This window comes from Quercus lobata, chromosome 11 (assembly GCF_001633185.2).
Source record: "Quercus lobata isolate SW786 chromosome 11, ValleyOak3.0 Primary Assembly, whole genome shotgun sequence".
Classification (NCBI taxonomy): Eukaryota; Viridiplantae; Streptophyta; class Magnoliopsida; order Fagales; family Fagaceae; genus Quercus; species Quercus lobata.
In genome coordinates, this window is record NC_044914.1 from 9313873 (window position 1) to 9441486 (window position 127614).

At 34.5% G+C, this 127614-nt stretch overlaps 5 protein-coding genes, 1 long non-coding RNA gene, 2 other non-coding genes and 3 pseudogenes across 9 annotated transcripts; 5 read left to right on the plus strand and 6 right to left on the minus strand.

Moving 5' to 3' along the window:
- The first annotated feature begins 18388 nt into the window (after positions 1–18388).
- Positions 18389–18471, plus strand: LOC115969663. The gene has a single exon (XR_004087027.1). It is a non-coding gene; the product is annotated as a small nucleolar RNA snoR118 (small nucleolar RNA).
- Positions 18472–21296: 2825 nt separating this feature from the next.
- LOC115969664 lies at positions 21297–21381 on the plus strand. Its single transcript, XR_004087028.1, has one exon. It is a non-coding gene; the product is annotated as a small nucleolar RNA snoR118 (small nucleolar RNA).
- Positions 21382–27501: 6120 nt separating this feature from the next.
- LOC115967895 lies at positions 27502–28891 on the minus strand (annotated as a pseudogene).
- A 4183-nt stretch (positions 28892–33074) lies between these two features.
- LOC115969617 (serine carboxypeptidase-like 13) lies at positions 33075–39036 on the minus strand. 2 transcript variants are annotated; one of them, XM_031089305.1, is made up of 14 exons: positions 38756–39036; positions 37664–37809; positions 37090–37166; positions 36862–36984; positions 36646–36748; positions 35760–35797; positions 35500–35601; positions 35092–35178; positions 34875–35006; positions 34698–34769; positions 34501–34619; positions 33711–33824; positions 33543–33597; positions 33075–33451 (listed from the first exon to the last, which is right to left on the minus strand). In XM_031089305.1, exons 1-14 carry the CDS (start codon positions 38950–38952, stop codon positions 33368–33370), a joined length of 1449 nt encoding a protein of 482 aa, XP_030945165.1. In that variant the 5' UTR covers positions 38953–39036; the 3' UTR covers positions 33075–33367. The 2 variants fall into 2 exon arrangements, with proteins under 2 accessions (XP_030945165.1, XP_030945166.1); XM_031089306.1 differs by having other exon boundaries at positions 38784–38867.
- A 679-nt stretch (positions 39037–39715) lies between these two features.
- Positions 39716–49578, plus strand: LOC115966357 (annotated as a pseudogene).
- Positions 49579–59543: 9965 nt separating this feature from the next.
- LOC115967901 (F-box protein CPR1-like) lies at positions 59544–66719 on the plus strand. The gene is made up of 3 exons (XM_031087058.1): positions 59544–59661; positions 61268–62435; positions 65812–66719. The coding sequence occupies exon 2, from the start codon at positions 61286–61288 to the stop codon at positions 62408–62410; it is 1125 nt and encodes a 374-aa protein (XP_030942918.1). The 5' UTR covers positions 59544–59661; positions 61268–61285; the 3' UTR covers positions 62411–62435; positions 65812–66719.
- Positions 66720–72826: 6107 nt separating this feature from the next.
- Positions 72827–74361, plus strand: LOC115968267 (F-box protein At5g07610). The gene has a single exon (XM_031087605.1). The coding sequence runs from the start codon at positions 72925–72927 to the stop codon at positions 74167–74169; it is 1245 nt and encodes a 414-aa protein (XP_030943465.1). The 5' UTR covers positions 72827–72924; the 3' UTR covers positions 74170–74361.
- A 475-nt stretch (positions 74362–74836) lies between these two features.
- On the minus strand, positions 74837–83107 carry LOC115968266 (serine carboxypeptidase-like 18). The gene is made up of 14 exons (XM_031087603.1): positions 82776–83107; positions 81452–81597; positions 79303–79379; positions 79075–79197; positions 78868–78970; positions 77500–77537; positions 77227–77328; positions 76700–76786; positions 76452–76607; positions 76268–76339; positions 76061–76179; positions 75443–75556; positions 75215–75269; positions 74837–75130 (listed from the first exon to the last, which is right to left on the minus strand). The coding sequence occupies exons 1-14, from the start codon at positions 82916–82918 to the stop codon at positions 75047–75049; spliced, it is 1419 nt and encodes a 472-aa protein (XP_030943463.1). The 5' UTR covers positions 82919–83107; the 3' UTR covers positions 74837–75046.
- A 15216-nt stretch (positions 83108–98323) lies between these two features.
- On the minus strand, positions 98324–99589 carry LOC115966358. The gene has a single exon (XM_031085604.1). It carries the CDS (start codon positions 99587–99589, stop codon positions 98324–98326), a length of 1266 nt encoding a protein of 421 aa, XP_030941464.1.
- A 5779-nt stretch (positions 99590–105368) lies between these two features.
- LOC115967398 lies at positions 105369–111573 on the minus strand (annotated as a pseudogene).
- An 11743-nt stretch (positions 111574–123316) lies between these two features.
- Positions 123317–124577, minus strand: LOC115969438. Its single transcript, XR_004086967.1, has 2 exons — positions 124371–124577; positions 123317–123682 (listed from the first exon to the last, which is right to left on the minus strand). It is a non-coding gene; the product is annotated as an uncharacterized LOC115969438 (long non-coding RNA).
- Between the last annotated feature and the right edge of the window lie 3037 nt (positions 124578–127614).

Consider the following 127614-nt stretch of genomic DNA (forward strand, 5'->3'; position numbering starts at 1 on the left):
AAATGGTACTCCTTAAAGCACCTGGACCAGATGGTATGCTGCCGCTCTTTTATCAACATTTTTGGAGCACGGTAAATCATGATGTCACTTCATCCATATTGTCATGGTTGAACTTAGGTACCAGACCAACTCCCTTAAATCATACTTTTATTACACTTGTCCCAAAAATAAACTCTTCTGAATATGCTCACCAATTTCGTCCCATCAGTTTATGTAATCTGCTTTACAAAATATATTCCAAAGTCCTTGCAAATCGCCTTAAAAAATTACTCCCATCCATTATGACTGAACACCAATCGGCTTTCACTAAGGATAAATTAATTTCGGACAACATTTTGGTGGCTTTTGAGACCTTACATAGTATGCAGAATTATAAGGGGGGGTTCCTATGGATATATGGCTTTAAAATTGGATATGAGTAAGACGTATGACCGGGTGGAGTGTTATTATTTAGAGGGGATAATGAGGAAGATGGGTTTTAGGGAGAGGTGGATAAATCTTGTAATGGGTTGTGTGAAAACAGTTTCATATTCTGTTTTGGTAAATGGAGAACCATGTGGGATGATTTTCCCTACAAGGGGGATTAGGCAGGGAGATCCACTTTCCCCTTTCCAATTCCTCCTTTGTACAGAAGGGCTGAATGGTTTAATTAAAAAAGCGGGTTTACAAGGTGACATCCATGGATACTCCCTTTGTAGGACAGGCCCAAAACTAACACATCTGCTTTTTGCAGTTGATAGTCTTATTTTTTGCAGGGCAACAATGGAGGAGTGTAATAAGGTGATGGACATACTAAAAGTGTATAAGGAAGCATCGGGACAAAAAATAAATAGAAGTAAAACCTTCTTATTCTTTAGCAAGTCTATATCGGAAGATGTGAAGCATGGAATTAAGGTGTGATGGTGTCATAAATAATCCCAAGTCCATAACTCGTCCATATGTCTCGTCCAACGAAAGAAGCTACAATAGGCGGTGAAAATTGCAAGTGTACTGGCGAACCTCGTCCATACATGGACGAGCAATACCTTGTGAGATCTACTTATCACTTATGAACGTCAAGCCTTCCAAGATGATCTCGTCCATCTTCCACTAAAAATGGACGAGATCATCCTAGAGGTCTCGTCCATCCTTACTATGGATGGACGAGTTCATCGGCCCGTCCGACCTAGGTAACTTCCAAAGCGGTTATGGAAGTTACTCCCAATTCTCCGGACTCCTCAACATTGGGAACGGTTACTAAATAGATAACCGTTCCACACACACTATATAAGGCTTCTTCGATGAAGGGTAAGGGGATTCAGACATTTTCACTTTTGAGAGAACATTTCTTCGTTACAGAGAGTTCAGAGTAACTAACTTGATCATCGGAGGATTTTTGGCCGGTCTCCACCGGTCCCCTCTGATTCTGTGTCTTTTGTATTACAGGAGATAGCCCAAAGATCAACGTTTCGAGTCCTGTCAACCCACTGATAAAGAAGGAATCATCAGTTGGCGCCGTCTGTGGGAAGAGAAATTATTTCACAGTTTACTTCTCCGTGACAAAGGGTTGATGGTTCGGACTAGATTAAGGGCAACCAGCCCAGGCCATCAGGGAAGCAGCAACCCGCATCGTGATCGCCAGTCTGCACCGGTCATGCAGTCATCTGCCCAACATGCACAATCTATGGCGGACGCTATGGCGGAGTTGACTCGCCAAAACCAAGAATTACGGATGGAGATCAATATGAGGAGACAAACGCATGAAGAGCGTGAAGGTGGACAAACACAGAGTCATGGCGGAAGAGAGAGGACCGAAGTTGGAAGTCATTTTAGAGGCACCACTTCACGAACGGTACCACACTTGAAGGAAGAAATGGACCAAATGAAGAGAGTTATGGAAGAAATGAAGGAAAATATGAAAAGGGCGAATCCAATAGAAGATTTGGTTCACAGGACTGACTCTCCTTTCACGGCTTCCATCAACGGTCACCCCCTACCATCAAAGTTCAAGTTGCCTTCTCTGGATTCATATGATGGAACACGTGACCAGTTTGATCACATAGCCACTTTCAAGACCACCATGCATCTTCAAGGGGTGCCTGACGAGATAATGTGTAGAGCCTTCCCTACCACCCTTAAGGGTTCAGCGCGAGTTTGGTTTAGCAAAATACCACCAAATTCGGTAAGTTCTTTTGAAGAGTTGAGTAAGTTATTTGTTAACAATTTCATTGGAGGACAAAGGCACAAGCGTTCCTCGTCCAGTTTGTTGACGATAGAGCAGGGAGAGAACGAGAGCCTTCGGTCGTTTATCACCCGTTTTAACAGAGAAGCTCTCAGTGTGGATGAAGCAGATGATAAGCTTCTACTGGCAGCCTTCCACAACGGGGTGAATTCGGATCTGTTTATACACAAGCTCTATGAAAAAGAGCCCCAGTCAATGGCCGAACTCGTCCATTCGGCTCAGAATTTTATGAATGCAGAAGATGCAATCATCGCTAAGAAGAGGAAGAGGTCCGAGAGAATGGACGCAAATCCCAGTCGTCAGCACGAGCAAGGCACTCGTCCAAAGAAGGGACGGACGGAGGAAAGGAGAGATCGAGAAAGTAAGAAGCCAGGCCCTCCAATACGGAACCAGCAGTATACCCCTTTAAACGCCCCACTTGAGCAAGTCCTAATGCAAATCAAGGATGATCCTTCCCTGAAGTGGCCGGAGAAAATGAAGGGTGATCCCAACAAGCGCAACAGGAATAAGTATTGTTGCTTCCATAGGGATCATGGTCATGACACGGACGAGTGTTTTGACTTGAAGCAACAAATTGAAAACCTCATAAGGCAAGGGAAGTTGAGGGGTTTCCTTGGACGAGACCAGAGGGACGAGAAACAGAAGGGAAAGATGGAAGATTCATCGCGACCACCACTCGGGGAGATAAGAGTCATCATTGGGGGAAGTTCAACTGGCCAGTCGTCCAAGTCCAAGAAAGCATACTTGAAGGTAGTACAGAGCGTCCAGCTTTCTAGACGATCACCAAGAGCAAGGTCTACGGACGAGCGGGCGATCACTTTCACGGACGAAGATGCTGACAGAATTCATCACCCTCATGATGATGCCCTCGTCATCTCCCTACTAATTGCAAACTACACAACCAGAAGAGTGCTTGTGGACAATGGAAGCTCAGCAGACATTTTATACTATCCAGCTTTTCAGCAGATGAGATTAGGACGAGACCAGCTCCGTCTAGTGAACTCCCCCCTAGTAGGTTTTGGTGGGATGAAGGTGCAACCAGTAGGTACCATTTCCTTATCTGTGGTAGTGGGGGCATATCCACGACAAATTACCAAGGACGTGAACTTCCTTGTGGTAGATTGTCCATCCTCCTACAATGCCATCATTGGGAGACCAACTTTGAATAGCTGGAAAGCTGTTACCTCCACTTACCATTTATCAGTCAAGTTTCCAACAGAACACGGGGTAGGACAGGTACAAGGTGACCAACTGGCAGCAAGAGAATGTTACTTAGCCATGCTGGCCATGGATGAACAAGTTCAAGCAATGAATATTGAAGAAAAGAAGGTTGTAGCAGAGCCTACTGAAGCATTGGAAGATATTTCCTTGGATGAAGATAACCCTAAGAGGTGTACCAGGGTTGGAGCAGATTTAGAAGAGAATATTAAAAAGGACCTCGTCCAATTTTTGAAGAAAAACATCGATGTGTTTGCGTGGAGTCACGAGGATATGCCGGGTATAGACCCTAGTGTCATTACCCACCGTTTGAATGTATGTCCTTCCTCTAAGCCTGTGCGGCAAAAGAAGAGGGTGTTTGCCCTTGAGAGAGATAGTGCAATCAAGGACGAGGTCCAAAAGCTGATGGTAGCAAAATTCATTCGGGAAGTGTACTACCCGGATTGGTTGGCCAATGTAGTAATGGTCAAAAAAGCGAATGGCAAGTGGAGAATGTGCGTGGACTTCACTGGTCTGAACAAAGCTTGCCCCAAGGATAGCTACCCGCTACCGTGCATTGACAAGTTAGTAGACTCAACTGCAGGACACAAATTGCTTAGCTTCATGGATGCCTTTTCAGGGTACAATCAGATAAGAATGGACGAGGCTGACCAAGAGAAGACATCTTTTGTCACCAGTCAAGGCTTATTCTGCTATAAGGTGATGTTGTTTGGCTTAAAGAATGCAGGGGCGACATATCAGAGGTTGGTCAACCACATGTTTCGTCCGCAGATTGGGCGAAATGTGGAAGTCTATGTGGATGACATGCTGGTGAAAAGTCAAGACGAAGGAAAACATCTAGACGACCTGCAGGAGACATTCGAGACATTGAGGCAGTATCACATGAAGCTGAATCCTAGCAAATGTGCCTTTGGAGTATCATCAGGGAAATTCCTTGGCTTTATGGTATCCCACAGGGGAATCGAAGCGAATCCAGATAAAATTCAAGCAATATTGGACATGAAGCCACCGCAAAACACCAAGGAAATCCAATCCCTCACTGGACGAGTTGCTGCGCTTAACAGGTTTGTCTCTAAAGCTACAGATAAATGTTTGCCATTTTTCAAGGTTCTCAAAAAAGCATTCGAATGGACCGACGAGTGTCAGAGAGCTTTTGAAGATTTGAAGGTATACCTTACCATGGCACCGCTGCTAAGTCCATCAGTGGAAGGGGAGGAACTCTATTTGTACCTAGTAGTAACCCCGCATGCCGTGAGCTCAGCATTGATAAGAGAGGAAGATAAAGTGCAAAGACCTGTGTACTATACAAGCAAGGCATTGAAAGGAGCGGAAGGACGGTATCCACAAATGGAGAAGTTGGCCTTCGCACTAATCACAGCTTCAAGGAAGCTGAGGCATTATTTCCAAGCACATGTCATCAATGTTATGACAGATCATCCTCTCAAAAAGGCAATGAATAGGCCGGAAGCTGCAGGACGATTAATCCAGTGGGCTGTGGAGCTAAGTGAGTTCGATATCAAGTATCAACCAAGGCATGCCATAAAAGCTCAAGCCCTAGCAGATTTTATTGCGGAGTTTACCCCAAGTCATAACGAGACAGAGAACAGTAAGAGATGGATCGTCCATGTGGATGGTTCGTCTACACGGCATGCAGGAGGAATCGGTGTGGTCCTGTAGTCCTTAGAGGGAGATAAACTGAAACACAAAGTCCGTCTACAGTACCAAGCGACAAACAATGAAGTCGAATATGAAGCCCTCCTCAAAGGGCTAGAATTGGCCAAGTCCGTGGAAGCAAAGTCCATATGTGTCATGGGGGATTCCCAACTGATCATGGGGTAAGTGAATGGGATGTATGAGGCGAAGGAAGAACGAATGAAGAAATACCTTGGTAGGGTGATGCGCCTTGTGAAAAGGTTTGAAAAAGCTGACTTCGTTCAAATCCCAAGGGAGGAGAACGTGGAAGCTGATACTATAGCAAAAGAGGCCTCAGCAGATGAATCATTAGAGAAGTCAGATGAAGTTCAATATATGCCAAGTATAGATGCCCAGGAAGTACAGCAGGTGGATAACAGAGAAAATTGGATGACTCCCATTATATCATACTTGAAAGACGGACGACTGCCAGAAGAGAAGGACGAGGCCAGAAAGGTGAGGGTGAGGTCAGCTAGATACGTCCTTATGAATGAAGTTCTATACAAGAGAGGTTTCTCTCAACCTTACCTTAGATGTTTAGCTCCGGACGAAGCAAACTACGTGCTGAGAGAAGTTCATGAAGGGGCATGTGGCAATCATTCAGGAGCAAGATCACTTGTCCACAAGGTCGTCCGTGCAGGGTATTACTGGCCTAACATGCAAGCTGATGCTAAAGCATATGTTAAGGTCTGCGACCAGTGCTAACGATTTAGCAACGTCCCCAGGCAACCATCGGAATACCTCACCCCAATGGTGGCACCGTGGCCCTTCACACAATGGGGACTGGACATTTTGGGTCCCTTCCCTTTGGGAGTAAGGCAGATGAAGTTTCTAGTGGTAGGCATCGATTACTTCACCAAATGGGTGGAGGCAGAACTGTTGGCAAATATCACACAGCAGAATGTGAAAAATTTCGTGTGGAAGAACATTGTATGCAGATTTGGAGTGCCGAAGGTATTGGTGTCTGACAACGGACGACAATTTGACAATGCACTCTTCAAGGACTTCTGCTTACATTTTGGAATTCAGAACCATTACTCCTCGCCTGCACACCCCCAAGCCAACGGCCAGGCTGAAGTTGCAAACCGATCCTTGTTGAAAATCATCAAGACTCGGCTTGAGGGGGCAAAGGGAGTATGGCCAGATGAATTACCAGGAGTTTTATGGGCATATAGGACCACAGTGAGGACACCTACAGGAGAGACTCCTTTCAAGCTAGCCTATGGAAGTGATGCAGTCATACCTGCAGAAGTACATATGGCTAATCACAGGGTGATGATGTATCAAGACAAGGATAATGAGGATCAGCTTCGTCTGAACCTCGATCTAATAGACGAGGTAAGGACAAACGCAGAAAACAGGGCAGCAAAGTATAAAAACCTCATGGCTAGGCAGTATGATGCGATGGTGAAGCCTAGGCGTTTCAACATAGGAGATCTCGTCCTGAGAAATGTCTCTTTGTCAACCAAGAACCCAGCACATGGGAAGTTGGGCCCAAACTGGGAAGGACCATATAGAGTTATCAACTGTAAGAGGCAAGGATCCTACCACCTGGAGGCCCTGGACGGGAGAAAGTTGGAACATCCTTGGAATGTGGAGCACCTGAGGAGGTACTACCAGTAAGAGTGAATCCATGAACGAGACTGGGTCTTATCTGTCTATTAACGTACTACTATGTATGATGCTGTTTGTGTTTGATACTATTATGTTTGGTGTTGCTTATGTGTGGAGTTTGAAACTATGATCTTATTACTTATTATAGTTGTGTTATGGTTATGGACGAAGTCATGAAGTATGTATTTATTAAATAAAAAGGCATCAGTGTGCATATGCCTTGTCTGTAAACAATATTTATGTTATGTACTAAATGTTGTGTGAAATTTCTCCATGATATTGTCGTCCAAGTCAATCCTCAAGAGGGTTGAAAGATTCAAGACGAACAAAATCTCTGGACGCAGAGATGTAACGTCTAAATTTTCTAAGGAAAAAACCACATCCACACTCGTCCAACTCATGGACAAAGTGGAGCCAACTAAACAATCCAAACTCTGGACGAGGGAAAAAGTTGGCAAAATAAGTAAGATGGTAAGTAAAGTTAGTTTGCAAGTCCTAAGACGAATCAAGCTAATTAAAAATACTACCTGCTAAGACGAGTTAGATTAAATGAAAAATATATATTCTCGACATGGACGAACTAAAGCTAGAATTAAAAATAGCTTAGCAGCATTCGTCCATGCAAAGAAAATGAAATCACTTGTCCATGCAAAGAAAATAAAGCTTCATTCAAAGGGTGGACATCCTACGTCCAAAAACCCTTGATTAAGTTTGAAAAGCAGAAATAGTATACTTAAAAAACCCGTCCTAAAACCATGGACGAGTATAATGTATTCTTGTTACATAAAGGTCCAAAAACAAAGGACCAAATATAAAAAAAAAAAAAAAGGAAAGAAAGCCACTAAGGTAAAAAGTCTCGTCCTAAGAAGGGGGAGCATTCACAACTGGTCCGTCCTGAGGCTGGGTACTAGCGTCGTCTTCCACGTTGACGTCATCAGAGCCAGTCTGGAGAAGAGAACTTGTGGCGGCAGCAAGGTTAAGCTTGATTGCGCTAAAGTCAACTTCAGGGAAGTTCTCAATAGCGTCCATTCTGAAATCTTCAAAACCAGCTGCATAATTGCGATCCAAAGTGTCTGTATATGCTTTGGACGACTTGAACTCAGCCACAGCGTCCTCTTTTGCCTTGGAGAGACGTGCATTCAATTCATCGTTCATCTTCTGTAGGTGATCAATGCGCGTATCCTTCTCCACTGCATCCGTCTTTAGCTCCTCAATCAGCTTGTTACGCTCCTTGACCTCGTCCTTAGCTTTTTCAGCAGCCCCAGCCCATTTTTTACAATCAGCATTCACCTGCTGAATCCTCGTCTCCAACAAGACTCTCGTCTTGTCCAGCTCTGTTGCCTGTCTAGACGCTGCTATAAACTTTGACATGGCCTATGAATAGACAAAGCAACATAGAGTGATTAAATAAGGAAAAGTGGCTAAACTGAACAAGGACGAGAGATACTAACATACCTTGAAGAGGTCATGGACGCCTGAATGCTCAAATTCCTTCAAGCCCATGTTATAGCACATGTTTATGTCCTCGTCCTTGACGGCTAACTAGAAACGTTCCCAAGCCAGGTCTTCGTTCTTAACAATGTTCGTAGAAGGCTGGGACGAGCCAGGCGTGGTAGACTTGGCCAAAGGAGTTCTGGGCGGAGTCTTGGACGGAGTGGACTCAACTGGAGTGGACGAGTCCACATCGACTATCTGGACGGCAGGCTGGGACTGGGGAGGTTTGGACTTGACCACCTTGGACGAGCTTTGTTTAACCCTTTTGTCTCTACGATTGGGGAGCCCTTCCAAGTCAATATTCTTTGGCAAGAACTTCCTTTTGTCCCCAGCCGTTGGGCGTGTCTGACCCTCAGGACGATCCTGGGTTTGACCCTCAGGACGTTTCCCCTCTCCTGCAATCTCCTTCCCTCTGTTCTCTTTCATTGTTGACATTCCTAAGACGAGATGAACAAGTTAGGAACGTATACATAAAAAAGAAAAAGAAAAGGAGGTTTAGCGAAAAACTTACTTTTTCGCACAGTAACTTCGTGGGCGATAGCATCGTCTGAAGGCTCAGGACCTAAACCCCACTTGGCTAGACGTCTAAGCGTGACAAGAGAACGAAAGCTCCTGTCTGTATGTAGACGAGCCTTGTGGACGCGGTCACGGTGAAATTTGCTCAAGGACGGACGTTTGGCAGCTACAGCACAATGAACAAACAAAGGTTAGAAATTGTAAATATACCAAATAGAAGCGAGAATAAAAATAAACAAGGGGAAGGGACATACCTTCTGGACGAAGGTTCCCTAGGTCCCCAGTGTAAAGGGGAAAGGGATCCCTGCCAACGTCCACAGGGTTCCCTGCCCAGAAGCCTGAAACGAAAATGAACTCCGTCTTCCATTTCCTATCAGACGAAGCTAGGGACTTGATCAACCTACAATCATTCCCTCTAGCAGTAAATTGATAAAAACCTTCAGATTGACTTATGGCAGAAGGTTTATAACAATAAAGGAACTCGCCCACTGTAAGAGGACGGTCCCCACCAAAAACTTCCCTCCACAAAATTTGCATGGAGATAATTAGTCTCCATGCGTTAGGATTGAATTGACAAACACCTAAACCTAACTTAGCTAATAACTCTCTAGCGAAGGCATTTAAAGGAAACCTAAGGCCACCTAAGAAGTAAGATTCGTAGACGCCTATACCAAAACAGGGCTCACAACACCACTCTCCATGGATGGGCAGCCTAGGGTTAAACTCGTCTGGGATTCGATACCAGGATTTAAGGCTATTTAACCTCTGTTCGTCCGTCTTAGAATGGACGCCTACAGCGCAACTGTAGACGGTTTCTACCTCGTCCGTAGGATTGGACGGAGAACCAGCTTGAGAGCCAGAAGCTCTCCTAAGCTGTTCTTGGACGACCTCAATAGGGAGCCCAGGGGCCCCAGAAGAGTAGTTCTCGTCCGTGCTTCCTCCACTCTCATCACTAGCGCTGCTAGAGTTAGACCTCTCACTAGTATCCTCACAGTACTCGTCTATAGCCTTATTAAGGCTATCAGTAGACGAGGAAGCAGCAGACATCTCTAACAAGAAACTTAAAACCTAAAGACGAGGAGAAGAAGAGTACCTGGCTCTAGACGGAAGAAGACTCTAGACGCAGAGGAACTCCTAGACGAGGCTCTAGACAACGGATGTCAAGGAAGAAAATCTCTGGAATGAAAAGGGTTAAGGGAGGCATTCCACTATTTATAGGATGCTGACCTGGGTAATCGAAACGACCCAACCAATACAAAAGCGACACGTGGCATCTACCTCGGAAATATAAATTGACGGAATCAGTCGCCAATAAAAAAATGACACGTGGTGCAAATAATTAATAACCAATTACACCAGTCCAAGGACGTTCAACCATTTGGACGACTCACATGGACAAGGGGGCAACTGATGGTGTCATAAATAATCCCAAGTCCATAACTCGTCCATATGTCTCGTCCAACGAAAGAAGCTACAATAGGCGGTGAAAATTGCAAGTGTACTGGCGAACCTCGTCCATACATGGACGAGCAATACCTTGTGAGATCTACTTATCACTTATGAACGTCAAGCCTTCCAAGATGATCTCGTCCATCTTCCACTAAAAATGGACGAGATCATCCTAGAGGTCTCGTCCATCCTTACTATGGATGGACGAGTTCATCGGCCCGTCCGACCTAGGTAACTTCCAAAGCGGTTATGGAAGTTACTCCCAATTCTCCGGACTCCTCAACATTGGGAACGGTTACTAAACAGATAACCGTTCCACACACACTATATAAGGCTTCTTCGATGAAGGGTAAGGGGATTCAGACATTTTCACTTTTGAGAGAACATTTCTTCGTTACAGAGAGTTCTGAGTAACTAACTTGATCATCGGAGGATTTTTGGCCGGTCTCCACCGGTCCCCTCTGATTCTGTGTCTTTTGTATTACAGGAGATAGCCCAAAGATCAACATTTCGAGTCCTGTCAACCCACTGATAAAGAAGGAATCATTAAGGTGACCCTTGGTGTTCTATAAATCATGCAATATGAGAAGTATCTTGGGCTGTCCTCTTTTGTGGGCAAAGGAAAAAAAGAAAGCTTCAACTACATAAAGGAGAAGGTATGGCGGAAGCTTCAAGGATTGGAAGCCAAATTACTTTCTCAAGCCGGAAGGGAAGTGCTCTTAAAGGCAGTTATATAAGCTATCCCAACTTACATGATGGGATGCTTCAAATTACCGGTAGGTTTGTGCAATGAGATTGAAACCCAAATTAAGAAGTTTTAGTGGGGGCAAAGGGGTGACCATAGGAAAATCCATTGGGTTAAATAGGAGGAGATGACAAAATCCAAGACTATTGGAGGTATGGGTTTTTGAGATCTTGCCATGTTCAACGATGCTCTCTTAGCAAAGCAAGCATGGCGACTATTGCATAATACATCCTCACTTTTCTATAAAGTATTTAAAGCACATTTTTTTATCCAAATTCTTCACTTATGGAGGCTGCCGATTCAAGGATGGTCTTATGCATGGAAGAGTATCCCTAGAGGGAGAAACATTATTCAAAGGGGAGCAATATAGATGATTGGAAGTGGAGAAAAAATTAGCATTTGGCAGCAACATTGGCTGCCAAGAAAACACCCTTCATGGCAGCTGACTTGTCCTCTAGAGAGTTTTAAGAATCACATCATGGTTACACTTATTGATCCGGTCACAAGAAGATGGAATGAGGAGTTGGTGGACGGTCTATTTGTGGTAGAGGATGTAGAGATGATTAAGAAAATTCCCTTTAGTCGAAGTGTAGCTGAGGACACCCTTTATTGGCCTTATTCCTCCTCCGGTCACTATACGTGCAGGTTTGGTTATAGATTCCTATTAATGGCTATTTCGGAAGCCCAAGTAGAAGGGAGAAGCCCAGCAACACGGACAGAAAGGAGTTGGCAAATGGATGGAAAACGCATTAAGCCCGAGTGGCAGGAATAATGGATCACAGGCCTAGGAGACAAACAAATGGGTCTTGAAGAGATAAATGGGCTTAAAGGAGTCCGGAAAGAGAGAAAAAGCAAACCATGGGCAGTATATGATGTGGAAAAGTGAGAATGGGCCGTGGCAGGCTCAAAGTAATGAAAACAAAGAAAGTAAGGGGTTGATGGCAAGCCCATGAACCCCAAGGATAAGGAATAACGTAATTGGGCCGGGGAAGCCCAAAGAATTCAGTAAAAGCCCATGGTGATGCAAAGTTAGGAAAAGGGCCGAGGAAGCCCAAGGAAAGCAAACGGGCCCAAGACGCCCAAAGGAAAACAGATGGGACACAAGAGCCCACTAGTAATGTAACATAAAGAACCAATGGTCTTGCTGGGCCATTAGGGGAAGAATAAACGGTAGGCCCGAAGGGGTCTAGTCAGATTGAAACAAAACAAGCTCTACAGTAGGAATGATAGAGTGATATGGTAGGAGACAGTAGTAGGAAGAAGGGTAGGCTGAGGAAAAAAAGAAAAGTCCACCATCAAGCAAGGCCCAGCCCCAAATAGGGCAAGCCATAAAGGAAAGGAAAGCCAGAAAATGGTCAAGAACGGATGGCAGACTATGCAGACCAACCACGGTAAATGCGGTAGATGCATGAGCAGCAGACAGATTTTGGACATACATAAAAGAGAGGCACGTGCAAGGCCCAGACCTCACCAGCCTGTACCCAGCCAATACAAGACATGGTGAGTTCATGGGTCAGAGGTAAGAGGGTATGGTTTGGTGGTGGGGAGAGGGGAAAACCTATTTTGGGGTTCTTGCTAGGGCTCTTTTGGGGGAAGTGTTTTACTGGGATGACACACCACCCAAACGGGCAAGGCTAAGCTGGAACCACTAGGTGCATGCCATGAAGGATAAGGAGAGAGGGGGTACCCACACCATAGCAGGAAAAAGTGTCATGGCAGACAATCAAACAAAATAACTTTCTTTTGTCTGGCGATGGGGAGTGGCTCACAGTCGGACCAGTGGTGGTCGACAGGTACACCCAGACTAGACAAAGGTGGTTAAGGGCTAAAATAGTAAAATCTGGTCACGGTAGGCACTACAAAAGGGCCCTTGCCGTGTACAGGAAGGGGGACGAAAACAACACAACAACAATAGTAAGTACTACGGTATTTTGAAAACTTGAAAACCAGGAAATAGAAAACAAGGATTAAGAAAAAAAAAATGAATATTAGAAAGGAAGGAGAGAAAAAGATAGAGAGTGAGAATGGCAGACATGCACCAATAGGTTCATTTCCTTCTCTCCCTCTCAAAATCCTACCCTTTGCCAAAAACGAAAGGTGTTCTTAGGTGCCAACCACTCAGGTCCACTTCCCTCAAAGTGATTAATTTCTATGACAGGATCTCTCTGATATTATTCACTTTGAGAAGAGATGTTCTTCCTTTTTGGTTTCGGTCCTGCGGATCAGACTCAATCTAATTTATTTACTTTCTCAGCAAGTTCACATACCATCCACTAATTCCCTTTCACTTTTCTTATAAAACTATTATTGTTAAAACTGTAGTTATCTTTTTCTTAAAAATGAGGTTTATTTGTTCACCTTAATAAAGATCTCAAAGTATTTGATTTTATTATTATTATCATATTTGCTTGCCGCAATTCACTTGAAACAGTTCTGCCCACCGTAAGCGTATTCCTGGCAGACGAGGCATAGTTTGTGCACAAGCCGGACCAAGTTGAGTTTCAGTTGGACCAGTCTCAACTCCCACACTCAGAACACTCGGGCCCTATACTACAGGAGGCAGCCTAGCCCACCTTAATCAAAAAGGCCCACTACAATTCCTTAAAGAGGAATCAGAGTTGCTAGCTCATCCACAAGCTCCACCAATCTGTGATAAAAAAAGGTTTGGAAAGCAATATGGAAGATGCAAGTCCCACTGAAGGTAAAAAATTTTATTTGGCGAGCTTGTCGTAATGTTTTGCCAACCAAACAAGCTATAATGCGTAGGAAGATAGTTGTGGACCCAATCTGTGAAAGATGTAAGTTGGCTATGGAAGATGCAGAGCATGCTCTATGGTCATATCCGGAGTTGGATGTGGTGTGGGCTGATTGGGTAGCATGGGGTTTCAGGCATGAAATTGGTTTTTCAGGTGTGAAGGAGATGCTGTCATGGATGGTTGAGAAAGGAATGTCCTTGGAGCTGTTTGCATTTATAGCTTAGAGTGTTTGGAATTAGCGGAATAAGGTCAGGTTGCACCTTTAGTTCAGTCCGCTTCATCAAGTGGCAGAATAAGCAATAGCCATGTTGGTGCAATACCAAGAAACCACATGGACTACAGAATTGTAGGTTGTGAGCAGCGGCATTGAAGGAACAAGGTGGAGACCTTCGCAATCTGGTTTTGTCAAGGTTAATTTTGATGGCGCCGTGTTCGATAATTCAAACTCTTCAGGTGTTGGAGCTATAATACGGAACCATAGTGGAGCTGTTATGGCCTCTTGTGCAGAAAAATTAAATCAAGCTTACAAGGCAGAGGAGATAGAAGCTTTGGCATCTTAAAGCATTACAGTTTGCGTACAACCTGGGTTTCCAAAATGCCATACTCAAAGGGGACTCGCTTGGTCGAATCCAAGCTTTGAAGGCAGAAGACCATAATCTGTCACCACTAGGTTTATTGGTAGAGGATGTCATTTGCAAATAATTTTGTAAGTTTGTCGTATTCTCACATTAAGAGAAGCGGAAATAGTGTAGCTCATAATATGGCGAAACATGTTATATGCATACCAGATTTTCAAGTATGGATGGAAGATGTCCCATCACATGTTGTTTCGTTTTTATATTCAGATGTAGTTGATTTACCTTAATAAAATCACACAAGTTCATTCTCAAAAAAAAAAAAAAAAAGATTAAATAAGGATTAGATGGATTATATGAAAAATTTGGATTGTAATCAAATTAAGATTTTTATCAAATTAGAGATTATAGGAGAAGAAAAATTATATATATATATATATATATATATTTAAAAAAATCTAAAAATCTAAAAAAAATTCTGCAATTTGGTGAAGTCACTTGGTGCAACCACGACGTCTAAGTCCAACTTTTATTATATAGTATATGATATATATAAGGTTCTTTGTTCTAGTTCAATTTTTTATGGATCAGCTAATTTTTTTTGGGTTGTATGTACTGCTTCAACTCTTTTATTGGGTTTTTGCTTTTTTGGCTAGAATAAATCATGAATTTAAAGGATTATCTTAAGGTCTAAATTCTAAATTTTGTTCGTTCAAAAAAACTTTCTAAAATTTGAGAGCAGTCCAATAAGGAAACTTTTGTCTAATTTATAAATTTGCTTCTATATTTAATAGGAAATATCAAAAGTTAGGGGGCCACCTTAGATTTGCCTCTACATTCTTTATGTATCGATTTTTTATTTTTTATTTTTTTATTTATTAAAGATAAAAGATAGAATATTTTTGTATCGATAACACTATTTGACTATATTCAATTTTCTAGAAGCCCCCAATGACAGAAATAGGAAGGGCAAAGGAGCTCAAACTTGTCTAAAGATGATTGTAGACTTTAAGGAAGTAGTCTATGCACAAATCCCTTCTCTAGGGTATGAATTCCAAAAGGAGTTCTCAGCCTAGTAAGCCTGATAATTCATGCCAACACCAAGGGAGTTTATTGCCATGCAAGACTCATGGGTGAGGTAGCCATGTTACATTTCAATAAGAAACCTTTTAACTTTAAGGCAGCTTTTTTTTTTTTTTTTTTTTTTTTTTTGGGATGGAAACACCAAAATTTTATTGCATATTTCCAAAGGAAATTACACCATGGAGAAGAGTTTGTTCTAAAAAACAAGGGTTCTCTTCCATCCAAGTAAAAAAATTAACAATGCCTTGGCATGTTTAACTTTTTGATTTATTTATTTATTTTTATCAATCTACTTCCCATGTAAAGAAAAATGTAACTAATGACCATGGAGGCACAATGAATTATAGGTGATTATTGGTTACTCCGAGAGTATACTCTCTCCCTCTCACATAGAGGTGAGTCCCAACCACCATAGGGCCCACCTCCATATGGGAGGGAGAGAGTATACTTCCAGAGTATCTAATAAATTTCGGTGAATTCTTATTCAAGCCTTATAAGAAACTCCTTCACAAAATCATCAAGTTGCCTCATAACCTACAAAGGATGTCCTTCTAGATTTGGGCCTCTACCAATTTATCATTGGTGAGAGTGACTATGTTCCTCTTAAAGTTATGGAATATGATATTAGGAGGGTTCTTCATGCTTCTTGGAATATATAATATTAGGCGGTTTGCTAAAAGATTAAGAGATTTCAGTTCTTATTTTAGTAGGAAATAGTAGAGTCATGTTGCTTATGCTTTGGCAAAGGAGGTGTTAATAGTGATTCCTAGATTTGTGTAGAAGATTGTCCTAACTTCCTTTTGGCTTGTGTACACGTTTACATGATATGAATGAATAATTGTTTAATTTCAAAAACAAAAAACAAATTGGGGAAGAGGATTTGAGTATGGTTCTTTTTACGAGAGATGAAATAATATTACTAAAAACACAAATAACTAACTAAATAAATAAATTTGCAGTTTCATTTTGAGTTTGTCTAAAGCCATAACAAATTTCAAAATGGTTGAAGCGGTGAGTTGTAATTAAAGTATGATAAATATGAATATATAATGTTAAAGATGATTTGTTCCAAGCGAAAATACTACTTTATTATCTATATTTTAGGGTCACAGTCAATTTAGACTATACATTTTGGTCAACGTTATTTTTAAACTGTAACCAATTTAATGGTTAACTCACTAACAAAAAATACTTACATGACAAACGGGACAAAATTGGCCTTTACCCCTTTCTATCAAACAATCCAGCATTTTACTCCCTTTCCCAAATTAATTAGGGAAATGCACCTATTTGAAACTAAATTTTCTCAAAATCGAGTTAAAAAAAAAAAAAAAAATTCTGGAGCCCTATAGTGGCGTTTTAAGGAGCATATAGTGACGTTTTAAGGACCTATAGTGGTGTTTTGGAACTCGAGATCCATGAACTCGAGTTCCATGCAAGGTTTTTATTTATTTATTATTTATTTTTTACTTATAACTCGAGTTCATGGAGCTCGAGTTTGAAAACGTCACTATAGGCTCTTTAAAACGTCACTATAGGCTCCTTAAAATGCCACTATAGGACTTAACTCGATTTTGAGAAAATCGAGTTTCAAAAGAGGGGCATTTCCCTAATTAGTTTGGGAAAAAGGGCAAAATGCTGGCTTGTTTGATAGAAAAGGGTAAAGGCCAATTTTGTCCTGACAAACGGTTTGTACAATTAGCACACTTAAAGCTTATGTGCTTAATAAAATAATAATATAAAAATATAACGTCCAAATTGATTGTAAATTGAAAATAACAATGAACAAATTGAATGTTACCAAAAGGTAATGACCAAATTAACCATACCTTCAAGCTGTAATAACCAAAATAGTATTTTAACATTTAATTTATAAGTGATATTTTTTGACACAATTTATAAGTGATATTATAATTTAGGTTAAAATGCAAAACTGACTTTCTAAGTTTTTTTAGATTTCATTTCAGTTCTCTAACTTCGCTTTTATTCATTTCAGTACTTTAATTTCAAGTTTATCTTCTCTCTCAAGTTTATTTTCGCTCAGTTTCTTATTTGGTAAAATTACAATTTACCCACTTGTGGTTTTCCCGAAATTTAAGTTATGTACCTGTAGTTTGAAATTTGACATTTTACCTACTGAAGTTAGCTCTTTTAGATTTCTATAACCCATCTCTATTAAAAATAGAGCTAAATATGTAATTTTGCTCAACTTTTATGTCTCTCTTTTCTAAAAACACAAAAAACATTAAAATATAAGATTAAATAAGATAAAAAATTATTTATCGAAATGCTTGCATCATAAAATTTCAAAGTAAGCAATTTAAATTTTAGCCAAACCATAAATTGATAAATTGTAATTTACCTTTCTTATTTTGTTACAAACTAAGGAAAACCCAAATCTTCAAACAAAGTTTATAATTTATTTAGTGAGAGATTCCTAGTAATATTGTTTAAGCTTTATAAAAAAACGTGTGATTGAAAATGTAGGTGAAAAAACGCGCTGTTTAAACAGCAATACTTTTGCCAAACGGACGGGCCAAGGGTTTCTTAGTTTTTTTTGGTGTAAAATTATCCGCTCTATAAAATCCAGGAAACACCTTCAAAGTCCACACATGGAACCCTAATTTTAGCTTCTCTCTTCAGTGTTCACCTTGCTTTCATTTCCTCTGTGTCTCTGTGTGTTATAATTATTGTTTGGTAGAGTAGTCCTTAATTTTTTTGCCCAATGATGTACACCAAACTTTTATTGAGCGGTTTGGCATGGTTTTTTAATTCATTATCAGCCCTTTACTCAACACCACTTTTCACCACAACCACAACCACATTCTACTCTTCTTTTATCATTTATATATATATACACACAAATTTTATTTTCTATGGTGGTGGTTTGTAAAGGCTTTTGATGAATGCCCATTGCCTTAAAAAAACAACCGTGGATGATCATTCAAAGCTATGAGATCTGAGGGCTTCTTTTTCTTTATTTTCATTTACATGCATTTCTTGTATTTGGGTTTTTGTTCTTGTTGTGAATGATGATAAATGCACTGGGCTCTGAGCAGTTTTTTTTTTCTTTGATGGAAATGCAGCCTAGAAAGCTGTTTCTGATACTCCATAATTTAGTGCTTTGAAATACCCACATGTACCTAAGTAATTTATCTCTATCTGTATTTGTCCAATGATTAAAAACTCAATTGATTTTCTTCATCAGCCTTTACCATGTTTTCTCTGTTGTCATCATCGTTATTATGAGATATGGCTATAGCTATGACTATGAGATATGGGGGATTTATCTCAATAGTACCCATATCCTGTTTTGTTAGAAAACTATTGTTTGAATTCTTGAACTGCTAGATGGTGATTAGAAGTACACTATTTGACTCAATCAATTCTAAGTTATAAGTTTGTAACACCTTTAATTGTTGTTTCTTTTAAACTGTGGCATGTTATTATGGTAAACAGAGAATTTTGACAATATACTTTGGTCACAGTCACACACCTGTCTTTAAGATTAACATTAATTTTAGGCATTTTGGTTCCTTTTCTAAAATGCATGTGGCCCTTGCTTGGCTATGGTTATAGTAGGTGATTCCTGATTCCTTTTCAATTTCTACTAGTTTGCTAGATATTTTTAGGCTACTTTTTTTCTCTCCTAGTATTCTTCAGTTGATGAGGTCACTTATTTGATTTCTTTAATCCTTAATTACATTGAAAGAGCATTGAAGCCATTTTCATCTGCCCAATGATGAATTCAAATTGCATTGTGACAGTTATTTTGATTTTCATTTTGAACCCCCATTGATGCATCCAGTGAGCCCACTGGCAGTGTTCTAGGCTACTAGTTGCTGTTGGCTGTTGGCTGCTGGTTGTGGTTGAGGTGGTGGTGGTGGTGGTATTTGTTGTTGTTTGTTGTTGTTGTTGTTTTTGTTTTATAATGTCAATGTGGGAAGGCTCTTAATGGAAATCATAAGCTTCACTGTTCACGAAAACATGATCTGAGGGCTGCAGCAGCTTCTTCCCCCATAACCCACTTGTTTCCTTGTTAAAATTGGTCTATTTTTGTCTTTATTAATTTCTTATCCCTCCATTTAGCATTAAAAATTTAAACTTGTGTTTTGCATAGAGGTCTCTGATGGTTAATTGGAGTCTTAGGCATGGTCATATTATCTTTGTTCAATGGGTTTTTATTTTGACAAGGTTCTATGTTAAGCTTATCTTTGTTCAATGGGTTTTCAAACTCAAAAGTTTTAGTCAAGATTCTTTAATAAGTCTCCATGTGAAATTTGTCTCTGGCTGTCATATAATTATGTATTCTATAAACTTGGGAAATATTATTTGCTAGACTTTAACAATTGAGTAAGCTGTTTGTTCACAAACTGCCTAGTCTGACTCTCATTACTCTATTGTGCCTGAATTAAACAATGGATAACAGAAGTTTTTGGGTGCTATATTCTGGGGGTGTCAGCCAGATGGAGATGCTAGATTTTCTTAAGTAAAAGAAGTGACTATATTTGGTGTAAAACATTCTTACAAGGCAAGTCTTTGTTTTCCATTATGCTTTTTCCTTGATTATTTGCATCATTTACTTTGGAGAATCAAGATTGTTAATGGAAAGCTCATCCTTCATCTCTTTCATTGTTTTGGTTTTTGTTGATCATGGTTATTTCTTAAGTGGATTTTACACTTGTTGATTTGCTGACTTGCACTTTGGTTTTTGGCATTCTACATTTCTATCCTGCACTATGAGGGACTTCTGAACTATATTGATCAGTTGCATGGTTTCAATTTATCATTAGCCTTTACGCACCACCACCCTGTCTTCTCCGTTATGTAGTTGTGTGTGTATCCTTGGTGGTGTGTGGAGTCTTTTGATGATTGGCATTTGCATTCCATAGGTGATTTTGTCAGAGCTATGAGATCTGAGCTCTTTCATAGAGCTTACATTTTTATGAGGGTCAACTGTATCTAGACCTGGTCTAATGTCAGACACTGTTAAGTTGTATCCCTTCTTGTTGCATAAATTCTTGTTCCAAAAGGAAGCAATTGTCTTGATTACTCAATTTGATCCATGGGATGTTTCAGATCCAAAAGCACTGATTAGGGCCTTTGGCAAGGTTATGGACTTATGGTATCAATAGCCTCTTTTACTGTATAATGTATTGCTTTTATTTATTACATATGTGACTGAATATTTTGGCTGAAGGTGAAAATATTGTATATTACTGTAGTTTTCATTAGATGTTAAGATTTAATTATGTGCTGAATGGTTTATGCACTGGGCTCTGAGAGGTATATTGCTTCTTTAGATGGAGTTAGACCTAGAAAGCTCTATATCTGAACCTACCTGAAACAATTGCTGTATCATGTTTTGATTGTTGGTATTTGGGATATAGATGATCTTCTTATTTTGTTAGAGACCAAGGAACACCTAAATTTTCAAACAAAATTTCAGAAAGGTAGGTTTCTTTTTGGGTAAAATTGTCCACTCTATAAATTCTAGGGACCATCTTGACTGTCCACACATGGAATCCTAATTTTAGCTTCTCTCTTCAGTTTTCACCTTGCTTTCCTCTGTGTCTATTTTTGTTTTAATTATTGTTTGGTCGAATAGTCCTTAATTTTGCCCAATGATGTACAAATCAAAATTTAATTGACCAGTTTGGCATGGTTTTTAATTCATTATCAGCCGTTTACTCACCACCACTTTCACTACCACCACAACCACCATCTACTCTTCTTTTAACATACATACATGCATATACACACAATTTTGTTTTTCTTTGGTGGTGGTTTGTAAACGTTTTTGATGAATGCCCATTGCCTTAAAAAACTGTGGATGATCATTTCAAAGCTATGAGATCTGAGGACTTTTCTTTATTTTCCTTTACATGCATTTCTTATGTTATTTATTTGTTTTGATTTGGGTTTTTGTTGTTGTGAATGATGATAAATGCACTGGGCTCTGAGCAGTTATCACTGCATTATTGATGGAAATGCTGCCTAGAAAGCTGTTTCTGATACTACATAATTTTTTATATGTATATATGGTTCAGCACATTGTAAAATTTGCAAGATTTCTTGTTCTTTGTATTATTCTATCTAATGTTGGGTCATAATATATATTTTTTAAATAGTGAAATAATTTCATATTTACTTGCTTTTTGTTGTTTCTTTTAAACTGTGGAATGTTATAATAGTAAACAAATAATTTTGACTATAAATTTTGGTCACACCTGCCTTAAGATCGACATTAATCTTATGCATTTTGGTTCCTTTTCTAAAATGCATGTGGCCCTTGCTTGGCTATGGTTATAGTTGGTAATTCCTGATTCCTTTTCTATTTCTACTGGTGTGCTAGATATTTCTAGACTACTTTTTTTTTCTTCACTTATTTGATTTCTTTTACCCTAAATTGCATTGAAAGAGAATTGAAACCTTTTTCATCTGCCCAATGATGAATTTAAATTGCATCATCACAGTTATTTTGATTTTCATTTTGAACCCCCATAGACACATCCAGTGAGCCCACCGGCATGTGTTCTAGACTACTAGTTGCTGCTGGCTGTTGGCTGCTGGTTGTGGTGGTGGTGGTGGTGGTGGTGATGATGATGATGATGATGATTGTTGTTGTTTTTCTTGTTTCAAAATGTGGGAAGGTTCTTAATGAAAATCATAAGCTTCACTGTTCTTGATTACATGATCTGAGGGCTGCAGCAGCTTCTTCCCCCATAACCAGCCTTTTTCCTCCTTTAAATTGGTGCATTTTTGTCTTTTTAAAGTTCTTAGCCTGCGTGTTTAGCATTAACAATTGAGTAAGCCGATTGTTCACAGCATGCCTCGTCTGGCTTTCATTACTCTATTGTGCCTGAATTAAACAATGGATAAACAGAAGTTTTCAGGTGCTATATTCTAGGGGTGTCAGCCAGATGGAGATACGCCAGATATTTCTTAGGTAAAATAAGTGGCTTTTTTTGGATTTAAACTTTCTTACAAGGCAAGTCTTTGTTTTCCATTATGCTTGTTCCTTGTGTATTTGCGTCATTTACTTTCAAGATTGTAAATGGAACGCTCATCTGTAATCTCTTTCATTATTTTGGTTTTTATTGATCATGGTTATCTCTTAAGTTGATTTTACAATTATTGATTTGCTGACTTGCACTTTGGTTTTTGGCATACTACATTCCTATCATGCCCTATGATGGACATTTGAACTATATTGATTGGTTGCATGGTTTCAATTATCGCTAGCCTTTGCGCACCACCACTGTCTTCTCCATCATGTAGTTGTGTGTGTGTGTGTGTGTGTGTATTTATGTATCCTAGGTGGTGTGCAGAGTCTTTTGATGATTGCCATTTGCATGCTGTAGATGATTTTTTCAGATCTATGAGATCTGTGGTCTTTCAGAGCATACATGTTTATGTGGGTCAACTGTATCTAGACCTGGTCTAATGTCAGAAACTGTTAAATTGTAGCCTTTTTTGTTGCATAAATTCTTGTTCCAAAAGGAAGCAGTTGTCTTGATTACTCAATTTTACCCATGCACGTGCAGTTGGTTGGATGTTTCAGATTCAAAAGCACTGATTAGGGTCTTTGGCAAGGTTATGGTCTCAATTGCCTCTTTGATTGTATATTATATAGCTTTTATTTATTACATATGTGACTGAATATTTTTTCTGAAGTTGAAATATTCTATATTGCTGTAGTTTGCACTAGATGTTAAGAATTAATTATGTGCTGAATGGTTTATGCACTGGGCTGTGAGAGATATATTGCTTCTTTAGATGGAATTAGATCTAGAAAGCTCTATATCTGGATCTACCTGAAACAATTGCTGTATCATGTTTTGATTGATGGTATTTGCGATATAGATGATCTCCTGTTTTGACTAACGGACTTAAATTGTGGAGAGATTTTTTATTTTAAAAATGATGTTGCTTTGTCCACATTATGCCTTCTGTATGATTGAAGACTTTGAGCTTTACAGTATTTACATCTGCCCTATGATGAAAAATAGTTATGTTGAGCGGTGCTTTTGTTTTCTCGTTTTTAGCCTCCATCTCTACTGCCACACTCACCATCATCAATATGCTGCTGCTGCTACTGCTACTGCTACTGCTTCTTCTTCTTTATTGTTATTATTATTATTATTATTATTTGTTTATTGGTTTTGGTAGAGGTGGTAGTGGTTGGTATTCTTATTGCCGTAAAAGATGTTGAATGGCTTTTAAAGAGAATCATAAGTTTCACCGTTGGTGAATCATTATAGCTATGAGAGATCTGAGGGCTGAAGCTTAGTTAATTTTTTTCCCTTGAAGCATTTTCTTTTACGAGTTTTGGTTACTGAAGTGTTATATATTATCTGGATACCTTTCAGTCTTACTTTATTTCATTCCCTTACACTTGTTTTATTTAAAATCTCAGATTATGATTTCTAAGTATGTAGTAAAAGTTATGGTTACAATTTGTATGTTTGCATAGCTGCTATTTGCCTACTCCCTGAGTACTTTCAGTTGATCTTAGCTTTGTGAAGTAGCTTTGAATATGGTGCTGTAGGTTTATCATTAAGTATGATATCACCCACCATCCATTTTGCCCGATGATGTACAACTCAGAAGTATTGAACGATTGCATTGTTTTCATCCATGGTTGCACTTTTTGCGCCACCAAATGGTCTTTGTGTGTGTGTGTTTGTGTTGACTATTTGGTGGTGTGAAATGGCCTATGGAGAAGCCAGTGGCATTAATTGGAGATGATCTGTTTTAAGCTATGAGATCTGAGGGCCTTGCTTTTAGCATATTCCTTTTTGGTGGTTTTGTGTCATTTCTCTGTAATCTGTAAACCTTGGATGATGTGTTTTGAGATAGAGATCTAAGGTCTTTTCTTTTCTTTTCTTTTTTAATTGTATTTCTTTTCTAAATGTTATTTTATGTGTGTTGGGGTGTGTTTCACATTATGATTTCCTTTGGTAAATGAAACAAGGATTGGTTAGAAATATTTAGTTTAACTTTACGGTTTTCTTTTTTCTTTTTTCTTTTTTTTCCTGGGTTATTTACCCTGTAATTTGAATTTATGGATTCCAGTGTTGTTTTTTGTTTATTGATTTTCATTCTCTATTTTGTTTTCATTTTTTGATTTGAAGTATGGTTTTGTTAAAATACACAAAGGATGATGTTGAATGGCAAGTTTATGGTTTGCAGAGGTGGTCTCTTGTCCTTTTTGTTCTTTTAAGTCCAGAATCAGTGGAGCATATATTTTTCTTATGTCAAATCAAGCTACTAATGTGGACAAAACCCTCTTCCGCATGCTTAATTTCTTCATGCCTGGTTTCCATCGGTGATTATGTTAAATAACTGTTATACTTGTACCTAATAATTTTGTGGTCACTCCATAGGACTCAGAGACTTTTATTTGTGGCTATTCTACGTGACCAAACATGGATGCTACAATCTAGTTTTTGACAATGAATGGATCCTTGTGAGCTGCTCCTCTCCATCAACAGAGTCTTTCCTACTCCACAAACATGCTCGGTCTTCCTTGGTTCCAAGTTCTCGTAAACAATAACTCTCACAAACACAAACTCAGTCTCAAAGCCCCAATACACCCAATAACTCTATACACCCAATAACTCTTCCACACTAGCAAAAAAAAAAAACAATCTCTCAACCCATCAAAACGGGTAATGTCTCGACCTTCCCAAAAATCTACCAAATTACTCTTAAAAGAAACTTGCTCATATTCTTCTAGGAGTTTTCTCCTCTTTTGATGTTGGAGGAACCTAGATTAAAAGCCGCCAAACCCCTTGAAAGGTCTGTTCCAGTAGACAACATGAATCCTAGACACTTGTGGAGCCTATATATTGTGAAAGGTCTGTTCCATAGAGCAGACATGGGAGATACCCCTCTACCCCAGGGACCAATTGTGGGATCTATATATTGTAATAGACTCACTTTATGGAACGAGCACAAGAGATATCTCTTGGCTCATGGGCCATGGGTCCATCACACAACAGATTGACTCTTAAGAGGATTCATATTGGTAGTGCTAAAATAGCTAAAATATTATTTTAGCACCCAAAATACTAATCGGCATGCTACATTGATGGTGGTATATTTATAAAATTTTACAAACTGTGATCGGTAAATTGCTATCTTTGCAAGTTTGCTATAGCTACGAAGGGATAAAAAAATTATTGTTTATTCTGTGGTGACTTTTTTCTCATTAAAAAAAATGTCTTTTCTCTCTTTTTTATCTCTCATTAAAGAAAGAATAAAGAAAAAATATTTAAATAAAGTGGTAAAAAAAATAGAATTTTTGATGTTTGGTGTATAGTCAAGTGGAGTGTTAAAATAAATAAAAATAGCTTTTTGAGTTGTTAATTAAAGCTAAATTTTTTAACATCACAATTATGAATACTCTTTGTAAGGACCTGAACTTGAGACCTTGCCCAGCACGTGGACGGACTTTGGCCCAAGAGGCTCAAAACAATAAATTTGTAGAGAAATGGGTTAAAATACTAGACTTTAGTTAATCAAACAACGTTATAGATAGGCTTGATGACAAAAAAATAAACATGGACTATTATGAAATGAAGAAAGGACGTCCTTGGCGAAATTCGAGGACAAGAGTTCTAATATATTGTTCTTAGAAAGAGTTACAGATTTGATTGCGAATTGCTATAGTATTTTTTCTCTCCAATTTCTGATCCCATTCATTGTTCTTTTTCCTCTTCTTTTATATACTCCTCCCCTTTCACCTCAACCGTCCACCTGTATGCTAGATGGTTTGGGCTGATACTTGTCCCATCAGTCCTTCTCATAAGGTTTCAAGTAATAGCTGTAAGGTTGAAATACACTATTCAGGTATCACTTCTACACTAATGCAGTCAAGAGATTAGTTACAGTGCATTTAATGCGGAGGCAGCAGTTTTCTCTCTAGATATTTTGGGGTTCATCCTTATCTCATATTTTTGCAGTGTTTATCCACCCCAAACGAATTTCAGGGATTGTCATCTTTGTTGTCAATCTATTTTCCAGGACCTCAGCCAAGTTCGGCTAAGGAAGTTTTCATCCTGGCACACTTTCTGGAGCCTTTAGGACCAAACCCCACCTTTTATTCATCAGTGCAATCTCCTCTAACGAAGATATCTCATCCTTAGGCGGATCTTTGTCCTTGGCATGGGCCACAAGCCTAACATATGAATAAATAATGCACTTCTGGGCCCAAGGACCCTACACTCTTATTTCTCTCTCTCCAAATGTAGAAAAAACTAAGATATCTTCTAATGATTCCTTGATATGTAGGAAATTTGGATTAGGGATTAGGGATTAGGGCCATAATCCCTAATCCAAACAGGCCATAATCCCTAATCCAAATTCCCTACTTGCCAGTGTTCTCATGAAGAGCACAGACTGCATTTCAATCTCAATTCAGTAACACTTCAGAAATATTTTTGGTCTCTATCAAACCTTCAAATACACACACACAACAAATACTGATTACATCCCTGGGCACAGACTGCATTTCAATCTCAATTCAGTAACACTTCAGAAATATTTTTGGTCTCTATCAAACCTTTAGATACACACACACAACAAATACTGATTACATCCCTGGGAAGGATCTAAAACTTGATAGGACGAACATCATTCTAAAAAGAAAAAGAGAAAGCTTTCATAGCCTACATTTCATAGGTTTGTGAATAAATCAACCGAGAGAGTATAGTTGAAGTTGTGAATTTGGAGCCGAGGATATCATATGCTTACTTAAAGTTGAAACAATGACAGATGCATCAGCTGACATGAGTAAAACAACTCAAAAAAACTTGTACCCCTTCCTAAAAAACTGATAAGTTCAAACTAGTGTGCCATAAACTTAGTGCTAAGTTTCCTTTTTTAGCACACATATAAAAAGAATAGATTTCGGAATCAATATGAAACATTATTACTAATTAGAAATTACAATTAACAGTTTTATTAATAAATCATGCGCTTCCCAAGAAATTCATGAGAAATTCCATAGGACCATTATATATCCAAGTAAAATACATGATCATTATTAAGAGCAAATTGAAAGATTTTGGAGCTTATGTGAAGTTAACAATGGCGGAAGTGTATAACAGAATAGAGAGAGAGGAAAAAAGAGAAAATGATCTTTACTCAGAAATTGGGAAAAATCATTAAACAAGTTCAAGAATACAGAGTATAACTTAGTTCTTATTTATAGGACATGGACTAGACCACTTCTAGAACCTTCAACCTATAGATTTATAACCACTCCTGTAACAGATTCTCTGTGATTCCAGGATTGGCAGTTACCAGGATAGTTGTGGAACTCTGGCTTTGGCTCATCTTCAAGAGGAAGCACTCAGTGATGAACAATACGTACACAGAGGAGGGAAGAGTTAGTACCTAAATACTAACATTGAAGAAGCTTTAAATGGCAGCATTCTACTAAAGTAAAAACATCACCGTTCTTCTTCCAGTCTCAATCTTTGTTTTCTAGTTTCATTACTCTCTTTAACAAAAATCACAAAGCTCCAAAAACAAAAAAGCACCACATTTAAAATACAAGCAAGGGTCCGCATGAATTGAAAAGTTTTGAACTCCTTAAATGCTCCTGCACAAAACTTTTATTTGGCCACAAATCACAAACCACCTTTAACGCTTATCCTTCAGATTATAAGAAATCACTTTCCCTGGTATTGTTAGCACAAGATTTTCCTCTTGTTTTTCTCCTTCAACTAAGCACAAGGGATGGTACATATAATATTTAACGTTCTGAGTAAATACCATCTTCGTGAATATAAGTGTCACAAAATCAAGATCACCACGGTATTTCACAAACCAATTGAAGTCTCTTTGCATCTCATAAATAGTAAATTGAGTACTTATTTGCATAATGTAATGATACGCAAACAGCCACTGGACTCTCCAAAATACTCTAAATACAACTTCTATGAACCGTCTAAAACATAGTGAGGTATTGGCATTTTATTCATACTCCTTATCTTAATCAAAGTACAAAATTGCAACCCTAGAGTGATCACACTAGTAAATTGCACCATTCCAATAAACCCCTTTATTGCTAAATCCTATGTTTACTTCATTAATGGACTTTCAAGATTGGGTTTCTTATGAATATATATCAATATTGATTAGTTGGTTCGATTGTGTTGAAGGTATATGATGAACAAAAATAGCCTTACAATGAATAGACTTCAAAGGATCAAAAGCAATATTTATAGCTCTCAAATTTGGATGGCTCATCAAACACATGGATTCTCGTGGAATGCCCTGATATAAAAGGACCAACATAATAAGAAGTGAATATAGAGTCATCAAGAATGTGAGACATGGAATAACACAACAAGACCCTGCATGAATGTAAGATTTCAGTATTTGGGTTGTTGAAAAACTGGCTTGGTAAGAGTTCAACAAATATCTTTGATAGACTTCAACACTCTACCATAGTAAGACCCTAGGAGTTTGATTTCCCTCAAAAGAGAGCAATGAATGAAATAACAGAGTTCCAATATGTGGTGCATTTTGTTAGCTAGTTTCCTCCAATATTTTAATAATTTTTCCTATAAAAAATTATAATATTTAGTATTCTACTTTATAGACAAAATAGAAAGACAATAAAACTAGTGTAATAATTTGATCATACTATATGTGTTTAAAATTTTGAATTTGTATGATATTGTGACTGATATAGATAGACTTGTTTTATACCTACTAAAAAAATGCAAATGCCATTTTGACAATAAAAATAAATATAAAAATATCCTTCAATCATTGTTTTTACATTCTTGATCGTGTGTTGTTAAATTTATTTATTTTTCTTTTGTTGGTCTTTATTTCCACCATTACAAAAGTAAGAATATTTTAGCATGAACTAATCAACTGTTTCTCATATAAATCTTATAAAACTAATGTCAAAATTTCATTACACTTAATTAATTAATGCACCACTTAAAATAATTAATATAAATACACACACACACACATATTGTTTTTCATTCTTAATTGTGTGTTATTAATTTTATTTTATTTTTCTTTTGTAGAATTTTGTTTCCATTGTTGCACAAGTAATTAAATTTATGCAAGAATACCATATTTTTAATCAATTTTTTCTCATATAAATCTTAGTAAACTAACATCAAAACTTCATTATATTTAAATAATTGATGAACCACTTAAAATAATTAATATAAAAAATATTTATTTATTTAGCATATTAGTAATATTTTTAATTACATAGAATAAGTAGTACCAAATATATATATATATATATATATAATTTTTGTTATATAAGAATAAACTATTGGGTAAGTACCAAAAAAATGAAGCTTTTAAGAGAATACAAGTGGCATCATGGTATTGAGTAATTAAGGCCTTGTTTGGTTAAAAAAATGGTCACTCATCACTCAGTTTTCATCACCCATCACTCATCACTTAAAACACCCCATCCTGTTTGGCACCATCACTCAATATTTTTCAACTATTTGTGGGCCCCATACATGTACCTTGTGTAGCTTTTACTTTATTTTTTTTTCCTTCAACCCCCCGTACCCAAACTCACCGAACCAGTGAAAAAAAAAAAAAAAAAAAAAGAAAGAAGAAGAAGGAAGAATTGAAGACCAAATTAGTGAAAAAAAAAAAAGAAAAAAAAAAAGAGAAGAAGAAGAAACCCAGAAACCCGAAAAAAAAAAAAAAAAAGAAGGAAGAATTGAAGACCGAACCAGTGATAAAAAAAAAGGAAGAAGAAGAAGAATGAACGCAGGAGAAGAAAGGAATAAAAAAAAAGAGTCAAAGGTCAAAAGTTGCGACTGTGGGTCCCTCCATGTATGTTTAATTACAAAAATGTCATTGAGTTATGAGTTATGGAAACTGAAAACAGCTAAAATGTGTTTTCAGTTTCCATAACTCATAACTCAAAAATAAGAGAATTGAGTGATGAAAACTGAATCATGGATCATGAGTCATGGAGTCCAAACAAGTGCTCTTTCGTGGGCCCCACCAGTTTTGGATAATGAGTTATGAAAACAGGACGATATCACTCAAAACTCTCCTAATCCAAACATCACCTAATTCTTTATCAATTATAAAGTGTGATTGCAGAGTTAGTTTGGAGATGACAAGCGCGCAAGCAGTTATTCAAGTATTCAAACACGTGAAGAGCACATGAGCGTACAAACAGTTCTCTGAGAACTTAAGGGATAGGCAAGTGTGTTAGTAGTTATTTGAGCATGTCACATGAACATGTGAGCAATCATTTTATTAGAGAAGATATTTGTTTCAATTTGTAAGATGATGAAATAACTGCTAATGATGAAGTATAAATAGGAATCAATTACTCTTTCACAAACACACATAATCTAACTAACCAGATTTTACATTTGATCAATGAAATGATAACTTCATGTTTATAAGTGTGTTCCGCCTCGCATGAATTATTTAAGAGTAGTCTTGTAACTTAACTTAGCTTAGGAGTATTGTAACTTAGGAGAATTGTAATTTAATCTTGGTTATAAACTTTTGCAGTCTTGTATTTTGATATTTGTGACTTGTTGCGATATCAATAATACTATTATTTGTTGTCTTGTTCCTCCGTTCTTAGTTGATTTGTACTTTTGAAAGTCCTATTAGTTTAAGCAATAGCAGAGCCCTTCCTTTTGGTGCGAAATCTTGTCTCGCATATGGTGTCTTAGTGCGAACAACCTATTAGAACTAGTTTATGCTCTCAAATAGGATCCTAATTACTTAATCATTCCGAGGGGTTGTTATTTTGCCATTGGGACTATGACAAAGTTGTTCATTGGTTAAAAAAAAAAAAACCATTTTGATCCTTATATTTTGAGGCCACATTTAATTTGGTCAATACATTTTGGTAACAATCAATTTGGTCTCTATTGTAAAGTCACTCATAGAAAACGCCTACGTAGTAAATGGTGTCCACTAATAGCACATTTGAAGTTTCCATTACTTATAAAATAATATTAAAATTTCTTAATTAACATTAAAAATATGTCACATTAGCTAAAAAAATTAGTCCATTTTTTATACAATATTTTGGAGAGTGATGTTGTGTATATATCTGTGGTTTACTCCCCAAAAGAGGCTCCAAAGGCCTTGCCTCAGTGAGGTTCTGTGTTATAAAAATAAATAAATAGTCCATTGCTAGCTACTAGTAATTATCTTTTTAATAATTTTCTTGAAAACCATGAGCTCCCACAGGCCTCGAGTTTAGGTGACTGATTTTGGTTTGAAAATAGTAATTTTAGGGTTACTTGTCACCATGGTATGGTATGTACGCATGCTACTAGCACATGCAAAATGCAAGCATGGTTCTCGTAGAATCGTGGTTTCTAATCTTCTGGATCCTAATTACTTGATCATTCCAAAGGGGTTGTTGTTTCATCATTAGGACTATGACCTAAGTTGTGTATTGAAATATATATATATATATATATATATATATGTGTGTGTGTGTGTGTGTGTGTGTGTGTTTTGGGGGGGGGGGGGGGGAGTGGTTTTCTTCACAAATTAATGTCCAAATCCTGAACATATGGCATGTTTTGTACGACCAATGAGTTAAGGTCCACACACACCAATGAGTTAAGGTCCACAACACACACACACACACCAATCAAACAAATACAAACAAGGGGCATCTATCATACAATTGATTAAATCTGTTTGCCAATTCCTTCATATGCCTTAAACCAGTGGCGGAGTTAGAGTTTTAGTTCAAGAGGGCAAGATTAAAAAAAAAGATTGGAATAAAAATTATTTTTAAAAATATTACTTAAAAAAAATATACATAAATATAATATATAATAATATAATTGTCATACAAAATGTAATGTGTTGATTATTTAATTTATAGCTAATAAAAAAATAATCAATTTATAACTAATAACAATTAGCTCAAGAGATAAATCTAAAACATAAATTTTAAAAATGTAATTTGATTACTAAAAAAAAATCAATGTAAAATTATTAAAAGTATAGCAATATACTTGAAAGTTGTATGCTGCTTTTATTACTTTTAAAAAATTATGTAGAATTTTAATTTCTTTTTCTATTCTAAAAGTTATTTAAAATTTTAGAATTTTTCCTTTCTAATTTTAATTTTAAAATTACGAACCCACTATTTTGACTTTTAGATCAATTTGTTTTGAACTTAGAAGAAAGTGTTGTGATATGGGAAACTTGAGTTTTAATTGTCGTAAAAACCACAAGTTTAATTAGTTTCAAGTTTCAACTATCAAGAAATATTATCGGGACCAAACTAATACTATAAAAAAAAATGGTCTTGTTAATGTATGCTTTTAGGGCACACATTAATCATTCATTTTAGGAAACGTTTTATGAGAAATTAAAAAATCTGTCAAAAAAGTTAATAATTTTTTTGCTTTTTTATAAATTTTTTTTAAAATGGTTTACTAACATATAACTTGAAGGTATTTCTTAGTAAAACCCTAAAAGAATTTATAATAGTCCTATAATATTAAGAATTTTTTTTTTTCCTGCTTTGCCATTATTTTTTAGGACAAAAGTTAAGAATAGTTGCTGTAGAGATTACATGAGCACAGCTACGAAGATGACCCAACTTTGTTGAATAACATTCTTGTTCATTTCAACCAGACAATATCCCACTTAAAACTGTTTTGATCTTGGAGCAGATCAGCTGCCCTCTTACTGTACTACCATTTTCAGACTAAATATTGTGCTTTGAAATTTATAATATTATTATTACACTTATTGGTAATCATAATAGGCATGTGTCCTGGATTGCTGCTTTAGTCCTAAATTGGATCCATAGTGTTGCATGAAACTCAAAAGGGTTTTTCATGGCTATGATCTTGTGAGAGAAAGGAATAATAAATTTGTGATAGAAACTTTTCTCTTTATCCTGCACTAACTTTTGAAGTTCCAAAAATTTCATTGTGAGCAGACATGCCTTTACAATGTTAGATTACCAAAAAATTTCAACCAGTCACACTTAAATAGGGAAATAAGCCATCCACCTATCTATCATGGCAGCACACTCTTTGACCTTGTATTCAGCAGCAATGTGGCCTGCTCCCTGTACAAGGAAAAAGAATATATGAAAGTTTGTTTAGATTTCTACTTGTAGACATTATTTAGAGTTCAATTTAGTGAAGGATATTTCTTGCCTTTACAGTCGCAAAGTTCAAAGTGAAAGTATCACCAATCAACTTCTTTGTGTACCTGCAAGTTCGTGTGAGAGAGAACATGGTTCAGGCTCCTGATTAGAAGATAAAAAAAGAGGGGGGGGGGGGGGGGGGGGAATTGTTAAGAGATTTGCAAACTTTGAAACCCACCCTGCAGTTTGACCATTGAGAGACCATACTCTCCAGCTTTCGTCTGTACTTAAATTGAGAGAATTTATCCATTTTTGTGTGCCAATGTGTGGAACTGACATGTCGTGGTCACCACTGTTGGATTAAAAAGAATGTATTAGTCACCCATTCTATTATTACTCTTACTCAAGCACTCTTAACTCCAGAGTTTTGATGAAATTAGGTGCATTAATCCTGGTATATTACTTATTAGTACTATTGCTAACTAAAGACATATTAGTTTTGCTAGCTGATATTCACTGCACTAAGTCAAATTTCGACAGCAGAAGTAAAAGTAAGCCACGATTTCAATAAAAGAAAATAAATAAAAATAACAAGGTGTTGGAAGTTTTGTTGCCAAAATTTAGGCATCACCTATCTAAACATATTTCAATAATTGATTAAGAAAAAGGTACGTTTATGCATTCCAATACCTTGATGCTATGGTGGCAAAAATGTGGGGGAACAGAGGAAAAAGAAGGTCCTTGATGTGAGTGGAGTCACTAATTATTTGCAAAGAAACACTTTACTTGATGAATGAAATAAGAGGTTTAGACCAAAAACATTTTGAGAATTTTCATGTTCATGAAATTTTTGTGACTACAGCCCAAGATAGAGAGTGACAGAGACAATTAAATGTGCTTAATAACAGCTTTGAATATTGTTGAACAGGTTTTTGCACTTTTTAAGTGAGAAATTTGGGTAAGAAACCTGCATGTCACCACCATGAATAACTGAAATATAAGTGCAAAAGTACCCTGTTAGATTTTACCTGTATATCAAAGCTCGTAGGTCAGCATTGGTGAGATTTTGATGATAGCCAACAACACTGGTGACCTCCTCGGTGTAAGCTAAGGAGGTATTACAGTATTGCCAAAAGGTTTTGGTCCCCTGTTTAGCATCACAAAAATGTTAAAATAATTCTATGTTTGGACTGGTTATTGTGATATATGAATAGATTACATATACCGGTCGAACTCCAAGAGCTTCTTGAACACCTTTATTATTCGCCCAGACGTAGCAGAGCATATGATTATAGCTCTGAATGAAATTAAACCAATATCTTAGATACTTGTTGATATAAAAACACATACAAAAAAAAAACAAAACACAATTTGTTTGAGAGACAGAGAGAAGGGGCTTTACACGGCACCAATGTGCATGACTAGATTTCTCTGAGAGAGATCTTCGAACTGACTCTACATCTTCATTTGGTTCTGGGATTCCATTAGTACAACAAGGTTCCAAAATGTGCAATGAGTTGATACTACTTGTCAGCTGCAAATTCAAATGATCACCAATTCTCAGTGCATATTGAAATTTGATGATGAAATAAGTCTAAATAATATTTTGATCCTCTAACCTCATCGATAGCATCAACATCTGATGAGCATTGATAATTGCTAGCATCTATATCTACATAAATGCTGTTGCAGCTTGATTTGGCTGACTAAAAGCATGAAAAATAAGAGTTTAGAATGTAATTGCATTGAATAGAAGAGATTCATAATTAGTGAGAAAAAAAAAAAAAATACAAGCTAAGGAAGCATTATCAAAAAGACAATAATGAAAAACAACTTAAAATAATACTCATGCTGGTACAGGCTTACATAAGAGTGGATATAGAAGGCTGCTAGAATCAGACACTGTTTAAAGTCATTGACTTATTGTAATAATTAAAAAAAAATGCTTTAAATACAAATAACTCATATAGAATTTTCTTTTCTACCTCTATTTGGAAGAAGAAGAAACTTGTTAAACATCAAATTACCTCATAAAGTTGATCTGATATGAGACTCAGACGATGAGCATAAGGGATTCTTGCATTTGTGTCAATGAATGAATCTGTCGCTGGGTTCTGAAGCACATACCCCTAATGACAATTTAACAATGTTCAATCAACCAAACTTTGATATTCAAAAATACAATGCTTTAAATATTTTTGAAAAAACAATAGAAAGTTATTCTATTGGAAACAATATTCTAAAGCCATTTTCTATTTTATTGATAAAATATAGTTGGATTACATACGCTGAGATTAATCATTGGCACAATTCCAGCTTCATTACCTATAACAACAAAATCCAATGCCAATTTTAGAGAGAGTATTTAGCTTGTTATAAGTGTTTCTTTTCAAAGAGAGAATTTTGGTTCATGTTTATGGGAGGGGTGAAGTTAGGCTTATTTTGTTTGTATCTTGTATTATTTAAAATTTTAAATGATGCAGCATTAGAAACATTTTTATATTTACAATATATGATCCTAACCAACCATAAAACTGATTCCTTTCAAAGGAAGAGGATCCTAACTAAAATTTAGGTTTAAACCAAGTAGCAACTATTAGAAAAATTCAAAACTAAAATATAGTTTCTAAGTTGTTGTACTTTAGTTTCTCCAATTAAATTAAACAATTTGGCTGCATTATTGGGTACCAATGCGCTACATGGTTGAATTTAATTGGAGAATTTAAATTTTAATACCTAAGAAATTGTACCTAAATTTTTTCTATATATATAAAATCCTTCCTGTAGATATCATGGCTCTTTTGTTAGCAAAAATAAAAAATGTAATATGTTTCCTTATTTATCAGTAAGTAGTAGTAATTGTTATTGTTATTGAAAGTTGAGATATTTCACTAAATTGTTTCATTGTAATATAAGAAGAGCCAAGTTATGGTGACTTGGGAATTTAACAAAAGCAAAACATAGAGGATAAGGAAAAAGTTCAGCTCCAAATTGATTTGGAGTTATCTTTCTCCAACCTATTATGTGGCAATTGAAGAGAGTAGATAATCTTATACATTATCACACAATGGGCTAGAAAAGATTACTCCAAACTGGTTTGATTTAAACTTTGTACAAAGGTTGATAGGAAGAGTTTCCAATAAGTTTGGATCCTCCTCATCCACAAATATTACCTAACAGTATCTGTTGCACAAGTATTGGTATAAGTAGGCCAGAATACGATTCACCACCAACATAGAGTTGATTTTCCAAAAATTGAGGGTGCTCATTCAACCACTGCATAAAAATTGAAATTAACTTAGAAAAATTTAAACACCTCAACAAATAAAATTTGAAAAAACAAACACCTTAACTAAGTGTATTCTATTATCATCCATTTTCTCACACACCTTTTGTAGAAATTCATAGGTTTGTGCTACAAATTTGTAATCGCCTGTAATATAGCCATCTAAGCTCTCTGAATAAGAGAATCCAGTCCCAACTGGTCCATCCATATATATGATGTTGAGGCTCTGAAAAACCATCATCACATTTCAATAAGATGGATTAAAATTTTCTTATAATAGAGTTGATATGAAATTTGCATAAAAATCAAACTAGTGCCATTAAATTCATACTTGTGTCCACGCAAATGGGTTATCCTGAAGTGTTGGTAGGCTCCCATTGTAATCTCCAAGTTTGAAGGTTACAGGACCTATATATTTGCGAGATATACATTTAGAAGATTGTTGAAATTTAATTTGTAAATTAGACACAATTCATGTACCTACCAGGACCAAATTTAAAACTTGAATCCTCTATAAATAGTTAGTTGGAAATACTTTGTAAGCTAATTATCTTGCATGTGATGTGGATGAGACCCTTAATATAACATACGACTAACTCAAGAAATTCAACGGTACAATTTAAAAATTCAAAATATATATTCCAATTCTTTTTTGTTTTTTGAGAGAGTTTCAATCTATGTCGTCCGCTCTTAATGATAATTTTTTATCATTAGATCAAGACACCAATCAATTTTTGGTGTAGGTGAGAATTAAATTCCAGATTTTTTATATAATCATCAGAGACTTTATCAGTTGAGCTAACTGGTACCCACATATATATTCCAATTCAATAACATATATATATTTTCCAATTCAATACCTATTATCCCTAAAATGAATGAAAAGATGAGTAAGAGTAGCATACCACTTTCAAAAAAGATACCAGCAAGACCGGAGCAACCAGGCCCTCCACTCATCCATAACATAAGAGGGTCCCTTGAAGGGCTCCTTTGGGACTCAACAAAATAGTAAAACACTTGTACGGTCTCATTATCGCCCACACCAATGTATCTATATGGACCAATATCCAACAAAATAAATCAGTATCTACTGCTATTTACACATTATTAACATTTTTTTTTTGAGTTATAATAAAATTCATTGGGAAAGTCAGGATTCTTGTTTTGGGAACACTCTGTCAGTTTTTGGGTGAGATTATATTAAATACACACAATTTTGTGGGCTCCTACAATACACAATTTTGTGGGTTCCTTCCTATAAGGGTTATTGATGGTGACCCTATTTGCAAAGTACAAAAAGGATTTTTATTTCTTTGAGGAAATTATAATATTTTTCACAAATTTTTGTTACAATTGCGATGTGATAGAGTGTGATTTGAGAATCTAATTTATAAGTGAATAAAACAATTTAAAAATCAACAGTAGGGTGGCTTTATTTTTTAGGCAATGTTTTAATGGAAGTTAGAGTTGTATTTTTACGGAATTGTTCTTTAGCTTTGTCTCTACTTAAACATATAGGTGTAGGGCCATTTTTGAAAAAAAAAAAAAATACCAAATAGAGAAAGTCCTTTAAATAATAATATAGATAATAACAATAAAACAGTACAATAGATCAGTGACCGAAGCAAGTATAAAATATAAGAGCCAACAAAAAACATTAAAAAGTGTGGGTTAATATACCCCTGCAGTCACATCAAAAGGCAATAAACAAAAGCCAAAAACTTTCTAGCTCAACTGTGACATTTTTTGGGTGTTTCCATTTGAAACGTCATACTATCAAATGAAATCCCTCATCCACATTTCAATCATCAAATTATTAACACACTCACAAAAAAGAAAAGAAAAGTAAGAAGCAAATTAAAATGCGTGACATGTATCATAAATTCATAATGCACAACTGTTTATTTCTCAAAATATTTTGTGCCACCAGAAAGAAATCTCCCCGAACTAACATCATGATGGTGATGATGATGATAATAACAATAATTAAAACTTACCCGGTTTCAAGGGTAAAGGGAAGCTCACCGGTATAGCCAGGTAGACTTGTGACAATCTTTGAAGTGTTTGAGCTTGCAGAGGCAACTACTACTAAGAAAACCAGCAGAAGAAGTAGACGCAAACCCATCCAGGAACAACAACAAGGGTTAAGCTGCACAATTCTTAGAGGTTGATGTTTAGTTGCTTTTGGTGCCATACATTTGAAAACAAAAAAAAGCAAGAAATGGAGCCTGTGTTTTGGCTATTTGAAATAGCAGAGAGATTCTAGACAGAATTTTGTTTTATATATATATATATTTTTTTATGTTACATTTAACATCAATTTCAATGCCAACTGTAAGTCTCAAATTAAAAATTCGACCTAACTTTATTGTTAATTTATACCGTAATTTTTATATCTCATCTAACTTTCAAAATTTATATTAAAGTTTGTTTGACCATATATAAATATCACGTGACCCCCAAGAATCCCAAAAAAGACAAAAAGAAACTCTAGTCTCAAAAGTCAGAACTCAAAAGCATATGTATTTGTTTATTATTTTCCCTTACCCATTAGGCCATTACACCTTAACATATTATTATATGACCACTATTATATCGCAACAAAATTTGAGACTTACGTGTGGCATCATAATGATGTTAAATATTGTATTATAGAAAGAAAAGAAGAAAAAAAAAATGTAGCAAGTTTGTCTAGGAACTCTCTTACAATATTTGGCCATTCATTTTGTGTTGAGAATAATACATAAAGTAATAAAGGAAGAACAAAGATAACACAAAAAACAAACAAAAATAATTTAGAGACACAAAATTATTATCCTTAGACAGTATTTGCTCCCACACTCTTGTTGCTAAAGGGTTATTGTAGATTTGTACCCAGAATACAACTAAGTTGTTGGGTTCTACAAAGAGCAATTCTGAAAAATAACCACACGATTTCTTGTGTTTCTCTTTAAAGAATGAGTTTGTGTCTATTTCTTCTGCTGGTTTTGTTAGTAGTCGCTGTCTTAAGCTCAAACACTTCCAAGATTGTCACAACTCTACCTAGCTATTCCGGTGAGCTTCCCTTCACGCTTGAAACCGGGTGTGTTACTATCATTATCATCAACATCATCATCATGCTAGCTCGGTGAGATTTATTTGTAGTGGCGCAAAAGTTTTCAAGAAATGAACTGCTGCACTTTCTAATTTGCTTATTACTTTTTTTTTTTGGGGGGGTGGGGGGGTGGGGAGAGGGGGAGATGACAATGGAGAGCAAAAATTTGATTCTTGATCTTTCAATTAGAAACACTAAAAAAGATCACAGTTGAGCTAGAAAACTCTTAGCTTTTGTTTACTTATTAATGGGACAGTAGATAACCCACTTGTGTGCAAACCAAATGTTTTTTTGTTGGCTGTTAAGTTTTGAATTGGCTTTGTAACTTTCAACAATCTACTTTACCGTTTATTTTTCCAAATCTAATATAGTATTTCCTCCTTTGCATGAAGAAAAGGAAAAACAAAAATAAAAAATAAAGAGAAAGTGAGAAGAGAAATTATACTTTTTCATCATAAATTATTACCTTGATTACATGCACTACACTCTCTTAGATTATTAAAATGCATGATCAACCCCCCTCTTCAATTTCAAAAATATGTTACAGGTTTTCTATTTTCCTGTTAACTCTAATGGAATTTAGCATTGAAAAATCAATTCACCCTCAACTGTATGTTTTGTAGAGATGGATAAATTGGTATTTTAATGCTAAATCATGTTTGACTTAATAACAAACAAAAGGTAAGAGGGACATTAAAATAGAGTTATAACTTGGGGGGGGGGGGGGGGGTTATTTGCGCATTTCGATAATTTAAGGGGGTTAAGTGTGATCAGTGTGATAGTTTATAGTAGAAAAGTGTAATTTGCCTCCCAAAAAAGTTTTAAAGAAATTAAAAGAACTATATATTTTTTTTCAATTTTTATATGAAAGAGAGCTACGTATTGCTCATCACCACCTTCAACGAAATAAAAGTTCCGTTTTGTACTTTACAAATAGGATCACTAATAAGAAGTGTCTATTTGGCTAAACTGTCTGTTTTGTGGAGATTGATAAATTGGTATTTTAATGATAAATCATGTTTGACTTAATAACAAACAAATGGTAAGAGGGACATTGAAATAGAGTTATGACTTTGGGGGTTATTTGTGCGTTTCGATAGTTTAAGAGGGTTAAGTGTAATTAGGGTGATAGTTTATAGTAGAAAAGTATAATTTGCCTCCCCAAAAAAGTTTTAAAGAAATTAAAAGAACTATATTTTTTTCAATTTTTATATGAAAGAAGCTACGTATTGCTCATCACCACCTTCAACGAAATAAAAGTTCCTTTTTATACTTTGCAAATAGGATCACTAAGAGCATCTCCAACAGAATCATCAAATTTTTGTACTGTTTGGAGAATGAACAGTGATTTTTACCTTTATCTACCCACTTTTTCAAATACATTTTCCAACAGACTCTCTATCTCATTCTCTATCTCATTTAAATATTATTTCTTCATTCATTATTTATTCTTTTTTTAACAACTACACATCTTCCAACATTTTTTTATTTAACACTTAATTATTATAATAGAAAAAAAGGATTTGAAGAATGAACAGTAACCCATTAAACCTGATGGGCTACTGTTCATGAGCCAAAAAAAAATCCATATATACCGAACCGGTTGGAGCATGAACAGTGCCCAAATTCTCCAAATTTTAGCTAGCCAACCCAAATACAGCATCTGTTGGAGATGCTCTAATAAGAAGTGTCTATTTGGCTAAAAATCTCCTAGCTTTTAGCTTTTAGTTTTTTGTTTCAGATTTTTTTTATTAAAAAAATCATTTTAACTTTAATAAAACTAACTATTTTGAAAATAAGTTAGCTTTTATCCTTTTGTCACAAATTATTTAACATAAAAGTTATCGAAAACTATATCTTTTAATAAACACAGTGTATCAGGAACTACAAAATTTCCAAAGGTACACCAATTGTTATGGAACCCCCCACACCCCCCCCCCCCCCCCCCCCCCCCCCCCCCAAAACAAAAATTGTGTATCAATATAACCCGTATTTTAAGGATTTATATTCATTAATAATCTTATCGATTGGATATTCGTACATGTAGATACATTGGTGTGAGCGATAAAGAGACCGCACAACTATTTTACTATTTTGTTGAGTCCCCAAGGAGCCCTTCATGAGACCCTCTTTTGTTATGGATTAGTGGAGGTCTTGGTTGCTCTGGTCTAGCTGGGTTCTTCTTTGAAAGTGGCATGATATGCTTACATGGATTTGGCTTATCACTAGTATCTTTTTAATTGGACATGTCATTTTATTTATAAAGTGAAACTATACTATTAGTCCCTAAAGTTTACTGTGTGAATGTAGTTAGTCCCTTAAGTTTCAAATGAGCGATATTGAACCTTTAAGTTTTAAAAATGAGTTGTATTAGTCCTTTTATTAAGTGCCCGTTTGTTTCAGCGTTTGAAGCCCAAAACGCGCATTTTCAAAAAAGCCAGCCCGAAAATAGTGTTTGGTAAGTATAAAACGCAACTTTTTGGAAAAAGTTGCGTTTTATATTTGTGAAGAAACGCGCGTTTGAGTTTATGGAGCTCTGGAGGTCCATAAACAAAAACTCATGCGCGTTTTGATTTTGATCCGTTGGGCTCTTCCAAAAATTACCAAATTATCCTTGATAAATCATCAGTTCTCATCTCATCTCTCTGCCCTCCCAACAAATTTCCAAATCCAAACACAAAAAAATCTATAACAAATTCCCAAATCATCTCTCTGCTCTCCCAACAAATTTCCAAATCCAAAAACCAAAAAAATCTATAACAAATTCCCAAATCAGTTAAGGAAAAAAAAAAATCAATCCCTTGCAAATTAGGATTCCTCAAAATGCAAAATCCAAAAAAAAAAAAAAAAAAAAATCAGAATATAGCAAAATCTTTCAAATGGAGTTTGTACCTATCTTGCGATGGATGAGTTCCGGTGGAGAAGAAGTTGAAGAGTCTCTCCAAGAGGACGGATGAGTTCCGGTGGCTCTTAGAACACGCTGGGAACACAATCATCAAAGCGACCGACACCGAAACAGTCCCCGCCATTGCCGTCTCCGTCGGAGGGACCCTCCAAATGCCAACAACCACTCGCAACTCCACCACGGCAACCGCCACCTCCACAACCACCGCCGCGAAGAAACGTAAATGACCGTCAAATAGCAAATTCGTGGACATTGTAAACAACGGCAGGGAAAAAAATTTAAAAAAAAAAGAAAACAAAAAAGAGGAAGAAGGAGAGCTTGGAGCGTTCTGGAGTTTGGAGGAATGGCAGGGAAAACAAAGGAGGAAAGAAGGATAAAAAAGAAAAGAGTAAGGGTACATGTGTGGAGGAGAAAAAAAGAGGGGAAAAAAAGGAAAAAAAAAAAAAAAGAGAGAGAAAGAAATGCCGTGTGTGGAGGATAACAAAAGAGGGAGGAAAAAAAAAAGAAGGAAATGTTATTACAATATTTTCACTATTTTTTTACAATAAATCTTAAGTGGTAGGTTATTATTAGCTGTGGGTCCGAGAGGTCTACAATCCGGCCCAAACTCTATCTGGGCCCAGGGCCCGTGCCGAGGAGGTATTTTGCCGAGGATGTCAAGGGGAACGGTTGAGAAACTACCCTGTCCTCGGCATTTCAGAGCTTCGATGGGAAGACCAACATCTTGGTGGAGGCTATCCCCAAACAGCCCCCTGAAGGGGATGTGAGTGGAATGAGGCCCATAGGGAAGCAGGGTGTAGGATTGGATCAAGGAAAATGCGTCCCCTCCGCATTAAATGCCTCTGCCAACGCCCAGATCCGATTAATGAGAAAAGACGCTTGGACGGTGTAAACTTCGATCTGCGCAACTAATAGAAGGTAAGAGGGGACGGTTGATGGGATGGATACAGAAATAAGCACCTGCCTGACCAACAAGTGGAGGGCTAGGATCAACCAAGACGGACTATATAATAAAAAGATAGGTGCACCAAGAAGGAGGCTGGGAAAAATGGCCAAAAACCAGAGCCTCCCAGCCCACCTCCAGGAGAAAGAATCCAGGGGTGAAGAAAACTGAACCATGCATGAACACCACGAAAAACCCACTATCTGGTGACTAAGGCCTGGCCTTTCAAACCCACGCTCTACAAATGATATTGTTTGGGCCATTTCACGTGCGAACCCAACACTGTTACGGTTCGTCATGAATCGTGTCCTTACATTAGCTAATATTGGTGAGAACAAAATAATTTTTTTAGAAAGAGAAAAAAATAATTTTAATAGTACGTTAAAATTAAAATTAATATGAATTTTTATCACAATATTTTCACAATACTTTCACAATAAATCTTAAGTGGTAAGTTATTATTAGCTAATATTGGTGAGAAAAAAATAATTTTTTTAGAAAGAGAAAAAAATAATTTTAATAGTACGTTAAAATTAAAATCAATATGAATTTTTATCACAATATTTTCACAATACTTTCACAATAAATTTTAAGTGGTATGTTATTATTAGTTAGTATTGGTGAGAAAAAAATAATTTTTTTAGAAAGAGAAAAAAATAATTTTAATAGTACGTTAAAATTAAAATCAGTATCAATTTTTATCACAATATTTTCACAATAATTTCACAATAAATCTTAAGTGGTAGGTTATTATTAGCTAAAATTGGTGAGAAAAAAATAATTTTTTTAGAAAGAGAAAAATTGATTTTTAAGTATGATGAAGTAATTGATTTAAGTATGAAACAAACTCCTTTATATTTACATTGTCCTTTTTAGTAATTTACCACTCAAACCACCACTTTTATAAGTGCCCGCCAAACACTCAACTTTTTCAAAAAGCACTTTTTAACAGCTTTTACCAAACACTTAGTTTTTTGAAAAATCACTTTTTCATTATGCACTTTTTGAAAACTCCACTTTTTAGAAAAAACCAACTTTCAAAAAGCTGAACCAAACTCACCCTAACTACCGTTAGTAGTATTGTTTACAATTTACATAGCCAACGGAATAATGATTTGGCAATTTTTAAAATGTTGTGGCATATTTTAATGAAAAATTTAAAAAACTATTTTACACGTCAAAACCCTTAATCCCAAAATACTTGACCTGGCCATTCTCCCATTTGATACTGAAAGTCTGAAACGCATGAGAAAGTAAGGTTGCCTGGAGGGGAGATCATTGTTTTTCAATGGCTGTCTCGAGTGTCGCACCAATCCACCATATGGCACCATCCACAATGACGTTGCAATCAATCCATGGGTTTAAAATTGTGGACAAAACCGTATGGATATTGAGATTCAATCATTCAATCATGGCAAACATATATTGTATATCGTGGAGCGAAGAGTGGATTGCAATGGTTGTTTGCATTGCTTGCATTTGTTTTGGGATATATAGATACGCATTGGAGTTGGGGGATGTGTGGGTTTTTTTTGGATCTAAAATAAAACAAATGTGAAGTGTAGAAATCGTTGATCCTTATGTATTGTAGTGGTTCAATGATTGAGTATATCTCATTTGTGAACCTTTGCATTATTATTTGTCAACCGTTTTGAGTTTAAAACTAAATGATTGATTAAATTATGGGTCATTAGCAAAGGGTCTTGCACAGTTTGAAATAAAAAGAAGGTTATGGTGGGAATACAATTCTAGATCGATGGATTGCAGATGGTGCCATTCCGGTGGATCAGTGCGACTCTTGAGACAGCCATGGAAACCAACAATAGTCTCGCTGGCAAATTTTCTCTCTTGTGCGTTTTAGAAACTGACCGGGAAAGGTTAGATGACTCAGATCAAGTATTTTGATATTGGTTTTTGAAATTTATTCATTCAAAAATTCCACATCATTAAACAAAATATGACACGTCATTATTCCGTTAGCCACATAAGCAATACAACTAACTGCAGTTAATAAATAACTAATACTGCTCATTTTTAAAACTTAAGGGACTAATAGCACTCACTTGTAACTTGAGGAATTAATTGCGCTCACAGGGTAAACTTCAAAGACCAATAGTATAGTTTTGTCTATTTTAAATATATATTGGTTAGTGGTAGTGAGTTTTAATCCTCACCTTTTATTTAGTTAGTAGATGATGTGGCAGTCTTTTATTAAAACAAAAATGAGATTTAAAAAAAAAAAACATTGGAGGTAAGTCAAACTCTGTCTACACACTACGCATCTTTTTATTCTTTTTAGGGAAAATGGGTATGAAATTTATAAATATCAATAGTTACAATGGGTGGGGAGGCAGGATTGAATTTTAGACGTCTTTGAACACTAGAAAGTGTCAATTAATCCATAAGCGGCCCTAGAAAAATGGGAATGGAATTGGGATATTTGTTATAGTGACCGTCATAGGGTCACTTAATTTCTTCTATTGTCATAAAAAAATGGGAAAATAAAAATGAAAAAGAAAAAATCATCATACAGCGAGATCTTTATTAGAGGTCAAATGATTCAATTAAAAAAAAAAATAGCAGTCCTAGTTCCTTAATGTACAATGGGAATGTTATTTTGATAATTTGTTTGGCTAAACAATATTTTATAAAATATATCTCCATCTTTCGCATTTTGTAATACATATTGTATTAAAAATTACTCTTACATAAGCTGAATTTCTAGACTTGGGTTGATTTAGGAGTTGGTGGTGTGTGACTTACACATCACATGCAAAATAATTAGCTGACAAATTATTTTTAACTATTTATAGAGGATTCAAATTTTTAATTAGGTCTGGGTGTACCCACGTATAGTGTGTGACTTACAAATGATATTTCCTTTATGAAGAACAACCTTATAATTGTATATCTCACTATTATATAGGTCCTTTAACATTCAAACTTGGAGATTACAATGGGAGCCTACCAACACTTTAGGATAGTCCATTTGCATGGACATAAGTATGAATTTAACTGCGCTAATTTTATTTTTATGCACATTTTATATCAAATTCTATTGTAACAAAATTTTAATCTATCTTGTTGAAATGTGATTATGGCTTTTTAGGGTCTCAACATCATATATATAGATGGACTAGTCGGTATTGGATTCTCTTATTCATGAAGTCTAGATGGCTACATTATGAGTGATTACAAATTTGTAACACAAACCTATGAATTTCTACAAAAGGTGCGTGAGAAAGTGGATGATGATAGAATATACTTGGTTATATGTCTGTTTTTTTCAAATTTTATACAATGGTTGAGGTGTTTAAATTTGTCCAACTTATTCCAATCTGTTCCTCAAAAAAAAAAAAAAAAACCTTATTCCAATCTTTATGTGGTGGTTGAATGAGAACCCTCAATTTTTGGAAAATCAATTCCATGTTGGTGGTGAATCGTATTCTGGCATACCTATTCCAATGCTTGTGCAACAAATAGTGTTAGGTAATATCAGAAGGACCAAACCTTGCTTACCTGAAACTCTTTTAATTAATCTTATGTTTTCCTCTTTGTTAAAGACCCAAGTCACCATAACTTGGGTTTTCTTACCTAATAATTAGGTAAAATTAATGAAAACAATGAAACAATTTAGGGAAATATCTGAACTTTCAATAACAATAAGTCAATAACAATCACTACTACTTACTAATGAATAGGTACACATATATACACTGAAATTTTATTTTGAGTAATAACAATATTTTTATAAACTGTTGATATGACAAATTCTTACTAGTTCTAATATGGGTCCATTACTAACATCACATTTTTACTTATAATAACTATTTGGAAAGTACTAAAGTCACATGAGCAATTTATAAAAATATTGTAAAATAGTTTGTGTCTGTAACATTACTCCTTTATTTTTGCTAAATAAAGAGCAATGATAATTACTAACTATAAAGTCAACATACAAATATTTAAAAATAATATTTGTATATTAATAACAAAAGTTTGGTACAATTTCTTAGGTACTATAATTTAAATTGTCCAATCAATTAATCAATATTTTATATATATATATATATATATATATATTTTTTTTTGATATAAAATAGAATTCTACTCTAGCCTAATCTAAGTATATATGTGTGTGAAGCTCCTTCTTAGAGACTTGAACCCCGACCCTTGCCTCCCATACCCCACAAGTACTTATACTTGTGGAGTGACCATCGCACCAAGGGTGTGCAGTGGTAATATTATTATATTTATTTATATATAAAAAGTATGTATGGGAGAGTATGAGATTCTTCCCCGACATATTCTTTATTTAGGCTTCCACCTCAGCAAAGATTACGTTTATGTCAAAATAATTAATAATTCATTGAATGTATGATGTATCCATCGATTAAGTGCACATATTAATTATTTATAAGAGTGCACTAATTTTATATATATATATATATATATATATATATAATTAGTACAGATGAGAGCTGGAGAGTATGGTCTCTTGACGGTCAAACTGTAGGGTAGGTTTCAAAGATACATAATTGTGGAAGCATGTTTGCTCATAATGAAAGTTTTTAGAACCACAAAAGTTAGTGCAGATTAAAGAAACTTTAGTGTCTCTCAATTCACTTATTCCTTTCTCTCATTGGTAGGGACGAACCCAGGTGGAGGCCTAAGGGGGCCCTGGCCCAAAAAAATAATTTAGTAACTAAAATTTTCAAAAAAAAAAAAAGGACTTAGGCCCCCTTATCAAAATGACTTGGGCCCCCCTATCCCAGCCAGCCAACCCAGTCAAGACTCAAGAGCCCATTTTGGATAACAAGTTCTTAATTCTTAGTGATAGTCTCTGTTTGAACTTTCTTACTCTTTGTTTGGTGACTTTGTGTTGGTAGTTATAAGTTTGCTGTAAGTTGCTTAAGCCTTTGGGCTTAGGAGACTTGTGACAGATGGCTGTCTGTTGTGTTTCTTGCCAATCAAAGCCACAAAAGTTTGGTTGGTTGTGCTTTTAAACCAAACAGGTCTGTGCTAGTACTTGCCACCTTCTATTAGTCATGTTTTTCTTTTTCAGTTTATTTTTTTATTTAATAATTTTTGGTAAATTGGTATGATATATATATATATATATATATTGAAAATTTTGTAGTTTCCAAGTAGCGACTTTTGTTTCCATTTCTAATAAGAGCTGTGGTTTAAGAATTTTTCTATTTATTTAGGTTGATATTTTCTTGTTATTATCCCTCTTATCCAAATTACATCATCCACAACAACTACCCTTTCGGAACCAAAAGTTTCTGTTCATTAGTAGTGATTCACTTGCACCTATTGTTAACTTATAATGTTAAATTAGATAAATTTATAAATTGAAAAAAAGTGAGAAATACTAAATTTATAATTAAATGCATCATGCATATTACCTAGATTCTAGTATTTGTCTTTAGTTAATAACAACAACCGTTTGTGAGATAATATATATGATTCTTATTTTATTTGTAGATCATGAAAAAAAACAACTACAATGTTTGATTTTTTTGAAAGAAAAAATTCAAATTCTTTAGAAGTCAACGTAGGATTGCCAACAACTAATGTTGCTATTCCAATTCCAGAAAATGTGGATGTTCCAATTCTAGAAAATATTCATTCCCTAATTCCAAAAAATGTTGATGTTCCAATCCCAAAAAAATCCATTCCCCAATTCCAGAAAATGCCAATATCCCAATTCCGGAAAATAACCATATCTCTCAAACACAATTTCAAAAAGTTGATCTTGATTCTTTGGATTATGATCCCGGAGCATGCAAACAAATATGGGAATATCATGTTAATCAACGTTATGAAATTCGACGGGCTTACATCAAAAATGGTCCGCACCAACCTCGTCTAGAGAAATACAACCAAAGTGGAAAACACAATCGTAGCTTTCAAGTTTCTTGGTTTGAATATTATTCAACATGGCTTGAATATTCTCCTACGAAAGATATAGCTTATTGTCTACCTTGCTTTGTCTTTCATAAGACAAATGGGGTTGTGGGACAAAATACATTCACTGTTGGTGGATTTAGAAATTTGACGAACTCTTTGATGTTATACATTGAAAAGGATATAGCTTCGAGATTTAGTTTGGATTCAATCATAGATGATTTTGAAGATTTGAAAAAGTGTCGAGTTCCCTTTTCATAGATGATTGTATTCAGAAATAATAGTGTTTTGTGTCTTTTATTTTTGTTGGTAGATGATTGTATCTTAATATATTATGATCCCGGAGCATGCAAACAAATATGAGAATATCATGTTAATTAACGTTATGAAATTCGACGGGCTTACATTAAAATGGTCCGCACCAACCTCGTCTAGAGAAATACAACCAAAGTGGAAAACACAATCGTAGCTTTCAAGTTTCTTGATTTGAATATTATTCGACATGACTTGAATATTCTCCTACGAAAGATACAGCTTATTGTCTACCTTGCTTTGTCTTTCATAAGACAAATGGGATTGTGGGACAAAATACATTCACTATTGGTGGATTTAGAAATTTGACAGACTTTTTGATGTTATACATTGAAAAGGATATAGTTTCAGCATTTAGTTTGGATTCAATCATAGATGATTTTGAAGATTTGAAAAAGCGTCAAATTCCCTTTTCATAGACGATTGTGTGGGGCCCAACAATTCGTGGACCAGGCCCATTTGCCCTTAGAGAGTCCGAGGGCCCAATCCGAGGAGAACTGTGGCCCAAGCTCCATGACGCAGAGCACAGACCAATTTTGGGAGGCAGCCGAGGACAGTCTAGTCCTCGGCAGGCCCATAATCCGCCCAGAATAAAGGGATAAATTCGTAAGGAAATCCAAAATACCTTGGGGCGATTACCCTAAATACCCTTCTGGATAAGGCCTAATGCCTGACAGAACCGTACTCTGCAGCTTTATCAAGTCATCCCCAACAATTCCGGGATTAGACTGATGGGACCAATGTCAGTATTTGTAAAGACTGACCCTACACGTGGACGAAGGACATCGAATGCACGCTAGTATAAAAGGAGAAGTAAGTGAATCCAGCTGGGGGGGAGAAAAAAGGAAGACTTCATGAATAAGATCGCCGGAACGATCCATGCACAGAACAGAGAAGGTCCTCCGTTGGACAGCCGGAAAGGACCATAAGGGTCCTCGGATCAAGTCCGAGGAGCCCATTCTCAGAAGTGGCAGCATGGCGGGGCTTTAAACGTTTAGGCCCAGTCCATTTTCCACAGGGACCTTTCTGAAATCCAGACCGGACCATCGCCCCGTGACCAAGCCCAAGCTTTTCAAGCCCACTCTCTACAAATCGTATTGTGAGGGATCTCTCCTGCGTGAACCCAAAAATGTCACTGGGCCGCGCAGGAATCGTGTCCTTACAGATTGTATTAAGAAACAATAGTGTTTCGTGTCTTTTGTTTTTGTTGGTAGATGATTGTATCTTAATATATTAAGAAACAATAATTTTCGGGTATTTGTCTTGGTTGATAGTTTATTAATACTATATGGATGCGTATTTGAATTATTTTTTTTCCGCTTATCTCCAGCCCCTCTTAACTTGAAATCCTAGGTCCATCCCTGCTCACTGGACCATAACCATGAAAAACCCTTTCAAGTTTCATGCAAGGATGTGGATCTAGTTTAAGACTAAGCAGCAATGCCAACACAACTATATATCTTTCTTGACCACATAATGCCTAAAACAAGAATATGACAACTACATCCCTGTTATTATTATTATTAATAAGTGTAATGATAAAATCTTTAATTTCAAAGCACAATTTTTAATCAGAATATGGAATGCAGTTGTAGTAAGAGGTAAGTTTATTTCCTCCAAGATTAAATTAGCTTTAAGTAGTACGTTGACTGGTTGAAATGAACAAGAATGGTGTTAAGGTACTTTTTTTACACCTAACTTTATTTGAGTACTACCTATTTATATCACTATAAGTTATTGGGTTTTCCCAATATTTTTTTGGCTCTATTATTATGTTAATCACAAATATTTCATATCTCATTATCTAAATTGAGTCACGATATAAACTATCACAAAAGGCCCAAAAACTCCTATTTTATCCAATTTTATTATCATTATTTTGCTAAGCCCAAAACCGGTCTTATGAACTCAATACACACATCTTATTCTATTTAAAGCCCAAGAATACTTATGCTTGGTAATATTTGAAAAGCTCATGATTCAAATCCATGGCAAAAAAATTTTATCAATGGAATTCAAATCCATGATCAAAGCCCACGGTTTGAACCCGTGGCGATTTATTTATCCAAAACCCAATTCACATTGGTAATATCAAAGCCCAATTCTCATTGGCAACATCAAAACCCAATTCTCATCGGCACTATTAAAAGCCCAAGGTTATCAATATTTGGCAAAATACTATATCATAATTATTTCACTTAAAAGTCCAATAATGAACAATATTTTAGATCCTTAAACCTATTACCATAATATTACAAGCTCATAGAATTTATAAATTATCTACTCTTAAAACCCATGACGATCATCTTATAAAAGCCCATGGAAAGATATGATTATTAGACCCATGACATTTATTTATTTCATATTATAAACTCATGTTCACTATCCATCTTACATCACAACATTCATAATATTTATTACCAAAACTCATGGTAATTATTCATCCTACATGTCCATTATGATTATCTATAGAGAAACTCATGAAATCATTACATTATTCCATTATAGTGATTGTTACCATATTTATTTAAAACTCATGATAAATATTATTCTCAAGAAAAATATTGGAGGCCATTATTTAAAAAAGCCTCAAGTATTATGTACAAAGTAATCCATAGTAAAAATTGTGAGAAGTTATTTAAAGCCCATAAGGAGTAAAAAACCCATGGCAAAGCATGTCCTTAATGCCCATTTTGTAGGCCCAAGAATCTCGTGGAGAAGGGAGTTAGCCCAAGCAAAGAAAGGGCCATGTGGCCCAACTAAAGGTGTTGAAATGAAGCAAAGTTCTAGCCCAAAAAGGTCCCAGCAAGAGGCTTGAAAGTGGGCAACCAGACCTTGTTCATCCCTAACCAAAGAAACAACTAGAGCCCCCTACAAGAGGACCAAGCCTTTGAGGATGAACTAGGGGCTGTCCCATCAGTTTTCTGCCACCCTTTACCTAACGTGAACAGTGCCCAAGGGCTGTCATATCAGTTGAAGTCAAAAGGATGAAGGGACTCCATTATTTTCCTTAAGACTGCACCTTCAGCGGAAGGGGAGTTGAAATCAAATTATCCAAACATTAATAAATTGATGCTATAAATGTTAAAAAATGTTCAAGACGTGATTCATGTGCCAAGCCCATGAATCCTAAAGGGGAAAAAATTGGGAACATATGGTTTGGAGGGCATAAAGAGATCTCCAGCAGAACCTTTTGAAGTGAACTTAAACTTTGACACCTGGCTTGGGGTGTTGAATCCTACTTCCTAGGGTCCAAATCTCAGTTGCAGTACTAGGATTCTTTCTTAATACTTGTCTTAATCTCATTGGCTGAACACAATCTCAGCAATCTTAGCATTTAATGCAAGATTACTCCAAATACTACCTTGCCCAAAGAAGCAAAATAGCCCCAAAAGCAAATCTCTCATTTTTAGGCCAAATCCAGGTTATTGATTCAGCTGACCTGCTCCCCTGAATCAGACCTACGTTTTTTTGGATGTTTATTAATTAATGCTTCTCTAAACTCCATTATAAAATCATAAACACCTTAACCCACAAAGGGACAGCCACCCCCCTGAGACTTTGGGGTTCGTTTGCCATTTTTGCAGGTGGTTTAGCTCTCCTTAAACTCACCACTCATCATCTTTAGTCTACACTCATCTAATCCCAGATATTCTTCTCCCCCCTTTACACAATCATAACTCAAAAATGTCATCCAACTAGTCACAAACAGCTCATTACTCACAAAAAGCTTCAATCTCAGTATTAATCCTATCTCACTCATTCAAAACAACCCACATTCACCTCATTCATGCCTTATGCACACATACTCACCAAAATCTTAGTTTAATACTTGATGCATTGAGTTGGAGATCTTTCTCTCTTTTCATTCTATCCTATTTTTTCTCTTTTATTTGTAACTATGGAGCCTTTAATCCTTGTTTATTATTATTATGATGAAGGCCATAATGTTTTGGAAACTATGGAAGTTCTCCCTCATGTTGACTTAATAATAATAAGAAAAAAGTATGATTTTTTACCATGTAAACACACTTATTAACCTGAAATTACCCTACTGCTGGAGATAATACCGTACCACTAGAGGACTGATTTGAACTATCGGAGCAGGACCATTAATGTACTAATTAAGTATTGTAATGTGTTTTTCATTGGGCTTTTGTTGCTATTTTGTCATGTGTAGCCTTTGTTTCTTACTTGGATGGGCTTTGTCATCACACCAAAAGCCTTTAGGTACCATCTCAAAAGCCCATAATCGAGTTTCGGCTTGGCTTCCCAACATCTTAGATAGAGGCATCAATTTCTCTCTCAACAAATGGTTTACAACAAATTTGGGTTATATTCGTAGTTATGTGTTGACACCCCATTTTGCAACCTGCATTTAACCTCACATGGAGGGTAAAATGGTAATTTTGCCTTGAAAATATGCATATTGATTCTGGTCATTAGATCCTTAATCTCATTTCACCAAAATGATCTTGATGTTGTAACGATCAAATCGACTGGTTATAAGCCCTAATTAGACCACTAGATTGAAAGTTATCATCAAATCAAGTTTTAATGGCTGAGATGCACTATCATAAATTGAGTCCGATTATATGTGTTTATGAACAATTGATTCCAATTGGTTATAAGTATAATCAATTTGAGATCGATGATGTGTCATAATTTGATTGGTTAGGACTACATTTTATGGTAGAGTTGCACACACCTAATTAACTAGATAGTTAAATATTAATTATTCAATGAGTAATTCGTACAATTATATTTTAATTAGAGTAAATTTGGAACCAATTAATTCTGAAATGGGAGTGATTGGAGCCATTTAATGTTAATTGGGAGCTAATTTGGGACATATTAATGTTAATTGTGCTGAAACCATTTTCTAACAAATGACCTCTGCTCACCATTTCATCGATATCTCTCAGAATATTTTGAATCTGTGAATGAGGTTAATTTTCCCAGAAACTAGACATCCGAAACTTCAATTTGAGCACAAGAACGAGACAATTCCGATTAGAATTGAGTCAGATATGATTTTTTTCGAAATTGGCTCTACAAGCTATTACAGAAGTTAGGGAAAATCGAATTTTGGCTTGCTCCTCACTGCCACCAATTTCTCTATTTAATGCACCAGATTTCTCCAAGGCTAAAATGAGGTCTAGGTTCATGATTCTTTGTCAACCCTCATTAAATGGCCTTCCATTCATATTTCCTCCACCACTACTATATAAATTCTCCATCTCCTTTATTCCATGACACAAAAAACCCCCATCTCTTCTCTTCTCTTGAGTTCTAGTGAAGTTGAGTAGTCTTGTCATATCTTGGTCTTCTTGAGACTCAAGGTATTGAGTGAGACTCACTCTCCCTCCTAGCTCTTCTTTTCCTCTACCCTTAGGACTTCCATCAAGAGTCCTCTCCTCCACCATATAGATCTTGCATGAATGTATAATCCCTTTCCCTAACTGTTTGTTTATGTTGCCATAATGAGAATTTAAGATTAAAGCATGGTAATTCCCTTAAATATATTTGAATGTTCTTAATTGTTCTTATGTGTTCTTTACATGTTCTTGGTTATTCATTACATGTTCATGCAAATCACTAGATTTAATCTTAAATCCACATCAAAAATATGAAAAACATGTTTGTTTAATAATTTTTTCAAATCCTTGAATCTAGGTTATCACCATCCACACACATTCGCTAGAATTTATTTTTCAATCCAAATGCAATGCTTAATAAATTGAATTAGGGTTTATCACATGCACACACATTAAATTCAACATGTAAATTGATTGACATATTGGATGATATGATATGAATGTTGGCCACCATAGTCTAGGAGACCGGTTTCACTGGGCAAGGTGGGTGCTTAACCTCTTCTCACCTTGTAACATAGCTTCCGAACATAGATCAAGAGTTGATAGACCAATGCTTATCATTGCAATTTTCAATTTCTAAATTGTAACTAGGAAACAAAGTTATGTACTTTATCTTAGATTGTATCTAGGACCAAAACTATGTAATTTTCCTATGATTAATATAAATTCAATTGAAAATTAATAAAATGAGGAATTTTTCAATTTTGGTTTTCTTATTTATCCCAATAATTAAATAAGTGACGACTTCATTGTAAAACTCTTAATTTAGAGAAGAAAATATAACTAGTCGAACATCCATTTTGAGAGGCAATAACACAACTCCACCCATTCACGTGGGTTTGGCCCAACATCCTATAAAATGGGCCGGGGGCGCGGTCTCTCATATTGTGTTCGTGTAATGTTTACATCAATCTGTCCTTAACTTCTGTTATAAATTTTTTTGTAAAGTATAATGGTGATATAGGCAAAAAATAATTTTTTAATTACAAAGTTCCCTAAAATGTACTCAATTGAGGTTTTGAGTGTAATACTCAAGAAACAAACACGTTCTTCACTTTTGTTAGGAATTTTTGTTTTGGCTAATTCTGTGTCAAATTTTCCTTGTGAATGCAAAATTTCCTTGTATTGAATTTCATTTGAGTTTTATTTGCATTATAGACGATAGGATCTCAAGCCAAAATTTTGCTCGAGCAAAATGTTCATGTCAAGTGAATTGGCCAATTTGAAAAAATTTGTTATGCAGAAAATTTCATTTTAAACTTGCTTGATTTTCGGTCAAGTGAGTTTATGTACTTGAGAGAATTCAAATTTTTTTTTTCTCTCTGTATTGTTTCCATCTAATTATCTCTCTTTTATGTCTTATAAAACTTAAGAATTCACACCCTAATTGTAAGAAGTGAGAGAGGGCTACCTATTCCATTTGAGAGAAAACCATAATTGCCTCTATCCTTACCTTGTGAGAGGAGATCAAACAAACACTCCCAATTACCCTCGTTCATCATGGTTTGAGTGATTGGTGCATGTCCCAAAACTTTCAAATGTTCTTCAAGTATCATTAGCTTGGATTTGTGGTTGGTGTCTCAACTTGCAGAATTAGCCTTAGGAAGAGAAAGGGTCAGTGCAGCCAATTGCTAGTGGGAGCGGGGAGTTCAAATACAAGTGCATCTATAAACTAGGAGGGTTTGTAAGTGTATTGTATTGTAACAATCTTTCTAGTGGTTTAATTGCTCTTTGTGATTGTCAATGGAATATGAAAATGGTTATCTAATGAATTGGTCTTAATTGTTCAATCAATTAGAATTTGATAGGAATCAAATTTAGAGGTTTAAAGTGTTAATCCATTAATTCCATACATTGTTTTGTTTGGATTGTGATTTTTCAATTGTCACGACTTGGGACATTGATAAATAAATAAATATGTATATATATATATATATATATACACACACACACAAGGGCATAGCCAGAAAATTTTACTTGGGGGGCTGAATTGTAGTATTGATATATTAACCAAAGTTCATATTGAATACAAAATTATTAACTTTGATATATTGTTATATTCTTGAATATTAATGAACATACAAAAATTATATAGTTTATTATAGACAAATACCAAAAAAAAAAATCCAATAAAAGAACATTTCACATCAAAATTATGCCTGACGATCTTTGATGGAATAAAGATAGCAATACAAAAAAGTTAACAAAAAAAATCTTAAATACCCATATGCATATCAACACACACACACACATCAACACGTACACAATGGCAGAAGAAAGAAATAAAAATAATACTAATGGTAAAATAATAATGATGATTGATAAAAGAGAGAGAAAAGAAAATGCACTTGCATATTCACCTCTTTAAAGAATCAAGAAGATGATGTTGCACTTGGCCAAAGAATGAATTAATAGTTTTGGTTGAGATAAGAGTTTTTGTGTTTTTTAGAATAAATGGCAGAATTTTATTCAATGAAAGAATAAATTTATATAAGAACAAGGCAGCATCAAGGAGAGCCAAAGAAAACTGCACAAGCTATAGAGCTTTCCCACCACCTATCAAAAACAGCAGCTATATGCAAGGTTACATCAAGGAAAGCCAAAGAAAAACAAGACTATCTTACAAACTCAAGACAAGCTTCCATAATTAGCTTCCAAATATTCTATAGCGTAGGCTGCAATAGACCTGGCTAGAAAAGAGGGGTCAGGACGTGGAGTATGATAATAAGTCTCATTCCGCTTATTCCAAATCATCTAGCTGGTTGTGAAAAATATTGCAATCTTTGGGTCATTTTTGTGTTGAGAAGAAAGAAAATGGGGTAATGGATTGGCACTAGTAGCTACAACAAAACTCCGTTGGTACCTAAATATGAAAAAAAAGAAAAGAAAAAGAAATTATGTTGGCAAATGGGTTGTCAATGAGGCTAAATAGTGAGTTATTATCCATTGGATTAATTATAAATTTTTTGGACAATTAAGAAGATCAACTGTTAGTCATTATCCCTTGGACTAACTATAAATCTAAGGAATAATTGGGGTGGACAAGTAATAAGGTTTTGGAAAATTGAGGAGACCATCTAGAAATCCATTGGACTAATTAGAAATCTTAGAAATAATTGGGGAGGCCAGTTCTAATTTTTGGGGAAGGCTATATCCTATTACTAGTATAGTTGTAGGAGAAAAAAAATTTGGGGGGGGGGGGGGGCAAGAATGTAGCTCTGCCCCTATATATATATATTATATATATATAGAGAGAGAGAGAGAGAGAGAAGAGAGGAGAGAGAGAGAGAGAGAGAGAGAGAGAGAGAGAGAGAGAGAGAGAGGGTTCAAATTACATTTAGTGTAATTTTAAACAATGTTACATCATTCAATAACTTGTTATTAAATTCATATTTTGAAAATCCAACTATCAAATTACATGCTCTATATGTTCTTAACATGCATGCCAATTTTCATGGCAATCAGATGTAATTTACCAGTCGATCCATAAACTCATATTTTATGCATTATTTTAAACTACAAAAATTTTAATTTAAATAATTAATTGATGACATGATATTAATTTTTTATTATTTTTAAATTTTGTAAGCATGAAAAATATACGAAGATAATATAATTTAACGGTGAATTTGTCAAAATTCACATCCAATTAAAACATATTGAATAGTGTAATATTGCTCAAAGTTACACTAGTCGTAATTTGAACCTATCCCATATATATATATATATATATATAAATGATTATTTGATACTCCAAAGTCATTTAATGCAAAAATGTGACTTAGATTGAAAAATCATTTGAAAAAAGTTAAATTTTTATTAGGTGTTTTGTTATTATCAGTACCAACTATCATGTGGTTCTTTCCTCTAAAAACAAGACCAAAAAAAAAAAAAAAAAGTATTACTTGGTTCTTCTTAAAGAGAAAAAATATCATCAGATTGAATTCCAAACAAAGTTTAGATATAAAATTGTTATAACTTATAACTTTAGATTATAATCTTATTCAATATTTTTTTATGTTATTAATAAATTGATAAATTGTAAGTTTTTGTAATTTAAAATTATGTATAAAATAAAAATTTATAGATTATATTATAACATCTAATCTATACAAATTTTGACACTTGTTACCAAGGCAGTATATAAAGATTTTTTTTTTTAAGAGAAAAAAGAAAAAAAAGAAAAGAAAGATGGGTTATGGATGAGTTATTCCTTTCGCTCTCCCTAGTAGTAGAAGAATTGAAGAACCCATTCCCGCCTCTCTGGCCTTTGATATTTCTACTAAATCTAATAACCCAAATACCCAACACCTATAATACTGTATCAACTCTTTCGCCCGCATCTGTTGCAGTTGCAGGTATCTCTTTCTCTCTTTCTGTCTCACTTTCATAGGATTTTCTTTTCCCTTAATAAATCAATAATCATGTTTAGCTGTTATGGCCCTCTGTATCATTAATTTATTCTCTCTCTCTCTCTCTCTCTCTCTCTCTCTCTCTCTTTGCATCTACATTGTATACGCTCCTTGCCTCACTTTTTATTTTTGTGGGGGTATTCCTGTAAGTTAAATTCCCCACTTTCCTTGGACTTAATTATGAATAAACTTGAGGGATGGGTTGTCTATTTTAGTAGCATATTTTTGTGAACAATGCCATCATAAAATGTTAAGGTTAAGATTTCTTGAACCGTGAGCTGTGCCACTCTACTTCAAAACAAGTTCACGTTTTTAATGGCATTCGACATCAGATCATGTGGGTCTGTTTTAGAACCAAGATAGTATACCATGTTTCGGGTGTACATGACATCTCTCTCATAGTAAATGAGTCTCACAGAGTCAAATTTTCAAATTGTGGTCCCAAACAAGATAAAATCTGTTAGAATAATTTTTAAGTGATTGTAAATTACAAAAACCACCCTTGAGCTTTGAGCTTTGAGCTTTGAGAGGATGACAATCTCCCACAAAATTTAAGGGAAATGATCTATCCCTTGAGGTTTGGTGGAAATTAACACATTAGTCCTTCCATTAATAATCGTAACGAAATATTTCAAATTTTGAAAAGTTGGTGAAGAGTGTGTAGTACTATAAGAATTGGGTAGGGAAGGAGAGAATTACTAGAGGTAGTTGGATTTGTGGAGCTGCTTGCAGAGTTGGAGTTGCTGCTGGAAGTGTTTTTGGGAAGCTTGGTGACAAGGAACGATAAAATGTAACCAAACCAAAAGAGCATTCATTGACCATGTTTAGATGGTTAGGGCTTAGCCAATGGAATCTTTTTAAAATTTGGAATATTCTGCTACTGTTATTAATGGAATAATGGTGTGTTGATTTCCTCCAAATTGCAAGGGAGGGGAGTGTCATTCCCTATCCAATGATTAAATTCATCATTTTCTAACATCTTAAGTTGTTGGAAAAATTGATAATTTATTATGATATCAGAACAAGTGACCTTAAGTTTGAATCTTGTCACCAAGAGCCTTGTAGCTCAACTAGCACCTCTTGGTGTTTCCAATGAAGATGTCTAAAATTCCAATTCCCCCTCCCCCAACTATTGAAATTTCCACTCAAAAAAAAAAAAAATTTCACGTGTTGGGTCTCACATATTAAGCAGGAGTTTGGGATCACACATGAGGGGGGGGGTGGGTGTTATGCTTGGTAATTTATCAGGATCCACCATCTCAAGGCTCAAGGTGGTACATCAGGATTTGATTCCCCTTGGGTGTGTGAGTAAATTTACCAAAAAAAAAGAAAAATATTAGGGATGTTATGCTCATTGATACATATCCACTAACACTAAACATGCATTGAGTTATTCTAGAATTTCTAGGATAACTTTGTTGTAAAGTTCTTATAATCATAATCATTTATTGATAAATGGATGATTTAGATTTTGCTACATTATTAATAACTTAAATAGATGCTTAATAATCAAATAATCGACTACTCACAGCTTTAGCTGAATTGATTTCAGGATCAGGACTATACAGCAATGGAAAAGAATGAAAAACAAAGGAATAGATCATTGTCAAAGCTTCCGCTGGATCTCATAGGAAGCATACTGTCCAGACTTCCTGTCAAGTGTCTTCTACAATTGAAATGTGTTTGCCGGGCCTGGCATGATCTCATTTCCAATCCCAAATTTGCCAAATATCGCCTCAAACATTTTATCATCCAAGAGAAGCTCATGCTCATGGAGCACTTTCTTTATCCAGTGCAGTATGATGGGCTGAATAGTGTGGTAGAGGAGCTTGATTATCCTGTTACTCCTAGTTCTGTCTATGTCTTTTTTAACATTGTTGGATCTTGTAATGGTTTGTTATTAATAAATCCTAAAAATGATGCCTTGGTTTTGTGGAATCCATCCACTAGAGAGGCAAGGGAGCTGCCAAAATCACCCATCGAGTTCCCCACTCGTTCTCGTAAATGCTTGTCTACTGTATATGGGTTTGGTTATGATTCCTTTGCTGATGACTACAAACTGGTTCGAGTGGTTACATTTGCTACTGAAAGGTTTGAAACAGAAGTGAAACTGTATTCTTTGGGAACCAATTCCTGGAAACGGATTGAAGACTTCCCATACAGTGTTCCCAACAAATCTGATGGGATACTTGTGAATGGAGCTCTTCACTGGTTGGTATATTTGGAGAATGATTTAGTTTGCCCGTATTTTGTCTCTTATCTTGATCTGGCTGAGGAGAAATATGGTTGGCTGGAATTGCCTGATTATGAATCTGGTCAATCATTTTGTGATATTGGGGTTTTGGGAGGATGCCTACATATGTACCGATATGTCAGTGACATTATTTTTGAAGTGTGGTCTATGAGAGAATATGGAACAACTGAGTCATGGACTAAATTTTCCATCATTGTCCCACATATGACAGGACTTGAAAATTTTGTTCATGTGAAGCCTTTGTGTTTAACAGAAAAGGGTCAAATAATATTGAGGGTAGGCAGAAAGAAACTAGTTATGTACAATCCAAAAGAAGAATTGTTCAGGTATTTACGGTCTCATGGCTTGTCAGAGAATTCTGTTGTAGGGACCTATGTGGAGAGCCTTGTTTTACCTTACAATTTCGATGTTCCTGGGGGGCAGTATCATGCAGAATGGTAGCAAGAAAAAAGAATGATTAGAATGGGTAAGATAGACTATCTAGTTTGATCATTTTGCTTATCTATTTACATGTTTATTCACTCTATTTAGTCTCTGCTATTTAAAAATACAGTGAAATCTTGAGGAGGAAAGGATATGAAGGTATCATATCATGCAAATCCTTTATTTTATATATTAAGGGCATAATGGCATATTAACTTTGAATTTGATGAATGAGGCTTGGGTATACGCTATTTAGCCTAGCATATTCCAAACTGAGTCAGTGAGGGTGGATAATAAAGGAAGAAAAGAATGTGCTATCAAAGCTCTAACTATGGAAGCTACCGAGTGTAACTGTTTTTCTATAGTTTTATATTCATTCTAAAAAATGACACTTCAAATTCTATTTATTTCAGTCGTGCAATGTTTTTTGTTGATTTCCTTTCATCCATCTCTCTCTCTGCCTACTTGTCGAAGTTATGTGTGTGCATGTGTTTGTGTTTGTGTAAAGCACTATCATTCATCATCTTTTGTTTAATTCAAATCAAGTTTGCCTCCCAACATTTTGCCATGGCCCATGACCATCTCATTCCCATTATACATAGTTTATCTGATTTGTTCTTCCTGGCCTGTTGGAGTGATACTCTAGATGCTTAGGTATTTGTTTGTAGAAGGTGCTATGATGATACTCCATGGCCATATAGGCTGTGTAATATGATATACAATACGTGGTGCATTTGGTGAGAGAGGAATATTCAGATCTTAGCGGGTGTGAGCTTCCTTAGAACAAGATTCTGGTGGTGTCTTTTTTTATCACTTCTGATTTCATGTCCACAGTGGGATGCAATTATTTTTCTCTTTTCTATGTTCTCTCTAAGTTTATTGAAATTTAACTAGGTGTTTTTCTTAAATGCTTGGTGTTTGCTTCTGTAATTTTTAAATGTAAACATTAAATCCTTGTATACATGTATTGTCAAAATTTGTATTTAAAATTAAAAGTGAAATAAACAGGCCCTTCTGTAGAATCATTAATTACCGGTGCTCACATATCTTAGGGGTAAGCTATAGCTGGTTTTTTCATTGCAAATTGAGAGATAGATCTTTGCAGAAAATGTAACATAATTTTCTAGGATATTTACCTCTATTTAATTTCATAGTTAGCAACTTCTTATCTTAGGATTGCCGCTTCCCTCCACCCTGTCCTCCTAGGGGTCCTCTTCTGTAGTTGACATACGTTATGGTATGTGTGTTTGCACATTTTAATTAATTTTCTTACCTATTGATAAAAAATTTAAAAAGAAAAGAAAAATAGAAGCAATCGATGGCCATAATCTACTTAGTACTTATCAAAAATTTACTTATCATCTGCATTGCAGTTGTAATCCTTACTGTGATTTGTTTAAACATTAAATCCTTGAACTCGTGTATTGTCAAAATCTGAGTATTAATATCTATAAATTGTTGCATTATCATTAAGTACAGATGCTCACATCTCTTGGATCTAAACTTGCACTGGTTTAATCATTGCAATTTGAAGAATATATTGCTGGTCATCATTTCTAGATTTCAAGACTGATCGAAATAACTCTTTCTACTGTCATGCTTAAAGACAATTTACCTTTGAGCTGAAGTGTTTGTTGAGAGGGAGAACATTATCAGTTTCTTGAGCTTCTTTGGGTTGATGCATAGGAACTACCATCACTCCCCTTCTGAATTGGTGGTGGTTGGTTCAGGTTTATTCAAGACACAGGTGAAAAATAGAGATGGGGGAAAAGAATGAGAAAACAAGAAAAATTTTAAGTTTCACCTCCTAGAATTTTCCTTAAATCCTTAGGCTTTGTCACCCAGTGCTTGGAATCATCACTAAGCAAGAGAAACATTCTCTAATAATAATTTTTTTTTTTTTTTTTTTTTGTTGTTGATAAGATCATAAAATTTTTAATTTATATTGAATGCTCAAACCATTACTGGAGCCTCTTCTTATATGGTTTCAGGGATTATATTAAGGCACAATTACATCCCAAGGAATCCCCATTAATAATAGAAGCTAAATTCACTATTCAAAAATAAAATTCGGTATCTAAAAAAATCTTAAATAATAAATCCTGAAATAATTTTGCGTGTACTCTTGCATCATAGGTGGGGGCAAATTGTTACTTGGTAGTATTCAGTACAAAGTTTTCCGCATGTTCTGGATCTTTAAGCACTATATTCTGCCTCAATATCTCATGTACTTTTGGGTGCTCACCTCAATTGCTGTTTGCAAGAGCTCTTCTTACTTCTTCTAGATGTAATGAGATTTTACATGCTAATTTTTTATTTGCAAATAAAGTAATGGGAATCTGCCTGCAAGTCTGCTCAGAGATGTTACTTATTAAAAATAAAAGTCCTGCATAGAGATGATATTGACTAAAGAAGGAAATCTTTGAATGGATCACAAGTTTTTTGGTTCAATGTCAAAAATCAGTTTTTAGATTTGAAATATCTATTCTAAAAGCATCTGCCTAACCAGGATACAATGCACCATCTCAGTTACTTTTTGGCATGCGAGAAAAAAATGGTATTTTTTTTTGGTTGTATTAGTAAACTTTTCGTACTAACAAATCAATTTCCAATTTCTTCTTTTTTGTGCATGACAAGATGTTACCATTATTTTAATTATTATTTTTCAAAGTTTTGTCTCTGTACCAGAATGTGTCTGTTTTTGCATCTTGAGAAGAGGAATAACATTCAGCATTTGTCTAGAAGCTTTATGCATACATACCAAGCTATAGTATAGTGACTGCCACATTAAAAAAATTTATCTAGTTGATTAAATTAATTTTTAAAGTGAATGATGACCATGTTTAATATACTCAATAGTTACTGGTCTTCATGGAGGATGTGTGACAATTTCTGCACTGCACCTTACTGCTGGCACAAGATTAATAACTTGTTGGCGTTGTCAACATCTGGCCAGCAACCCAGTTACTTCAGCTGAATAGTTGGCAGTGGTTGTAGCCCTACAACTATTCAGCTGGTGAGGATTTTGTCTAGATTTCTGTCTAGTGGTATGTTTGGACCCCCCCGATAATGAATTGTGACTTTGTGAGCATTTGAACTTTGGACATATTCTGAGATAGTATTGGGGATATGTGAAATTTTGACCTTACCTATAAAATAGATAAAGATATTTGGCACCATTTCCAGGCTTGCTATTAATGAATCTGGTAGTTCTGTACAAACTCAGTATGTTAAAACTTTCTATGCATATGTTAGAACATGTCTTCAAATTCTGTTTTGAACTTGTGAAATTGTTGTATTCTTGAGATTTCCTCATTAATTCATATTATTAAAGCTTTGCCTCACATTATCAGGCCATAGGTTTGTTACTTATTAGGTATTAGACTGTGAAAATCTCACCCTTATTATCACAATTTCAGAGGAATGGTGATAGGAGTTTGAGGCTAGTGTGGAGCTGAGGTTTCCTATCTAGTTGGACTTTTTGGTTAGAGACTGCATGCCTGTCTAGAAGATATCTTGAGCAGTTTTTGTATTTTTTGAAGGTATAGCCTGTGTAATCTGACCATGATGTAGTATCAACTTTGACATAAGATTTTGAGGTTGGATTTTCTATATATATATATGGATTGTACTTGTGTTGAAGTATGTTTTCATGTTCTGATGACAATGTAACCTTTTTTTAAGCTTGTAGTTATGCTATGAAATTATGAATTGACTTCATAGTATTGTGGAGACATGTAAGAAATTTCTTATGAGATTTAATTTGTTTAAGGAATCTGTCACCATTTGGGATTAGTTTTATCAATGTCCGGACTCCCGGGTCGTGACAGTTGAGAACATGCTTGTTACTGTATGTGACTGAGAGAATTCTATGGTACACGGTACACACTTTTCTAATTTTAACTGTTCAGGTGTGTTGCATAGAATTTTCCATTGTTTATATCTCTTCTGATTATTATGTGCTGAGTGCTGACACATTGCAGCAAGCTATGACTGGCAGAATCGATTTTAAAACTGTATTTATGCCATTTTGTTCATGAGTATCGAGAAGAGGGAGAAAGTTTTACAACATCACAAATAATTGTACTGGCATAGCACAGCTTGTGTTGAAGAACTCTTTGGCCAACATTCTGGGCACCAAAATTCAAGGAATCTTTAGAGGTTCCAAGGGGAAAATCATGAAAGTTACGCATTTGTCTTTATCCTAGGAGTAGGCTTCATTTGTCGGCTTATTTTAACTTAAGATTCCATTGCTCATTTGTACTAAGTTTTGTTGGGGAATGGTCTCAAAATGTTTTTTACATTGAGTCCTTTATTGGATTTTGATCTATATTATTTCAGAATCTGTTGAAACTTTTCTACCGATTAATGCAAGTTCTTGCTTTCTGTTTGAATTTACTTGTTTTCCTTCTCTATCATATTCATTTTTATTTTAGGATTCTCGTGATTGAGTCAGTACTAAATTCCAAATTGACCATCCTTGTGAAAATTTGGTAAACATTATATTTGGGTGTTGTCATAATAAATGCTGGCCATGTCTCGGTGCTATTTCCAATAAATTGCATATTAATGAAGGGATGGTGGCAAAGAAATACTAATGATAAAAAATGCATTAATGATGAACCCGCATTATTTATTTAATGATGTAAGTGTATGATATAAGATACACAACCACATCAGTACTGACCAAATGTAAATTGCGTAAGTAAAGGACAATGAAAAAAAAAAAAGAAAAAAAAAGCTCTCTTTTTTTAATTTTGATTTTGATTTTCAAATGCCTTGTATGGGAGGAGTTCTTGTTCAGATGATGCCTCGTAAGCTGAAATCAGTAAATTGTTCACCAAGTTATCGCACAGCAATTAATGGCTGAGGAACATGAAGAGGTCAAACTTATGTAATATTGTAATGGCAACTGGTTTTGCCTAGCATTTTTTATCTTCTTCTTTTTCTTTTTCTTTTTTGGAGAAACAAACAAACACAAAAGAGGAAATAAGATTCTAATTTTATTTGCCAAGTATATAATTGATTTGCTTAAATGTTAAATGAATAGCGGTTTACACATAAAACAATACAATAAACCGGTTAAGTGCACTCAAAACTTTCAGGAGATTATGTATTTTTAGGAAAAACAACAATGAGTTTTTGGGTATTTTTCTCAAAATAATTATATAGAAATTCATTAAAGAAAAATAAAACAAAAAAGGAAAATCAAATTATAAATGGGTCAGAATGCAATTGCCCCTCTCGAGGCCAAATTTACCTCATTTGCTGGCCAAATGTAGCAAACTTTTCATATGTTATGGGTCTTTCTCACCTATGGGGAAAGGAAAATTATTGAATACTGCGGAAGTATTATAAATGCGTACTTTTCCCTCTCATATGAATTGTAGGTCTCACCATAAATTTAATTAGTAGGACCCACAGTTATATGAGAGAGAAGGGTATATATTTATAATACTCCGGGAGCACTCAATAATTACTCATGAGAAAATAGGTGCTCCCTCAATCCCAATTTGTTTATCTTCTATTCTATTTTGGGATGTCCCAAAATATTGTCCTGTTTCTAAAATTAAAAACCATTAATTTATTAATGCTCCTATTATGCCCCTATTTTATTTTCAAAAATATTTTTGATAAGTTTATTTAAGAGTAATTTTGGAAACTTATACATTTTTATACTGCAGATAAGACAATAAATGATGTTCCCTTAAAAAGTTAGATTTTTGAAACATGACAAATAAATTGAGACAGAGGGAGTATAAAAGATAATTTATTTTACATTGTTACACAAGTATAGCAATAACATTAACTTTAGATCCAAGATTATGGGCTCTTTTTTTACTTGGGACCCTAGGCAGTTGTCTAGGGGTTGAGGTGACACTACACCATGGAACATATAATGTTTGTAGTATTACTCAATTTGCTGTAAACATTTAAACATATAATGTGCTGATTTAATTGTTGTTAAAAAATTTTGTGTCTATAATATTACTCGCTAATTTATAGCGGGTTGTTGTCAATTTTATAGTTGATATCCATTCTATAATTTATTTATATTAAAAAAAAGAGTTTATGGACACAACTTTTGCATTACAAGTCACAACTTTTATCATACCATGACATTTTTTCCCCCTTTTTGATAGGCGTACCCGACATATTAAGTTGTTACAAAAAAATTTAACAAAATGAGTGTGGTTCAAGAAAAATTCAAAAAAAAAATAAAAATAAAAATGAAGTCTTAGTTAACAAGTGCATGTTAGCCAAATGTGAACGATTTCTTAATTATTTATAAGTTTGGTGATTGATGGACTAAAATGTGTTTTGAGTAGGAATTGAGTCAAATACGTGCTCAAGTGAATGGGAGGGAGGTGGTTTGTTCAAGCCATATAACATTGTTGGCCAGGTGTTCAGACCAATTGAAATATTGTCAATTTCTTTTTCTTTCTTTTTTTTTTTTTTTCTTTTGATTTCGTCAATTTCATTTTAGTTTTATTTCAGTTTCTCTTATATTTACTATTTGTACCTTTTCCTATATTTGCACGAAAAACTCATGGGCGACTCCAAAACAAAAGTAATGATTCATAATAAAAATATTCAACGGACAAAAAATAATTACCACCCATAATGTCAGGATCAAATAAAGCAATGGGGTCTTATCAAAAAAATAAAGCAATGGGATCAATTCAGCAAAATAAAATAAAATAAAATAAAGCAATGGGGTGAGATGTTGTTGTCGAATTCTCAAATTTCGATTGAGTGCGATTGCTATTTGCTGTCACGAAAAGAAAGGCAAAAAAGTTACGAATTTTGGGGTGTACCTTTTTTCGCGTGGTAATCCATGTGGAAATTTAATTATCATAGCATTAGCATGGCCCAACAACTCTTATTATTACAATGTGGAAGCACTTTTTTCTAGTTTGTAGGGTTGCTTCTTATCCATTTCTGCTACAGTCTAAAGAATTAGAGCATCCGCACTAGAACTTGTATAATAGAAGAAGAGGTGAATTTTACATATTTAAGTTATAAAACTTTTTGCATCAATTCTCTTTTTTCGTGTGTTAAAATAATTAGTATTCTAAAAAAAACAGTGAGTGTGAGTTAAAGAGGTTTAAAACTTATTTAACTCACATTTCCTTAGGCCAAGTGCTTGTAAGGCAAAGGTGGGAGGTGTCTCTCCCCGATATGGGATTGAACAAATCTGTGAGGGTGGCATCGACTCCTCGACCCATTCCTAAAGCGAACAATATCTGATTGGGGAAAGATTTGTTCCTCCCACAAATTGTACTAAATACTAACTACAATGCCTTCAAAAAAAAAAAAAAAAATACTAACTACAATAGTTTCAACTTTTTTTTTTAATAATGTAATCTAATACTACTAAACAAATTCTCATTAAATTAATTTTGATCTTTGCTAAATAAATCTTAATTAGAAACCTTATTTTTTTAATAATTGATCTAATTTAAGTTTTTATTATTTAATATTTATTAATTAAATAATATCATATCATATACTATATAATAAAAGTTAAGTTTAAAAACCGTGATTACGTCAAGTGGTTTCACCAATTGACTAAGGGGTAAAATTTAACAATAATTTAATTTAGATAAAACTTTATTATCTAAGGTTTAGAAATTTAAATTCTATTCAAACTAAAATTCTATTATCAAAAATTTTTCACACGATCCATGTTTTTGTTTTTTATCTTTTGTTCTTCAAATTGCAGCTTACATTTTATTAATTGTTATTAAATTAGTATTTTATTAGGATATTAAGATTCAAAACTGTGCACACCGGAAATGAGACTGTTGGGCTCAATCTCACTTGGGCTCACAACTTATTTATAGGGTGGGCTTTAGGATTTCCTACTTTGAGTCGTTCTTGGCACAGAAACTCAAAGTAATATCCCTCCTTCCTTCCTCAATTACTGTTTTCTCTCCCTTTTTTCTGAACCCCTTTTTCTTCCTCAACTTCTCCTATTTATAGTTCTAAGTTAGTGGGGAGGTCATGATTACTGTCATTGTTAGTGCAATTGAAGGTCCAATATTATCTGTTATAAGTGGATGTTTAGGTGAGAGTAGAATGCAGTGATTATGGTATTGGAACTTGGTTCCAACTCAAGTGAATATGCTCAGTAGTGATGTTCCCCGAATTGCTGAGCATCCTATGGTACGTTCGGACAAGGTTTCATTGATTGTTCGGGAAATTTATGCCGAGCATAGGTTAGGGCCGAGGCTCAAAACTCGTATTTCGTGAAGATAGTTTTAAGCAGAACTTAAAGTGATGGGACCGTGCCATTGGGCCTGAGCCCAGGGCCCATCTGGGTCTTGGGACCTCAGTACCATACAAAAACTCTTGACTAATGGATAAGATTTGACAATAATTTAGTTTAGATAAAACTTTATTATCTAAGTTTTAGAAATTTAAATTATAAGTCAAAATTTAAATTTAGCCATGACTTTTGACTAAGGGATAAGTCAAAACTTATATATATATATATATATATATATATTCAGCCATGACTTTTAGATCCAATCCTTCTTAGTTAACAAGTCACCCCTATAATTAAATCCCACACAATACACCCCATGTTGTTGAATTTTTTTCATTTTTTTTTCCCAAGATGCAACCTACGCTTATATTTTAATCAAATAAATTCATCTTACTAATTGTTCTTTGATTTTGAATTTGTGCACAAGATATCATGGTAAAGGAAGTTTACTATAAAAAAGTAAAAGAATGGACACCCATTTAAATTCTTGGTTCTTTTTTTTTTTTAGGAAAAGTTTTTGGTTCTTTTATGTAAGTTTTTTATTTTTTATTTTTTTTTAATTTAACTCTTTTGTGTATGTTTTGATTTTGGGTTTTGGTTATTATATTTAATTTGTGAGTGTGTTGATTTTTTAATTAGACTATCACTAGGAAAAATTCAATATTGAGGAATTATTTTGTTTATTATTGTTTATGTTGACTAGAGCATAGATTAAACATAACTCAAATAGAAATGATCAAACTCATCTCATATATCATATTAAGAAATTAACATAAAACACAAAGAGAATTTTTAAATATAAAAATATACAAACACATAAAGTCATCGACATTTATCATCATATAACTTAAAGTAACTTTTTAAATTAAAATTATTTACTTATTTTATAATTTATTATTACTATTTATTTAATAATTTAAAAAAAAATTAGCTTACACATGAATCTTCATCAAGTCGTGCATCGCATGGGAATAATATTAGTGTCTATAAATAATAGGACAAAGTTTGGAAACAAACTTAGATGTAGTACAAGACTATAATTTCCTTCAATATCTTTTTATTAAATGTGAATTTAGACAAATTTACCATTTAATTAAATTTCCTTATATCTTTCATGGTTGTATACATGTATTATACATATTTTTTTATACCTTTTTGTTTATTTAGTGTTGGCTTCACCTAAAACTTTTAGCTTTTATCTTTTTGATTTTTACTTCTTCTTTTTTTTTTGTCTAACTTTTCTTTTAATTTAACAAAATTAGTTTTAAAAAAATAGTTTTTAACTTTTTTGTCACACATTTAGCATAAAACATTTCTAAAAATTATATCTCATAATAAAAACAATACAAATAAGCTACCAAAAAATACAAATACCCAAATGGACTCTTTTTTTTTTTTTTGGGATAAAAATAGACTATTAATCTTAACCATTCATTGATGATTATATCTATACAATAGAATTTTACAAATATTTATATATAATGATTATAGCTTTTTTTTTAATTAATAAAAATCAAATGTGTCCTGTTAATGAGTGTTTAGGGTCATTTATTAATGGGCCATTTAAGAAAGAATCAATTACTTTTTTTTTTTTTTTTTGTCTCCAAGAAGAAGTTTCACACACATATATACTTAGATTAGATTAGATTAGAATTTCTATCTTGTATATATATATATATAATAAAAAAAGTACTACTTTCATGGAATTTATAAAAAGTTGTCAAAAGAATTAGTTTTTTTTTTTTTTTTTTTCACATAATAAAAATTCTAAAAACATCTCCTAAATTAGTAGCTTTGGCCATTGATTAACCAACCTTTCCTTACCATATACTTAGTTATCATGGAGAGTTATTATTGATTCTGTTCCATGGAGAGATAGTAAGAATTTAGTTAGTTTAGTTTATTTTTCTTTTTTTAACTGAGTTCCTAGAAAGGCTAACAAGGTTGCTCATGTGCTCAACCGTTAAATTTTTTGGCTTCTTTAATTCTAATTCTACTCGACCTTTTGTTTTAGATGTAATTAAGGAGGATGCTCAAGTTGTATCTTGCTTCTATTAATAAAAGTTTTTATTCTCAGCCAAAAAAACAAAAAATTATCACAATAAAATGTCAAATACAGCCCTCAACAGAATTAACAAATTATTTTGTTCTTTATCGTATAAATGCTTATGTATCACTCTCTCCACTTTACTCTTTCTCCTCTCTGTCTGTGTCTCTCACAAACAAAGCACGCATTCTCGTTTATGTCGGAAACCCAAAAATGCTCACCACCAACTATGGCTCATCATCGGCTGAAACAATCGCAAACAACGAGGATCTGGTGACCCAGATCCTGATTCGTGTACCCGTCAAGCCTCTCCTTCGTTTCAAATGCGTTTCAAAGCATTGGCTTTCCTTGATCTCCAGCTCTCATTTCTGTCACCACCACAACCAGAACCAGAACCACAACCAAAACCAAAGCCAAAACCAAAACCACCACCCCACTTCTCTCTCCGCCGTCATCCTCCGCCGGAACCCATCACTCTTCCAATTGGTTCCTCTCAAACCCACTAAAACTACCACCACCGCTCCCCCCTTCACTTCTCTCCATTTCATCAACCAAAACAGCCCTTCAAATATCAAGATTCTAAACTCTTGCCACGGCTTGTTCTTGTGCCGTAGTGTCCAAGAAAAAAACAACATCATTCACCAAAACAAACACCATTGTTACCACGTGTGTAATTTCACAACCAAACAATCCACAACGCTTCCTAGTATTAAGAGTTTTAGTCCCAACGAACCCATTTCGATATTTGGGTTTACCTTAGCTTTCGAGCCTTCTAAGTCACCGCACTACCAAGTTGTCTGCGTTCGGAGCACTAATGTTTCTGTGTACTATTACCAAATCGAAGTATATTCCTCCAAGACTCGAACTTGGAGAACTTCTGGGTCTCCCTTTGTTGCTCCATTCGATATAGTGTTCGATAATGGGGTGTATTGTAACGGTGCAGTTCATTGGATTTCTCCATCTGGGTCTGCTTTGTATTTTGATATTGAAAGAGAGAAAGTCGAGAAAATGCCGAGGCTTGTTGAAAGTCGGGGTAAAAGAAGGTCCAGATATTTCGGAGAGTCTAATGGGCATTTGCATCTTGTTGACATATGTGGAGTTCGGACTACCAAATTCAAAGTTTTTGAAATGGAGAGGGACTATTCTAAGTGGTTTGTGAAGTATGAGGTTGATCTTGATGAGATCGTGGCTACATTTCCTGAGATGGTGAAGGACTATCTTGATCCTTGTGACTCTTATTATTATGCATTCGTTATAGTTTTTGTTGTTCGGAATGAGAATGAGGAGGAGTCATCACTCTTGTTGCATATACCTGGTAAGATCATATCTTATAATTTTAGGGACAAGAGTTTTAAGAAGGTTTGTGACTTGACTCGCATTCGCAACGAGAATAAGAGTTCTTTGCAATTTGGGTGGTTGGATGCATATCAATTTGTTGAGACTTTGGCATGTGTTTGATGATTTATATACATGGACAAAACTTATGTACTGCAGCCACATGATTAAATATAATTGGAAATATGAAGTACTATTTCGGAATTCGTGTTCCTTATGTTGTAATTATGCACACTTCACACTTGTATGTTTTGCTATTTGTACCATACTTTCTATGTATCAATAATGATTAAATTTCCACTTGTTTGCTTTTGAGTTTGAAGATCATGTGATGAATTTTGTTATTTTATAGCTGTTACCTTTGAAGTGCTTTTGGGTTTCATCCAATTCCCCATCTTTGCTTCCAGTTCCAGAAAATATTGAATTGCTAAGTTATGGTTATTTATAAACTCAACTTCATGTACTGCATAAGCTTTGATAATGAAGTGTGCTATATGTTTGGAAAGGAGATTTTTAATATGTAGTAATATATAATTAGGGAATCAGACTGTTCATTCTAATTTGTTAAAATGTGTCTAAACATACTGCTTACAACTGATTTGATCTTGGAGCAGATAAGCTTCCCTTTACTGCATTACCATATTCTGATATATATATTCTACTTTAAAATTTAACCTTTTATCGTTACACTTACTAGTGATCATAATGTTACACTTACTAGTGATCATAATAGGAACGTAAGCATCGGATTCTTGGATCAAGAAAGACATCATTGTGTTGGGATTGCTGCTTTAGTCCTAAACTAGATCCATATCATTGCATATAACTTGAAAGGGTCTTTAATGGTTATGATCTAATGAGAGAGGAATAAGTGATTTGAGAGAAAGACTTTTCAAAGTTTCTTTATTCTGCACTAACTTTTGAAGTTCAACAAAATTTCATTGTGAGAAAACATGCTTCCACATTATCAAATAACCAAATCAATTTCAACCAGTCACACTTAAATAGGGAAATAGGCCAGCCACCTATCTATCATGGCAGCACACTCCTTAACCATGTATTCTGCAGCAAAGTGGCCTGCTCCCTGTAAAAAAGGAATGAAACTTTGTTTTAGATTTCTAGTTGCAGACAATATTTAGAGGGCAGTTTAGTAAAGGATATTTCTTGCCTTTACAGTCACGTAATTCAAAGTGAAAGTTGTGTCGATCAACTTCTTTGTGTACCTACAAGTCCATGAGAAAGATAACATATTTTAGGATCATGATATCTCGAGATGGACCAAGTGAGAGAGAGTTTTGGGGAGGATAGAAAAAGAGAGGTTTTTCTATTGTTTGGGGGGGGGGGGGGTGGAATGGGAGGGAGGAATTATAAGAGATTAACAAACTTTGAAACCCACCCTGCAGTTTGACCATTAACAGACCATACTCTCCAGCTCTCATCTGTAGTCAAACCAAGAGACGATATCCATTGTTGCGTGCCAATGTGTGGAATTGACATGTCGTGATCACCACTGTAGGAATTAAAAGATTGTGTTAGTCGGTACTATTTTTGTTATTTAGAGGGTGCAACACAAGGCTTGAGAGGTCACTCATCCTAATGCTAATCTCGCCCACGCATGCTTAGCTGCAGAGATCTAATAGGATCCAGTGCATATTGCTAACTTATATTTTCAGTAGTTTTGCTAATTGAGATTTGCTTTCACTATTATTGTTGTGCACATGCTGGTAGATCAGTCAAATTTAGATGGTAGAAGTAAAGGTATGCCTTAATCCCAATAAAAGAAAATTAATAACAAGGAATTGAACTTTTGTTGCCTAGATAGAATTTCTGAGACTCTAGCCCTTATAAAGAGACAAAGCTAATTAGATGTGCTCAATAACTAATAGATTTTGTTAATTTTGAATATTGTTGAAAAGTTTATTTGCAGTTTTTAAGTGAGGAATTTGGGCAATAAACCTGGAATGTCACTGTGAACAATGAAAACAGAAGAGCAAAAGTATCCAGCTGGATTTACCTGTATACCAGAAGTCGCATGTCGGCATTGGTGAGATTTCGATGATAGCTAACAACATTAGTGACAGACTTGGTGTAAGCTAAGGTGGTATTACAGTATTGCCAAAAGTGTTTCGTCCCCTATTTAGCATCACAAAAATGGTTATAGACTTATAGTGATTCTGTGTTATGACTAGTTATTATGATATATGATTAAGAGTGCACATACCGGTCGAATACCAAGAGCCTCTTGGACACTTTTCTCATTCGCCCAGACGTAGCAGAGCATATGATTATAGCTCTGAAAGCAATTAAACCAATATCTTAGATATTTGCTGATACAAATAAGTAATAACACATACAGGTATATACAACACAATTTGTTTGAGAGAGAGAGAGAGAGAGGGGTTTACACGACACCAATGTGTAGAAGTAGGACTAGAAACTGTTGTAGGACTAGAAACTTTTGTGAGAAATCTTCGAACCGACTCTACATCTTCATTTGGTTCTGGGACTGCATTGCTACAATATGGTTCCAAAATTTGTACCAAATTTATGTCACTTGTCAGCTGCAAATTCAAATGACAACCCAATTCTTAGTGAATATGGAAGTTTTATGATGTAATAAGTCTAAATAAGGACAATGTTTTAATCTTCTAACCGCGTCAATAGCAGCAACATCTGATACGCACTGATAATTGCTAGGATCTATATTTACATAATTGCTGTCGCAACTATTTTTGGCTGACTGTAAAGCATGAAAGATAAAGAGTTTGGATGAAATTGCATTGATTAGAAGAGATTCATTAGTAGTAAGAAACAATACAAGCTAATAGGAAGTACTATCAGAAAGGCAAAAAAATGAAAAACAACTGAAAATAATACACATGTTGGTACAGGCTTACGCCATAGAACCTTAAAATCACAACTTATAAGAGTGAATATAATATAATACTCTGTTAGAACCACTGAACCAGTCAGTGTTCAAACAAATAAAGGTTGCTTGTGACTCTTAACATGTAATATAATGCATAGCATGTGTTTTGCTTTATAAAGTAAATGTTTGCATTATATTATGTTTGAAGAACCATAAAGCAACAATTTTATTGGAAGTAATAACAAAAGAAATCAATCTTTGCTTTGAGCCTGACTGGATAAAGCCCTCATTATTGTTAAACATCAATTTACCTCATAGAGTGCATCTGATATGAGTGACAGACGATGAGCATAAGTGATTCTTGCATTCACGTCCGTGTATCCATCTGTCACTGGGTTCCCAAGCACATATCCCTGATGACATTTTCACATTATTTTTAATCAACTAAACTTCGAAATGCAGAATATTCTTCAAAGAATTTTGAGAAGAAAAATGAAAAAAAGTATATAGTTATTCTAGGAACAACATTTTAAAGTCGTTTTCCTTTTCTTTTCTTTTTTTTGAGAAAATGTTAGATCACTTACTCTGATATTTATTAGTGGCAAGCTTCCAGCTTCATTAGCTGCAACACCATGATGAAATCAAATGTCAATTTTAGAAAGAGTATTAGCAAGTAATAAGTGTTCCATTTCCACCCAAAAAAATAATAATAATAAATAAATCTATGCTACTTGGCTTTTGTTCATGTGATAATAAGGGCGGGTCAAGTTAGGCTATTTTGTACCTCATTAAGTGTGTACATGGTGCCACGCTAATATGGTGAGTATTACCATATTAGTCTTTTAGATATATTTTTAGATTTCTAGTATTTAATTTGAATTATGAAATAGCTTTTTTTTCAAATTTAGAGGATCTTACTTATTTTAAACCAAGTTTTAAAATTATTAAATAAAAGTCCTGTGATGGGGAGGTACCACTCGATCTAAAACAGGGATGGACCGAGGATTTTAAGCTAGCGAGGGCCAGAGAATAAAGAAAAAAAAAACCCGCTCCAAATAAATATCCATATAGCATTAAAAAATTATAAATACTCAAAATCGTTGTTTCTAAATACATTAAGATGCAATCAATTACCTACAAAGACAAAAATAAATACAAAATAATGGCTTTTTTTTTTTTTTTTAATACTAGGCTGGCTAGGATTTTTTTTTTTTTTTTTTGGGAAGTTAGAGCATTCATAGTATTTTATCTATTTTACCACTTCACTTTACAATACATCCGATATCAAATGTTCTATTTTTTTTTTTTATCACTTCATTTAAAATAATATAAACAACTCATTAAAATAATAAAGGAATAGAGAGAATTTGAGTTTTTTAATTGAAGGAAGAGATATAATCTTAATAAAATATTGTATTTTATTTTTAACAACTTGTTATAATCAACTGATATCTATACCAGTTTACTATGGTTGCAAAAATTTTAGATTTAGTTTTTCCAATAACACATGATTTTTTAGTTTTTTGGTGGTAAACTAATTTATTTTGCTAAAATACAACCACCATTGTGAATGTTTTTATTATTTTTGTTAAGTTTTTGGATTGGATAGTTGCTATTTGGGTTAAGCTAGCTAAACTTGTTAAGGAGAATGAGGGCCTAAGGTTTTGGAAGGAGGCCCAACTACAAAAATCAAATATATAATAACTAAAAAAAAAAAATGGGACTAGGGGAGCCTAGGCCCCTTGGGCCCCCACCTGGGTTCGTCCCTGATCTAAAAGGTTCGATGGTAAGAAAAGTTGAGACCTTTCACCAAAATTTTTCATTATTTTCAATAACTTTACCTAATTATTAGGTTAGGAAAGCCAAGTATTGATGACTTGGGTCTTTAACAAAAGAAAGGCATAAGAAGAGTTTGAGTCGAGAAAACTTTGATCCTCTTCCATAGATATTACCTATCACTATATTTTGCACAATTATTGGAATAGGTATGCCAGAATATGAGTCACCACCAATATAGATTTGATTTTCCAAAAATTGAGGGTGCAATTCCAACCACTGCATATTGAATAAATTTTGGAATTAATCACTGGATAAAATTTGATTAAAAAAAGCATCTTTTTAGCTAAATATATTCTATTGGTATCCACTTTCTTACACACCTTTCTTAGAAACTCATGAGTTTGTGCCGCAAATTGGTAATCATCCGAATAATAGGCATCTAAGCTTTCTGAATAAGAGAATCCAGCACCAACTGGTCCATCCATATATATAATATTGAGACTCTGAAAAACCATCATCATATTTCAGTAAGATGGATTAAAATTTTGTTACAATTAGGTTGACATAAAATGTGCATAAAGATCAAATTAACGCAATTAAATTCATACCTGCGTCCATGCCCATGGGTTATCTTTAAGTGTTGGTAGGCTTCCATTGTAATCTCCAAGTGTGAAGGTTATTGGACCTATATAATATGAGATATACATTTAGAAGATTGTTCTTCACAAAGGAAATATCATTTGTAAATCACACACAATATATGTTGCCACAAGGACCTAATTGAAATCTTGAATCCTTTACAAATTGTCCTTTCTCTCTCTCTCTCTCCCCCCCCCCCCCCCCCCAAAAAAAAATGATTGTGTTTGGTTGGCATGAATATGAGGTGAGAATTTAATATTTTTAAGAGTTGTTAAAATTAGGAAGTTTAATCCCAACTAGGCCAACTAGAAAAGTTTATTATCTTCGAATAAAATATTTAGGGTTCAAATCTCGCATACACCATAAATCAATTGGTGTCTTCCAATGATAAAGAGCAATCATCATAAAACGGATCCTATAAATTAAAGTTCAATTGTATTTATAAAAGAAAATTAAAATTTTTGGAATATCGCAATTATCACAGTCCATGGGATTCTAAAGTCTCATTCAAAAGTTAAGAATTTTAATACCATCTACCACACTTAATTAAAATTATAATAAATCATGCCCAAAACTAGTTGACCTTTCTTCTTCAAGTCTCACCTACCGTGGATATATTGTTTTCACCTCATGAAACTAATATAAAATTCATAAGATTTAAAACTAGATTTTTAACCCCTACTAACATTGAGATCTAATTTATTAGGAATTCAAAGACTCGAGTTTAAACTCACATAAATCTTAAGAATAGTTGGAACTTGGAAATACTTATGTTGGCTTTAGAAGTTGGAGATTTATAGGGTTTTAAGAAAAGACTGCTCTGTATGGTTTCGGTCCTGAAATTATTCATGCACTGTGGATGAGGCCCTAAAATAATAAGACAAGCTCAAGCTCAAGCCCAAGCCCAAGCCCAAGCCCAAACCCAACTCCTAAATCAACCCAAGTCTAGAAATTCGACTAAGGGTCCGTTTGGATACAGCTAAAAACTGAAAACTGAAACTGAAAACTGAAAAACACTGTAGCAAAATAATTTTTAAATATGTGAATAGTACCGTGGGACCCATTTTTAATGAAAAAGTTGTTGAAAAGTGTAATTTGTGGGTCCATGAACAGTGCACAGTATGCACTGTTCACGGAAAAAGTCAAATATTGCTGCTGAAAAGTTGCTGAACAGTAACAAAATTGGCCAAAATGCATGGAAAAAAAAAAAAAAAAGCAGGCTGAAATGGTTGAAAACGCAAAACGTGCGTTTGGGAAACACAAACGCGCTTCCCAAACGCACCTTAAGTCAACCCAAATGTGATCCATTTTGGTGGGCTGGTGTGGGTTTGTGGGATAAAATAAGTGATAAGAGAATTCCCGTCCCGATATGCCAACAAAACAAAACAAAACAACATTTTAGTTTATGAAAAAAGCCATTTTATTTATTTTACATAACTAGTTTTACAACCCCATTAATATCCCATTTTTTATTTTACAATACACTACATTAAAATGATATTATATTTTAACGCACACAAGCAAGTTGTAAAAAAAAATTTACACAATGCTACATTGGGTATGTAAATATACATGACACTGTAGCAAGTTGTAATTATTTTATTTATTTATTTTTTTGTATGTTATCTTCTTCTTTCTTCTTTTTTCTTTTTTGGAATACTTCAATAGTGTTATCTATTTTGCAATTTTTTGGGGTTTAAATTAAGCCAATGGGAATATTCTTACAATTAGTTTATAGATACAAATTTTTTCATAACTATTGATATGACCTATTATAATTAGTGTATGATAAAAACAATATAGATTTTGGTGTGTGTAACAGTGATATTAATTTATTCACAACCAATTATAAAAAATGAGAAAGGTGGAGATACATTTTTTCAGAAAAATTTATTGTCAAACAAATTATCAAAATAAGGAACTAGACTGCAATAAAAATTCTTTTTTTTTTTAATGAATCATTTAACCTCTAATAAAGATGGATATGACAACCACTACGATATATATATATATATATATATATAATAATAATAATAATAATAATTTGATACCCAATTATTTTTTCATTAAAATGAATAAATTATAGAATGAGTAAGAGTAGCATATATATATACATACCACTTTCAAACATAAAACCAGCGATACTAGAGCAACCAGGGCCTCCAGTCATCCATAACATCAGAGGGTCTCGTGTAGGGCTCCTTTGGGACTCAATGAAGTAGTAAAATGTTTGCACGGTCTCATTATCGCCTACACCAATGTATCTACATGTAACAATATCCAACAAAAAATAAAATTAATTAGTGTCTACTATTTATGCATTATTAACATTTTTCTAGATGATAAAATTCAAGGGCAATGTGATGAATTTTAGCACACCAAACACAAACAAACAAAAAAACCACTTATATTAGATGTTTCAAATGCCAAAAAAATTACAAATAAAGAAATAATATTGAAATAAAGTGGTAAAATAATAGAACCTATATTAGATGTCTCAAATGCCAAAAAAAGTTTTTATTGCTTTCTAAAAAAAATTGAAATTATTTTATTACTTTCTCTCTCTTCTACTAATAAAGAAAAAATTTTGAAAAGAAAGAAATAATATTTAAATTAAGTTGTAAAATAATAGAAGTTGTACAGCATTATAGATGCAATTTTGTGGTGAGAATTATAGATATTAACCCTATTAACAAAGTACAAAAAAGAACTTGCACTTCTTCTGGCCATGAACAATATACTAAGCTTTGCCACGGATAAAATTTGAAGAAAATCAGAGAGAGAGAGAGAGAATTTGAATTTGTGTTATGTGTCTACATTTATGTGGGGACCACAGTGTAATTATCCACTTAATTTTTTTTTTTTTTTTTTTGAGAAACAAACATAGACACACACAAGAGAGAGGAAAATGGGTTCTAACATAAAGGCACACCATAACTCCAGTCAAAAGTCATGGTAACTTTTAAGGGAGGGTGGTGCAAGTTATAATAAAAAAATATAAATAATTTGACTAATTATTTATATTTTTATAATAAAAATTGTTTTTAATTTTAAATACATCTATGTATTTGCATGAGTTATATACTAGTTAACATAAAACTTTGACACAAAAAAAAAAAAAAAAATAGAACTCTGTTAATTTTTTGAACACTTTTGCACTGCAAGAGTATACGTATGCATGTATTACATGTTGTTGTTGTTGTTTTTTTTTTTTTTTAATAATAATTTGACTAATTATTTATATTTTTATAATAAAAATTGTGTATAATTTTAAATGCATATATGCCTTTGCATAGGTTATATGCTATTTAACATAAAACTTTGACCCAAAAAGAAAAAGAAAAAGAAAAAAAAAAAACTCTTTTAATTTCTTGAACGCTTTTGCAGTGCAGGAACAAAATCTGACCGAGCTAGAACTACAATGATGATGATAAGAACTTACCCAGTTTCAAGGGTGAATGGAAGGTCACCGGTATAACCAGGTAGAGAAGTGACAATTGTTGAGGAGTTTGTGGCTGAGATTGCTACTACTAAACCCAATAGAAGAAGAAGAAGTAGAAGCAACCCATTTCTGAATTGAATCATGGTTGCTTTTGCTTTTGGTGCCACACTGAATGAATTAGTATTGACCAATATTTTTCGGTTTATATTTAAAGATCCCAGAATCAAACATCTATTCTTATACAACTAACCGCTGCCTTCTCATCAATCTTTAATGTCATCTGTCATCTGTAACTGTAAGTCTCAGTTTGTGTTGCTTTAGAGTTTAATTAGTTGGGCTAGAGGTCAAAGGTAACATTCCCTTTTTTCCTTTTCTTTTTTCTTGAGGACAAAATTTGTGACAAAACTTAGTCCCCAATTACCTGGCATTCACCTAACCAAACTACTAGGAAGTCGCAAAAGCAGAATAAAAAAAATCACCTCACTTCCCGAGAAGATATGATCAACAAAAGATGAAATTGTAGCTAAATAAAAAGGATACAACCTAAAGATTCGTATAATTAGGGAGGTGTATAATCTTTGCGGTCCATTGCATCCTTGACAAATTATATGTTTTTGGGACGAATGCAAAGAATTTTATTAACAGATCATAAACAAAGGACTAAAAGACTTTTTTTTAACGGGTCATTAAGAAACTTAAATTAAACAAAAGGAAAATGTTAAGGGCATTGGTTTAAGAACTAGGAACTATTTTAACGTGAATCTTAATACCGACAAAAAAAACACACACACACACAAATATACATGAAGATTTACAATTTTCTTCTATGAGTTTTCATATTTTAAAATTATAACATGATAATTTATTATCAATTGTCGTTAGTTATTGTTAATGTGGGTAGGTGTGATCAGTTTATTTTGTTAATTAAGTTTGTATAATATTTTTATTTTTATACAATTGTCATTATTTGTACAAAAATATTTTAAATTAAATGACAAAACTCAATTCATTTGTACTGTATTAATTATTGACCTATATAATCACATTCTTTCATACATAAATAATACATTAAGTGTATCTTAATCAATCAAATCCTTTAACATCATTAACTTTTAGCATATTTTGTTGTATGGAGATAAATGTGAAGAGGGTGGTCCCAACTCCCAAATATTGAGATGAAGCCACAAAAAAGTTGAAAATATATATATATATATATATATATCTTCATTATATATAACAATTGGTTTGTTGAAGTTTGAATTCTGTTCAATCTTCATAGGAAGCTCAGGAAATACCGCTAGATCAAGAGGTCGTTGTAATTAGGAGAGTCAAATCTTCTATATATATACCAGACATCGAAAAACTATTAAACAGAAAAAGTTCCATTGTCTTTATTTTTTTTATTCCAATATTTGCATAAAAAATTTTGGAATGGAAAGATTAGGTTACCTACAAAAGAATGATGGTTGGCAAGTTGAAAGTTTGTTCAATACTTTTTAGGTTACAAATGCTCAAGTAGTCACGTGTTGAATTAAACAATTTTGATAAAGATTAAATCCTGGATTTCATTATTTAAAACATGTAGCATTTTAATAGTTTTTAAACATTTTAAAGTTATAAATTTTTTTTGATACAAAATAAAAATTCTACTCTATCCTAATTTAAGTGTATATGTGTGTGAAACTCCTTCTTAGAGACTTGAACCCCAGCTTTTACCTCTCACACCCCACAAGTACTTATACTTTTGAAGTGACTATCAAACCAAGGATGTAGGTACAAATTTTCTCAATTACTCTCTCTCAGTCTCACCGTTAATTCAACTAATAAATTTATCTTATTAATGAAAATTTTCTGTCAAGGGATTGATAGTGAAGTGAGATATATGGGTCTATTTGATTTGATATTGACTTGTTAACATCAGTATGGACTATAGAGTGGCCAAACAAACACACGGGACGGGCCAACACTCTTGTTCATATGGCCCACGCTATTTGCATATGGTGGAGTCACTCACACAAGGTGTTACGACTTACAAGTTGCGGAAACGATGTTATTTGACGCTCTAGCATTCGTGTTGTAAAAAAAGTGTATATTTTACGGTTTTTACCATTCACCTAATATTTCAATTTCTATTTTTACATACAATTCATTAAAATAATATAAATTATATCAACAAGTAATATAAAAAATTTGGTTTCTCTCTCTACCCTTCCATCTCTCTATCTTTCTTTTCTTTTTTCTTTTTCTTTTTTTCCCTCTCTTTTCACGTTAAAATAATATTTTTGTATTACATCCTTGTGAACAGTTGGTAAAAAATTATAAAAACCAACCCTTGGATGTGGGGCAATTTGGCCTTGTTAGTTGCTAAAATAGCAAGTAGGGGCTTTTTAGACCCTCAAATGCTAGTGCTCTTACTGTGTCAGCCCTAACCGTATGGCTTGTCACGTTAATGGCTTAAATCTATGCAAAGTAACAAGGTTTTGATACAAGATCCCATATATCTACCTTAGAAATTTTGTCATGCCATTAGATGTTTACTCCATCATCAGTGCCATGTCAATGATACAAGATCTTGTCATGTCAATCAACAGAAGGTTTTGCCATGTAAGATATTTCAAACTCAACTTTTCACCTTTAGCTTGAAGGGGTGTTAAACATATTATAACCCAAATGGCCCAAATTGCTTATTAATTCATCACACACAATCACACAACGCCTATAACATAAAAATCAAATAAACTAATGCTAAAAAGGCCTTGCAGGAGTGCAATTGAGGTTGGTTGTAGAGATTCACCTTTATCATTTTTAGTTTCTTTCAATGACGTGGATATGGATATTAGCTCACTAATCATCTACTTGGAGACTTGGAGTAGTAGTTCATGCATATATCGACAATTTGAATTCAATTTTATTCATGAAAATGATGATTGATTGAGAAACATTAGAAATTGGGTCTGGCTGCTAATGCTAAAGGTGAATATCTATAACATAAAGGTGAATATCAATTACAATCACACGACACCTATAACATAAAAATCAATAAGCTAATGCTAAAAAGGCCCTGCATGAGTGCAATTGAGGTTGGTTATAGATATTCACCTTTATCATTTTTAGTTTCTTTCAATGACGTGGATATGGATATTAGCTCACTAATCATCTACTTGGGGACTTGGAGTAGTAGTTCATGCATATATCGGCAATTTGAATTCAATTTTATTCATGAAAATGATGATTGATTGAGAAACATTAGAAATTGGGTCTGGCTGCTTTGCCTAACCCACAACTTATGAAGCCTCTTAGCCTCTAGATGGGTAAAACATGGTAATCAGATAAGTGGGATAGGCCTTTATTTGAAAAGTTGTAACATTTACCTTTATTATATCGTGAAGAATGGAATTCATTGAGTGATCTAAGTAGCCTCTCATTGACAGAAAGGTTGGTAATGGTGTTATTCTTAAATGATCAAAATTTGTTACTTCCATGTTTTGGGCCACAGTGGCAAATTCCTAGTTTAGTCTCTAGGAGCAGAGGAGGACTAGTAGTTGTCAAGGAGACGTACCATAGTTTTGGGGGATCTAACTATCTAAGATTCTAAGGAGGTCAGTGATATAGACTTCGATGGAGACATGGGGATGTGATTGGAACAGAGAAGAAGGTAAAGACAATTTTCTAGAGAGAGAAAAATATGATAAACTTTAATAAAAAGAACATTTAAATAGAAATAAAGAAAGAATAAAAAGTTTTAACCAAATAAAAAGAATAGAAAGTTTGATGAATATGCACGTGAAAAGCTGGCTAACTAAAGTAGAAAAAGTAATTTTTTTTCAACTACAATTTGAAATTTTTTATAACGAGTGAATAAGAACAAACTCGTTAAAAAAAAAAAAAAAAAAAACATTAAAAAATTTGTACCAAACAGAACTGTCCTCAAGGACGAAACCAAAAATTTAGTGTGACCAAAAAATTTTCAACGTTTAATAATGAAAATTATATAAAATTTCAAGAATAAATTAATCTATAAAAAATAAATTTACGGCCATTTCCAACACTAAGAAACTATAAATAAAAAAGATTGTCTATTTCTTAAATTGGGTGAATTACATTCAGCATCCTGAGATTTGTGGTAAAGTCAAATAAGTCAAAGACATTTCAAAACTAACTAATTTGGTCCCTAAATTATATGCTAAATACAAAAATTTCATTTTTAAAAGCATATGATTTGGGGACCAAATTGGTTATTTTTGAAATATTTTGGACTTGCTTAGTATTAGCTTAAATCTTAGGGTGCCAACTGTAATTTACCCTAAATTAAAACATTTCATGTATGTTAATCATCTATCAATATGTATTAAATTTTATTCAGCAAAAAAAATAAAAAGTACTAAATTTTACAGCAATTTCTCTCATCCTTATATTACTAAAATTATGCTGTCATATCCTATTTCGCATCTATATTTCGCATCTATATATATGTGAAAAATAAATTTGAGAACCAAAAACAAAAATCAACTCCAATAACTATCAAAAAAAAAAATTTATAAATTGATGACTGACAACGGGAGAAAAATTTAACTTTGCAAAGATGCAAACAATGAAAAGATTTAACATGAAAATAATGAATTCAATTCGATTTTATCAGAAATACTCAACATTATGTTATACTCACCAAACTACATAAAAAAAAAGGAGATGATTTTCAAAACATAATATTTTCTTCATTCTTTTAGTTATAACTTATATCATTACTTAAACATGAAAACATATATTGTAAATCTGTTTGTGGGGTCAATTTTATAATTAATATTATTAAGGGAGTTTTTAGAAAATTAGATTGAAACCCTATCTATATATAAGCTAATTAATTATAAGTCAGTGTATAAAGAGATATTTTTGAAAAATGACTTCTGAATTTGTTAAAGTAGAGAAAGATTGACGGAATACTTGAGTTAAGAGCTTAAAAAATCTCATCTTTTATCAAATCTCAGCTTTATATGAAATTAAAATATTTTTATGTGAATATTTTTGGTTAGTAGTGAGACTATCTAAATATCTAATGAATTTTATAACGTAAACAAAGAAGTGTTTAGAATTAAGGTCCGTTTGTTATTGTTATTTAAATAATAATTTTTAATATTTAAATAATATTACACATATTTTTATACACTTTTTATCCATAAATATTTTCAAAAAATATAAACAATTTTACTAAAATAATATTATCAAACTGCCCTTATATTTCAGTAATTGGACGCTAGTAATGCAGATTTTTCTATCTCGATGTTGTGATTTTTGTTTCCTATGCCCACTGTTGTGTCATGCGTGTAAGTGTAGATGGAACATGGAAGTCGCAGAAGGTTAGGCATGGTGAGTCAGGTTCTGCACAAGTTTCTGCCAAAAAGAAGCTCTACCGAATTGTGGATTTGGTGAAAAAAAAAAAAAAAAAAGGGAAAAATGGTGTATCCGTAAAAGTTGGGGCCGTTTGGTATGATATTTTTTTTAATTTTTTAATAATATTACACATATTTTTATAAATTTTTTTACATCTACTTATTTTTAAAATATACAAATACCATTACTAAAATAATCAAGTTACTTTGATTTTATATGATACAGTACATTTTCCTAGTTTTGTTCTCATCTCTAAAGAGAACTAGGGGTGGCAGGAGATTAAAAGAAATAAATAAATAAAAGATAGGTCTAGGTGGTGTCCTTTTCAAATTTACTTTTGACCCTATATGGCTATATGTATATTGTATTCTATAGGCTTTATAACGAGGGAACTATTAGTGGCTTAAAGTAAAGAAACAAAAATATTATGACTATGTGCATTTTTGCTATAAGATACAGTGAATTATTTGTTAGGCTTAGTGAGAGATAGAATTTATATATATAAATTAATGATGGTTCTAAAATATAGGATAAGTCTCCTGTGATACTATTTTTGTCCTTATGAGAAGAGTTAATAATGATAAATTATTAAATATTTTTAGCAATTTTTCTTCTAGTCGGGTATTATTATAAATTTTTCTTAAATTATTTGATTATTAAGTAAATAGTACCTTTAAAATTGTTTTGAGTGATATCTAAGAATTTTAGAGAAGGTGTTAGAGAGAAGTTCCTTTTAGTATGACTTTTGGAGATAAGTAGCCATTCTCCTAAGTTGTTTAATTTTGCATATATCACTGCAATTAAGCTACTAAATATTGGTTTACAAATGTTACAATTTTATTTCTATTGTTTTAGCTACATTGATTTAAAGTAAAGAATAAAGAATTATCACAAATATATTTGATTACTGAATATATGATTTTATATATGTATTTGAATTAGGTATATTTATATTTGAACTATGATTTGATATATATGATTTTGAACAATTTAACTATATTTTGACTTTGATACCTAGTCAATGGGGGTTATTCATCAGTACCGAAACTAGTACTATTTAGGGCATTACAAGCTTATTGTGTCTCCGGGCCCAGCTAATGGGGGATATACATTAGCATGGAGCTATTTTCACCTAAATCTGATGCCCAGCCACGGGGATATAGCGTGACCATAATCGTAAAAGATTGTTAAGAATATGAATTATGTCTAAGTATTTGATCTATTTTGAGCCCTTGAAACTGCTTATGTGTTTTTAGAACCCATTGTAAATTACAGCTTTTGACATATGGAAAATTGATTATTTTCTAATCCATCTATGATATATTTGTAAGATTAAAATATTCGATCTATGTACAACTTATTATTTTACAGATCTATTTACTTGATAGAACTTATTAAGACTTTGGTTACTTATTGAGTTGTCAACTCACCCCCCTTTTTCCCCCCAATTTCAGATTGTTAAGAATAACAAGTTTTGGGAATTTTGCTGTTGTGTTGTGAGCATGAAAGAAGCTTAGTGATTTTGGGATTAGATGGTCTTGTAATAGTCTTACATCTTTTGGCCAATTGGCATTATGTACATGAGGTTTGGATTTTGTTCCTTTTGAATTATTGGAGATTTATTCATAAAGAAATTGTTGAGGTATTTTGGATTTATTTGATGTAATTTTTTAGGATAAATTTTAGTTGCTAAAAAGGTCTTACACACTTGTAGGGTACTTACTTTATAAGCGTGCAGTCGTTGTCATGTGCCTATCTTTATAATTGGGTTTGGGGCATGACATATATAGTTGGCCAATATATTTTATTTTTATTTTTATTTTTATTTTTTCTTATAACTAATATTAGTTAATTAACTATGAAAAAATATATAAAATGAAAAGACATAATATTTTTTTTAATCCTAAAGTTTAAGCATTGTGCGTAGAATAATACAAAATTAGTAATAAGATTGATTCAAAATATTTTCATTTTTCAAAATTAATTAGAGACACACACACAAAAAGAGAAAAGAAATGAGCGTACGTAAGATCTGATTATTTGTGGACAAATTGATAAGATTTTTTGAGGTGGTTAACATCTTCAATATACCGTATAGTACCACTTGTGTTTAAATATTTATCAACAAGTTTATATATATATGATGATGATGATGCCGAAAAATCAACAGTGAGCTACACGATCCTCGCATACTCAAAGCAAGACCTACACAACAAAAAGAGAAGACCTAACAGAGAGCACCGGTGTGGTGCCCGCCAAATACCCTCTGAAGGTCAAGTTAGAACTATTCTCATAAATCTAGAGTGCTAGAGAAGGGTAAATTATACGTACCTTGGCTAGTGAGGGTATTGGGGCTTTTATAGTAGAAAAGTCGACTTCTTTTTCCTTGGCTTAGAAGTCCTTTTCATATAGGAATCCTTATAAGCGTATTCCTCGAAATCCTTTTCCTTATAGGAGTCTTTGTAATCATCATTGCGTGTGGGGCACAAGAAACTTCCATATATGTATATATGTGGAGACCAAGTTAGGGTTTCGTCAAAATCGTCAGCCTAGTTATTCCCTTCATCTTGGTGGCGTCAGCCTCCAACATAAGTTAAGGGTTAATGTCGTTAGCTTTGTAGACTTCTAGGTCCATCGGCTCTGTAGACTTCTAGGTCCGTCAGCTTGTAGACATATATAAGGCCGACGGGCTTATTCAGGGCGTCACTATACATCTTGTCATGTGTAGTCCGAGTATTACAAAATTACCCTTATCATCTGCCCCCTACTCCACAACCTCGTCAACTAAAGTTGACGGGTTGTGGAGTTCAATTCTAGACTTTCATTTATTTAATTGTATTTATCCAGGGATGGGAAAGAGGCATTTATAGGTGGTCCTTTGAGCAACGTGCATTAATTGCTTGAACACGTGTCGTGCTCCAATTGGATCCGCTTTTGGACGAGAGTGTCGCTTTGTCTTTTGTGCACCCTTTGATTCTACATATATATATACCTCAGTTTTTCTATCCTCCCCAATTTATTGCCAATCCTCAAAGAGAGAGATCTTACTTACTCGGAGAACCTTGTCCTCATCATCATTATTCTTCTGTTTTGTTAAGTCCATCACTTTTTAGAGACCGTTTACTTGGTAAGTCTTCTCTTCCATCTGTCATTTTATTATTACGTTTTTAGTTGGCAGTGTAGTTTTTTAGCAAGGCCGTCAACTTAGGTACATAGAATAACTCTGTCGCTTGTAGGTAAAAAATGACTAGGGAAGCGATTAGTGAGCAGTCGTCAGTCCGTGAAGGAGTGGGCTATGACGAAGTTTTCAAAATAGGACGGGAGCTCGAGGAGGGTCAATCCTGGTCGGCAGAAAGAGAGACGTCAGCCCGTTCTCCTGACGAGGACGGGGATTATATAGGAGGGGAAGACAAGGAAGAGATAGACGAGGGAGAAGTTGATAGTGAGGGAGAAATTGACGGTGAGGAAGAGATTGAAGAAGACAGGGTAATTAAGGGTGATGAGGACGAAGATGACGCAGATGGTAGGACCCCCGAGGTTGGGAGTTCGGTAAACCCTGGAAGTGGTCATGTTCATCCATTCATACTTCCTCAAATGTGGACCGTCAATGAATTTCTTCCAAAGATGACGTCCAAAATTTTCAAGAACTTGAAGGACCGTTTCCAAATCCCAGACCACATACCAATCCGTCTTCCTGAGAAGTTCGAGAAGTGCTATTCTGGGGAGACGGAGGACATTGGTATGTATGACGCCATGCTGGCAGTGGGGTTGAGGTTATCGTTGACGGCATTACACTGTCAGTTGGCCAACTTTCTTGGTCTTTCCGTCAGTCAAATCGCCCCTAATGCCTGAAGGATCTTCATAGGATCGAAGATCTTGTGGGGTCGTCTAAGTGGAGGGAACCGTTAGCTTACGCTAGACGAGTTTTTCTGGTGTTACCATCCCCATCATATCGTCTCCTTTCAAGGGATTTATCGTTTTGCTGCTCGGAAAAAAGTACTCAAACTTGTATCAGACATGCCCGATTCCAACAGGAACTGGAAGGGCAGATACTCTTTTGTTAAAGGAACGGATTGGGTATGCCGTCCGGAAGAGTGGGACTTAATGCCCTACGGTTTTGATAACACTTGGGGCATAGTTAAGGAGTCAGGTTTTATGCTGTCATTTTTTCTTTGCTAAATTTTCAACTTTCTAGCATGTATTCTAATGTCGTCGTCTTTTTTGGTTTTAGCTAATGTCCGTCCAACCATTACTGGTAAGCAGGAAGCATTCATCAAACGGGTTCTTGAAATCCCCTTTGAAAAGCGCAAGTGCAGGGACTTGATTACCCTCGATACACTACGTGCGTATTGTGGTGGTCCAGTGCCAACTCCAGTGGCTCGTAAAATTAACTCTTACTCTCGTCGTCGTGAGTATCTCTTATTTACCTTCGTCGTTTTATTCCTTTTACTTTTTCTAACTTGTACCCGTCACTTAATGTATGTAGAAATAGAGGCTGCAAGGTTGAGGGCATAGGTGCGCGTATTCGCTGCCCAACAGAAGAAAAAAGAAGAGAGTAAGGTGAAGGTTGATGGAGCGTCTTCGTTAGTTCCAAAGGCCGTCGGGAAGGGTGTGCTTAAGAGAAAACCCGACAGAAAGGATGATCGTCCCCCTAAGAAGCCTACCGTTACCATTGGGGACAAGTCCACAAAAATGCTGACGCCCCCCAAGACTGGCCACGGAGTGGGTAAGGGTCTGATGATGTTGCCGGGTCCTGTTGCTTATAGGCTAGACCGTCGTCTTCTTACGCATAAAAACTACGCCATCGAGATGGTGGGACCCATCATCAGAGATAAGGATACAGATCCTTGTGCTGAGGAGGGGACTGACGAGTTAGGGGCGTAAGGCCTCTTTGATCTTACTCGGGTACGTTTTCCTTTGCCTCTATCTTTCTTGCATTCTTGTCTAGTAGCTGACGGCTATCGTGTCTTGTAGGCGTTGGTGCATATGAAAGCCTTGCAAGATAGGGGCATCGCTAAAGAGGGAGTAATTGCCCGCTTGCATAAGCGCATAGAGCAGCTGACGGATGAGGAGGAACAGTACAAGGGTGCCATTTGCTCTCTTAACAAGGAGGTAAAAAACTTGAAGGGGAAGCTGCAGGAGGAGGGTCGTCAGAGAAAGAGTGAGCAAGAAGCAAGGGAGAAAGTGGAGAAAGAGCTGACGACCCTCTTTAAACAAGTGGAGATGGCCATAACTGATGCTGTAAATGACTACAAGGCCTCGCAGTAGTTCATAGATTTCTGTGGCGGATATTACGGTGAAGGGTTTGAGGACTGCCTCAAACGGGTTAAGTCCCTTTATCCTCATCTGGATTTTTCTAAGGATACTATGGATGAGCCTCTGCCGTCTACTCCTGCTGACGACACTGTCTATGAGGACAATGACGACTCCACTGAGTCTAACCCAAAGGATGGTAATGTGGTTCTCGCTCAGCCAGTCACAAATGCTGTCGTCTCCTCTTTAGCCCATGAACGCCAAGGACAATATTGCCGGGGAGAAGGTTGACGTTGTTGGGGAGAAGGTTGACGGAGACTCTCCTCCAGTTCCTTAGCTTTTTGTAAATCTTTTCTTTGATCTGTTTTGTTTTTAAGCTACTATAAAATGCCCTTTTTGTTTTTTGGGATGGATTTTGTAAAGACTAACTTATGTTGATTTATATCCATTCCTTTCAGTACGTTTCATTGTTGATTTACTTTAGATATCTGCGTTCTATGGCCTTAAACCCGTCAACTCTGTGGACCTGTCAACTTAGTGGTTGACCTGTCCTTTTTTGGAGTCGTCCACTTTTTGGTAGCAGGCTTGTCTACTTTGTGAACCTCTAATGAGAAATTCGTCCAACTTGTGGACATAGAAATAAGCCCGTCCATCTACTGGACTTGCTGATAAATCCGTATGTTTTTTGTGGACTTAGTAACAAACTTTGTCCATTTTGTGGACTTGAAAATGAGCTTGTCCATTTGTGGACCTAACAATAAGCTCGTCCATCTGGTTTACTTAATAAGCTCGTCCATCTGGTGGACTTAATAATAAACTGTCCATTTTATGGACTTTAACAATAGGCTTGTCCATTTGGTGGACTTAATAATAAGCTTGTCCATCTTGTGGACTTGGTAATAACCTGTCCATTTTGTGGACTTAACAATAAGCTTTGTCCATTTGGTGGACTTGATAATGAGCTCGTCCATCTGTTGGACTTAGTAATAACCTGTCCATTTTGTGGTTGTCCATTTGGTGGACTTAATAATAAGCTCGTCCATCTGCTGGACTTGGTAATAACCTGTCCATTTTGTGGACTTAACAATAAGCTTTGTCCATTTGGTGGACTTAATAATAAGCTCGTCCATCTTATGGACTCGTCCTTTTTTCGGACTTTGTCTACTTTATGGACTTGGTAATATATTGTAGAAAAAACACGCTTAAGTCATATCTGAATGAAACTCCTCTTATTATGATAAAACCATGCAACGTAGAAAAATAGTTCTAAAACAAAAAACCTGCCCGTTGGGCTAAAAAAAGAGTTATTGTAGCAAAATCTAAAGCAAAATAGAAATTCTGAGGAGTTAGCAAAATTTAAAAATAAGGGGGGTGTTGTTGTTCACGCTATCTTCTTTACTGGTAGTACTTCCGCAGGTGTTCGACGTTCCATGGGTGGTGTAGTTTTCGTTCATCCATTGTCTCCAGGTGGTAAGTACCCTTCCTTTGCCATGATGTGACTCAGTAAGGTCTTTCTCAATTGGAGCTGAGCTTTCCTTGGGTAGGGTCTCTAGCAGCGCCAATGACTTTCCTTAAAATGAGATCTCCGACCTAAAAGTCTCTGTGTCGGACTTGGGAGTTGTAGTGCTTAGCCATACGGTCCTGGTACCGTGCGAGCCTTTGTTCTACTGTCACCTTGACTTCGTCAACTAAGTCAAGCTGTAGACGCATAGTCTCGTCGTTTTTTCTTTCATCATGGTTAGAGACTCTGTAGCTTGTGAGTTTGACCTCAGCTGGAATGACTGCTTCACTTCCGTATGCTAGCCGAAATGGTGTTTCCCCAATGGGTGTCCTCGTCGTCGTCCTATACGCCCATAGTATGCTTGGCAACTCTTCAGGCCATATGCCCTGTGCCCCCTCAAGCTGAGTCTTGATAATTTTGAGCAAAGATCGGTTCGTGACCTCAACTTGTCCGTTTACTTGAGGGTAAGCGAGGGAGGAGTAGTGATTTTTGATTCCTAACTGCGAGCAAAAATCTCGGAAAGAGTCGTTGTCAAATTGTTTCCCGTTGTTTGAGACTAGGACTCTAAGGATTCCAAACCTGCATATGATGGATCTCCAGATGAAGCTTCTCATGTTTTTCTCCGTAATGGTGGCTAAGGCTTCAGCTTCCACCCATTTCGTGAAGTAGTCTATGCCCACAATCAGGAACTTAAGCTGTCGCACTGCTATTGGGAATGGCCCCATAATGTCTAAGCCCCACTGAGCGAATGACCATGGAGCTGTCATAGGGGTCAACTCTTCGAATGGCTTTCTTGTGATATTGCTGAATCTTTCGCATTTGTCACAGGCTTTGACATAAGTCTGAGTGTTTTTTTGCATGGTGGGTCAATAGTACCCTGCTCGGATCAGCTTGTGTGCCAATGATCGTGATCTTGAGTGATTTCCGTAGATCCCTTCGTGAACTTCTCTCATGAAGTAATCTGCTTCTTTGGGACCCAAACACCTCAAGTATGGGCGGGAGAAGCCTCTTTTATATAGGACGCCCTTCATTAAAATGAACTGTGCTGCTTGGACCTTCAGCTTTCTTGCAGTTTCCCTTCCGTCTGGTAAGATGCCGTTTTTCAAATAAGAGACTATCGACGTGGTCCAGTTACTTTCGGAACCTATCTCCTACATACCGATGAAGTCTATTAGTGGTGGTCATATGTTTGACTAAAGCGGTTTTGGCAAGGCGGTCGGCTTGCTCATTCTCTCCTCTTAGGATTTGGATAATTTTGGCCTTTAGCTCATCTACCTTTCTCTTTACTTGGTCCAGATATCTCTTCATCCTTTCACCTCTACACTTATAGACCCCGTTTACTTGGTTAGTGACGACCTGAGAGTCACAGTAAAGGACAACTCTTACGGTTTCTGCTGCTTTGGCAAGGTCAAGTCCTACTACTAAGGCTTCATACTCTGCTTCATTATTAGTGGTAGGGAAGTTGAGACGGATCATACATTCGATTTGGTCCCCTTTAGGAGAGAGAAGTACAACACCAATACCTCCGGCCTACTTGTTCGATGACCCGTCTGTATGTATGCTCCACCGCGGATATTCATTTGCCCCCTCGTCTTCCCCGTTGGTAAATTCTGCTATGAAGCCAACGACGACCTACCCTAAGATGGCGGTGCGTGGGCGGTATTGGACATCAAACTCACTCAATTCTATCTCCCATAGCGCTAACTGACCAGCGGCTTCGAGGTTGCTTATGGCCCGTCGTAAGGGTTTTTCGGTTAGAACGATTACCGTGTGTGCTTGGAAGTATGGTTTGAGTTTGCGGGCTACTGTAACTAAGGCAAAGGCTAGCTTTTCCATGGGTGGGTACCTCTCCTCTGCACCACGAAATGCCCGGCTGGCGTAGTGCACGGGCTTTTAAACCTTGTTTTCCTCTCTGACCAAGGCCGCGCTTATAGCTGTCGGGGAGACAGCCAAATACAGGAAGAACTCTTCCCTTGGTTGTGAAGGACTTAGTAGTGGTGGGGAGGAAAGGTAGGCCTAAGAATTTCCCAGTTGTTACCCTGAATGCACACTTGCTCGGATTAACCTTCATGTTGTAGGAGTGAAGGGTGCTGAAGGTTTCCTCAAGGTCCTTCAAATGATTTTCTTCTCTTCGGCTTTTTACCAACATGTCGTCGACGTAGACTTGAACGCTCCTCCTGAGTTGGTTCGCAAACATCTTGTTCATGAGCCTTTGATACGTGGCGCTCGTGTTCTTAAGGCCGAATGACACTACCTTGTAACAAAAAAGACCTTGGCTAGTAACAAATAAGGTCTTTTCCTGATCCACTTCATCCATCCGGATCTGATTGTACCTTGAGAAGGTGTCCATGAAACTCAATAGCTGATGCTGAGCTGTAGAGTCTACTAGTACGTCAACTCGTGGAAGGGGATAGCTATCCTTAGGGCATGCTTTATTCAGATCTGTGAAGTTTACGCACATCCTCCATTTCTCGTTGGCCTTCTTGACCATCACCACATTCGCTAGCCAGTTAGGATAGTAAACTTCCTTGATAAAGCCCGCCTCTTGTAACTTGCCGACTTCTTCTGCTATTGCTCAGTCTCGCTCTAGGGCAAATGCTCGCTTTTTCTGCCGGATGGGTGGAAAGGAAGGCAACACATTCAACCTGTGTACTATGACTGACGGGTTGATTCATGGCATGTCTTCATGACTCCAGGCAAACACATCCTGATTCTCTTTAAGGAAGGCTACGAGCTCTTGGCGAACCGTCAGGCTAGCGAGAGTACCGATCTTTGTGGTTCTGTCTTATTTGGAGCTATCAAAAGGTATCTCCTCCAGCCTCTCTATGGGTTCTGCCCCCGTCCGCTGTTCTTCAACGCTCAAGGTCTATAGGTGGTCGTTCACGGCTACTTGATCTCCTCGCAATTCTCCTACTCCGTACTTCATGGGGAATTTAATCATCAGGTGGTAGGTCGAAGTTATGGCCTTCCATGAGTTGAGGGTTGGTCGTCCTATGATGGCATTATAAGTGGAGGAGCAATCGACCACAAGGAATGTAACATCCCTAGTGATTTGCTGAGGATAGTCCTCGATCGTTACAGGCAATGTGACTGCGCCAAGGGGGTACACTTTTGTTCCTCCAAACCCGACGAGTGGAGTGTTGGTTGGAACTAGATGTTCTCTATCGATCCGCATCTGTTGAAATGCTGGGTAGTAGAGAATGTTTGTGGAGCTTCCGTTGTCAACCAAGACCCGGTATGTGTTATAGTCTCCTACTTTGATGCTAATGACGAGTGCGTTGTCATGTGGGCGGTGAAGACGTTGAGCATCTTCTTCCGAGAAACCGATAATTGGGTTATCAACCCACGGTATCTTTGAGACGACGCCTATCATTTGAACATTCTGAACCATTCTAAGGTATGACTTTCAGGCCTTCCTGGATGAGCCGGTAGGCGCCGTTCCTCCCACAGTCATCCTTATGTCTCCCAGGGGTGGTTTGGGACGCTCGTTGTCCCGTCGGGGGGCTCGCTCTTGTGTAGGCGGATCTATTCTCTCCCTGCTGACGAACTTTTGTAACTTCCCTTGTCTAATAAAGGCTTCGATTTGCTGCTTCAAGTCATAGCAATCCGCAGTTTCATGGCCGTGGTCACGATGGAAGCAACAGTACCTATCTCTAGGCCGTTTGTTGGGATCTCCCTTCAACTTTCTAGGGAAGGTTAAGGTTCCTTCATCCTTGATTTGCATTAGGAGTTGGTCGATTAGGGCTGTTAGCGAGGTGAAGCTCGTGAATCTCCCTGTCGGGGGCTTAAAGTGCCTGTCTTCCCGTCGCTCTCCGATTTTTGCCATCTTTCGCCACCTATCCTGTCGCGTGTCTTCCTGTCTTTCTCTCTTTATTGGCTTTTCCTCTCGAGCCAGCAACGCATCTTCAACATTCATGTACTTGGTGGCCTTGTAAAGCACATCCGACATGGTTTTTGGGTTATTCTTGTACAAAGTAAACAAAAACTTACTCTTCTGTAACCTATTTGTGAAGGCTGCTACAAGTATCTTGTTGTTAGCTTCGTCAATCGAGAGCGCTTCCTTGTTAAAGCGAGCTATGTAGGATCTCAACGTCTCATCCTCTCGCTGCTTGATACTCATCAAGCATGCAGTAGACTTCTTGTATCTATGTCCCCCAATAAAGTGCGAGGTAAACTGGGTGCTTAGCTCCTTGAAAGTGCTGATGGAGTTAGGTGTTAGTCTGCTGACCCAAATTCTCGCAGGTCCTTTTAGCATTGTAGGGAAGGCCCTACACATGATCTCGTTTGCTACTCCTTGAAAATGCATCAAGGTCTTAAAAGTCTCTAGGTGATCGAGAGGGTCCTTGACTTCGTCGTAGCTTTCTATATGGGGCATACGAAACTTCTGCGACAGGGGGAAGGGGTTGACGGACGTGGTGAAGGGCGAGTCAGTTCGGTGGACTAGATCATCGAGGTCGTTGGACACTTGTCCTTTGAGGACGTTCATCATAAGGTTCATACGCTCCTTCATCATCTGCATCTCTGCGACAATGTAAAGGGGAGTCGTGTCTGTTGTGGAAGGACGGCTCATGTCTTGTCGATCCGGTCTGCTCGGGGCATTACTGCCTTTCGGCCCTTCTCGGTCTCTCCTGTCAATACTGGTACCTTCTTGATCTTCCTCTTGGGTAACCATAACAACGTTCTTCTGCCGTAGCTGTTCTTCAAGGTCTTGATTCTGTTTAGTGAGACGTTCCACTGCTACCGTGAGGGTCTAAACTTGCCTCTCCAGGGCAGTGGGTTGCGGCTTGTCTCCCTAAATGTTGTTGGTAGTTGCCATCGAGCGAGTAAGTACCATACAACTCTTTGTCCAGGAAGCAATAGGTTAAGGTGCGTAGTTCCCACAGACGACGCCAATTGATGATGCCGAAAAATCAACAGTGAGTTACATGATCCTCGCACACTCGAAGCAAGACCTACACAACAAAAAGAGAAGACCTAACAGAGAGTACCGGTGTGGTGCCAGCCAAATACCCTCCGAAAGTCAAGTTAGACCTATTCTCACAACTCTAGAGTTCTAAAGAAGGGTAAATTATTGGGGCTTTTATAGTAGAAAAGTCAACCTCTTTCCTTGACTTAGAAATCCTTTTCATATAGGAATCCTTATGAGCATATTCCTTATAAGAGTCTTTGTAATCATCATTGTGCATGGGGCACAAGAAACTTCCATATATGTATATACATGGAGACCAAGTTAGGGTTTCGTCAGAACCGTCAACCTAGTTATTCCCTTCATCTTGGCGGCGTCAGCCTCCAACATAAGTCAAGGGTTAATATCGTCAGCTTTGTAGACTTCTAGGTTCGTCGGCTCTGTAGACTTCTAGGTCCGTCAGCTTGTAGACATATATAAGGTCGATGGGCTTATTCGGGGCGTCACTATACATCTTGTTATGTGTAGTCCGAGTATTACAAAATTACCCTTATCAATATATATATATATATATATATATATTTTTATCAGGGGGCCGTAAGTGTAAACCAATTAATTATTTTATTTTTGAAGAGCCTCTTTGTGCCAACTTAATTCTTGAGAGAGAATTAAACCTAGTTTTTGGATTAACTTCAAATTTTAGTTTATACTATTAAACAAAATTTTGTGGCACGAATGGCTCATAGCACCCCTTGGTCTCATAGGGTAATGTAGGGTTCCAAACCTTGCTCTTTTGGTGTGCCATGCATGCAATGGCGAGCCAAAAAGGTTTCTTTGGGGGGTTATACCTACCTTAATCTTATAGGCATGTGTCTGTGACTCTATGTGCATCCATTATAAATTGTATGTAATTACTCAAACTCTAAAAAAATACATACTTAAACTACAATTTTAAGAAAAAAGAAGTTTACACCATTATTACTTATATGTAGAATAATTTGAAGATTTCTTTTTACAATTTTATGATTTTATTACTGATTTTTAGATGTGAAATAATGCATATTCATGGAGCAATACATATTGTGTACACATGATTGTGTACTTTTTGATATATTAATGAATCAATACATATTGGAGCAAAACTGTGAGTAAATCTATTACAAATTGTAGAAACATGGTCAAAACAATTTAAAACTAAATGGCTTAATAAGAAAGGGATTATAGTTTGAGAGATATTATTAGATTTTACACACACAAAAACAATACGTATGCTTATACACACACACACACACACATATATATATATATATATATACACGTGGAGAATTATAACTTGAACTAGAGTTTAAAGTTTTAAAGAAAAAAAAAAATTTTGAGAGGGGCCAAAGTAGTATTTTTTTTTATAAGGTTATAAATATTTTATATTTATACCATATGGGAAAACTAATAGAGGGATTTTAAGAAGTTTAGGCCTTGCCCACAAGTGGCTCCGCCACCGCATGCATGACATGAGCAAATTCAATAGTAAGAGAGAAGATTTTTTGTTTTTTTTTTTTTTTGCTGAATAAGAGAGAAGATTGAAAAGGGTTAATTATTGTTTTCATATTATTGGATTTGAAATGTTCTATACAATATTTACACTTTCATATGAAATGTTTACATATAATATATTATAATAATGTGAAAGAGTGTGAATGTTATTAAATGTGAAATAATGAAAGTCAAAAAAAAAAACCTAAAAAATAATAAAGATATAAATTTCTCTTTCGGTGTATAAATTTAATTATATACATATCCGCAAGAGAAGAATATCAAAAAAATTATTAGAAAAAATGACAAGTCAAAAACAGAGAACAAACCCAAAATGTCAAAGCGCGTAATTAGTTGAAGAAATTTATGCAACGAGAAGATTCATTGAACCTAGACATACTAGTTTTAGTTTCTATATATATTAGGTTTTAACGCTTTGAAGTTTAAAGTTTAAACACCAAGTTGCCATTAAGAGAAAGGAACACACACACACACACAGATATATATATATATATGGGTCCTAAACAAGAAGAAGAAACCACGTTGTCATTGAGGAAGAGGAATGAGGAGTTGGAGAGGGAGCTGAGGAAGAGCAAAGAGAGGGAGGAGCAAATGAAGCAGGAGCTGCAAAGGTCATGGGAGAGGCTCAAAATCGCTGAGGAAGGCGAGGAGAGGCTATGTTCTCAGCTCGCTGAGCTCGAGGCCGAGGCCGTCATCCACGCTCGTGCCTCTCATGCTCGAATTCTCTCTTTAATGGAACAACTCTCCCAACCCCATACTCTTCCATCCTGACTCCGAAAAAATTATTTTATGAGACTGTCTTATTAGAAGTGTTCATCTTACCACATAGGACTGCATGTGAGGTTCGTTATAAGTAACATTTCCTTAAAACAATCTTATAATAAAATACTTTTTCTTATTTTTTTAAGTTTTACGAAAAGTAAGAGATGCAATTTGAGGATGGCTTTTAAAGATAGTGTATATAATACATGTTACCTTTGTATTTGTTGTATATGATTACGATCTGTATGTGTACAGTATTGGAAGATATTCGAGAGATGGGATACGTAGATTAATTTTGTTCCATTAATCCCAAAAAAAAAAAAAAAAAAAGTGTTGCCATCTCTTTTTGTATTTTGTATTTTGTATTTGTTTTTATTCCATATTTTTTAAAGGGATTTCTTTTGTGTACTTTCCTTGTAGTTCTGGCATCTTCGTTTGCAATTTCCATTTCTTAATAATCAGAACATTCTTTAGCCTCTGAAGGAATGAATGAATGAATAGAGAAAAGTAGTCAAAAGTTAATTTCTACCCGATCCAAACAAGGCCTAGAAACAATAATACAACAGTAGAGAAAACTCAGAAAAGGCATTTTAAAAAAAAAAAAAAAAATTTCGTTGCCATCTTGTGCCAAAGCCAAATTGCCAATAATATCCAAGATGATTTTATAAAGCTATACCAAATATATTAAATTATTCTAAATGAAAGGATTTGCTTATTGCTTAAGCATTATGTCTAGTGTGTTTTCCACATCAAAACAGCATATCACAGGAGACGTGCACGCAATATCTCCAAAATTGTTGCTAAACAGAAATTGCTCTTTTAGGATTCGTCTGTATTGCGTTAAAGCACTTTTGTCAAAATAATAATAATAATGTAGTGTGTTCCATTAAAATTTTAAAAGTATTTTTTCCTAAAGTTAAAAAAACGGTTTCAAGGTTAAATTTAAAATTTATACTTTTTAAGAAGAAGAAAAAATATATTACAAATCACTATTCATGTTTTACAAATCTAAAATTTTAAATCATTATTCACAGTAATTTACCGTACAATTAAAACACTAAAAAGTTTTCCAATTAAATCTCCGCATGCAAAAGCTCTACTGTTAAGATGCCGTTTGGATTGAGCTGAATCTCACGTCTGCTGTTGCGTTTTTTTTTTTTTTTTTTTTTTTTTTTTTTTTTTTTTTCTGTCAGCTGCAGCAGGGGACAGCAGTTACTGTTTATAAACAGTAGCAGCACTTTTCCTACTTTTTTTTGTCCCTTTATCAGTTTTGTGGGTCTGTGTATTGTTTACAGACCCACAAATTTCATTTTTCAGTAATTTTTTTATTAAAAATGAGTTTTATGATACTATTTATATATTTAAAAATTATTTTGCTACAATATTTTTAGTTTCAATAAAAATAAGCTTAATCTAAACAAACACTAAAAAGGCTCTATAGTTCTTTCTCAAAAACAAAAAAGGCCGGGAAAAAAGATGCAACTTCCTTGATTCCCTCAAACTTGTGCCATACATATGACCTGACATGTTTTGCACAAAAAGATGCACTAAAACACCTATCCCACATTTCTAGGATGGGATTTTTCAACCTCAAACCTCTCCTTTAAAAAGGGTCCTAAGCCATTGGTTTTACTTTTAGAGGGCGTTTGGATACTGCTGAAACCCAAGTCTGCGTTTTGCGTTTTACTTTTTTTTTTTTTTTTTTTCCTGCACCGTTTCTGATTTTGGGAGACAAGAACACTGTTCACCACTGTTTGACACTGTTTACACACTGTTTGACACTGTTCACACACTGTTTGACACTGTTCACGGGTTAAAAAATATTAAAAAATGGGTCCCACAATACTATTCACACATTTAAAAATTATTTTGCTACAGTGTTTTCAGTTTTCAGTTTCAGCAACAATAAACACACAAAAGACAGAAAAAATATAGAGAGAAAATCCAAATACACTTAAAAAAAAAAGACCTCCTAGTGTTTTTTTTTTTTTTTGAGTTTAGTTTAGAGTTTTATTTTAATTTTTTTGTTTAACATTTTATTTTGATTTTCTTTGGTTAGTAAAGATTTGCCTAAATGCGAAGGGGAATAGTCAAGTCAGTTTTTTTCTTCTTCTTTTTTCCCTTTAAATTTTGTCTTTTGATATCTTTTTATTTTCATTCTTTATTTTCAATATTTTGTACAAAGTTCCTTAATTTTCTGTTTAATTAGTAGATTAATAACATGATTAGGGTAATATAATTTAGTTGAAATCAAGTTTTTGTGCCTAGCGTAAACAACAATTTCGAGCCTGCTTACACACCCTAGGTCACTGAATACGCAACTTGATCCTTACATACGTAGCCTTAACCACATTATGTTTGTTTTCTTCTTTGTTCTTACTTTTGTAGGTGCATATGAGGTTAACCCCAAGTATATCCCTAAAAAAGCTTGTTTAGACCCTGAAGGTTTATTATGTAGTTCATTTATCAATTAAGTTCCAATTAACTAATTATGTGATCACAATTATTACAATTTAAGCACCATAAACTAGCAAGTCACCATATTATAAAGTAATAACCATAAAGCAATGAACACAGCAATATGGTGATAAAATAGAAAACTAATAGAGAATGAATCCAAAGGAAAATTGGAAAAACCATTACAAGGGTAACCCTACCCCAATCAAGACAATTCTATAGGAAGAGAAGTTACAATTCTAGTTCAAAACCCTTTTATTTTAGACACTGCCTAGTGGTAAACCTTACTGTAACTAGAACTTCTGAACTCTTCCTACATGAATCCCTTCATGAATGCCTTGTTTGTGTTCATGGCCATACCTTCTAAGTTCTAACCGACTCCAGAGGACCCTCTTGATGGGACACCCAACTCACTCTCCTCTATGCTTGCCCATTGCATCAAGGTATCACTGAACTTCCTCTAGATGGACATTGACAACTTCCTTTTCTATTATCATTGATGATTGAACTAAGCCTATGAGTTTAATAATTCACAGATCAGACTGCATTTTCTATAAAAACTTCTTTAACAGACATTAAAAAAATTAAATCTATAGTGTCTTTAGTAAAAAAATACAAAAAATCTAGAATGTTTATTCCCTGACAATTGCTCTTTATTATCAAGACAATACACTGATAAGTATTTTTTTATTGTAGTTGGAATTCAATCTCAAGTCCCTTATAAAGACTTCACCAATGGAGTTAATTAAAATCTACAACCCCTCAGGCCAAGACATATGGGAAATAAATTATAATTAAGAATTTGAGGTATATTAAAGATCAAAATTATCATGAACCATTTAGACGGAAAAACTTCATCCAATTACTGGATTACAACTAAAATGCCAAAAAATTGAAGGGTAGAATATGTTACACTCTTTGAGTTGCAAGCATGCTGTATCTGTTGTTAGTCCATTATTAGGAAGCGGTGTTTAGAATCGACCAGATCACAGCTTTGAAATCTTGATAAATCTTTGCTCAGAAAATCTGCCTGCTCGGCTCCTTGCAGCTGCAGCCATCTCGAGCCTCTCAGATTCAGACATCCTCATAATTTTCAGGATGGCATCTGCATATTCTTCCACACTACAAGCAAGAAATCCTGTTTGCAGTCCATCTTCTTCTAAAACAATGTCCATCTTTGGGCCAGCAGAATTATGAGCTGTAGAGATAAGGAAAAGTATGAGCAACATATACAGTATTGGAGTTTTAAATAGGAGATCATAAAAGATGTCAACCAATTGGGATTGCGCCTGCAGCCATATACTCCACAACACTAATGCCAAAATGTTCATCTGTCATGGAGTGGATTCCTGCAACAGCACCACCCAAAAGTCTCACCAAGTCCCTGCAGATTGTGAAGATTAGACCAAGGATAAGACAGCAAAAACAAGGAGATAACCAAGATTGAGTTACTCTTTATTAAAAAAAAGATATCCACGACTTCAATGAGCCAATCCACAAAGATACACTGGCTAATGGAACTTTTTAGTGGTAGTTATGAATTACATATCATTTACATGGCTTCACTAATTCCCTTATGTCAATCACCACTGATCATATTTTATAATGAAAACATATTGTTGGCTCCCTCAAAACACCCCCAGGATTATATGAGATGTCAGTGGAAAAGGACAGTAACTAATTTCTTAATTACGTGTTGATCCACATAAAGTTGATTGTATGCCAAGTATACACAAGATAATACATGCACCATCATAAAGTCCTAGAACCACTGACATAATTAGTCAATGTCAAAAATTCTGTCATTCCACATAATTTAGTTTGACCAGTAGATCAAGACACACATGGTAGCAGCTAACTTAGAACATTTGAATTTCCAACACTAAGGATCACAAGCAACTGCTCTTTCATCTGTTTAAGCAAGTACATGATGTGTAGCAATAATCTAATTAGCTGCAGCCTATGAGGGAAAACACTATCTTCAAATTCCCTGCATGTGTATGACATGTCCTCTACTAGATGAATCAGAAATTAGTGTGTGATACATGTAACAACCCTGAGTGGGAGAAGTCCATCAAATTGGCAATTCTTATTGGACTAAGGATAATCAATTTCTTTATATAAAATGTATACCTGTGGGGGAAGAAGTTAATGCACATATTCATCCATTAAATTCCACAAAACATAATATGGCTGTTTAAAGGATCCAGAATATATTTGACAGGCACAAACCTGTACATCAGATTCCTATAGAATTCGACGTCCCCATCCACCTTTAGCTCAATAGCTTTATTTTCAAATTTTGCAGTCTTTCCTCATCTGAGTTATTCCGACAACTGCCCACAAATTGAAGTTTAGGTCTACGCAAGTCAGCATCTAAGTTTTTGAGAGCAACTGAAAAGGCTTCAAGTTGGAGAGTGTGTGCCTGAGATAAAAGAATCAATTTATGAAGGGCTTGCCATGCATAACTTCAAAAGGCCCCAAAAATGAGCCATCAAAATTATAGTACCTTGTGCTCATAAGGATAACACAAGTATGCCCACCTTCTCTAGTCGAAATTGAGCCACTGATATAATTATTGGACTTTTAGAAGGTCTTTCCAAAGGAAGAACCTGTTTGGACAGCAACTTGTTAAAACTCACAGGTTTTTGCATCGGAATTTTAACAAAAGCAAGAATTATTATAAATTCCTAGTATTATTGTCAGAATAGAGAAAATATGCTACTGACATAAAACTAAAAATATTGCATTTTTTTTTATAAAAAAAATTTTACAAAAAGGGAAAAAAGAAGAAGAAAAAAGAGTAAAATGTGGCTAATCCTACCAACCTGGCACCAATAGATATTATCTTATCACAAAGAAATCATAAATGATAACCTGTTTAATAAAAAATTAACAACAATAAATGATGACTTATATTCAAGAAAATAAATTGAATGCTAAGATCAATAATAAAGTTGTGTCATAAAGAAAAATGGAAGAAGAAATTTGGATCAACAGGAAGAAAAAGAAAAAGCACACACGCATACACGAAGGCCTTCAACCCCACAATGCATACAAAATCCTTAGATTATAGAAACAGGAAATTACAAACCTGAAGTCCTGAAGTATCACAAGGAGAATACACTTGCTTAGTTCGGTGAGGAATTCTCCAAAGCTTTTCAATATGAGACTGGGTCCATGAAGAGTTGACCATAGCAAGGTGTGCACAAGAGCCTACAAATCCATACATCCAGCTAATAATTGTGTAGTAGAGAACTTTGCACCGAGATAGCCAAATGCTGCAACAAACATAAGAAAATTTTACAATATAACATAAGAGGAGAACAGGTGATATGAAGTTGTCTACATCTATTACAAATGCATGCAGGAGCTTTATGTAATGTAAAAGATATCAACTTAGGCCATCAGTGACAACTCGGGAAAGAAATGAATACAGGACCTCATATGACTATTAGGTTGCTCACACGCGTAAGTTAAATATTCATTAATCTGTATAGGCATGTGACCATATACTTGCCTGTATATGGTAAGAGGAAGAAGTGAAAAGCTGCCTGTGGAATTTTTTAAAGGGAAGTACCCAACACAAATGTTTGATTTGCTAGTGACAAAGATGCTTTAAAGTCACTACCAAGTTCATGACTTAGATAAATCCACACTCATCAAATTATAAATCAACATTAATTCCAGAATCATGTGGATTCCAACACATTGCAGGAGCACGAGGAGCAATAACTTCCCTGCCATGCTCCTTAGCAACTTTTTCAATCTAAAATTATTAAAAAAAACTATAATTATATTCTAATTTTCATTATTACAGAAGGAAATGAAAAACCGAAGGTTTTGATATAAAAACAAACCCATCAGGGAAACATCACAAGGCATAGATACAAAATGTGTGATCTAAAGATTTAAGAAACAAACCTTTGAGCAATCAAGGCATCATTGTTATACATTGAGTATCGTTCATGAACACGAGATATCATGTCTCAACTGATAGTAGGGTAATGGGTATAACAGATAACTTTGCATCCAAACATCCATGCAAGTGGATACGTAAAAGCATATCCACTAGTGTCAAAATGATATAAGGGAGTAAACTTGTACAAAGCTTCCCATGAGAGATAGACCGAACCCAGACTTTGACCAATCATAGTGAAGTGAGGGTAAGTGGTTTCTCCAACCCACTTCCTTTTATAGAGATGCACCACCTGAACATATAAGATATCATAAACTAAGATAATATAACAATGGTAACAATGAAACAAAAAATTCAAAGATTGCCAAATATTCACAACAACATGTATTGTAACAGCGACTAACATCAAATGAACAAAGAATCAAACACCCACCATAATCGGTAAGATAAATCACTGAAAATGGTAACAATGAAACAAAAAATTCAAAGTTCAAAATTCAAAGATTGCCGAATATTCACAACAACATGTATTGTAACAGCGACTAACTTCAAATGAACAAAGAATCAAACACCCACCACAATCGGTAAGATAAATCACTGCTACTAAAGTACAAAATCCCAGCACATTCCGAACAACATTAGTGATACAATCAACAAAATTGGAGATACAGTGCTACGCAAGGAAATTGAATATTCCAAAGGTTTGAGGTAGATTTTGCGGACTAACATCTCACCAATAAGCTTTGGCTCAAATGGCATTTCCATAAGGCCCATGGGGTAAGAAGCACAGGTACTCCAAAAATCTCTAGTGCATCCATGTAATTTGTTATTGAAAATTATTTCCTTAGAATTTTATTTATGTTTTTAAAGATTTTGATAGTTGTTGGTATCACCATGCGTAGGTGTCTTAATTTTTCAAGAATTGTCGTGTCCCTTGACAGTGTCCATATCCATGCTTCTTAGCTCATGTGTTCAAAACACACTGGAATACTGGACATGTATGTAACTTACCAATACACACACACAAACAAACAGCAACAAAAACATATAAGGCTAACATCTCAGCAATAAGATTGCCTCTCAAAAAATAAACATGTAACTAACTCTCACTACTACAAAACTATAGGAGTTGTGAAATTTGTTTAATTCCAAAACTTTTTCATGAATTAGTACATCTTGAATATTTCCACACTGACTACATGATCTAAACAAATTCTCAAACTCACAATTAAATAAAATCCCAAATCCAAACAGCTAATTTCACTAATTCCAGAGAGAGAGAGAGAGAGAGAGAGAACCTTAGGTGGGTGAATTAGCTTGACTCTGAATCGATCGAGAGCGCATCAAGCTGTGAGGCGAGGCATCGTGGTCACCAGTGTAGATGATGCAGTCAAGGTCAAGGTGAGAAGTCTATTCTTGGATGGCTTTGACAGCACACCAAAGTATTCTCTCTCCGCCACCACCATCGTTGGTGTAGGGATGAAAGAACCCCACAGCTCTCTTTCTGTTTCGTCTGATGTGGATACATAATTTGATAACGAGGGCTGAAAATGAGAGAACAGTAATCAGACCCCATATCACAAATGCAATAGCCATCAACTCTGTTTTTGGAGCTCAAAACATGCCAAATGGCAGAGACTAAGGTTAGGATAGGCTTCTGTAACTATAACTATGTATGGTACTAGGCACTAACCCGTGATATGCATGGGATAGAGGGAATTTTATAGCAGTAATATCTTTTTCTTTTGAATAAAGATGGCAATTTTTTATTTATATAATATGAACTTGTCAAATTACAAAGACCTGTTATCATGGGCAAGAACTTACAAAAAGAATGGGCTATCTTCTAACAATACATTTTACTCAACATGATTTAAACCAAATTCTACCAATGCCTACGCCACTTTGTTTGTGCCTGATTTACTTGAACAACCTTCCAAGCTTTGCATCTATGAAGCAGCAACTTTGTCTCCACGATCAAGTGACCCCTCACAAAGAGAGAAGGCTGCATCTGCATCGACAAAATATTAATAAGTCTAAAAGCTACTGTAGAACATAAAACTATAAGATTTAACATCTAACATACTAGAAAGAATACCTTAATCCATTTAAATCATTTATAGAACCAAATAATAATAATAATAATAATTTGATTATAAATATGATGACAATAATGTGATGAGGCCACCTGATCGTTTGCTTAAACTAGGTCAATCTAAAGATTCTAAACAAAGCTCAGCTTAAATCTAGGAAGGACACAAGTAGGGGTACAGGCAAGACATGAGCAATTTTTGAAAAATTATAACATGACAAAGTGGGTACAATTCCGGTATGATACAGATACAACACGGATACAACACCTCAAATGAAATGTCAGTGCTTTCTATATCCAAGCATCATGTAATGTAAAAACTCTAACCATTAGCCTTCTAATAACGTTACATTACAAGCAGAGTTTTCACCATAATGAAATCTTATCAATGAGTGTCTAGACCCACTATCATTCTTCAACAGGCACAATCAATCTAAAGCTTAAAAAAACCAGAATTGGCTGTTGTGTAAGCTTTGCTTTGGCAAGTAACAGAAAGTTCTGTTGGGAATTTAATCAAACACATTGGACTCATAGAGAGCCCACCAATTAATAACAACTCCCACATGGAATTCAAACCCACAATCCCACAAACTGAAAGAAACCCATTTTACTAACACAAAAACACATATTATTTCTTGGGTTTTTTTTTTTTTTTTTTTTCATCAATTGCTTTTGTTATATATATCTCTCTTTGTAAAATAGTGACTTTTATCTATAAGGAAAAAATATACAAACATTAAAAGAAAACACAGAGGAAAAAAGGGCATTAAAATTTGAAGAATACAAATGAATGAGAATGAGTGTGGTACGTACCTATTGATGTGGGTAAGGAGGAAGTTTTGAGTTTTACAAAATGATGAAGGCCAAGTATATAGGATCGGTTGAAGACATGAAATGGTGATGTTGAGGCCAGGGCAAATCCCCAAAACGGCATGGTTAAAGTAAGTCAATTGTTTATCAAAGATCACATAACCTTTTAGGAAAAAGTTCATGGATGATTAAGGATATTGGTTTATGATAGTGGTATTTTTTTTATTAAAAAAAAAAGGAAAATTATGAAAAAAATACTTATTTTTGTTTAGTTCTATTTTATATTTTTCATAAAAAATTATTTTAAAATGTTCGTAAAATAATAAATTAACAAACGTATTAAGAGCATCTTAATTCTTAACCGAACCCTTAATTTTAAGTTTTTATTTGCATTTTACAATTAAGAGAAAATATAAGTTTGATGATCGAATAATCAATAACATTTTATTTACATGATATTTGATAAAAATAAGAGAAAATTTTAGTTACAAAATTGGTTGTATACTTAGGTTATAACCTTACTCAATATCATTTTATTAGATGTGAATTTTGAAAAATTCACCATTGGATTATATCTTCTTATATCCTCTATACTTGTAAAATTTCTAGAAAATTAAAAATCAATAGGTATGTCATCAATAAATTATTTAAATTGTAAGTTTTTTTAGTTTAAAATTATGCATAAAATATAAGTTTATAGATCATATAGTAAATAATATTCAATTGACACAAAATTTGATATGTGTATTAATAACGTAAAGAACATGCAATTCAACGGTTAGATTTTTAAAATATGTAGTAATATTTATTTTATAGAGTAAATTTGTAACCTTAGACTACAACTAATTTTGTAGCTAAATTTTGTCCATAAAATAATAAGTATTCCAAATAAAAATAGTTTCTTATATAGAATTATAAAATATACATAGAAATTCTTTTTATATAAATTATTAGTGCACACCTATAAATAATTAATACATACATTTATTCCCTTTGCACATTCAATAAACTAATAATTTGACATAAATGCAAATTTTGTTGAGGCAGAAGTCTAAATGAAGGGAGTCTTATTTGGGAGGAGGGAATGGAATGGAATGGAAAGGAATGAAAAGAATTATTTTAGAATATTCTTCCATTCCCTTGTTTGGGAGTTTTAATGGAGGGAATGGAAAGTCCATTCCCTTGTTTGGGAGTTTAAGTAGGAGGGAATGGAATGGGTAGGAGGGAACACTTATTCCTCTCTATTCCCTTAAAATCTCAAATTTTCATTCCCCCCGAAATTGAGAGGAATGGGAGGGAATAGAATTAAATTTAATAACTTTTTTGTTAAAACTCCCAAATTACCCCTATATATTCAATTCTTTATTTTAAAATAGGGGTCTAATAGTAATATTGTCATAAAATGATTTCATTCCATTCCTTCCATCTTACTTCCAAACAAGATTACTTACATTCCATTCCTTTCCATTCCTTTATTTTAAAACATCCAATCAAGGTTACTTAATTCCATTCCATTCCATTCTTTTCCATTCCTTTCCCTTACTTAAATACATTCTATTCCTTTCCATTCTCTTATGATTATTCAATTCCATTCCATTCCATTCCCTTATAAACTCCCAAACGGAGCCTTAGGCTCCGTTTGGGAGGAGGGAATGGAATGGAATAAAAGGAATATTCTAAGGCTCCGTTTGGGAGGAGGGAATGGAATGGAATGGAATGGAATAAAAGGAATATTTTTAGAATATTCTTCCCTCCTCTTGTTTGGGAGTTTTAACTGAGGGAATGGAATGTCCATTCCCTCGTTTGGGAGTTTAAGTGGGAGGGAATGGAATTGTTAGGAGGGAATGCTTATTCCTCCCTTTTCCCTCAAAACCCTCAATTTTTGTTCCCCTCAAAATTGGGAGGAATGGGAGGGAATGAATTTAGGTTTAATGAAATTTTTGTTAAAATCCCTAAAATACCCCTTTAATATCAACCTTTTTTTTCTCATTCAACCGTAAGAAAAATAAAGCTATAATACTTGCACAATATTGTCCGTCCTCTACAAAGTGAAACTGCTACCGCTGGTCTTTTTTTTTTTTGTCTGCTGCAATTTTCAGATATTGCTCAAACCAAATATGTCTATCTTTTTCTTTTTCTTTTCGATTGTTTGCTAGTCTTTTTTTTTTTTTTTTTTTTTTATGAACTATTTGCTAGTGATTCATGAGAGTGATATATAGTGTTTTTGTACACCTAAAAACCAAAACAAACTACATTTTGTACAACTAAAAACCTTGAAAGTGAAAAGAAACGAAAAAACCTTGAAAGTGAAAAGAAATGAAAACTGCTGTTACCTGTACAGCTAAAAAAAAATTGTATTTAGAAATTTGAAAGTGAGAATTGCTGGAAAACTGTTGTAGAACTGCTGTGAATTTAAAACTGAGAACCGCTAGAGAACTCAAATTTGCTTTTTACTCTGTTTCCTCTTTGATTCTTCTGTTATTTACGAAGCAAGTGGTGTGTTATGTACACTTGCAGTTTTAAGTCAACCATCCAATTAGTTAATAGCTCCAAGGCTTCACCACGTGTATGGTTAAGAGGAAATGTCTACAAAAGCTAGTGTACAAGTTTAGACAAAAGACAGGTGTGTGGTTAAGAAAAAAACAAGAGTAAAAAAAAAAAAATTAAATGAGAAGAAACTAGAAAGTAATGCACTATTGCAGAAAATCATACACTGAGTTAGCATAGAAATTTATTTTTTTACTATTAATGTTGAACATGAAAATGATTCAGCCTAGGACCGAGTAACATGACTCTGCCCAAATTCAAATCAAGGCATTTCATTGAATATATTCTTAGCCAAAAATAATTCAAACAAATTTATTGCCCACTACTTATTCATTAAATCACAACAGAATTCTTGCAATGCAAATAACAAAACCAATATCAGACCAAGATAGTTCCCATTTCTATCCATCAATCTATGTTATAATTTATCAAAGTCAATTCCCTTTCTGTCTAAACAAAATATATACATAATATATTTTATGCATTTGTTTACAACTTATTAAGATGTTAAAGCTAGTGTACAAGGACAGGTGTGTGGTTAAGAAAAAAACAAGAGTAAAAAAAATTTTAAATGAGAAGAAATTAAAATGAAAATTATTTTAATTAAAATAATAGTAGTTTAGAACTTTAATAAGTTGGAGTAGATTATTTTTAATATAAATTTTTTTATGCCTGAGGCCTACATATTTTTGATGGAAAATCCAACATATAAAGAGATGTTCTTTCGTTGCCCAGATCATGAGCGCAAATGTGTCTTATTGACACTGATGTCTAGGCCTAAAAATTAAAAAAAGTGTGGGATTTTTTGGCCAACCTTAGTTTTGGAATGGATTATGTTATTTTGTTTTGTTTTGGCATGACTCATTACCAGAGTTTTTTTTTTTTTAAAGATATTTGTTTGCATTGTTAGACAATATTTATTTTGTTGAGAATAAATATGTGATGCATGAATTGCTTTACAACATAGAAATATACATAACTTGTTTTTTAGCTACAATAAATTTTTTTTTTCCTTAATGAAATTGGGAGATGGAGATGTATTAAATTATCAAATCCATTGTAAAGCATACCAGCCAAAAAAGATCCAAACTAAAACTAGTAGCCCCTAAAAAAAATTTGCAAATTGAAATAAAGAAATTGTACTATTGTTAATTTTTCATGCCATTATCTTCATCTGTTAAATTATTGATTAGCGTGATATAATCTATTCACCTTGACAAAACAATATTGTAATTCAATAATCTAACACAGACCCAATTATAGCTAACTAGTTTCACATCATCCACTAAATACAAACATTTCAAAGCAATTATAAGTTCTCATTGATTATTTTTTATGTTCTTTAAAATGAGGGGTATAATAGTAATGTTATTATAAAATAATTCCATTCTATTCCTTCCAATGTCACTCCCAAACGGTGTTACTTACTTTCCATTCCATTCCATTCCTTTATTTTATAACATCCAAACAAGATTTTTAAATCACATTCCATTCCATTCCATTCCTTTCCCTACTAAATCCATTCCATTTTATTCCATTCCATTCCATTCCTTTAATGATCATTCCATTCCATTCCTTTATAAACTCCCAAACGGACCCTTAGGAATAGGAAAGGAATAAAAAGAATCATTTTAGAATATTCTTCCCTTCCCTTGTTTGGGAGTTTTAATGGAGGGAATGGAAAGCCCATTCCTTTGTTTGGGAGTTTAAGTAGGAGGGAATGGAATGGGTAAGAGGGAACACTCATTCCTCTCTATTCCCTTAAAACCTCAAATTTTCATTCCCCCCGAAATTGAGAGGAATGGGAGGGAATGGAATTAGATTTAATAATTTTTTTACTAAAACTCCCAAAATACCCCTGTATATTCAATTCTTTATTTTAAAATAGGGATCTAATAGTAATATTGTCATAAAATGATTCCATTCCACTCCCTCCATGTTACTCCCAAACAAGATTACTTACATTCCATTCATTTTCATTCCTTTCCATTCCTTTATTTTAAAACATCCAATCAAGGTTACTTAATTCCATTCCATTCCATTCTTTTCCATTCCTTTCCCTTACTAAAATACATTCTATTCCATTCCATTCCTTTCCATTTTTTGATCATTCTATTTCATTCCATTCCATTCCCTTATGAACTCCCAAGCGGAGCCTTAGGAAATGTGTCAAGTGGCATAAGCTCTAGCTATTATATTTGAGGTTTCTACATTTTTTTTCTTTTTTTTTTTGTGGAAAAACACACACACAAAAAAGAGGGCTGCTGAAATTTTTCATAAAATATATTATTACGTTTTATATTTTGAATTAACCCTCACCTTTTTCTTTTCAGAATTTCATCTTCCATGTTTCAATATAGCATATTGTATATACATAAACTAGTTGTGCTAGTGCCCTTATTGTTTCTTAGTCAATCAATTGCAGCACATAGGGTTGTTTATCGTTCTGATTAGTTGGTTTGAAGAGTTGCACTTTGCACCACACGAATAGAGTTGTGCACTTTGCAGCACATAGGCAATTTCAATTCCAAATTTTGAAATGTAAATGTAAAGGCACTTTGTTCCACTAGGTTCACCTATCATGCCTTAATCAAATTTTGAACTTTTAGGATTTTCTATCTTATATTCTTGTGCAAGTCCCAATAATCATCGTAATTTTTTTTAAGAGAGTTTTAACCAATGACGTCCGTTCATGATAATAACTATTTATCATTAGATCAAGACACCAATCGGTTTTTGGTGTAGGTGAGGATTGAACCCCAAATCTCTTATTCAACTATCAGAGACTTTACTAGTTGAATTAACTGAAACCCACATTATCATAAGGTTAAGGCTTTATATCTCAAATTTCAATTTATGGAGGGAAGTATGCAATTATAGTAGGTCCATTTATTTATTTATTTTTGATAATATTAGTAGGTCCATGTAGTTCATGCCTAAACATGATATCAATAGATTACAAGTTTACTTTCTCAAAAAAAAAAAAAAAAAAAAAGATTACAAGTTTACAAAATAGCAAGTGGAGAGAAAGAAATTACCGTATATATATATGTAAGGTTACATACTAAACGATTATTGTCCAAGGTCCAGGTATAAGGATTATCAAAGCAAAGTTTGTCCAAGTGGTGAATAGGTGTTAAATTGTTTATGTATAGTGGATGTTGTGATTTTTTAATGAAATAAAATATATGTTGTGATTTTTTAAATTTTGATTATTTTATAAAGAAAGTCGAACAAATATATGGTAAGTTGTAATTTTTTTTTAGGAGAAAGCCAGAAAACTTTATTAAGAAGAAACAGCTATATAAACTTGAAGTACAAAATAAAATGTGGGGGCCGGTTAATCAATAAATATTAAGACCATGTTAACTGGGCCTGTGGCCCATCCGAGAACGTTAAACCATCCGAGGAGACCCATATAAGATTATAAGAGGAGCCAAATGAAAAGAGGAGTAGATATTACATAAGATGGGTCCAGTATGCGTCTGAGGACAAAATCCTTCTCGGCAATATGTGTCCGAGGACGACCTGAAGCCGTATTGTTACAAACACACTTCGAAACTACATTACCACTAAAGGTGGGACATGGGACCAAGGGTAAGAAAGAAATGATAAACAAATATCTTTAACAACAGTTGCCTCTGCATTAATTGCCTCTCAACCAACTCTTTGACCGCATTAATGTGGAGGTGATGCCTGAACAGTGATGAAGCAGCCTTACAGCTGCTGATTGGAGGTTCCAGGAGGTGTTAGATGGGACAGGAAGGGATCCCCCGAATCCAACCTACACGTGTGTGGTGAAGATGACACCAAGAGGGCAGTATATAACATGGAAGAATGCGTTAAGAAAGAAGATAGGAACTTCTGAACAATTGATGCCTAGAAGAAAATCTTATGAAATAAAGAACTTAGCTTGCTTCAATGATAAATTGATCGTAATATTTGTATTAATCCATTTAGAAACGTTAAGTTTAATCGTTTTTCTTTTAAAGTTAATCTAGTTCTTTTATATTCACGCTTTACAAATTTATTGTTTGGACTTTTAGCGTTCGAACCCAATACGAGTTTGGGATCGTTACAAATTGAGTCCTTACATAAAAAATGATTGGAACATTCTCCATCCAAACAGTACAATCTAAGACATTAAGAGAATGTTTAGCAAAACTATGAGCAATTAGTTTATTACCTTCTCTCCTAGTATGAGAGTAAAGTAACTGATTGAATGATCTAGAGAAAACCTTAGCATCTTGAATCATAGGATCAAAAGAAGTTACAAACGACTCATTCACCACCAAAGCTTTGATGATCACCTCGAAGTCCCCTTCCAAAATGGCTTGGGTAATCCCGACCTCAAAGCCAAACTCAAGAACCCGGCTAACAGCAATGTCCTCAACCTCCACTGCTTGGAAACATTGAGGGAGTTGTTGGGATTAAAAAGCAATGACTTGGCCGTAAGAATCACGGATGACCACTCCAATACTAGATTTATTGTCCCCCTGGAAAAGAGCTCCATCAAAATTAATCTTGTATAGCTCTGTAGGTGGTGGCTTCCAAGAAAATTGAGGCTTGGGAGGTTAGGCTCAATGGGGCACCTAGACAGTGGTAAATTCCGCCAATCGGTCTTTAGAGACCTAGGCAAGATGATCTACGTTTCAACAATGTTGAACCAAACGGCCTTGATTTCTTGGTAAGTTGTAATTGGTAAAATATAAAGTGAAATACAAAAAATGGTAAAAGGGATTTGTATTCACAAATAACCATAAGATTAGATAATAGGTTAATTCATGTAATATAATAATTTCGAACCAATAATTAGAAAAATTATTGATATGCCCATAATAACAGAAATGAAATAAATATAGGAAAATCCTAATACACAAGTTAAAGATGAAGATGCAAGGAATCATTACAATAATTTCATCATTCTAATTCTATAAGGAAGAAGAAGGAATGAGAGTCGACCACCATTGAAGCAAAAAGGTAGAAACAATAACATTGGGCAATGCTTAGAGGGAATGAGGGTGCGCGGAATTTGACAGATTACTTTCAATATTTTTTCCTCCACATTTTGCATGCGCAACGACCATATCTTCCATTATCAAATGTGTCACAAAAGGAATCATAAAATTTTTTATGCCCCTGTGATGATAAGCCGGCACTTTAACATCTTTCATATGCATGAAACCATTTGGTCAAAATTGAACTCAAGCTCCAAGCATCATTTACCTTTTTTTAGTTGTGGAGCCAAGAATTTATTTTTGAGGAGAGATTATAAAAATGAAATAACTAGAAGAACGTTCATCGGTTCAATCGTTTGAGATTTGGAATGATGCTCATTGGAAGTTGACATTTCAACATTAGAACCAAAAAGTGTGTTATGTTCTAAATTAACATCTTCATTTCTTTTGAAAATGAATCAATAATTTTTAACTTATACATGGCCCTAGAGTTTAAAATTAAATTACAACTCATTAGGATAAAAAGTTATTAATAAGTTAAAGATCGCTAAAAATAGACAAAAGAACATTCAAATTTCAATGCATATATTCTATAAAAATAAATAATAATAAAAACGTTATCAGATAACCAAATGCACATTATATGATTTTATTCATATGATATATTATAAATTTTTTTTATCAATTTTAATAATAGTATATATAATGTTGTATGAAAAGAAGGTTTGTGTCCAATTATGCTAATTGTCTTTTCAAATTTTAGAAACTAATATAGTATAATCTGCCCTCACCATGTTGGAAAGCAATAAATTATTAAAGCAATAGACACAATTTGGTGACAAAGTGTAAAATCAATGGGAAAAGTTTCCAAAGGAAAAATTTACTATGGGGATAACCTACCTAAGAAAGCAATCAACTATATCAAGAGAAATTTTACAATACAGTATAAAACCTTTATATCTAGACCCTAACCTATAAATGAATAGAATTTTTGAACTTTACAATATATGAATACCTTCACAGATGACACATTCATGTTTCATGATAAGAACCTTTAACTCACTCCAAGAGCCTCTTGAAGATTTCCTTTACCTCAATGATGTAAAGGTTCTGTGATTTTAAGTTTCATCACTTGATTACAATAACCCTGTTGTGCATATCTCCAAATTTGAACTAACAAGCTGTGGAAAATAATAGGTTTTTATTTTCTCTTTATAGGGTTTACAACAATAGCTTCCCCAACCTTTGTCGAAGTCTTTGACCATGTGCTTTTAAACGTGACATGAGTAGGGAACAAAAAGCAAGTGATTGATCAATCAAGCCGCTGTCGAAGGGTAGTGAAAAATCCTCTTTCAATTGATTGAGCCACAATTAAAAGACAGTTATAAATGTGATTCTGATTTACCATATAATAAAGCTATAAAGGGCCATAATGAAAACAACACTAAACTTTAAGGGTAAAAAATGTACTTTAGTCATCAAAATGTTCTAAGAACTGTTGTGAGATTAAAAAAGAAAATAGTAATTTGAATAATTTTATTTCATTTTTTAATTGAAAACAAAAGAATGCATAATATTATTTTAATGTAATTTGATTAAAAAAAAAAAAGCCTGTTTTGATGATTAAATAATTTGAAAACTAATTTTGAAAAGTACATTACAATACACACACACGCTTGGAAACCCTACATATGCAGGGCTGCAGTATATATATAACATTTCTATATTCTTGATAAATAATAGATTATACACATTTTTAGTATTACATAGAAGCATAATATATCCAAAATGAGTTTTTTATTTATTTATTAATTTTCCAATGTTTTGTTTGTTTCGATATTAATGTTTTCCAGAAAATGGATCATTTCCAAAAATGTATTTTCTATAAAATTATCTCATTTTCCTATATTTAGATACATGAATTTGCATATCAACACAATTAACACACAATTAAAAATTAAAGTATAATTAGAAGGAAGGCTTTAAAAAAAATGCATAATTGAAAGAACACTTAACATGAAATTGGAATGTATGTAAAATATAGAGAGACTTGACATCAAATAATAGGACAATTAGAGTCTGTTTGGAAACAGCTTATTTAGTTGAAACTTAAAACTTTTTTTTGGCTAAAAGTACTATAAATAAAGCTAAAATGTAAATGAAATAGTATAATAGGACTCATGGATAGTATCAAAAAGTGCAATAGGATCCATGAATAGTAGCAAAAATAAGTTAAATAGTAAAAAAAAGCTAGCTTTTTAAACTAATATCAAATGCAACCTTAGAATGACATTTGCAAAAATTAGAGTTCAAATCAGAATCTAATTGGGTTCTTGATTGAGCTTTCTTTTAGCTTACACTTATTTTATTTTATTTTTATAGCTAAACTTGCATTTTAATATAACACATATGATTAATGATTTATTTACAAATATATTTTCTTTGTGAAATTAAAAGTCAACAAAAAATACTATTATTTTTTTAAGGAAAATAAAAAACCAAACGTACCCTCAAAATTGATATTAAATGGATGCAAATTCTTGTTCATTGGATGTGTCAGATTACGAGACACCTTCTTTAAGGTTCGTTTGATTGGAATAGTGAAGAAGTGGGAATATAGAAAATAGAATATGAATAAAAAAATGAAATGAATGAACAAGCTCACCGTTAATTAAAAAAGAAAAGAAAAAACTAAAAAATGCAAAAGCAACTGTTGAAAAGACAAGACGATGAAAGAATTAAAAAAACAAACAACAACACAACATGAACGTTACTCACAAAGCACAAACACAATGAAGAGGGAGGGGCAAATTTGGCCTTTGGTTGGCATTGTCCCTTTTGCTACTCAGAAATGATTTTATAGATTTCTAGCTACATATGACTTGATTGTCCCTTTTACTACTCAGAAATGCTTAGGTACTTTTTATTTATTTATTTTCCATTTTCCTTGATTTCTTTGTCAAAGATCATACCTTCTAATTGTAATTTAACCATTTGGTTTGGGTTTAAAATTTTATAAAACCTTTGGTCAGGAAGCTCTTTAGAAACAATGAATTTAACCTTTGGTTTTGTTTTTTAAGCTTCAACTATTATCCATTCCTAAATCAATCACGTAGGGAAAAACAAATAAATTAAAAATCAGAATTTAAAAATGCTTCATTGAAATCAATCTGGGCCTGCACAGGGATGAGAAGTTGTTACTATTGTGGTTTGGGTTTTGGCAATTGGCAGTAGGTCATTGTTATGTTTTATTTTAAAGTTGATTTTGAAAATGCACAGAAGATGTTTGTGAAAATATGTGTTAGAAAAATCGAAATGATATCTATGCATGTTGTGCAGTTTTGAGGAAGATTCATCAAATTGAGAAATACATCAGGCTACTCTCCAAATTGGCTGATTTCCTTCACTTCCTACTTACAGAAGAAAAGGAAGCTGATATTGGGGAACAAAGTGCAGAAGCTCTCCCAAGTTTATCCCGCCATCAAGGAGGTCCTTGGAATGACAAGTCAGAGAGGTCTTTCAAAGGATTTTGCACCACTGAACCTGTACCGTCCATGGCGTCGATCCTTTTTTTTCTAGTTGTTGCTATTGTATAATTGAATTGTTGACCTAGTTGTTGAATTTTTCATGTTGTAGCTGATTTTGTGTTCATGAGTAATGAGTATATGTAATGTATACAGACACATTTATACAACTCATGGTACACACTATTTACTTTACATCGGAAAGTCATTTTACACGATTAGTTGTATTTCTCTTATTATTAGGGATTGCTTCTTCTATGGCATCTCATTACAGTTTCCACTCACGTTCACCTCTTATTTATTTTGGCTAACTCATGTTCTCTTATTGAATGCTTCACACTAGTCTTTTGTTGCTCATTCTTCTGTAAGATTTCAAATGCGTCCCACTGGAGAAAAGGAAACTCTGCATGTAATTTCTTAAGTTTTATCTACATGGTCAAGCTTCTACTTGTCCTAAATGAAGTTTGCATGATGCCTATTTCTATTCTTTTTCTGTTTATCAAAAAATTCTTTTTCTAGGCTTTGTGTTCTAATCCTTGGTAAATTTAAGATAAATTACTTTGAAATTTATATTCAAGCTATATATTACTTTGAAATTTATATTCAAGCTCCGACTAGCAATAAAGGAGGTTTGATTCTAACTTGGTCATTTGTGAAGTTTGGAAAGATAATTGTATTGTATTTGAAACCTTGATAATAGTTCTTGCAACATAAAATTGCTATTAGTGCTTTTACTTCTTGGTCAGTTTACAACTTCTTGACCAAGTTCAATATATGCCCCTGAGAACTTGAAAAAAAGGATTACATATCAAATATCACGAGTCTACCAAGAATGCTTGGCCTGTTTTACAATCAATTGATGCAAGAGAGAAGTAGACAAGAAAATAATTCAATTCAAAATAAACAAAGTTTTATTAAAATGTACACTTTGATCTTAATAACAAGAGTTCCATTGAGATATTCTCTTTGATTACAAGGTCATAATAACATCATTACATGATAGTTACAATAAATAATTTTCCACCATCATAATTCATAATTCTCACATAATAAGGAGAGAAAAAGTCTTGCATGCTTCAAGTCTCCAACCTCAGTTGCAATTTCTGATACAAATCATGCAATTTTTGCTATGAATTTTGACTTGGTCATTTATAACACTTTCTTTTGCTCTTCATTGCTAAGATCCAATGCTTTTGCTACCAACCAAGAGCACTTAAAATCTTCAATGTATGATCCCATCTAAAAGCATAAAGGGCAAAAGTAAAGACACACTTATTAAATATTTGCTAAAACAATAGCACGGAGCAACCACCATATCACTTTCAGCAGTTCACAAGTAAATGTTCTTTCATTTTTGTGCTATTCTAGATACTAAATCATAGCTTTTGACAACAATCAAGGTGTTACAAAAACTATCCAAAAAGCAGTTACAAGCATCAGTATCAACAAAATTGTTTCAAACCAAATGGAGAGCAAAATCCAAATGTGGCACAAAAATCAGTCCAAGAAAATCCCATATTCTTTAATAAACTAAGCAAAAAGATGTCATCGTGTAAATAATTATTCAGCTTGAATACACAACCAAAAGCATCTTCCCACATCATTTTTTTTTTTACAACAAATGAAAGAAATTATCAAATTAAACATAAATTAACTACTAAAAATGGTATTGCATCAACAAAATTATCTTTATTTGACAATAAGCAACTGTAAAGAACAAAACATAATAACTAGACAAAGAAGAAATGAAAGAGTAGAATCCCACCTCAATTAAACCAAACCAAACCAAACCCAAATAGCAAAATTTAGAATCTTAATCCCACAAGAATCTAGAGACTTAGTAATATAAACATTAAAAAGAATAATCAGCAAACACACAATAAGAAAGAGGCAAGAAATTAGAAGGGGTCCGCAAAACCAAAACAACCTGTTAAATTGTCAGCACTTCTCATTCAATCAATGCACATTAGGCCATGCCAAAAACCCCCAATTTTCAAACCCAGGCAAAATTATCAAGCTTTAGACTCAACAAGAAAACTCAGCAATCAAACTAACAAAATTGAGACCCAAATTCGGTCATCTCTAAAAAGCATATAAAAAGAGAAACAAAAAAATACATATAAGAGAAAGATCAAGGGTAAGAACGTAAAAGAGACAGAGAGTGTTTCTTTCTGAAATTTGGACAGACTAAAGACAAAAGAACAGAGAAAGGGAAACGCAAACGCAAAAGCAAAAGCAAAAGTTAATCACGCGGATTGCCTGGTGTCTTATATGAGGTGTCAAATTTATAAGCGTTAGATTAAATCAACGGTCTAGATTAATAGAATTGCACACCATGCAATACCCTAGGTATTGCACGGGATCTCACTAATTTTCCTCCCACAAATTTACCCAACCAAATACTCCAATAAATTTCATTCTCTTCCCAATTTCACTTTTTATTTTTATTTATTTTTTCTTCCTAAAATCCATCTAACCAAAGGGACCCTTAAAGTTCAAAGACTATTTTATGAGATATTCACGAAAACATTGTCATATCTTTTCTCCACTAAAAAGCTCTTTTAAATAAATAAAAAATCTTGAGCTGACATTTTACGAGGAATTTAGTGAAAACTAGAAAAGTAAAGTATATTATGTGTATATTTTTTAAAAAATATTTAGGATCCATTTGGTAAAGGAGTTTGAGTTATGTTGTTTATAATTTTTTGAAATACGTGTGGGTAAAAAAGTATGTGAAAATGTGTATAATATTGTTTAAAAACTGAAAATGAGTTGTTTAACAACTCTACCAAGAGGCCTTAATGTCTAAACAAACTAGTGAAAAATTGAGAAGGTGGGCAGATGGCAAGTTACTCATTGACATTGACCTAAGTTTGTGTGCTTTTGAGTTAGGTATTTTCCATATTCAACTTTCCAATAGCTTATATATATATATATATATATATATATATATAAAATAGTTTATCATCAAATTAAAACATCAATTAATTTTTATTTTATGCGGGAATAGAATCTCAAATCTCGATATAATTTTTTTACTAATTTAACTAACGTAATCCATGTAACTTATAGATAGTTGTGTCTAGCTTATAGACAGTTAGATGAAACTATTTTACAAATTATCTTATAATTGTTGTGATGATAAGTTGTCAATAATAAATATAAGATGACCATAACGATAAACCGAGATACGAATCAGTCAAAACCGGTAGATCTAACATTTATAAAAAAACTAACAGTGATATATATCCAAAAGAGTCTAAGGCATTTTCTCCTTTATCCGTGTGTGTTAAAATATTTAGTATTCTAAAAAAAAAAAATCTTATAAAAATTATTATAGTTGTATATATGTTGACCTTGTGTTGAAGACTCAATCATACTGATCAAGACCAAGCAACTCCAGAACCTTCAAACTTTGCGTCATATAATAATCAATTCTTAATTTTGAAAATGACTTTGTTTTTTGTCTTGTTAGTGGATCTTTAAATGCCCCTTTTTTCTTTTCCTTTCCTTCTAGATGGATCTTTAAATGATGTTACTGGAATGGTAGGGCGAAAAACATTTAATCCCACGTTGTGGAATAATGAGAATTTCCTTGTAAAGTTTATTAGAAAACAGTTTTTTTTTTTTTTTTTTTGAGAAATAAATAAAACATGTTGCTAACCCCGCAGCTCGAACTCTTTTTCCCCTAGACCCCCAAGCACTTTGTACATGGAAATGAGACAATTCAGTTACAAGATCTTTGGCTTATTAGAAAACAGTTAATATGAGGGAAATACACAAAATTTCCCTTTGGTTGAAATATTAAATGCCCTTATGATTTTGAGTGCGACACTCAACCATATATGATGTATATATGAATATTTTTTGAGTTGAACTTGTATCCAGTGGCCAGTTTCACTAGACATGTTAAGATACAGACACATGTCCAAAACCTCTCCCTATATTTTGTATGAATAAATTATCATCTAACACTTAACTCCTTGAAATTTTTATTATAACATAAAAACTCCTTATAATATTATTTTATTTGAAAATGTAATTCTAAAATTTTACATAAAAATTTAAAGTTTCACATAAAACAAAACCACAAAGGAGTTTCGTATTACACTAAAAAATCACATAGGATTAAGTATGACACAATTAACATTTTACCTATAAAACAATGCCATAGGGGGTTAAGTGTCAAACTCAAACCTTCAAAAGTATTTCGTGTTTCATGGAGAAACCACATGAGATTTAAGTTGTGTACTTTTCCCTAATATATATTTTTCTTTCTTTAAAATTTCTTAAAGTTTAATTTCCATTCTTAAAATTTAAAAATTTATAATCTTAATCCTAAAAAGCCAAAAAAATATTTTCATTTTTTTTTTTGTCCATTACGTTTAAATGTTTCTTAGTAGCATTTCATCCGCCATGAAAGGAAGGATAAAATTGCTAATTTTTATCAAAGAAAATTACAGTTTTTTTTTTTTTTTTTTAGAAATGGGGAAATTATAGTTTTAGTTCTATAATTTAATTGTGTAACCGTGTAACACATTAATTACTTATAGTTTATAATTAATAAATGAAACTCTTAGATTTAAAAAAGTAACAAATTTAGTATAAAAAAGTGACAAATTAAATCCCATTATTTCACAAGTAAAAAAAATTTAAAATTTAATGTTTCAAAAAGTAATAATTCAGATCTCATCTTATTATGACATTGAATTTGAGGTTTTATATAAGTTTGAGACTTGAGAAGTTGTGGGTTCCAGTTAGCTCAACTGGTAAAGTCTCTGATGTTGTATAAGAGATCTGGGGTTTAATCTCCGCCTACACCAAAAACTGATTGGTGTCTTGGTCTGATGATAAAGAGTTATCATTAGAAGCGGACGCCATAGGTTGAAACTCTCTAAAAAAAAAGACTTGAGAAGTTAATTTATTTTTTTAAATCCTTATTGTATAATTTTTTACTTTTGAAACAATAGGATTTAATTTTTGAAATTAAAGAGTTAATTTGTTCAACCCTAAATTATAAGGCTTGAAATGTTAGTTTTCCTTATTTTTATAAAGAGTGTTATATCTACAATATTTTCACAACAAATCATAGGTGTAAGTTGTTATTGGTTTTAATTTGAATCTACAAGTTAAATTATTTTTTTACCCATCTATAATAACTAATAACAACC

Excerpts from the sequence above, each read along its gene's own strand:
- LOC115966358 (XM_031085604.1), bottom strand. The coding sequence starts at position 99,589 with ATGGTTACCCAAGAGGAAGATCAAGAAGGTACCAGTATTGACAGGAGA.
- LOC115968266 (XM_031087603.1), bottom strand. The coding sequence starts at position 82,918 with ATGATTCAATTCAGAAATGGGTTGCTTCTACTTCTTCTTCTTCTATTG. Across the intron at positions 79,198-79,302 it reads ACCCATGGGCATGGACGCAG|AGTCTCAATATTATATATAT; the intron begins GTATGAATTTAA and ends ATGGTTTTTCAG. Across the intron at positions 76,340-76,451 it reads CTTCTACACATTGGTGTCGT|AGCTATAATCATATGCTCTG; the intron begins GTAAACCCCTCT and ends AATTGCTTTCAG.
- LOC115969617 (XM_031089305.1), bottom strand. The coding sequence starts at position 38,952 with ATGGCACCAAAAGCAACTAAACATCAACCTCTAAGAATTGTGCAGCTT. Across the intron at positions 35,179-35,499 it reads TATCAGATCAACTTTATGAG|TCAGCCAAATCAAGCTGCAA; the intron begins GTAATTTGATGT and ends TCATGCTTTTAG. Across the intron at positions 33,598-33,710 it reads CTCAATGGTCAAACTGCAGG|GTACACAAAGAAGTTGATTG; the intron begins GTGGGTTTCAAA and ends ACGAACTTGCAG.
- LOC115968267 (XM_031087605.1), top strand. The coding sequence starts at position 72,925 with ATGCTCACCACCAACTATGGCTCATCATCGGCTGAAACAATCGCAAAC.
- LOC115967901 (XM_031087058.1), top strand. The coding sequence starts at position 61,286 with ATGGAAAAGAATGAAAAACAAAGGAATAGATCATTGTCAAAGCTTCCG.